The sequence below is a fragment of the Echiichthys vipera genome (genome assembly GCF_963691815.1).
Source record: "Echiichthys vipera genome assembly, chromosome: 16".
NCBI lineage: Eukaryota > Metazoa > Chordata > Actinopteri > Perciformes > Trachinidae > Echiichthys > Echiichthys vipera.
Window position 1 is genome coordinate 15495779 of NC_139841.1, and position 121896 is coordinate 15617674.

General features: G+C 40.3%; 2 protein-coding genes across 3 annotated transcripts in view; one reads left to right on the forward strand and one right to left on the reverse strand.

Moving 5' to 3' along the window:
- sh2d3ca (SH2 domain containing 3Ca) overlaps positions 1-14436 on the reverse strand; it is a 55587-nt gene extending 41151 nt beyond the window's left edge. Inside the window, exons 1-4 of the mRNA XM_083929312.1 lie at positions 14323-14436; positions 12886-13161; positions 12266-12764; positions 8163-8202 (exon numbers count right to left, since the gene is read on the reverse strand). Of these exons, the coding sequence (XP_083785438.1) occupies positions 8163-8202; positions 12266-12764; positions 12886-13161; positions 14323-14341 (834 nt within the window). The 5' untranslated portion in view covers positions 14342-14436. The remainder of the gene's footprint in view (positions 1-8162; positions 8203-12265; positions 12765-12885; positions 13162-14322) is intronic.
- A 33753-nt stretch (positions 14437-48189) lies between these two features.
- strbp (spermatid perinuclear RNA binding protein) lies at positions 48190-121552 on the forward strand. Of its 2 annotated transcripts, none has more exons than XM_083930247.1 (19): positions 48190-48241; positions 74677-74799; positions 94538-94717; positions 102149-102411; positions 103374-103542; positions 105687-105936; positions 108680-108792; positions 109658-109753; positions 110144-110255; positions 110496-110593; positions 112316-112421; positions 113205-113288; positions 113946-114154; positions 115923-116075; positions 116356-116490; positions 117041-117181; positions 117829-117958; positions 118492-118545; positions 121093-121552. In XM_083930247.1, the coding sequence occupies exons 3-19, from the start codon at positions 94715-94717 to the stop codon at positions 121167-121169; spliced, it is 2193 nt and encodes a 730-aa protein (XP_083786373.1). In that variant the 5' UTR covers positions 48190-48241; positions 74677-74799; positions 94538-94714; the 3' UTR covers positions 121170-121552. The 2 variants fall into 2 exon arrangements, with proteins under 2 accessions (XP_083786373.1, XP_083786372.1); XM_083930246.1 differs by lacking the exon at positions 48190-48241 and adding an exon at positions 50193-50329.
- Positions 121553-121896: the final 344 nt, after the last annotated feature.

Sequence of the window (121896 nt, forward strand, 5' to 3'; positions counted from 1 at the left end):
CCAGAGAGAGAGAGGGTGGGAGGGAGGGATGGATGGAGGGAGGGAGAGGGGGGGGGTGCCAGTAGGCACAAGCAGAGAGGAGTGCTGTCGAATTGCAGGCAGAAAACCCCACCCACCCAACCACCCGACGACCCCCGCTTCAATGCTGAGACAATGCTGACACGGGGGGTGTGGTGGGGAGGAGGGGGACGATGGACTAAGTGGGAGAAAGTGAGAAAAGATGGGTGGAGGAGGGAAAAAAATGTGAAGAACAGAAAGAAGAAGAAGATGTGGGTAGAAGGAGAGAAAGGAGGAGGAGTGCAGCCTCTCAAAGGAATCTAACCTTTCTTTTGCCGTGAAAGGAACCCAGCAGGGGTGCCCCCCACCCTACCACTCACACACACACACACACACACAAACACACACACACACCCACTCACAAACATTCTTAAATGCAAATACACACCTTTTATTCCACTTAATGTCAACACACATACCACTGTATTATTATTACCAGAGATGGAAGGAGCTGAAGGTTCCCGATGTGAAATGTGTAGAGAAATGTTATTCTTCTGTGTTTGTGTGTGTGTGTGTGTGTGTGTGTGTGTGTGTGTGTGTGTGTGTGTGTGTGTGTGTGTGTGTGTGTGTGTGTGTGTGTGTGTGTGTGTGTGTGTGTGTGTGTGTGTGCGTGTGTGCGTGTGCGTGTGTGTGTGTGTGTGTGTGTTTGCGTGCGTGCGTGCGTGTGCAGGAGAATATAATGATGTGTCTCTAAAAAGCCATGCAGACTGCAACTAGACAGCTCATTATAGGCTGAAACACACAGGCAGGTGTTTCAAGGATAACACGGTGTGATTTTCACCGGCCCATTTCACACACACACACACACACACACGCAAACACGCACACACACACACACACACACACACACACACACACACACACACTGGCAAGGAGATGTCAGGAGGGGTGGGGCTCTGTCTCCAGAGGCAAGTGAGTGACATCATTGAGGACGCCTCACCATGGCAACACTGCAAGAGGACTTGACAGCATCCAAAATTCTGACACTGCATTTAGTTGGGTCTGCACCACTGCAGGGAAGCATAGCGCAAGAGAGGGACGTGAGAAATATGCAACATACCAGGTGATAAAATACTGTGTGCTGCTTCTTTTTTACTTTGTCTTTGAGGTCATCTCTGCATCACACAAACATAGCATCAGATGACGCCAGTAATCACTTTGCTAATCTGCCTCTTGAATGCAAGCTAGTGGGTCACAGGCAGAGAGAAAAGGCTGATAGATAAGGAGCTACAAGACACAGGAAGGATTCATCAACTGCAGCGACTCCTCTTAATGTAATCTCAAACCATCCAGTGCTGGATTAGACAGATTACACAGCGGGTACACAAATAATCTCATAAGAGGGGCCCTGTGCTTTCCTTCCCTCAATCCTCTGTAATACCATGCCAAAACAATCATAACATACAGCATCGGGCTGCTGTGCCACACACACACACACACACACACAATGAGAAATGCATGCTGTGGGGAAAAACACATGTGACAACATGATGGATGCAGAGACTAAAGCATATATGGTCAGCTGTAGCTAGGAATTTAGCATTCAAATTGACAATGTTAGGGGTGTAATTCCCACTCAGACAGGTCATAATGAAAACACACCGCACTGTAATGTCCATTAGCTAAAAGCCACTCTACAAAATGACACTCTTAGACACATATACTTTTTATATCACACCTCCTAAACCTTTTGAAGTATTTTGATCTGCAGAAGTAAAAAGAACCCTTCTAAAATGAGCACATCCTCTCATTGTACTTTGTGCGTGCTCCAGCTCGTGTTTCCATCGTGTCAGTCGACTTCCTCAGATGAATTCAGTCAAGTCAAACAGATATCACACATTAAAGCAAAGCAACACATTCAACAAGACTGAATCCTACTGTGTTCTCAGGAAATGTTTTATACACCCAAGGGTAGATCTTCTGTTGTATCAGTAACTTGCGCTCTTTACTTACTTTTCTCCAGCAGCTAAATCCCCTTTCACACATGCGCTGCAAACCTGACCTTATCTAGACATTACCCGGAGGAGCTGTGAGAACGGAAATATCCGAATCAGTTGGACTGGGCATTAAACAGGGCTGCCAGCTCCCTAGTTCAAAGTCTGCGTAATTGTCCGATTGAGCCCATGTGTAAATAGAGAAGCTCGCTGTCCGGAGAATTGACAGCTAGTGGGCATGTTGATTCGTTTTTTTTTATCATGTGGCTCACATGAAACCGGAAGAAAACAAACATCAGAGGGTGAAGAAGAAGGGTTATTTACACAAAGACACCAACGAAAACTGGAGATTCAGGAACTTCTGTCAGTAAAGGGCCGGCGCTGAAATCCTCAGACAAATTAAAGGGATGGCAAGAGACTCTGTTCAAAGTGACTATGTGACCGGGGTGTAATCCGTGTCATGTCCTGCCTCCTGCACGCTTTACCCAGGCGCCACACCTCGCCTTAACCCAACGGAGTAGGCCTATTTACAGTAAGTGTGAACGTATCTGACACGGACAGTCTCCTGTTGTGTGCTGTATGTGTGAAAGAGAAACTTTGGACATTATCCAGACCTGACCTATCAGGCAAGTTCAGAGGGAACGGCTCTACATATCAGTTCATCAAGACAAACAAAACAGACACGAGTCAACGTGAGAAAGCAAACATCACCACTGTAATAAACAGTTATTGTTACAAATTTCATTACGGAGATAAATGTGACAATTTATCGTAATACACAGTGTAGGACATATCATCACGCCCCAGCCTTTCCTGCTCCATATCATTTAAGATGTTTTAAATTGAATAGACTGAACGCTCCGCAGACACAGGTTGAAAGAAAAATGGTTGTAACATCGCCTCATTTTGTGCCTTTGGGAAGACTGAAGGGAGTCTCATTCTTACTTTAGTGTCTTGTACACTTCATTACCCTGAATTGTCTGTCTTGTTCTCCCCCTGCTTCATCCCTAGCACTATTGCTTCCCCTTAAATCCTTTTATCTATCTTGCTTTCATTTTCTGCATTCACAACAAGTTTTTCTTTTACTCCTACTGTTATCCATTCATTGAACCTGTCCTTTCTCTTTTCAGCATTCCCTCAACTCCTTCTCTATGCTCTATTGGATCCAACCTTTCTTATCACCGCGCTCCTCCCCTCATCTCTCCCCTCCTCCTTATCCCGACCTCTCATCACTCCTTTCAGCCTCCTCCACTGTCTGATCCCTGTCTTTCCACCCTTCTCTCCCCCTTCCTTTCCTTCTCTTCCATGGCCATCCCTCCACACCTCTATCTCTAGACCCCCCCCGCTTGGAGGCATTTTTCAGTTAAATATTAATTAGTGAGCCCCATCCCGGAGGCTGATAGGGTGCACAATGGAGAATCCCTGCATGTGCCTGCAAGCGTCCCACTAATGAAAGGATCGTGCATTTGTGTGTGTGTGAGAGAGAGACACATAGATAAAAAGAGAGAACACAGACAAGAGAGTGTGTGTGTGTGTAAAATGTGTGCATGTGTGTGAGAGATGAAAAGAGACACACCGAGGGCAGATCAAGATTATGTGTGCACACATCTTTATGTGTGCACACACGTCCGTGTCTAAAAACAAAGGCCTGACTCCATTGGGGGTTAGCGGGGTACAGCTAATGATCTGTGTGTGTCTGATTGTCATCAGTGTGTTTTCACAGGGTGGACCCCATTCACCGACTGGTTAATGCGTATCGAACCACCAGATGTGTGTTTCAAAGGCCGTTTGAAACATCAGTCTGGAATAATGATGCAGTGACAAAAAGAGGCCTGCTGGAAAACGTTGTGACTTTGTCCTCACAGACGTGAAGAGAATTTTGAATTTAGGTGTGAAATAGCGCAATTAAATTCGTCTGTCCTGCTTTAATCACATTAAAATGACTCATACAAATGTGTCGCTGTAGCAACACATCTTTAGCGTGAATAAAACAGTGTGTGATACTGCTTAGAGGGATCAATGTGCCATTATTCTCTGCCCTGTGTACTGCTTAGTGGCACGGGCAAGCTGACCTTGAAGGGGGACAAAATAACAGAAAGACCCGATAATAACAAAGCCCTGCAGTAAATATCACATTTTTGTTATTCTGAGACTCTCAGAGTTGTTGATTCAACTCAATGGCTTTTTTTAAGTTTGCATTTTGTGAAGTAAATATCTGATAAGGTGTCAGTGTTGCTGCTGCTGTGCTTGTGATTACTTTGCCTCTTTGCTAATGCATTTTTCCAGCATTTTGCATGTGGTCATAGGATTTTTGACACTTTTCTCTTTACCACATCACATATTCTTTCTGTGTTTTATGAGATACCAGGGGTTCAGGCAACAATGACAACTATACTGTAAATCACAATTACAAATCCATTTGAAGTTGAAAACCAATTTGCAAAGTGTGCTTGCAGATATTCAGCATTTTTATCCACACCAGTGCTGTGGTTTAAGGGACAGCAATGCCTGTCTGTTGGTCAGTGTCTTTGGTCCAGACTGAAACATCTCAACAACTATTAGATAGATGTAGTAACTGTGTCACAGATAATCATGTCACTCAGAGGATGAATCCTACTAATGTCGCCTTTCCACTGCATGGTACTGTTCAACTGGACTCACTCTTTTTTGGTTTTCCATTAGCAAAAGTATAGATAGTACCTGGTGCTAATTTTTGGTCCCAACTCGGTCGGGTTTACAAGTGCGCTGTGTCAATACTAGAAGGTGGAGTTAAAAAACTGCAGACTACTGATGGTAAGAGAGGACCAGCGGACATGATACGGGCATCCTGTACAATCTTGCAATTTTTTCAATATCCAGGCGGCTATCAATAGAGACCGCAAGTTGTTTATTCACTCCAGATGTTTAAAATGGCAGCCCACATCTACGCTAAACACTATGTACACCATGCTGACCAGCTAAGAATGCCACATACATACAGTGGAAACACGGGTCTTCCTCTAGCGCCATCAGTAAGTCAAAGTTTGCACTTATCCAGTGAATTAACACAAAGTTTGGCATTCATGGTCCCCAGAGGATGAAGCCTATTGACTTATTCTGACTTATATGATCTTGATGACTTTTCCTCGAAGGCCACCATGAGGTTGACATGCTGATATTATCTGCTAGAATTGTCGTTAGCTGCAAACACTGAAAAATATGTGTAACAATGGGAAACTATCATGTCACTTTGAATATTATGGGTTTCTCCAAACTGGTATTTACTGCAGGTCATTGTGCTGCATTGCATTTTAAGTTGTTTTTGTAAAATTCTATGTGCCATAAAAAGGATATTGTGCATATCTTTGCCCTTTTCTCTTTGGCAGCCTAAATAAACTGATTTATGCAAATAATCTAAGAAGTAAACACAATGTGTGTGTAGACTCTGATTCTTTGTCAGTCTACACGCTGAAGGAACAGTAACTGGAGACTTTCCAAGGGTGTGTTACAGAGGGCCAGCCCTGACAGTTTACACCCCCTCTCATTTACAGAGGCGCCGCATTAATTCATCTACTGTAGTAGTCACACAAGCGCAAAAAAAAACACACACACACACACACACACACACACACAAACAAACAGGCACACAACCACCCAGAGGGCACTGCCTTAATTTAATCAGCACATAGACACATCCAGATTTTAGAAATTCAAACCATTCGCATAATCAAACATGCAGTAAAGCACGAATACAGCTGAGCCCCTTCACACACAGACACACACTGATATTTCTTTTTTGTGCCAGGCGTATGTTAATAAACCTCATATGATCCGACCCATTCTACTCCCCCCCTCCTGCGCCCCTCCCGTCAAAGTAACACCAAACCACTTAATAGAACGGGGAGACAAAGCAGGGCTGGGCTGCAGGCGAAAACAATCGCACACAGTCATAGAGCCACACACACACACACACACACACACACACACACACTAATTGAAAACAAACTCACACTTCCCAGACTGAGACTAAACAATTTTCGTTTTTATCACCAACCTCTGCCATTTTAAAAGTGCTTTTACATCTTTAATTAAAAGTCACGAAAAACAAAAACATATTGCTTGACCAGCCGTGCGTCCACATAAAGAATTAATGATGATGGATATTTTATTATTTTACGATAAAGCCTTAAAGATGAATTACTTGTCCTAATTTTTTTTACTGATTGCTTATCTTCTTTGAGTATACCCAGATAAGATTAGTTTGTCTGTTTTTCTCTCTGTCTCACTTTGTTGTTTTATGATACTGTGTGTATGTGTTAGAGAGTAAATAAGTGTGCACGTATGACAAACTGGGGGAGAGTCACTGGCCTGGTCTTTTCCATTATAACAGGGAACACTGAGGCCAACTCCTGATTTAAACATCAGCTGTCATAAATGTTTCAGGGAAATGGAGGGAGACGGAGGGATTGCGGGCAGCTTTCAGGGAGTGGGTTTGGCAGCATGCAGGGCTGTTGTGGAGAGTGAGAACAAATTCGGGTCACAAAACATGCATGAGGATTTGGAAAAAGGTTAAAGGTTTAAAGCAGAAAACAACAATGCTACGTCTTCTTCTTTCTTTTTTAAATCCTGAACGGTGTGCTTGCTGCGTCCGATATCACATGCATGAAATATTGTTTTAAAAATCCCGTATGTCAAGCTTATTTGAATCGAAACACTTCAGCCAGGCAACATTTATTCCATGTCAGCATGAGAGCAGTGCTATATTGATATTAAGTACTAGTTACAGGGCGCCCCGGTGGCCGACAGTGCAAGTTGGGTCACCTCGTCTAAAATAAAGACCATATCACTAGTGACATCATAAAAAATTCAGATACTTTTATAAAATAAAACATTCATCTTCAGGGGAAAAGAGCAGAAGCACCATTGTTTGAGCCTTCAAGTGAATTTATGACAAAATGAGATGTTTCAGCATCTGGGTGGCTTACTGTTTTGGCTACACTAATAATGAACACCTCAAAGTATTTTTAAAATGTTTTCTGATGCTATTAAAGTTTTGTTTATTAGTTATGGTCATAAAAACAGCAGTAAAACAAGCATTCTACTTTTCAATGTGTAAAAACAAAATGCTGATTTTCCCTCTGTAATCCAAAAATAACAGATTGTGCCTTAAGGTACATTTGAGTCAAGCAGAATAACGATGTTATAAAAGTGTACTATTTGCATGCTGTTGTTCTGCCTCCAACATTACATTCCTAACAAGGCAAGCAGTGTGGTGGAATTTGATCAATGTGTTTTGGTCACAGGAAATTGGATTTATTTGTTTTACAAAAGGAATACAGGTCAGGGTCATAGGAGAAGGCTTTTACCACTCGCCTGTGATGGATAATCAATAGAAAAACTGATCCCAGGAGCTCGACAGTTCACTTCCCTTCCCTTCTCTCCTTTCTTTTCCTTCTTCTTTCCTTTCTCCTTTCTTTACTCTCTCTTCCCACTATAGCTCTTACTTTAAAGTCCGCTATCTGTGTGTGTGTGTGTGTGTGTGTGTGTGTGTGTGTGTGTGTGTGTGTGTGTGTGTGTGTGTGTGTGTGTGTGTGTGTGTGTGTGTGTGTGTGTGTGCGTGTGGTATATGCATGAATCCCTATCATCCATCTCCAAGGTCATGAAACAGTTTCACATGCTCTCAGATGTATAAGGAGTTCACACAACTCCAGCGTATGGCCCCACCTACTGGCTGCAGCACAGACTGCACGGTGCTGACATTAGCATCACTCCAAATTCAATTAGCTAAATGGCAGGCTGAATTAGGCATAATGCAGAGTGAGCCTGCTGAAATGAGCATAACCGTTGAAGACTAAGGGCTAATAATCAGCCACAATTACATCGGAGAGCTCACATTAAAAACATCTAATTCAATAATATGGCAGAGAGGAGGAAACTCAAACTGAAATTGCTGGTGTGTGCTGCAAACGACGACTCATATCTACAGGCATCTCAGGCGTAACGTGTGAGCGTGTGCGCCACTAAAAACTGAGAGAGTGATGAGAAGGGAGAAAACTTATTTCTGTGGGAAAATATTCAATTACATGCACACATGCACAAGAGCACATTAATCTGTAGAATCATACCACATATTCAAGTAAGGACAAAAGAGGAGAGCGCAAAGGTATACACATCTGGACAGAGCAGACTTACCTGCACATATTCTGCCTGGTTATCTGCTGGCTCCATGTGGCTGAAGAAACAGAAAAAAGAGATGAAAGAGGGGAAATGTTAAGCAATGTAATAACAAGAAAAAAAGGCTGTAAACTTCTGTTGAATTGTGTGCACATGTGTTAAACATCACACATGTACACAAGCTTTTATGTTTGATGTGGTTCTTGTAACAGGTGCAGTGCATGTTACCAGGGACAAAATAACACGCCTGTATTCCCATGATCCATTTGTGCAGCGGCCTCTCCAGTGAGTAAAATGTTGTTGTGGGTTCATGGAAAATGGAAAGATAACAAACCCCACTGAGCATCTAAGGTTGCTGGCCTCTCAGATCTCTCGGGTGCCATAACTCTCACTTTTACACTTGTGATGCAACAGGATCGTGTGTCAAACCCCCACTGCGCTGCAGTCTTGGGAGCCGTACCGTGGGTGCTTTGTGATACAGAGCGAGCGAGCTAACGGGGCAATTACACTCCCAGACAAGTTTTAAGATCAATCGGTACAGTTCCCAATTGCATGATGGGTCTCACAGGGCCTGGAGCAAAGCCTCGTTACACATGACCACAGAGAGGCCAGATCAAAGGGTCCCATCAATGCAGCTCGGGAATGTTAATAGGTCCCACGGCAGAGGTGCTCTACATTCCCTTCCTAAGCTGCTCCTATGCATAAATGGAGAAAAATAGCTGTACAATATTTGCCTCTTACATTTGCCCTGATAACATCGACATTTATCCAGAGAAGAATGTGACTTAGCTGTAAATACAAAAAATACCAATCATACATGAGACATCTGAAAGCAAATAGCTCCCCAGATATAGATTGTAAAGAAGGCCAACAAGCACTATGGCAGAGCCGAAGTCAATGTCAAGCAACACTTACTGACATGCCTTGTGTAAATGCTTTGAAATTTAGTTTAACGGTCTCATATTATGCTGATTTTCAGGTTCATACTTGTATTCTGGGTTTCCACTAGAACATGTTTACATGTTTTAATGTTAAATAACACATTATTTTTCTCACTGTGTCTGTCTGAATATACGTGTATTCACACTACCTCTGAAACGCTCCGTTTTAGCGCCTGTCTCTTTAAGCCCCCCTCCCCAAAAAATTCCGGTCTGCTCTGTCAGCATTTATGGGTCATCTGCATCTGTGCTCTCAGTGTCTCTCCATCATTGCAGCCGGAGAATGACTGTAATGGCGCTGTAGCAGCATTTCCTACCAGCGTTCTCGTCCTGGAAGATTTCAATGTACCAGACAAATTGGAGAAATTCCGTCAGGCTATATAAAGAATGACATCATCAAGACATGTAGATTTATAAAATTCTGCATTGAAAAGTTAGCTACTTTTGTTAATATTATTTTCTAAACAAGTCTCGTCAATAGACACATGCATAATAATGCTGTTTTAAAAATTATATATATATATATATATTTTCCATCGCTGCAGACCCCTGACGCACTGACGCCGGTTGGAAGAGGTACATGAAAGCCTCTACGGACTCCCTGTGGACCTCTCCCTGTGCTGCGGGAAACAGCAAGTACCGGGAGGAGTGCTGTTTGGCCGTGAGACAGAGTGGACCCCACCTGGTGAAGTGTGCAGCCAGTAGCGGACCCCCGAGAGCTGACAAACTTCAAACTACAGCAGTGACGATGTGAAAAGTTTGCAACGACAGTAGGAGACCTTCTGTAAGGGGACCCAGGCTGACACCACCCAAGTTTTCATTTATCTGGTTTTTATTGTTCTTCATATTAATGTGTTTAAATTACAAGTTTTTCAATGTTTACATTAGCGTTTTGAAAATAACTATCTTTGAAAATAACCAAAATGTGCACTTTTGAAATAACAATAACACTTTCTCGTTTGTGTCATTTTATTTATAACATAATGGTGATGAACGCTCGAGGGGCCCCATGTGGATTTTTTGCTCAGGGCCCCAAGAGACTCTAGAATCGCCTCTGTGTACAGCAAAAGACTCAATTCCATAATTATGCCTTCTGAGCAGACTATCCCAGAGACACTATAACAGCATTTTATATCAAAGCCAAATTTGACCAGCATCACCAACACTGTCTGCTTGAATAAAGTCAAATTGGCTTTGTGGAAAAGCAGGCAAAGTCTGGCCAAGTAGTGCAGAGCTGCACTAACTCAATAAGAATAGGAGAGGGAACCGGACAGATTTAGGGCTTTACAGACATGTGCCCATACTGAACTTACCCTACACCCACCAAACAGCAATATTTCCCACGGTTCCTGGGCTGAACTAATGGCTGATGCTGCACGCTCGCACATGCGCGCCCATGCATTCCAGCACAACTGCAACTTGCACACACGCTCGCACATACACACGCATTGCAAAACCTCACTGTAACACGATACACGCATTCCGCTGTCATGCATGGAATAACTGAGGCAGGGAGACCTTGGCATGTCATGGGAAAGCAGCGGGGAAACGCAATCTGCTCTGCTGAGGGCAAGGGGCCCAGAGCATTTCCCCTCAAACTCTTCAATAAAGTTCCGAGTGTGTTGATAAATCTATTCCACCATTATGAAACGCACTCAATGAGCGCACAAAAAGCTTATTTAGTCGGCCTCCAGTGCGTCGGAATAAATCGATGCAAAATAAGAAAACATCAGACCAACGGTGCGGCAGCTTTCCAGCACCGCCTGATCGATAAAATGAATCAATATCACCTACTGCCTTTAAAAAGTGAGGTAATAAATCCTGTTATAGTCTCACCTCACGCCCATCGCCTGAGGAAAGTACTGTCCACAACAAAGTCAGCACAAACTGTGAAGTGTCCAACTTCCCCAGTGGGTCCAAGTGCAGTTTAAGAAAAAAAAAAAAAAGATAATTTGCGCCCCCTGGTTTACACACAGAGCATGGACGGATTAACCTTTTTTGAGGGGCTTGTGCTCCGGGTCTGCAGCTGGATAGTATTGGGCCCCGGAACACCGTGCTGCTGCTGCTGTGCTGTGCTTCTTCAGTGATGTGTGGTAATCTTAATACACAATTACTTTAGGTATATTCAACACACACACACACACACACACACACACACACACACACACACACACACACACACACACACACACACACACACACACACACACACACACACATAAACTCGACTACGACCTTGAGACATAAGATGATAGTGTTCTGCTCATTCTCCATATTCAACCTTTGAGTAAAGGTGCAAAAATAACAATGCAAAAATTCTATATCACAAGTATAAGTACCGGGTTATCAGCAAAATGGCCTCTGCAATGCATATGTGATTAATAATACTGCATTTTATTTCTATAGCAGACTTCAAAATACAAGGAAATCTCAAGGTGCTATTATGTATTCGTTAGGTCTCTTAGGACTTACAGTTATGAAACCATATAAAGAGTAAAGAGGGGGAAACTGCTGACAATTTATAGAAACATGACAAGAGGACCCAATTAGCTTACACTCACACACTTAATTATAAGGTGTCAAAAACCAACTGGTTGGAAGCACTGGTTTTTAATATGTATTCTATAAACAAATAAGTATCATAAAATGGAAATATTCTAGTTAAATACCAGTACCAGTAAAACTATACTTGAGTTAAAAAAAAACTTGAATAAATGTATTTAATTACATTACAGCACTGGTTTTGACACAGGGACCCTCCTCGGAGCAGGTAGTAAAGCGAGTGCCTCTTTAACAGTGTCATAAGTTGACTCTGCTTTAGGAGTTCATACTCCCAAATGTTCAATACCACAGAGCAGTTCAAATGAGACTGGAGGTTGTTTTAGTCTCAGGATCTTGTTTGGGAGTTGCCCACTTTGGAAATAAAACACATATTCTTTCATAGATTAAAAGCAATTAGTGACTGTTTTTTCCTCTATGAACTTTCATTAGTAGCGTAATGTGCATACCAAACAAATGTGGGTCAAACTGTTGCAGAAAAGTCCCTTAACGCACAATTCCCTCCTCCCCAATCAGTAACCTTCCCTCCTTCTATTACTTTATTAGCTTTTCAGATAGTAAAGTAAGATAAAAAAGGAAAGGAAAATAAACTGTTTACATAAACAAAGAAGTAAAAAAGATCACCTGTAAATGCTGTCAGAGTTTTGTTCTCCTTTATCCGCTCCTTCTGTCAGCTCTCTGCTCTCTGCCTCCTCCTTTGGTTCAGTTACGGTCCCGGACTCTGACCCATTATCCTCATGAGTCTGATCATTCCCCAGGCTGAGTGAAGTCTCCTCAGGGTTCAAGTCTGCGCCTGTCTGGGTGATGCCCTGCTTATCACAATTCTCTGGTTGGAGTTCAGCACTTAAGCCACCAGATGGCGACATCGCAGCTATGGGGCCAGAGATGGCGTTTTGGCTGTTTGTGACATTAGATTCACCTATACGTTCAGAAAGGATCTTGGGATCAGCGAGAAAGTCTTTGCCGATCCCTGTGTCAGCTTTAGCTCCAGATTTATCCCCAGTCACTTTAGATAAGGTGGCTGTGAGCTTCAGGGGGCCACGGTCTTGGTCGCCAGGTCGCTGGCTTTGGCTTCTCCTGATGTTGCTCTTGTCTTTGGTCTTCTTATTGCTGCTCGGGCCTCCTAGAGAAGACAGGGACATCAGAAAAGGTTTGTCATGGTAAAAAGTGTTGCCCAATTTATCATTTTATTTAAAGGCCAAAGAGTTATCTCTAAGTGTTGTCCATCATTTCTGCTGCTTTACCTTTATTGCTTTTGTCTCTCCTCTTCATCAGTAGCCGTGGCAGTGTACCCATGTGTGTGTAGCTCTCACTGGAGCGGATGTAACTGGCAGTGCGAGGACGCATGGCACCCATGTCGTCCACCGTCTCAACAACTGGAGCCAGGGTCGCAGCAACGTAGTCGGTGCCATCTCCAGGTAGGCATCCTGCTCCAGACTTTGACTGAGAGGACTTGGAGTCTGACTTATCAGTGGTGCGGCGAAAGGAGAGGTTGGTGAGGCTACCAAACCACTTGAAACCTTGAGAGGCATAAAAGAAGAAGAAATGTTCATTATGTATAATAAGTAATAAACTTAAGGTCTGTGAAGAGTTTAAGAGTATGGGGGACAGTCAGGGCATTTGTATCGTAAGGTGTAATGAAGGGAACAAAGGATGAAATGTGAGAGAGGAGGGAAGGAGAAGTTAAAGAAGATCAGTTAACTAAAGCTTCACATTAATTTTTGGAATCAATAATGGATCAAATTACTTAGTGTAATGTGAAAAGTGTAATTTGTACTGCTGAACCAACAACGAAATATCACTTAACTCTGCGGTTCCCATCATCTCTACAGAGCGCTTTGGTGTATTTTAGCTTATTGGTTTGGTTTTCTGAATCACCAATTCTGCTTTTATGTACCAGCCCCCTGCCCAGCACCAAACTTCAGACAAAGTTAGCAACTAGCTGTAGAACATACTGGAGGATCATGTCCGCTAAAAACCTGATATGTCTCTGAGCAGTTTGCACATACTAAAACAAAACTAAAGGAAGACTGAATATACATCTATGTAGTGGATAGAAACATGACCCCAAATGACTGCTAATGTTGCTCAGTGTCTGCAAGATGTGTAAATAGTTCATTTTACCTACTTTATAAGGTGAGCTGTTAGATGTTGTCTTTGTTCTGTTGCACCCAAGTGGCAAAAATATAGTAATGCAGCTTCTAAAAAGAGTCCTTCTCTTTCTGCACAGATGTTACAGAGAAATTCTCGTTTGCAGAGCTAGTGCTTTGAGGTTTCAGTGTTTTGCTATTTATGTAAAAGGACTGCTTTCACAACATATACGCTACTGTATATAATTCAAATCATTTAGTGCATAGAAATTAAATATAATAAACACTGCAGGCTAAACAGGTTTCTAAAGTATAATAATAAACACACATCTTCCTTTTTTCAATGGAAAACTATTTTAGCTGCAAGTGGATTTTATCATTGTTACCAAAATGTTGCGCTGATTGACATGGCAGTGTCTGATAGTCAGTAACCAAGCTGACACCCTGGTTTACTACATGTGTACTACATTATCGGGTTTACTACATTTACAAAGTGCAGCTGCTCTACACACACACACACACACACACACACACACACACACACACACACACACACACACACACACACACACACACACACACAATACTCACTCAGTTTCCGTAGGCTCATGTTGTGGCTGCAGTGTTGGTATAAGATGAGCTGCAGGTGGGTTACAGATGGATCATCTGAGAGGAGATGCAGTACAACAGAACCAGTAGAGCCAGATCGGGGAGGATGAGTTGTTGTTGAGGTGGAGAAACCTCTGTGTGCACCACAGTTCCTCTCTGTGGCTGAGATACTGCACACAGTTTTTGTGTGACGAAGACTAAAGTGTGTGGATGTGAGGCAGCGACAGGGGCAAGGCAGACTGTCACACTTCCTGTGTAAAGCTGAGAGGACCAATGGTAAGAGGAAATGAAAAGAAGAGATGACAAGGTTCGACAGGGTAGATAAGAACATAAATATATAAAACATGTGCCGGTGTCCTCTGGTCGGGATGAAAAAGTGATGACAGGACAGATAGAGTGGTGACGGAAACTTGGAGGGGTGTAAAGGGCTTCAAACAGAAGTGCAGATTGGTCATAAGCTTATTATCACCTTTGATATCACTGATTTTCCAAGATAGAAGTCCTTTCATCCTCCTGATGCAGTTTCTAACCATAGTTAATGGTTGATTAGGGAAAAGATTCCTGATCTGTCAAAATGCTGCTTCACACATATACATGAAGACACCTCTCCTTTAAGAATAAATGAAACAAGCCCTGATTCAATTTAATGAGAAATCATCTGTTTGAAGACTAAAATACTTCCTCCATCTTTTAAACCCTTTTAAAATAATGCAGCCAACAACTGTTCAAACCCACAGAACATTATTTTAAATTTTAGCTGAGATCTCAAAGTTTCCAAAGAAAGAAAATAAGTCAGGCTGAATTTTTGAAATAAGTGTATAAAATGTTACCAAAGACCAAAATATTCCAATTTGATGGTAAAGTGCAGTGTTATAAAAAATTGCTGTCTTGGATCAACATCACATATGAGGAGTCGGAACAAACAGATGCGAAATATACGAGATACGTTGTTGAATGAAGTGATTTTCCAATCTCAGAATTACTTAAGGAAAAAATGCGTGAAGAATTTGTCGAGCACGGTCTTCATAAGGTCGTTTTCTGGAGACTGTCCTTACCAAAAATATCACAGCATGTGCAGTTTAAAAGTTGTTAAGGAGAGATGGTATCACTGTAAAACCAGTAACCAGGAGTTACAGTAGTCAGTGTTGGTTTCCTTGAACTGTTACCACAAGATCCATTACTTATAGGTTACAAATAGTATAGATTTTGAATTCCAGGACAGCCTCAATAACATCACCTTAACCATTTTACCCCTTTCCTCAAAGACACAGAACAACATTTTTTTTGTTGGAATCTATTTTTGTTTTTGTTTAGTTTCTTTCTTCCACATGTTTATTTATATGAACTCCACAAATGCAAAAATATATATGCTTAAAAATGGCCATTTTAGTTTAACATTTTGTATATGTATGTGTATGTGTACATATTGGATACAGTTAACTTGGATGTGATTTGTTGATTAGAATATCAGATCAGTTAAGATCCTGAGTAACAGCCACTCTGGTATAGTTTATACTAGTCTATATAGTGTTTTAAATGAGCCATATGTCTAATGGACTTTCACTTCCTGTTCACTTTGGGTGCAGTGTGGCTTCTGCAAAGACGCCTTTTCTCTTCCTGTCAACATTGTACCACAGCGGTCTATGTGGCTATGAAAATGCAAAGTGGGAAGGCATATGATAAAAAAATACATGCAAAAAAAGACTTAATATAAAGGCTAAAATGTGATAAATGTGTCCGTTATGAGAGGATACTGTGGATGTTCAGATATTCACCCCTGGCTGGGACAGTTGGCAGGTGGTAATGGTTAGTGGGAAGGCATATAATAAAAAATATATACAAATACATTACAAAGCATGAAATGACACCAAGTAGATCTGAAACCTTTTAAGAGTCCCCTTATTAAAGACAATTTCAGCTGCTGATACTGGAGATATTATCATTTCAACATGTTTATTATCCTGCAACTTCAAAGAGCAACCGGCCTTTGTTGTTCATTTTCTTCCATTTTCCACCCAAAATGCCCTGAATTTAATATTTCAGACCTAAACACTTGTTTCATCATCATTTTGTCAGGTTTGAAGCAGCACCATGTTGTTTTTCAACCTTCACACTATATTTCCAAGACCCTTGTGATGATACATCAACTTGCAATAAGTTTAATGACACATCTTTCGTATCCTGACAGAATCTGTATCGCTTTCACTGGCACAATGCAACTTCAGATTTCGGGTCAACACCTGTGCACAAAAAAACTACAAACTTGACTGGAAAAAAATAATAAAACCCATGAAATTATATCAAATTATATCATTACATGCTGTATAGGCCGCTCTACCTGGGATGAAGACCACTCTCCACTCTCTGGTACTTCTGGTTTGGGATTGGGCTGTGTTGCATGTATCCTTGGCTTGTCAAACAATGTATGTGTAACCCCTGATCATTTAACCACAACTCTCACGATAGAAGTCGAAGAAAATACTGTTTCCCAACCACAGGGGGAACCCGAGAGCAAATCCTACATGTTGTTGCTTTAATTGTGTCAACAAAACTATGACCTTCAGATTCATGCATTCTTAACACAAAAACCTTTTAGCCTAGCCTACAAGTTGGTCCCTTCTTTGCACATTTTAATGTAAAAATAGGCTCAGTGAACATCTCAGCATCTCAAAACATGCTGTGTTCAGTTCATACAGAAACAAAGATCCTTATCTTCTGTTAATCGTCCTCTGGGTGGCATCAAAGGTACACCAAACCACAGCCATACCCTCTACCCAGTACTTCGTAGAATACTGTAAACACATGCATGTTTGATTCTGAAAGTCACTGATATATTGCACATTTCTAATTGGGAGTCATTAAGACTCATAATGACTCACATAGAAGACTGAATTGGTGCCTATAGTTACAGTACCAGCCTAATGGTTTGTTTGAGCCCATCATATCCTGTGTAATCATTTTTGTGTCTTAAAAGATTTGTTTATGATTCAATATTTTTCTGTCACTCAGGAAAATGCCACATGCTCATCAGGACCTCTTAGAGAATAAGGTCTAATGGGAACACCTATGATTTTGGTGCAGCTAACCAACTGAACTCTGTAATCCATCAGTATGGAGGTAGATGGAGTAAAGTGTGAAATATAAAATATAATATAGCGTGGTTAACACACACACACACACACATATGCATACATGTGAGCACACACACACACACACACACACACACACACACACACACACACACACACACACACACACACACACACACACACACACGCACGCACACACCCTGAGGTAATGGGTTGGGCTTTCATTTTGTGTCCCAGGTTTTCCCACAGAAGTAATTTGCTATTTTGTGTGTGTGTGTGTGTGTGTGTTTGTGTGTGTGTGTGTGTGTGTGTGTGTGTGTGTGTGTGTGTGTGTGTGTGTGTGTGTGTGTGTGTGTGTGTGTGTGTGTGTGTGTGTGTGTGTGTGTGTGTGTGTGTGTGTGTGTGTACTGCTTTAATTTCACCTTGATGAAAAACAAGCCTTCAATAATTCAGCTCTCTGCCTCCTCATACAATGACAAATATCAGTCACTTTGACTCGAGGCCATACTGATACACTCCATCAGTTTAGTGTGTGAGTCACAAACAAAACTGAAACCTTATTTAGATAAAAAAATAAAAATGATGTTGGCCTAAACTGAGGTTCCTCCCATTTTATGTACTTGGTTTCACTTCATTTTACTTAATTTCCAATATTACATACCACAAATATAAATATCAAGACAATTCTTACCCTACATCATTTACCACACAGTAAAAGCACATACATATGGAACCGAATATTGTGTATTTGTTTCTCAAATGGTTCTCCAAGGGATTTGTCCACAAGGACTGTTATTTCCCTGCTTCCCTTTCATTGTCTATGTGAATCACCATGCTATATGCATTGTGGTAGCGTGGCAGCGGGTTTCGAGCGATGGGGCATTGTGTTGTCTGCTTCTAATTTGCATAAAGTTGAGTTCCAGGCCACTTTATGGTAATCATGGGTGTCCAATGGATTTGCCACCTTTTGAAACTCTCAAAAAAAATTTAAACTGGCAGTTGTTTATGAAGACAGATTCAGCAACTGCATACCCTATTTCTCGCATAAATGTTTTTAGAAACCCATTTTGGTGAACTATTTTCGTAATGTAAGAGAACATTTTCAAACCAGCCGCCATGATGCCATCCGTTTTGAAATCTAGGAGCAGACAGGCAAGAGTCGAGCGTTCGTCCAGTCAGGTAGTCATCATGGTTGTAGGTGGGTGTAGGCGGTTTTCTCAGTTTGTCTTTGGTCATTGAGGAGAAATTTATAGCTGCTTGTGACAAGACCACCAAGCATCCAATGCTGGGAAGCGGGGTGACCCCTCTCATGCATAAACATCACTGAGGACATGTACCACCCGGCTCCAAGTGATGTATTTGTGAGCCAGCAAGTCAGCGTCCTGTGAAGAGCTACTGGCAGTTGAGGGGGGAGCAGGGGGCGACGACAACATGAAGAAGACTGCTTGCTCAAAAAAAACAATGGCAGCTTCTAAAGAGGTTAGCGTAAATGCTAAGTTTTTCTTCATTGAAAGTAGAGGAAAGAACGGCACTGAAGGCTTTCCTTGATGGAAGATATGTTTTCACTCTTGAGTCACTTTGGCAAGGGTTAGATAGACAGATGGTTTACCCGATCAATGGCCAGGTATGTTTTGAAATGGCCTGCCTTTTTCCAAACAGTTTCCAAGACAGCTCTGTGAAACCAACCATCTGATGAGTCAGGTTACTATGTGTGGCCTAGAAACATAGAAACTAATTATAGTATGTTTTTCCCCCTATCTTACTTCCATTATAGTTAATAATAATAATGTCAGTATTAACTTTTGGTGAAGCGTTGCTAATATTGTATTCGCTGGCATAGTACTGTTACATAAAACATTACTCCGGTGTAGCACCTAAACAGCCTACACCTAACAACCTAAACAGAACTCGAATGTATTACTGGTTATTCTTCAATGTAAATTATAAAGTTATTTCAGGATGATGTCTACAACAAATTCTGTATCTGCTGTACCTGACAATGTGCAATACAGGACTGTGATGCTACAATAAATTAACAAAATCGTGCACTTGAGGTTACTGCAAGAACAGCTGAAATTTGTATCTATTGTCTTTGTTAGAGTGTGACTGTGAACTTCAGTGCTGTTGTCAGCTTTCGTGTGGATGATCAATGACAACTGCTCTCGCTTTGATTTACTGAGGACACTCTGAAAGCTGTTTTCAGTTGCAGTGATGGAATACAACACGGTAAAAATAAATATTCCATTATCGTAAAGGTCCCTTCCAACATCCCACTTTAAAATGTAGACATTATCACTAAAATTGTAATTGATGCATAGATGTGTAAACTTTAGCTGTAGATAACTTTAAAGTGGCCATATTCTGCTCATTTTCATGTTTATACCTGCATTTTTGTTTTCTACTAGAACATGTTTACATGCTTGAATTTTTATAAAGCATTTCATACTATCTCTTTGAATATACCTGTATTTACCCTTTGTCTGAAATGTTCTGTTTTCGCACCGGTCTCATCAAGCCTCCCTCCTGAAAAAGCCCAGTCTGCACTGATTTGTCAGTATTTCTGGGATTTTTCACATCTACGCTCTCAGTGTCTCTGCACCCTCAGTGCAGCCGGGGAATTACTGTAACAGCTTTGTAGCGGCACTTCCTACATACAGTATATATAGTATAGTTGTGACATCACATCTTTACAGAAATCCTGACGGCTCGTTTAAAGGCACAGTAGCCACAATAGCCCCTTTCCTACTTTCAACCCCCTACTTCTGGTGCTCTTACTTGGACCACACCTATCTTTAAATTCCGCCTTCATCTTCATTGCAACTACAGACCTGTAAAGTTTCATGAAAACATCTTGCACGGTTATCGAGCCAGGCCGTAAAGTTGGGGGTCAACTTCCCCCTTTCTTTGATCACACCCATTTTTGATCTCGGCTTTCATTTTCATCCAAACTGTAACATTTCATGACTGTATCTTGCACTGTTGCAACGAAACAATAACCGCGTTGCTGTCACAGCTGGCAACAAAAACATCATCAAAGATGTTGTGAAAGTCAAAGAATGAAAGTCACTGCCACTATACAACTGAACATTGTATATTCCATGTCCTTGTGTTGTTCCGAGAGACTGAGAGGTCATAGGCAGGATGCAGAAAGAGGTAACTGTCATGTTTTTTCCTCTTGCTTAGGTCAACTCTCCATGATATTTTGTCTTTGTTTATTTTAAGCTGTCTATTTATGTTCTGTGCAACCTCGTCTCTACTCTTATGGCTTTTGCTTTCCCTTTCAAGCAGTCTACTTGTCACTTATTACTGTATACTGTCCAATAAAAGAGAAATGCTGCAAAAAAAAAACGATAATCGTAAAATGAAATGACAGTGGGAGAAGAAAAGGTCTAGACGATAGTGTTGTGCTGTCATCAGTTTGTGTCACTTTGTATTGATGAGGCCTCTATATCATCCACAAGGGAGGCTGAATTATTGAGGCCGTGTTTGTCATCAAGGTGAAATTAAAGCAGCAGACATTCAACCTGCACATGGATACATGCTTTGCTGTACTGCTGAGGACCATGACTTGACATCAGACTCTCAGTATATGTCTTTCTACTGTATCCAAATATAAACTAGAGACCATCTTACAATGGGATCACACTCTTGAACACTGCATCAGCACCAAAAATCACAAATTCATCAAGTGTATTAGCATTTATGATGTGATTTGATGTTAATGTTTGATTTCATTTGACACTGCTTTCCCCACTGGGTTATGGTCGGCAGGTAGCCTTCCTCTAAAAAATAGTAGGATCCAGAATATGTATAATTGGATAGCGGAATCAAATACATATTAGTATTTAAAATATTAAAATATATCATCTTGTGTTTCAGACTGAAGGGGGCGCCAAACACAATTGAATTTCACATTAGAAAGAATCACATTAGAGAACTGTTTTTAAGATAATGTATTTATAATATAGTGTATGCAAATAACAACATATTTTTTCCCACTCCTCAGAAGAAAAACAACTAGTGCGGTCGCAATGAATTATTTGGAAGGATAATATAAAAAGACTCCAGTTTACAGGAGCTGGGACACCTTTCATTTCTGGCAGCTTGTGTCTCCCTGTAGACCAGGAAAAGGAGAGCCAGGGGTCTGAATCAGTATTCCTCATACCGTGGAGGCTGGGCTGGGGATGTTTTTTCACTTAACCACTTCAGCAAACAAATACCCCCAGTCGTCAACACAGGTTCTAAAATAAGAAGTAAAATAAATAAATACAATGTTTTTTTTTGCACTAGAATAATAGTATTGAAATGAATGTAATTATTGCACAGTTGGTTTGCCTTTGAGTTAACAACTCATAGCGGATTACATTGTACATCATATTCTCATTCTGACGACTTCATTAGATTTTTTTAAGACTAACTTGAGAAAATGTAAAATCTTTTAATGTAGAATATAAGCCTGCTTTTTACTGTGCATCAGTAAATGATCGTCAGAAAAAAACAACTGCATCGACACAAACAAAAACACTTAATCACCCAACAATCCGCTGTTGGTCCGCTGCTGTTAATTTCTGTCATCCCCTTTGTGGTTTGGGAGGAACGTCATGGGACAGGTGTGTGCGCCTGTGTATGTTTGTGTGTGTCCAACTCTTCAATAAATCTAACAGTCCAGACAGCTGAAGGTGACCCATCTGCACCAGGTGCAGCTCTCACAGTAACACTCTTGTTTGATGGTGAGGTGTTGAATCACGAGAAGTAAACAATGAAGTAATCAATGAAACCTGCATTAATTTGATGTGGTGTGGCTCTTGTCTTTTACAGTATCACTATAACTCTATATACATTTTTGCTCCATTTCTTTCCCACTATTTTTTCATGCATATTAGTGCAGAAATACATTGTCAGAAATACATTCACATTGGTATTGGTTTGGATAATCAGAATATCATTAATGCTTTAAATGTGTTCACTCTGTTGGAATGCATGCACATGTCCTCCTATCAAAATGTATATATAGGACACCACACAGTAAGACTATCACAAGTTTATATTATAACCAATGATGTAGAAATGCATCGTTAGAGCATAGGTCAATTTCTTAATGTTAATAAAGCAGTCAACATATTATTATTTTTTAATAGTTTGAATGGAATTGTATTCATTACCTATTTGTGTGGTTGTCAAGACCCATTTTAAACTATAATATTAAACACTAAATTCTCATTATCTTGGAAAAATGCGACCTCAGTATTATTGTATTTATGGCAGAAACAGTAGGGGTAGCTGCTGCCAGCAGACCACACAGGATTACATACATGCGCTAACCCGTAGACATTCTGCCTCTACTTTTTGCCCCTGAGGAAATTCACCAGAGCATCTGGGGATTAAGTACTTAATGGCACTTCAGTGGGAGTCACTGAAGGATGGGATGAGTTCTTCTATTTCACTTCCCTGTCTGATGTTCTTGACATTCCAAGGATTCGATCCACCACCGCTTCCCTTCAAATTTGAGGTGTTAAGACAGTCATCAGAGGCCAAGTGGTTAAGGAACTTATTTCAAGTCAACTTAGACCAAGTCATCATTATAGAACCCTTGACCCTGAGGTATTTACTTGGCAACGCTTGCTTTGGTAAAGTCTGTGCATGTACTGTCCATTTTCAACCACTAGAGGACTGCAAATAACTGAGATTGCAATGTAATGCAAATTTGTGTGCTCAATTTAAACGTTAGCCACTTCTTCTTATTGTAATTGTGTGTGTATTGAAGCAGTATGCATGTATGACTGTAGGTGAAGAATGAACTGCATTCAATGTGAAATAGTGTTTTGGAATCATGTATGAAATGTAGAAGTTTCACTGAATGTAATGAGATTCATGAGATAAATTATGAGCACTACAGAACCCTCATGCTATCAACACCCTTCACCCCAAAGCTGTACTTTAGGTTGTCAGTTCTAAAAAATTAGAAATAACAAATCATTATATCGTACGGTTCACTGTAAGTTTTTAGCCATTGGATAGTTAAACAGCAGAGATTGATTTTTCTGTGAGGAGTAAATCTCAGGAGTGCTGGTTGAGAAAGATGATAATTCTCAGACAGACACTATTGAGCTTCAAAGGGATCTTGGTGATTACTGAGATTGGTGTCCCAGAGGAAAAGTTTTAGAAACAGATGGTTCCCCGGCTGAGCAGAACCAGAGGCAGGTCCTGTCCTTGCTCTTGTTTGATGACGCTCTCACATACTGAGTTAGGAAAGATTATCGTATCAGTACAAAAACAATCGAGGAAAAAATAATAATCTGGATCAAATTCTCGGCATTAAGTTACACTGACATGTTGTGGGCTTCATTGTATTTTAAATCCCCCACTTCATCAGCTGAGGCAGGGGAGACCATTTAAAAAAAAATCTCGCTACTCTAAGGACCGGGACGATCAGCACCATGGACAGCGGTCCAGAGAGGTATGCAGAAAATGGAGTGAAATAAAAAATCAAAATTCACAGGTCCCATTAAATGGTATTATTACAGCATTTAATTAATGTGAGATCTTTCTTTTATAAAGGGGAGTGTACAGTGATGTCAATGTGGGCTTTTAGTATAGAGAGAACGGACAAAAATGGAAGATAAAAGTTGTGGCATGGGTTCTTTTTTTTTGCCGTCATTGGGCAAATATTGCATTATAAAAGCGTATTGTAATTAAAGTGGTCTGAGCGAAAACTACATTTGTGCGTCATCTGTTTTCAGGCTTTCGAAAATGGTGAAAGCCTGACTCAATGGTAGAAAATCCTGCAGATTGGATCATTGGATCTTAACTGAAAATATCATGCCTGTTGTACTCACTACTACACTACTGATGTAAATAAAACGTCCATGGCATTAGAGAGTATTATAATAATAATAATAATAATAATAACTTTGTAATGTTTTACCTAAATAAAAATAGTTTTTTATTGCCAATGGGTGAAGGGGTTGTTATGTAACTAAAATGTGAGACCTTACTGACTTTCTGACTTTCTTACTGTCTTTAACAGCCTGTGGACTTATTTTCATTTAAAGTACTTCTAGCGAGTGTGCGAGCATGTGGGTGCGAACAACAGAATACTGACTGCCGTGTCATTCAGGGTTTTCTGAAAATTATACAGAGAACCTTCAAATGATGTCTAGAGTGTTTTTTCATACAGTATAGACTTGACAGGATGACATGTCTTTAATCTTTCTTCAAATCTACAGCTACGTGCTGAGAGCGCAGTGCCTCTGTGCAACGTTTGGGTCAGAACCTTCTTTATTGTCATTTTTTGTAATCACACAAGAAAACAAATCTGCTATTTTAATCACTGTGTACTATCACTTTATTTCTGATTTAATGAATTCCTGTTTCAGGGCATGATATTCAAACCATGTGTATGTGAGAATAATCACTTTAAGTGTTATAAGACCTGACTACACAAACATGATGCTTTCACACTAGCAGTGTCAGAGCCACAGTTCGCTATTTAATCTACACAAGGGCAGTTGGTAGGACTAAAAGAAGATGAGAGATGTATTTATATATCTATTTTATATCAGTTATATGCAGTGTTTTCACATTTCGGGGAATTAATGGTTTTTAATTACTTCTTTTCCTGATGTAATATGTATGACTTATTGCACTAAAAGCAAACCCACTGATCCTAGTTAGGCATAATTAAGTACAAATCAAATTAAAAAAAAACAGAGACGAAGAGCGTGTGTGTGTGTGTGTGTGTGTGTGTGTGTGTGTGTGTGTGTGTGTGTGTGTGTGTGTGTTCTCGTGCGTGTGTGTGTGTGTGTGTGTGTGTGTGTGTGTGTGTGTGTGTGTGTGTGTGTGACAGAGAGAGAGAGAGAGAGAGAGAGAGAGAGACAGACAGAAAAACACAAAGAGAGAGGAGAGGGAGGACTGGAGAAGACAGCAGATGGTGTTAGGGATCATTGTGAGTGTAATGCCTGCCAAATTAAAACACAGCTTGATGATATTCCTCAATTTATCTCACTCCACTGGGTTATTGTCTACACACAACACTACTCTAGGTTTTTTTTTTCAATTGCGAACAAGCCACTTCATACAGTCTGAATTACCAACATGTGTTTAAGCCAAACAGTCAATCAGAATCAGAATAAGAATCAGAACCAGAAAAAACTTTAATAATCCCAGCTGGAAATTATTTAAAAACATAGTGTTTTGCAGCTTGTGGGGTTTTGAGGTATGAATGAGAAAAGAGGTCATGGATTTTGGGCAATGTGTTCATTGTGTAGTTTGGTCCACATTGACTTCTGTTTCTCTGACTGTGTGAAGAGTTTGACAACGGGACTTCAGGTCTGACCAATGCTGGTTAGCAACTGAAAAATAACTGTAACAGAAAGTGACACCAAGGTGGGAGATTGTTTTTCCAACTGTTATTTTTGTAAGATCAAGAATGAAGTTGCGGTCTTAAATTTAAACCTATGTTTTAAGCCCCTACGGTAGATACCACGTGATAAAGTTCCCTCCACAGTGGAGTAGAGAAAATGAGATGCAGTGCACTAATGGTTGCCCTTTAATGGCAAAAAAGTGATGCAGTGCCATTAAGTCTGCCCTCCAGGATAGAAAACCTTCTGCGTACTGGTGTCCTTTTTATTTTCCTTCACCTCTGCCCCTCAGAAAGCACCGCTGCTTCTTCAGTCCTCCTCTTACCTTCAGAATGGCATCCTGTATTTTGTGCCTTGTACTTCATATTTTTATTTGAATTCATTTTACGTAAATGTTTTCATGTGCTATAATCATACCATTAAAAAGGATGAATGAAATGTTGGCTTATATCAGAAGCTCACTGTGCAAATTGGATAATTCTGTATTCTGTACGAGCAGATAAACATCACACACGTCAAGACATCTGCAAAGCTGTCACTATAAAATCTAACCTGGAGTAAACGCTGTTCAGCCAATCCTTCCCTGTCTTTTTAAATATTCTTTTTGTCACTAGATCATAAATGTTTCATCTATTCTAATCTAAAGGTACTCCATCGTATTGTTATTTTATTGATTGCACACACAAAATGACATTGTTTAACCTTGAGTGTCCTTCTGCACAGCTGACTGAGAGGGTGAGCCAAAGAGAAGGAGAGAGATTGAGGGAGATGGGGGAGGTGCAAAGTCATCAATAATTTATGGACGAAATCTAATAAGAAGCAGGAGTTTAGATGGGCAGCGAGCATATTGACTGATAGACCGAGTCTTTGCTGAAATGCTACGGCATCATTATCCGGTGAAAAACAAAGCACAAATATTGAAGTCTGAACATTATTTTTCTGTGTTTGTGTTCTCTGGCACTCAAATCCTTTTGTTCGGTTGGATCTTAATCAGATGGCTGTAATAACATAACAACATTTCAAAATGTATTGACTCCCTTTGTACGTGTGTGTGTGGATGAGGTTTCAGTTGTGTATCATCATGCTAGGTACCGCTGGTTGATGTAGTCTTCCTTGGTTTATTTTCATCCTAAGTAATTATAAGTTTAGAAGTTGTACACAAATTCACAAACACACAACTGTGCACTAGATCCTACAACACGGGGGGGGGACAGTCTCTGAGACGCACAGAGAGCCTTCTCTTTCTTCTGTCCTTATTTGCATACGTGTTTGATTTGTGGGGTGAATAGAGCAGTTTTCTAGTTCCTCATTAAGGGTATTTTTGACTCTTCTTATGTCTACTCTTATGTGAATGTTCTGGCAGCTCAAGTGGCGTTCATACAAAGCCAATTAAATGAATCATCTTTCTCTGAAGAACCAATAAATAGAGACGGAAATATTTTCATTCAAAACAGTGATTGATTTGTGAGCACATAATACAGTTCTCAGGAAAAGTAACTAGCATGCCAGCGAGTGAACATATACCACAGAGCATCATTACTTGGTTTTTCACCATGAATCTACTAGAGCTCTGTCATTGTTTCCACCATTTAGCTATAACCTCTGCTGTCTAAAATGTCCACACCTTCACCTCTCCCATTCGGCAAAGGCTCATGGGAAATTGTGTAAATGAATACTGAATAAACAATGATGTTTAATTAGAGGTGTTGACATGTCACTGCTTTGGTTATAGTGTGGGTCTGCTGTCCCCCAAATGAAAACAAAACAAATAAAAAAACAGTGAAAAGGAAAAGTGACAATGTTTAGAAAGCTCAGTAGGTTGTCTATGTTACTTTAAACAATATTTTGTATGTTCTGTTCTGCTGTCAGTCGAGTCACTTCGCCAAAATGACAAGAAAATTCTTCTCCCTTGCCCCCACTGGTGTCCGGGCCATGTTGATAGTTTTTCTTTTATTTGGTTATGTGTTGAGATATCAGTCGCTGAGATCTTGTGCGTATTTGGGTAATCCACACTCTATATAGAGAGCTATTATTTTACATTTGTAAAAATGTAAATCCTGTCACAGCAAAGTCTCACTGTTATCTGGGATTCTGCAAGAATTGATTGAAAAAAAAATTTGAAAAGACATTTTGCACTTGAGCGACAGTGAACAATGCTCGTTTTACGGTACTCTGGGATTTACACCCGGCATACCAACAAGACAACAACACCAACACCTCTATCCTATTAAAACCCACCTGCCTGTCAGTGACAAGCCTATTTGGCATACCAAAAAGGAAAAGTGTTGAAAACTAAACACGGTGCAGTAACAACAAAACATTGTTAAAGTGTGGTCTCCCTTGGATGATTGAAATCACACAGAGTAGATAGTGAGAAGTGGAATTCAATATTCACAACTTGGATTATTTTTTATGAAGAACCATTTAGATTTTATTTAATGGTGGACCGTTTCAGACTAAAGGAATATACATGCACATACAAATACATTGATTCAATATCACTTTTTTTCCCCATCTCTCTTGTTTACTATGACGGTTAATCTGAATGAATTAGACTTTGGTGCTCATGGTTTCTGTAAAATGCACTGAACAATTGAATTGTGGAGTATCTAACGGATCTAACCATATTGTGATAATGTCCATTTTGACAAAAGATTAAATACTTATATTTGTATGTGCGATCTAACCAGCTCAGAGCTAGCTAGTATAGCTCAATGGTTCACCAGTGACAGGGTGGGCTTTAAGATGTTTTACACATTCAATGCAAGTATCTCATTGAGATGCTTGCAATAATTGTTCAAAAAGTGTGAACTTTTTAAATTAATTTTAAGCTCTAAGTTTTCTTTTCCTTTACTCTTTGGCAGCAAATCCTCTGTCAATGTCTTGCCAGTAAACTCTCCTGCTACTCATTGCTGGGACTCTGCTGCTGCGATCAGTTTAACTGGATGATGTGTGTGAATGAATTAAAGTTACTGTATATCGCCCTCAGTGTTCTAATCTGTCAAAATAACGAACAGCCTTCAGATTTAGTGTGACAACTGATTGTAAATGTGTGAGAGATATATGTCTGTTAAAACAGTTTTCAAAAGAAAAAAAGGTCCTTGACGTCATGTTGCATGGCCATACCTTGCTCTTCAGAGCTTTTGTTGAAGAACAGATAAAAGCAACTTCTTTATTAGTTGAAGAGCAGAGTGAAGCCAAATGCTCCCACTCAGAAGAAAGCAACTCATGGTACTAATGATGTTTTTCTCAAAGTGGAAAATATTCCAAAGAGAGAAAGTTTAAGGAGTTTTCAACCAGGGGAAGCGACCAAGGTCTAATTGGGTTCAGATCATTTGAGTACAGTAAGTTTATCCAGGTATATTTTACAGCTGTATCTATTATATCCACTACTACTGACTGCCACTTGAAAGAAGTATAAATGTCACCCCAAGTTGCAGAGGCTCCACTAATGAGAATGATTTACTCTTTATGCTATACTTGGAATTTCGGTGGCTTTTCGGTTCTCTCTGAAGCACTCTAAAAGGACAGAAATATTGCAGTTGTTCTGAAGTCTTGAATGACCTTCAGCGTTATGTAAATCACAGCAGGACGTGTGTGTGAGAGAGAGAAGCTTACAGGGCTGTTGGCTGCTCTGTTCCTCACAGAGGCTCAGTCTGAGTCACACAAAACTGAGAGCGTTTGGGAATGGCAGGCTCTGGTATACGTGAATGTACTCGCATCAAAGTGAAGCAGGGGGTCCTCACAAAGCCCTCCAATTAACTGGTTATTTTTCTACTAACATAATTATATAAGGAGTTTTTCCTCCCGTTCTGAAAGTTCAAGTCCTCCCGTTTAAGGCCTTCAGGGATGTGCAATCAAGTTGATGAAACTCTCTATTGCTGTGAAAATACGACCAGCAACAATACCAGCCTGCCCTCAGCGGCATGGCCATTCTCTTTATCTCTTCACAATGTGATGCTCCAACAAATGTTGAAAAGAACTAGTGTCAGGGGGGTTAATACTATGAATAAAGCTGTCCATGAATCTGGCACACATAAGAAACAGTTCTTTTAGAAGGTTTCAATAAGTGAAAGGGATGGAAACTTTACAAGCTGTGGTAAGATATTACACAAGCTCAAAGATGCAATAAGCACTTATGAATCAATGTGTTTCTGTGTATTTATACAGACGTAAAAACTTAGAAAAAGGAATATGACTTTTATCCATGTACTGTATATTACTTTATGTTTTCACATAAGTGATACTGAAAGGTCCTATTTTGGAAAAAGTTAGATTTCCATGTAATCCTGTAAACATCCTCACAGAAATGCACACAGTCTATATTCAGAAACTTTAAACAAGCTGTCAGTACTCCTACAGTTGTGATGTTACAACTGTACTATCTATACAGTAGAAAGTGCTGCTAGGGTGCTTTACAGTCATTCAGAGGCTGCAATGACGATGCAGAGACACGGAGAGCGCAGATGGGAAAGAGCTGGATGATGGACCAATCAGAGCAGGCTGGACTTTTCAGAAGGAAGGGGGAGCGTTTCAGACAGACGGTGAATACAGGTATATTCAGACAGACATTATGAGCAAAATAAATGGTAAATGGTAAATGGACTTGTACTCATATAGCACCTTCCTAGTCTTCTGACTACTCAAGGCGCTTTCACACTACTTGTCACGTTCACCCATTCACACAGACATTCACACTGATGGCAGTGGACATCTACATACAATCTAATCTAGTTTAACTATTCACACCACATTCACACAGCCATGCGGAGCACAGGGAGCAATTCGGGGTTCAGTGTCTTGCCCGACACTTTGGCATGCGGACCAGAGGAGCTGGGGATCTAACCGCCGATCTCTCAAATGGAGGACGACCCACTCTCCACTGAACCACAGCTGTTTTTTGAACATTAAAGCGTATAAAAATGTAGTTTAGTTTTCATGTTTTACTAGTAGAAAGTATGAACCTGAAAATGAATATTTGTCACTGAGTAACCAGGCTTTCGCTACAGTTAAACGATTGACATTGACATTGACATTATCCCCTGACCTGTGTGTGTGTATGTGCATACAGCACGGAAGAAGATTTGCTGACGATGGCTAAATGTGGCAGTGTTTGATCCCCCTCTAATATTGAGGATCAGCGAAAAGCACACATGACACGTTAAAACATGCAAGTCGCACACTAACACAATCACAGATGTGTCAAAATGCCGGTTTAGTACTCTGTATTTTTAAATTGTATTACATTTATTATATAAGTGCTTATACACCCTTATTTTAATATATCTAGGACTAACTGTATTGAATTCTGTTCAAAAATTCTGTTCAACATAGGAATGAAAATAACTAATCTAATGTAATGTATATGCTTCATGCTATACAGTACTACAGCAGTGTTCTTTCTAAGTGGCAGGGACAACAGAAGAAGGGTTAGGGTTACATTTAGCTTTAGGGTTCCTTAGGTCACAAACAGAGGGTACTCTGGCTCATCAGAGGTACACCTGGGCCTCTCAAGTTCCCCTCTGGTGGGACTTTAGGGCAAACATGAAGCGTGGAAATGTCTTATTAGGGCATAGACATATCGTGGCGAAACAAAGCTTTGAAAATAGGCCTTTCGACACTTGCAGTAAAAAAGCAGGCAAGAGAAAATGAAATTCATAAATACATAACCTCTAACCCTGATGCTGCCATTGTCTTAACCTCTCAGTCTGATTTGCTAGAGAAAAGTCTTCTCCCACTTCAGTGCTCACGTCAGATCCACCCTGACAAGAACAGAGAGCATCTGCAACATTCGTTGCGTGACTGCTTGCTCTAATGATGCCCCAGCTGCCTGCCTGTTAGACTGTGTGCGCACTCCTGACAAGTGACTTGATGCATTACTTGATCTCCTTGTTCATATGATATCTGTCTGAAAAGTGTGTTCGTTTGCAACTCATGCAGCATGAATAAAAATAACCCTTATAATAAAGGAAGGTGTTTGCACGTCACTCTTTTTGTTATTTATTATTTAAGGCAGTACGCTCAATGAGTTTGCTGAATTTCAACCAATTTGATCAATCACATTGGTGTGCAATGTAGTAATCAGACAGCATTATTGCCATGTGTTAGCAAGCAGCCCACATCTGGCGATATTGCACAGAATAATACTAGGCATATTTCAACTGCTTTATTATCTTTAACACTTAAAAGTATTTTTAACCCATCATTTTCTTCTGATTCTGTCTATGTGGCAAAATGCTTGTTTAATTGCCTATGGTGGCCCTGAGACACACACAACATTCCAGAAAACACAACAGCATTTGGTGAGACTATTACCAGAAAAGGTAGATTATTGGATGATGATTCCTTGTCGCTGATTTCTGTCTGAAATGTTTTGTCTTCTGAAATGTCGCTGTGTTTTGACCCTCATGGCCACCGTAATTATCTGACACAATCACACTCACAAACAAACGGACCTTTATCACTGATTCATTTGGACTGCGATAACATGAATCATGCATCCCCCTCTGTTAGGAGAGAGGCAGAGAATGAGGCCTCAGGTGTTTAGTTTCATACTGAAGAGCCTGTTGATCCTTCATTTCTCCTTGTCTCTCCCTCCCCATTCCTCCCCCATCACTTCCTTTTCTCTCCACTGCTCCCTTTGTTAACTTGAGGCCATGTTGCTCCCACTATACACAATCTCATTTCCACATGCATGCTATTTTTTCTTATATTTCCCTCCCGGTCCCCCTTCTCTCCACCTGTGTCTTTCTTTCAGAGCTGTAATTTTTCTCTTCAAATCCAGTTACACGTTAAGCTCTCAGCTTCAGTATAAGAAAGATGTATGATACACTGTATTACATGGCTCATGGCGTAGGGAAGTAAAATCCTTAAGGGTAACTACAAGAATCTAATTGGATGGGGGATATAAACAACACCATAACATAATTAAGTAATTCTCTCTAGCATAAAATCTGTAAAAATGTAAAAACAGACCAACGAAACCAAGATCAAATGCAATGCTCAGAATAGGTCAGCATGTTGCAGGACTATATATTGAGGCAAATCTACGTCTGATGCATTCAAATATTAGCTTAAAGGCGCCATGCTCATTTTTAGGCTCATACTTGTATTTTGGGTTTCTGTTTGAAAATCTGTTTTAATGCTATAATGTTCAAAAAAATATATTTTTTTCGCATATTATATGTCATAATCACCCTCTGTCTGAAACGCTCTGTTTTAGTGCCCATCTCTTTGATCACCCCTCCTGAAAAAGCCCAGCCTCACATCTGTGTTCTTGGCGTCTTTGCACCATCATTTCATCCTTGCAATGGCTGTAATGGTACTGTAGCTGCAATTTCTACCTATATATAGTATAGTTGTGACACAACCTTATGGAAGTCATACATATACTACAATAAGAAAAATGCTAGGCACAAGATTGGTGTTCGACAGCTACAAGCTATATCTACAAGAGCTTCCCTAAAATAGCTTAAAACATAAGCATCAAACCCATCGTGCTATAAATGGCAGTGTTGTGCTTTATATGGTTGGAGTGACAACTTTGATTGTTTTTCCATGTAACTTGTATATATATATGTCTTGATTTGACAGTTTTTCCACAGTGTAAAGAAAAAGGGGGGTTATTTTGGATCATTATTTTCGCATACACACTATATGTCTTCTTTCTCACATTTTTAGCTCATTCTCACACTCTTGAGGAGTATTAGCATGTGTGTCTCAAACAAAACACCCTGCAGTCTAACACTGAGTAATTTATCCTCTCCGTTCCTCCTAACCTTCTCCTTGAGATCAATTATGGTTTATTGCACTGCAACACAATAGTCTTACAAGACAAATCCCTGTGAGTACTCAGTGATTGATTGGTTGGTGTCACAGAATACAATAAAAGAGGAAAAACTGAGTCATATTCATGGCTTCAAAACGTAGCTTGAGACCTTGAAATGAATGTTGTTGGTTTATTTGTGGTTTAATTTAATTACTTTTGGCTAGAATTTTTTCAAAATTCTTCTTTTTTTCCCCCTTCCTGTATTGTAAGGTCTAAGTCTTTGCCGAGAGATGAGCTGAGATTTCAGATCTGGATAGCAAAGTCTACTGAAAAAGGGTGAAATGATGGCCTTTGAGTGTAAAAGATGAATTTTGCGTGGACATAACAGATACCGTCATCGGGGGATTTTGAGCAGGCACACACATGTCAGTGGCTGTCTAGTGGGTCCCTTCCGTCACACTCTGTCAGCGCTCCACTTCAAGCACTTCAAGATGCTAAAAATAACCGGCACTTTTTATATTTTGCTCTATTTTGTTTCTTTATGCATCCAAACTGGGGGGAGGCAACATTACCAGGGGAAAAATGTGGTGTTCAATCGGTCTTTTTCACAGCAGACAGGTTTGTTCAGTAACATCACTAAGTGTTGCATTTCATTGCAATCATAGCATGTAGCCTTCCTTATTGATGATACCTCGCAAGATGTTTAAGGTTAGGCATTAACCTTGAATGGTTATCGTTTGATGGTTAAGGTTAATCATCAAAATCTTATGATTAAAGTTTTAGGTGGTCAGGAACCAAGTCTCTCAAGAGTTTTTTTTTGCAAATCTAGGGTTACTATCTGTCTGGTCACAAGCAGCCGTTCCTGCTTCTTAAAAGGAAGGTTTTCGTTGACTCTGCACAAGATTGCTGCAATGCGATTTGTTGTTGCTCATGCTCATGGGGGAATTGTTGGGTCTCGATAAGTCATGAATAAATTAGATAGTGTAGTCATGCAAAGGTTCACAAAGACAAATAATATAAAGAAGACATAACATGGAATTTAAATGACTGTAGATTTCTTTCTTTCACTTTCTACCTAGAATTGTGACAGCACAACCGTACAGACGTCGTGACGCCTCGTTTAAACACACAGTCTCTGTATACGGGCTGTGTGCATTTATCTGTGGATTGAGCATTTTAAAACACTCACAGTATTTATATAGCATTTATATCGTCCTGCTTTATAATCACATCGAAATTTCACTTTTTACAATATGGGACTTTAAATAAATGTCTTATGTCTGTTTCTGGTCTTTCTGCAGCGCTGTGTATTGAAATGTTCTAAAACTGCTTCACTGTATGATAAAGTTTATCTTATTGATGAATCTCAACATGTACTAAATGGCCAACATTAGGTGCCTCAGGCTTTTGTCCAGCGCTCGGTATTGAGTGGACAATTCCTTACCAACACAACATGCCACAGTTGATGGACTTACTTCACTGTGCTGCCCTGCTGTACAATTACAATAAAGTTAAATAGCGTACAGTGTAAATCTGTGGAATCAGCCCAGTTTCCTCAGAGGTCAGGAGAATTTCATGTGAAGGTCACAGGTAAATGGCTTTGGTGCTCATCTACGATCCTTCTACAGATGGGTGACCTCACTCCTGACCACCCGTTTTGAGGAACTCTCTCCCATCCATTGGCTCTCAACCCAATTAGTGTGAGTTTATTGATTTAAGTCAATTATGTGGGCCGTCCCCTAGTGACCTCTAGCCATTCCTTGGAGCTGAAGCTCAATAAACATGATCATTGATTACTTATGTATAATGAGTATGGATGCAGCTGCGGCTCTCAGCAGGAGTTACGAAAAACAGTTACAGCGCTGTTAAATCCCTTTTGGTTTTAGCCATATTATTTATGATGCTTCTATTTTTATTCATGGGTTTCCAGCAATGGTTTTATAGTGGAGGTATAATATTTATACATTTTTAATGACAGGAGACATTAACCTTCAGAGAAGAAGAGCAAATGTGTGTCAATGGTTATTAATTGTTAATTGCTTTGCCGTGTGCTATTCTTATTAAACTAATATGCTCAAGAACGTACTAATAACCATTGTCTTTGATGGTGGATATATTTTGAATGGTATGCTGTTATGTCTCTCTCTCACACACACACTCACACACACAAAAGCACACATGGTGGTCTATCTTTCTAAATACTTAGAGGAACAGGTGGTTGGGCTCTTATCACTTTAGCAAAAACCCTATAAATACTTTCACTGCTTTGTTACCGTAATTATTATTATAACATCATCGTCTACAAGAGGAAATGTCAAAATCTATTTTACCAGACTATTTAGCATAAAGTACAACATCTCAAGCACAACATAGGAAAGAACTAAAATGGCTCTTTTATTTTCTGCTCCTGTAAGATTTGTATGAAATATATATATATAATAAAGTGCTTGAATGATCCCACTTACAGTTATAAAGACACCCCCCCCCCCTCCTGAGCTATTCCTGTGTTCTTAGTGTGTTTTGTTTCACTTGAGCACTTGTCCTCCTGTAAATATCTGAGCACTGACATATATGTACTCTACACAATGCAAACAACGCTGGTTAGCATGAAAGACATTCCAGAGCATCTTGACCTCATTGCTCGGATGTTCTTTTCCTCAGTTGAGCAACAACTGACCACAGCATTGTTAACAAATAACCCCTCACCCTCTGTGCATGTGTGCTTGCTGGAGGGTATGTGCGTGTGTAGATAATAGACTGCTAGGAAATCTCATTGTCTAAATGAACAGTTGTGCTAGGTGTTAATGAGGGTGGTGTAATTCTGCTGCACAAGGAGAAAAAAGCAGGAGACCACACATGAAGAAGTTCACAGCTGTGCATCAGGGGTCTTACTGATATGATAATTGCAGTCCATCTTTCACATACTTTAATACGCTGCAATGCACTTTACTGTCTGTCATTTCATCTCCAGGGTCTTTCTTTTCGGTGGAAATTAGGCACAATGCACTTAAGACTTAATCAAGACCTGCAGGGGACCTTACAGTGGGGTTTGTGGTCCTGATCTGATCTACATCTGAAAGGACATATGTTTGACATGTGTGATGTAAGTATGTAAATAGGCAGTAAGTTTTATATTGGTTTTGGGATACTTCCTCCACCCTAATACATCCACAGAACACTGTGACGGTAGTTTTTCAATACCGTGCTCAGACTAACTTGCCATCATCATTAATATTTATCGAGGACATGAGAGTCCTCTTATTGAAGTTACATGGTACCACTTTTGAATAAGGTTAGACTGAAGCTCTCTTTGTACTCCAGTCAATCCTAAGACTAAATATAGCTCTTAAATATATTGTCTTCTGTGACTGTAATGTAATTGCAGGTGCTGGGATGCAAGAAACATTTCAGACTTGATCTGACAATAAAGTGTTATCATCATCATTATCTGACTCTCAGCAAAAAAAAAAAAATCCTAAATGTCTAACTATTCCTTCAAGATCTCTGCTGCTACACCCAAAACACAAGATACGCGATTTGATGGTTTTGAGCATTTGACAATCTGCACACTGCTCTGTACAGAGAATATAAATCAGCCTGAAATGTTTCAACAGCTTTGGATGGATTGCCGTGAAATTTGGTTCAGACATTCATAATCCCCTCAGGATGAACTTTCATCGTGCTCCATCATCATGTTATAATGTTTAGACTTTGATTTTTGACCAGATTCTTGCAAACCTAATAACATCCCCATCAACTTCACCTCGCCACAGTTGTGCTTAGTGCCAACTTGCAAGTATGCTAGCATGGTAACATGCTAAACCAAGACCAAGATGGTGAACATGACAAACATTATAACCACTAAACATCAGCATTTTAGCATTGTCATTGTGAGGGGACAAACCTATGGTCCCCGGGTCCAATGTTCCCCGCTTTGTATGTGAGCGGGGAACATAGGGCCCTTTTTTTAAAAAAAGGTCAGATGTTCCTTGCTTTTCACAGAAAGGATCCTCCACAATCACTGCCGAATTCCACGGCAAAAAGGGCTATGTAGACCCTGACACTACCCCCTCACCCTGACCGTAATCCTAACCCCTAACCCTAACAAAATGCTGACTTGACTGGGGAACATAGGGATGACCTCAGTGTGAGTATGTTAGCATTAGCCCATCTAGCATGACTCCTAGTCTTGTTATTTGATCATCTTAAGTTGTACTCTAGTCTTTTATCATTATGTTGATATTGATAACTTAGCTAATTACCGTATATGGCACTAGGCTAAGATGACAAGAGGAAGAAAAATATACTGCACATATTTGCCTGTAGTGTCTTTTAGTCATTTTCTATCTTTTAAGGTAAATGCCCTTCATTCTGTTACATTCACTTGCATGTAGGCTTTCATAACCGCAGAGCCCCCATTATTTTAAAATTCTACTGGGAGATACAGTCACAAGAGAGGTGAGAGTGAGACTGAGAAAGGAAGGAATAATGAGGAGAGAGAGAGAGAGAGAGAGAGATAGAGGGAGAGAGAGAGAGAGAGAGGAGAGAGAGAGAGAGAGAGAGAGAGAGAGAGAGAGAGAGAGAGAGCGAGAGAGGTAATGGGAATATCAAAAAGAAGGAGCACATCTGTGGGAAAGGAATCTCTGCCCCGAAACACGATGAAAAAATGCGAAATAAAGTAATGTAAAAGTTTGTTGAAAGCCTGACAGACAGAAAAGTGGAGGTGACTGAAAAAGGTGTTTGGAAAAATCTTCAGCAGGTGTGAATCTAGTATTTGCCTTCAGATCAGAGGAAGACATCTCAACACACATACACACACACACACACACACACACACACACGCACCTACTTGCACACGAGACAAGACACGAGAGACATCATTTTTTTCTGGCCAGCTGTCTTAATTTGCCCTTCCTCTTTATTTTAACCTTCTTTCTCCCTGTCTCTCAAACAAGCAAACAGACATTTTTGTATTAAACCATCTGAGAAGGATTTTAAAACATGACTCCACGGGATAGAATCTGATCATTTTTCTCTTCTTTATTGCTAATTAAAAACTCGACCTCTCAAATGATTTGATAATGTTCCTTTCTTCCAATGACGTCACACACACACACACACACACACACACACACACACACACACACACACACACACACACACACACACACACACACACACACACACACACACACAATCTCACGTATTGAGATGCTGTTGATCACTGATTGCATCTCAAAGCAGACTAAATTTAGACACATTGATTTAGATTGACCTAAAGAGGATGTTGAGATGAAGAAAATTCAAATAAATAAGAACATTTTGCTCGTCTTTATTGTTGCAAAATAGTAAGACTTGAAAGAACCTAGAAGATGCACTTGTGAGTATGCAGTGTGTTTTAGTGGACTTCTTCAATCACTGGTACCTGTGTGTGTCTGAGACGGACAGATTGTGTTTGTCTGCAATGTACTTGCAAGGGATTTTTAGCTATCAAACCCACTGAAACACTGTTGAGTTCAAGACAAAAAAGTAATTTAGTTGAAAAGCCTGCAAGGGAATAAAGAGAAAATGGGGTGACTGAATCAACGGCGACTGTGTTAAAAGAGTGTCAGAAGGGTATTGTTAATGATTGTAAATGATGAGATCATTATCCAGTGGAGTCCCAGATCCAAAATGGACTTATGAAAGTATGTGTACACACTTATCTGGCCATTAAACCTGTTTCTGATTCTGATTATGAAAGCTTTGCCTTTTGCCTCTAACAAATTTGTTTATTCGTTCTTCTTTCAGCTTTTTCTCCTCTCATAGCTTCTTTTAAGTTTTCTGTTTCTAAACACAATATATACCCATCACGTTTTATGTCATTTTGTCAAGCTAATGAGGACAATGGCTGGATACATATACTGTAGATTTGCTGCATCCCTGTAATCATTAACTGAATTAAAAACGCAGCTGCTGTTGCAATATCACAGGTCCTGATGGGTTGGATGTTCTCTGTTAAATTAAAAAACAAACAAACAAAGAAAAATCTATAAGTAGACGTTTAACTCAGATGACATCCCTACCAGTAATTAAATTATTTAATCAGTGACAGGATAACGAAATGCATGAAGAAAATGTCTATGCTGGTTTGTGCAAACACACACACACACACACACACACACACACACACACACACACACACACACACACACACACACACACGCAAACACACACACAATGCATGATATATATATATATAATAATAAATTGTATATCCAAGGGTAGGCTGTTAAAAAAACAAACATATTTTGGCTCATCACTTTAGCTGAACATTTGCACACGTATACATCTGAACTCTAATTGGGCCACCCATTCATATAGACATGTGGCGGACACATGCACGCGTGCGCACACACACACACACACACATCTCCCTGTGGAGTAGACAGCTGCCTCTCTAAAACTGAACTGTAATTAACACCTTTAAACCCAACATGCCAGACTCATAAATTAAAGAAGCAGATTAAGGGCCTGGGACACATTAAAAGTGGATTAGCTCCGAAGATGTAAATATCCTGTGCTCATTTTCATCGTAGTACCCAGAATCCAGCGCCTGAACCATTATTAGGGAAGCGGGAGGGCAGAAATGTATTCAAATGTTTTTGAGTGAGAGTAAGAGAGGGAATTATAAACAGACATGTCAATCATGCATAACTAATATGGATATAAGTCCAAGGGATTTACATTGCTCTTAATACTCCACTCTGAAATACGCACCCATGCACTCAATTAACGTAATACTTATCTTGAATCAACAGTAAGACAACTAAGCTTAGGAATAATGATGGTGGTAATGTATTATTTTTGCACTCACTTTAAGTTGCTGTGTAAATGTAGTCACTCTGCATATGGTATTGTTCTGAGTTTTCCCATGATGGTTAGGTATTAAGAGGTATGGTGACTATAATGACGGTAGACAACCACATACTGACAAAACATTACATGGTTTCATATGATTACGACTGTAACCCAATTACCAAACCATATTACCATTGCATTCTTAACATACAGTAGCGACACTGGATGTCTTCACCCTGATTTTTAATTGATTTCAAAGTGTTTCAGAAAACAAAACAAAACAAAAAAAAAATGAATATTTTCATAGGGGAACACCTTGCTGCTTCAAATACTCTCCTCAACATGGCCCTAGATATTCTAAAACAACATGTTGGCATGACGCAGAATGAGTGTGGAAGCAACTTGGAATCACACATGGTGTGATTTTATACCGAACAGGCATCGTGTGTTGAGTAAATATCTTCCAGAAAACAGGACAAAGATATGTACATAGAATACAATTATTTTTGCCCTCATATGCAGTGTTTTATAGCGCCACATTTCTCAGATGTGACCTGACATTGTTCATTTAGCTTTATTGGAATATCCAAAATTGTTACACTGACATAAAATGAAATCACATTCTCTGCGAAAAGCCTCGTAGGTAAACTCGATGGCTCAAGTCATGGCTAATCAAAAAAGTTTTCAAGTAATGAATTGTGCCTTTTGTATATATGTGGATTAAGTGAATATGCCTCTTGCTGAAACATAAATAATTAACTTATATTGTTAATAGCTTTGCAGAGGACAAACAGATTCACAAAATGTATCTTCAATATTGGAAATATTAAAGTGTAATTCCGGAGTAAAATCATCCTAGGGTATTTTTTGGCAAATTCAGTCATCAAATAAGCCATCAGGTTTTTATTTTGTGTATGAATGATTAACGGAGATACTAATTAGCTTGGGGCAGGACAGTGAACACATTAAATCGGCTTTTATAACCACTAAAACTGCTCAAAATAGCACCAACCTCCCTATACCCTTTATTCAGAAATTGTACCTTTAAAGAGCCGTCAGGACTTCTGTACGGTTGTGATGTCTCAAGGATACTATATATAGGTAGAAAGTGCCTCTACAGTTCTGTTGCAGTCATTTCCCCGCTGCAATGATGGTGCAGAGACACTGAGAGGGCAGCTGCCGAAGACCTAGAAACTCTTTTTCTGCAATGGGGCTTAAAGAGACAAACGCTAAAAAGGAGCATTTCAGACAGAGGATGGATCCAGGTACTGTAAATTCAGACAGACAGTCCAAAAATGAATTTCTGGAACAATAAAGCATGTAAACAAGTTCTAGTATAAACCATAATACAAGTGTGAACCTGAAAATGAGCATGATACGGGACCTTAAAAAAGCATTCCTGTTTGGTGTGGGGGCAAAGAATGAGCAATACTTCAATAGGACCACTAAAATAAAATATTTGACTGAAGCACTGAGTTTGTCTCTACAGCGAGGAAACCAGTGATCTGGAATATTGGTCGCTTATTGCTTAACAAATGGAAGGATTTAGGCAGACCTTCGCTATCTCAACCGTAAGCACAGACAAAACAGAATCAAGATTTTCTTTTGTCACGTCTTCTGCCATGATTACGATAAATTCACAGTTCTAATCGTGCTATCTTGTATCAGGTAATAATCTCTTTCCCAACACCTGCTCCTTAAAAGATATCGCAGTATTACCACAGTAGCCATATATACTGTAGATTAATTAATAACCTCCAGTTTAGATAGGGGAGCCTCTCTATGTCTTTTTTTTCCCTCTCTCTCTCTCTTCCCTGGTGGCTCTCCTTGTGTTCTGCTGCCTTTGAAATGCTTCAGCAGAGACATATACGCAGGGGTCTGGAGTGAATCTCAGGAGATGGAGAGGAAAGATTTGAATTGAAGGATGTAAAGATGGGGGAAGATGAAGTACTGAGATTTTATGTCGGATGGTAAAGGAGAGAACGAGCAGGTGGTTGACAAGTAATGTCTGAGCATGAGGAGTAGAGGCTTAACAGGCTGGATTGATGCCGCTCGCTGATGTAAAGTAACCAATTTTCGTCAAGGCCGAGATCAATGCTGCAATCAGAGCTGCCCTGTAAGGGGTTTTTCTCTTCTGTGTATCTGTGCCTTTCTGGCTTTCTGGCTTTGTTTTTTTCTTTCCTTCCCATGTCAAACTCACAGCTGGTATCCAATATGATAGGATGTCATGCGAGTAGCGCTGTGCGCAGCCCAACTAAAACACCTACAGGTTAGCTCAAACTAGTCTGAATGATACAACAGTGACTAAAGCATGAGTTGCTGGTTTCAGTGCTTTGCATCATCTTACCGACGGTCTGTTTTAGTCAAAGTCTGTTCACTCAGCTTGTGTGTGTGTTTCCACTTCTAAAGTCTCACTAGCCTCAGTGTTTGGCAGGTGTATAATCATGAAACTATGAGTGTATTGATGTATCGCACTCGTGCAGTGACAAGAATACAGGGCAGGTAGTACACTGAAAATAGCAAGGATGAATTTGTGCTACTTTCACTGATGGAATGACACAATCCCTTCACAACAAAAATGTCACTTTCTGCACATTTGAAGAAAAAAATAAATAATGGAGCCTCAGATGACGATTTGTAGTCTACAAAATGACAAAAAAGTAGTTGTAGTTTACAATTGATGACAAAAAAGGTGTAATGAAATAAATAATTATTAAAACACCAATCAAGATGACAGCTTTCAAAATAAAGTCAAAAGCTGCTTTATTAAAGGTCCCAAAACGCTCAATCGCTCAAAACCCTCTTAGAACATTTCAATACACAGTGCTGCAGAAAGAACAAAAATACACATTTTAAAATATGTTTTAAAGTCCTGCGTTGTTAAGTGATATTTCCATGTGATTTTGAAGCAGGTCGAGGTGCTGTCACGGCTTCTGTAGAGTTGTGATGTGATCACATGTCTGTGTTTCGGAATAACTAAAATATAAAGGTATTTGTGAAGTTATGAGCCTATGTAGCCCCGTTCTAGACCTCTGAATATTCACCTCTCATTTGGCAACTGCTTTTTCTGCATGCCTATGCTAGATGATATTTCAATGGACCCCACTGGATGAATTTGTTTTCCACCTGCGGGGTCAGCTATGGAACAATGGGATCGTAGTCAACTTGTTGTTCAAGATACAATTATTTCAAAATAATACATGTTTCTTAATGAGTTCAGGCCTAACAACAGAGACTTTTGAGTTACTGGGTGTGTTTTGTAAATTGTATTGTGTCGGTGAGCTTAATATCCTGGGGTATTATGGCCAACAAAAGAGAGTGTCAACACTTTTGATGGGTTTGGTGTGTGTGTGTGTCCGTGTATGTCATGCTGTCACCACCATTACAGAGAGACAGACATCGAGCCTGACAGCCAAAGGCTTGAGCTGCACACAACATTACTGTGAGTGTGTGTGTGTGTGTGTGTGTGTGTGTGTGTGTGTATTGGTTACTTGGGTGAGGTTTTGGGTGGGGGCAACAGTATGTTCTCACCTTACCATCACCTGTCACTGACAACAGATGTTCACACGACAGGATTATTACCCACCAACCACATTGTTTGTGTGTGTGTGTGTGTGTGTGTGTGTGTGTGTGTGTGTGTGTGTGTGTGTGTGTGTGTGTGTGTGTGTGTGTGTGTGAGGGAAGTGACTGAGATTATTGATCTAAAGCCCTGATATGAAGCGTCTCTTCCGAAGGAAATAAATACATTATTTCAAAGCAAACCCATCTTCTTCATACAATATCGGCATTGTGGAGGTCATCATCTTTCCCCATGATCCTAATTTGACGGTTCCTGTCCTCACCTTTCATAACACACACAAAAAAAAGACAATCAGGAAAGGACTTTTCCCATTAACTGCAGTAATGAAGCTGCACAGTGTTGGCAGAGGAAATGTTTCCCCCAGTTTATAGTCTACCACAGCACTGCATTTTAAGCTCCCATCTCATCCATCATTCTACAACAATAGAGATGTCGTCCACTCCCTAGACAGCTGTTCTGCCACAGCCCCCTGAAAGTTTGTGCCTGTGCATGTGTGTGTTTATTTGTATATATGTGCAAACACGAGTGATTTTGCTTGTGTGTATAATGAACCTCTATCATTACAACAGCATCTTATTTAAAAAGTGATCGCTCTTATGTTTAAAAAACAAATTGAGCTAACAATGACTCCAGCTCACCTGTTTGACGCCACTATTGTACCATGTTGAATGGTATTCATTTATAGATACTTAAACAGATTGATTATCCCTTTGTTGACAGTGACACAGCTTCTCCTCCATAATATGATGAGGAAACTTTTTAATTAGAAAATAAATTGGTACCGTGGTCTGCATATATCATGAGTGCTAATAAGCAATGACAAAAATTAAAGAAACAGAAGAAGATGGGATCAATCTTTGCATGGTTGATAAAAAAAAGTACAAAGGGTGGTGGAGTGTGAAAGTCAGATTAGTATTTATTGAAATTCTTCCTGGCTGCCAGGGCAGCCTGTGCGCATCCATGCGTGAGTCCGCCTCGCTCTTAAGCCTATGCCACACTGCCACCACCATCTGCTGCCCGTCCAAGTTCTGTCCGGCCCAGCAAGACGCCTCAAACACGCACACACAACTCCCTATGTCCTGCTTGTGGTCAGATGGCCAGGTGGCGTCACACCAATTGACCAACGGTTGTTACGCACACGCTGAGACCTACAGAACTCCACGGTCCACCAACAGAAAGTCCCTCTCAATTCTTCTGCTTCTTTCTCTTTTCTTGATGTGGCCTGATTTACGCACATAGGGGGTGTCTATCTGTCTTTCCGTCTGTCTGTCCTCCCGTCTGTCTGTCCTCCTGTCTGTTTCTCTCTGTGCCATTTGGCCTGTTTCTCTGCTTTGGATTGAGAACATAGGAGCTCTTCCTCACAACCACCAAACAGTGTTTATGTGTGTACTGTACGTGTGTGTGTGCTGTGCGTTTTTTAGAAGACAACTCTGAAAAATAACTCCTTAGAGGGGTGTCAGATGGCAGGCGTTTGTGTTGGTGTGTGTGTGTGTGTGGGGGGGGGGTGGGGGGGTGGGGGGGGGGGGTGGAAAGATGATGGGGGCGGCTGAAGGAAGGGATAGAAGGGAAACAGGAGGAGGGGGTTCTGTTCTCTCTTCAGCTTTTGTTCTCTGAGATAATAACTCTCCACCCCCTGACTCCAAAAACCAAGGGAACCCCTCCAGTCTGGAAACAGGAGTTACATTCGGCCTTGTGGTTATGGCAACTGGTTATACGTATATATTTAAGATGGCAAGATGATTAACTGTATATTTTTGACAGTTGGTGCTGCAACTGTGTCAGATTTCTCATAGTCAATTATAAATGTCCTATGTTGCCCTAAAAAAACTAACATGCTTTTAATTTGGGTCAAAATTGAGTAGGGGGGAAACAGAGCCATATCACTGCCAACAGCCAGAGGCCAGTTGAGTGTCTTGGCCTAATCTGCCAGGATTAATGGAGAAGACTGAAATCTGAGTACAGAGAAGAAAAGATGTTACAAACTAGGGCTGGGCGATATGGCCAAAATCATCCGTCCTGATATAGGCCATTTCATATGTTGATAACAATATATGTCATAATATAGCATGTCTCCTGGTAATTCAGTTGATAAATAATTTATATGAAATACTTCAAATAAAAAGTATTTAAATGTTTTCATTAAAAACAGGATGTAAAGCATAAAAAAACGATGTTAATATTGCAGTAACGCAAAAAACGTTGTATAGAAAAATATATATGATAGATATTTTTCTATCGTTTTGGCGATATGTAGATTTTCTTCTTTCTTCTATTGCTAGAATATCTCAGTTTATAACAATATCCTTTCACCTACTTCATGTGAAATCATGGTTGATGCAATCCAGTTGTTGTGAATCACATTGAAAAAGTAAAGTTTTATTATAAAAACAAAAACAAAATTTCAATTTTCAAATGACATTCCCACAAGTATTGCAGAAAACGTTTTCGGAGAAGCTTGAGCTAATGTGCTTGTTATTGTGAATTTGGACAATACAATTGTGTCTATCACGAAATCTCAATATGATTTTTTTTTTCATATTATTGATTCCATTGTTAGACGATAAATCATAAAATTGAATTATCGCCCAGTTCTATCACAAATTGTAGATATTTCAACTTCCCTCATTATACTAAGAGCACCACGTTCAGATAGAGGAGCTACAGTGCTGGTAGTGGCAATTTCTGCTCTCAAATTTCTTCTTTAAAAGTCAACACTAAATACAGGAAGGCAGACATTTAGGGGAAACTGAGAGGAAGTCAAAGACATTAGATGTTACTGTGAAATCGCTGTTCTCTTTGCTGTGACCTGGTTGACTAGAGCAGCATCTGCAACCCACATGAAATCTAAAAATACTCCCGCACCATTGACTGCTACTATGCCGTGGCCTCGGTAGGTAGATGAGTAACTGTGTGTATGGCATGCTCATGTGCATGTGTTAAAGTGTGGGGTATGGGCTACATTCTGAGGTTTGCCGCTGCCTTAGTTAGAAGCTCAACCTTGAAACCTCTGTAAATATGTGTTTGTGTATTTGTGTGTGTGTGTGTGTGTGTGTGTGTGTGTGTGTGTGTGTGTGAGTGTGTGTGAGTGTTGGGGGGGCATTTGGGCTACACTATAAGTAAAAGAGGCACAATTGCTGTACAGTACATTAATGGCATATGGCAGAGCTGATATAAGTGTTACAGTAAATACCGAGATTGTGACATACAGGGAAAGATGGTAAAGCTGTTATAGTTTTGAAATGTTATTGTATTGAAAATGAACAAGGAAAGTGAAAACTAATAGTAAGGACTTAAAAGGTTGCCAACAATAAGAGAAGAATGCAAGTGCGACAAGAGTTTTGGTGTAGTGTCTTTTGTGTTAGACTGCTTTTTTGTGTATACACCTATGTTATACTGGTGATTATGTGTATGGGTTAGTAAATGTGAATATGTCAGTACTCTGTTGGTACGTCATTCAAAAGAGTGCCATGGAAGTCCTTCTGTCATGCCAATGACAGATGTGTGACAGATGCTGCTAATGTTAGTGAAGGTTGGCTTCTTCTGTGGATCTTACATTGCTATTACCATGATGCACAGCATTCAAGCCAAAACTAAAGTATCCATAGAGCATAAAGTTTGAAACGTTTTCAAATCTTTATATTTCATTTTGTGCAATATTTAGTTTGCTGGTTAAACTTTATATATTCAGGAAGTCTCACTGAGATTATTTCCAAAATTCCTTTATGTTGACTTGAACAAAAGTAGGCTGCGCTATACAAAACTGGTAACACAAGTCTATTAATTCATGTGAACCTATGCCATTTAGCCTGTGAGACTTAACATGTAAATGCATGCCCTGATACATTGTTTGTATTTTGAAAAGTAGTCTTCTCTCTGACACACACACACACACACACACACACACACACACACACACACACACACACACACACACACACACATGCACACACACACACGCGGGGAGCGACCCATCCATATTATGCAATATGCAAGGATATATTCTGCACCAATCTGTTTTTGTTCTGTCTTTCTTTCTCTCCCTCTGCCTGCTCTTCCCCTGCACCGTTGTACCGTTCACCGTACAGGTGCGACCGAGCAGCGGCTCGAGCCGCTCCGCCAATTAGGAGCATTGAGCGTGACCACGTGAACAAATCCTGTTGTCTAAATTTCCGTTCGGCGGCGAGCAGCTCGGAGTGAGCAGCAGCGCTAAAAGCCTCATTGAGTGGGAAGTAATAACTGCAGGCTGAACGGGAGCCGTGTGCAGGTAAATTGCTTTTTTCTCTGCTTTACACTTTTTGTGCCTTCATCCCCTCTCCCCAGCTTTGTTGGGCTAGTGTGCGGTGCGGATGCGGGACTCTGGGGCAGAATGTCTTGGATTAAATTGGTCGTCGCTTGCGGGATTCTCTGCTCTCCTCCGATCCGCGGACAGGACAAACAGCATCATCGGCTGGTCGCTCTGCACCGTCTGCGCATTGAAACTCAGCCACCCCGCTCCTCCCTCCCACCTCCTCTCTCCCTTTCTCACCCCCGTGTCTCTCGCAGACACACGAGGCTATTGATAGTTGACAGAAGCCTTGTAATCCCTGGCTGATCTGGCTGACCTACGCCACAGCCATTTGCGAAACAAGAATGTTGATTGAACTTTATTTTGTTTCGAAATTTGTTTAAATTGGTAACGCCCGCATAGATTGACGCCGTGCAGGGGTTTGTGTGAGAGGTTTCTTTTGGTGCTGCTGCATGCAACCAGGCAAGCAGAAGCAAGCTTTTATTGCTGAATTATTTATAAGACTGTCTGGAAGAGAGTAATGCTTCTCCACGGGCTCCTTCTAATCGGGATTTCTCCCCGTTTCGATTTAAATGCTCCATGTTTTTTTTTTGTTTTTACTGTGTCTAGTCTAAGATAAAAATCTAAATGTTTTGTGTTTCTTTTCGATTGTTGTGGCAAATATGGGGACTGGATCGGGCGAAAAATCAATTAGGCTAGTTTAAGCATTATAAAGCATTATTATCAAGTAAAAAGGGCAAAGCTATTCTGCTTTTACCTTTTGGAATTTGAGAAATTGTTGATTTTATCTGACTTTTGAATATATTTTGAGTTGTGGACAAAATAAGCACTCTGGGAACTTGTTTATTTAGGACGTAGACCTAGATTAATCTAGACAAATATTGGCAGGTTAACAGATGGTGAAAATGATAGTTGTTGCCCTAAATTAAAGGTTGAAGAGAATGAGCAGAACACCGCCATCTAGTGTCTCAAGATCGTAGTCGCAACAACAACAAAAAATACCATCAAAAGGGTTGTCATGTTTGTCAGACCCGTCCCACAGGAGACCAGACTCTATTTGACCTGTTTGAACCCATCCCCTCCTGCACATCGCACCATAAAAACAAGTATTGCAGGGAACTTTGACTGACAGTTACTGTTAGCCGTTACAGCTCAGTTAACATGAAAGTTAGCTTACCGATCAAGGAGAAACTTAGCTATTTCGGCGTACGGTTTAATGTGTTGAACTCTTATATCTCAGTCCATGGAGTGAATGCTTGGCCTATATTGACTCTGGTTTTTGCCCGTCTCAGGTCACTCAGCTGCTGGGTCAAATAAGCAGCTGAAGGGTTGGCAAACTCCATTTCACCCGGTGCCAGCCTACTGTAGCTGCACCCAACAACAGACAACCCTGGCAACCCGCAATGCCCAACGCTATTGGCTGCTACAATGGAAACAGAACGTGACAGAAATTCATTGTCAAACCTGTCAAAAAAATAAAATAATTCTGACTAAATATATATTTTTTATGGAGAATCTTCCATTCTGTACCCCCCAAAACGCCCCGTGGGTGTATTATTAAAAAAAAAATATATATAAAGCTTTTAATTTAAAAAACAAGATTCCACATATTCAACCTTTGAATTAAATGAAAAGGAGCTTTTTCTGGTAGTATTGTCTAACTTCAGATGTACGGTTATTTATTTCACTTGAACTTTTCTGTGAACCTCAAATGCTTCCTCGTAGAACAAACAGAAACACAAACAATATAGAAACAAAAAGATAATTTGCAGTTTATTTGCCGTGCTACGTTTCTGCATATTCACAGCTCTTTGCTCCACCGGAATAAAACTCCCCATCCGCGCATGCGCACCCCCCACCGTTCGTCTGTCACCGGGATCTCGCTCGCTCGCTCTCTCTTGTCTCCGCCGGTTGCCAAGGCACACAAGTTAGTCTGACTTCCCCTGGTTGCGGCTGGACGCTGACAGCTCAGCTCGGCTCACTCATTTGACCTCGGATTTTTGCCTCTTTGGATATCTTTTAGTTTTGGTAGCAGCGACGGAGCGTCAAGAGCTTACTACTCTCACTGTAAGTTGCTTGATATTTTCTTTCTAGCTATGTTTCTTTCCTGTATTTCACGAGGACTACCCATGCGTGTTCAGCACTGTCACTCCGAGAGAAACCTGACAGGAGTTTGTTTTTTTTGGTTTTAACGCTCGCGTACTCTTACTTGGTTTGGAAGTGAAACTGCTTTTTTTCTCTGTTATTGTTCGTTATCTGCTTATCTGTTACTTGCTTTCGCTCTTTGTCCGTGGCAAGAACAAAAGGAGGAACTTACACGTGCTGAAACGTTAACTTTCCTCATGTTGTGTCAGTGTTTTCAGACGGTGTTTTTAGTAAATTGTCCTGCAAAAAGCAAACTAATAAGGAGACCGAGTCGCGCGGTTTAAATGTGCTCATCTTTTACAGCAGGTGTCTGATAAAACACTTCCGCACTGTGCTGTGAGATATCGATCTTATGTAAACCCATTGAGGTCTGTTTACCTTAAATATTTCTCTAACTCTTGTAAGAGCTAGTGGAGATGTCACAGTTTATTTGGCAGCTATCTTTTTTTGTTATTGTTATTAGTTATTGTTGTTTCAGTATAGTTTCACTTCCCCCTTTTAAACGAGGCGCTGTTTTTTTTAGGAACTATAAGTAAGTTATTGAAGCACCTTGTTTCACCATCGAGGTTATTTCCTCAAAATAGCAGTGTGTGTGTGTGTGTGTGTGTGTGTGTGTGTGTGTGTGTGTGTGTGTGTGTGTGTGTGTGTGTGTGTGTGTGTGTGTGTGTGTGTGTGTGTGTGTGTGTGTGTGTGTGTGTGTGTGTGTGTGTGTGTGTGTGTGTGTGTGTGTGTGTGTGTGTGTGTGTGTGTGTGATCAAGTGAATGACAGTGAGAGAAAAAAATGCTGAACTTCCCTCTGTTCTCGCTGAACAAGCTTGTCCGGGTACCTAAACCTGTTAAGTAGTCACAAACGTACATCTTATTTCTTGGACAACAGCAGCTAGGAAGACAACAACAGGCATATCAGCGTGTCATTATACAAAAAGTCTTCACACCTGCCTGTACAGTATCATGCAAAACTTTCCACACAGTTCCCTTTGGTGCTGAAACATCACTGTTGCACATTTCGTATCTAATTCTCATGTGTGTGTGTGTGTGTGTGTGTGTGTGTGTGTGTGTTTGTGAGGTGGTTTTCTGTGTTCATTGACTGACTGAGCTGTATTTGGTCTCTGCTGTGGTCTAGTGGTTCTCATTGGTCTGTACTGGTTTCAGTAGTTTATCGGCTCCTTATGCCTGGTGGTCTCCAGGCTTGACTAATGGCCTGTTGCCTTTGGGTTATTTTTGTTTGCTCCACCCTGCAACACCCTGTTCCACCCTGTTTCATGTGCAGGAGGTGTCCCTGTTAACACACACACAGCCACACCTGCCCTGGTTTCATAGAAATGTGGGGTTTGTTTAAATACCCAACCCTTGCTTCACATGTCTAGATAGATTTGATTTATGAAGTGGAAACACAGACTTCTTTAGTTGTTGCTTGTTATGGCCATATAATGCTCCTCTTATGTTACATACAGTGGACCTTGTGAGAGGGAAAGATGGAGTAATTGCATCCTTGCTTCTTGGTATGTGTGTTTTAGAGATCGTCACTGATCTTGCAGTCTTGCTTCCTTTCTTGGGTATTTATGTTTTTTTTCTATGATGGACAAATATCCAGCGGCAACTTTACAAAGTGAGTACCAGGGATAGGGCAGGCTGAGAAAGTGTGTGTGTGTGTGTGTATACCTGAGTGGTTGAGTGTGTATGCTCCAGGCCCACTTTCACACACTCTTTTCTTTTAAGCATTGACTTGGCAGTGAACTCTCTATCAGTATCGACGAGATAAGAGGATGAGAAGGAGGGAGAGAGGGAGCTGGTTGTAGGATCACGATACACAATCTGTCTTAGTCTATCTCTTTTTCTTCCTTTTTTTCCTCTCGCCATCTTTAGCCCCTTTTTGCAGTCATTTGTCCTCTTAAAGCCTACTTACAAATAAGGAAACACATTTTGTCTTGATTTAGTGCATTATTTATTAATGTTTAGTTTATTTGACATTTGTAAGTCAACACACCATAAGAAAGCATATTCCATCATAATTAGAAGATACCGTATTTCCATATATCAAACATGGGGAGTCATTGGATTTGAATTGCTTTACTCAATTTGGAAATTGATTCTTATTTTTTTACTTATGCCACTTTATTGGGCAGATTCCCAGATTAAGGACACATATGGAATCTACAGGACCAAGGTACACGACATGAACACGCACATGCCACAAAAAAATCACAGTTTTGTCTGGTGCATTTGTTCTATCTATTCCACACTCAGTCAGGTAAACAGCATTTCATTCGTCAAATCAAGTCCAATTAGTTTGATCTATATTGCCCCAAATCACAACATTTCCTGAAATGGTTTGCACAGCCAGTGTAACACCCTCTATCCTTAGATCCTCGATTCTGATAACGACATCTCAGGAAGAGAAACAGTTTTATTTAAAAAAATGAAAATATCTGTCATCACCTCTTAATCTATAGCCTGGTTCTTTTTTTAAAAAAACCTATCCATATTGCCTGTTTTTTTTTTTTTTTTTTTGAAAACCCATCCATGTAAGTGTCTGCTTTATGTATGACTAGGAGCAGCATTGTGGCCGCTCGGCTGTTTGGGTTCTGGTTTGCTTTATGTTATGTTCTTGGTTTAAACTGTTTAGAATCTCAGTAACACACACTCAGTAGCAGAGGAGTCACAGGAGCAGAGCACTCACAGTGGCGTCACACAATGTCTCTTCCTTCTGCCGGTGCAGCGTGTGTGTATTCTGGTGCTCGTGCCTATCAGCGAAACAAGAGTCTACCCACCACTTCTCAGATTCTAGCATACAGCAGCACATTTAGAGTCTCATCTGGCAAGGAAATGTAGCACTAATCCAATTGGCTGGAGCTTTAGTAAAAGCTTTCCTAATTGGCAGATATAGCAGCTGGCTGCCAAGGTTCCAGTAAGCACAACAGGGAGTTGGGGAGAGTCCCAGTGGTGCAGGAGAGAGTGAACAAAGGGCAGATAGCAGAGTGTGCTACTGTTTTGAATGTTCCTCCACTTGGCAATATAAAGGACCAATCTGCACTCTGCTGACTCAGATCCATCCAGCTGACCATATCTCATTTTCAGCTATGTTGTTCATGCAAATACACACATGCAAACACACACTCCCCCCACATTCCATCTGCGGAAACAAGAATGGCTTTTGTCACACAAACATGTTTGAGGAAACATCTTCCCAACTGGCTAAGGAACAAAAGCATTAACACTGGGATATTGACTGTGTGTATGGGTGTATTACAAGAGGAAGAGTGGTTCTTTGCAGAGAAAAAAATACTGCTACCAACATCCACCGCAGCCATTCCTGTTTCCTTTCACCTCAGTGTGGAATCCAGGAATAGCTCAGAGTGACAGAGACAAGAGATGAGAGAGAGAGGGAGAGAAACAAAGCGGGACCGTCAGACAGACAGACAGCGGCAGAGCGTGTGAGAGATGGCCATGTAAGGTTTCCTGCACCATAGCTTGCACTACCCCACACAAACACTGAACCTGAAGTGAACTGTTCAGGGCTTGGTTTCCCAAGTCAGTGTTAACTTGAACTTTGGCTTTGTGTGGCTCCTTTACAATGAAACAAAGGCAGCCTTCAACATAAGAAGCATCGGGGAACTTGTAATAATAATGAGTTCCTCCTGAGGAATGTCTTGTTTGGTATACAAACGGTAGCAGTGTTTTCACTTAATACGTGCTGTATGTATGATGAATTAATTTCCCATTGTAAACAAGTTACTACTTAACTTAGTACAGCTTAGTACTTCTCAGTAGTCATCATTTGCAAGTATTCAATTTCCTGTTTCTGCCTGCTCTGTATTTTCATGCAAGCATTCCTATGGAGATATTTGTATTTGTATTCTCGATTAAGTAGTCATTGTCTAGAGAGTATCTGAATGCAGTCTGGTAATTTAAATTACTATATAGCTTTAACAATTGTGTAAGAATCGAAGCAGTTACATTAATACAAAGTTGTTCAATCAATGAGGCACTGTTTTTGAACAGAGGCTTTGAAATATATAAAATAAATAAAAATACTTTTTTAATTAGTGAGGCCAGTGAAGAACAAATTACATGCAGCAGAGAGTTTTTATCGTCTTTGCTTTGCACAAAGAATTGAACATATTGACCTTTTTTATCACATGGAAAATGCTCCAGATGGCATCGTAAACCACTTGATGTGGTTTTACGCAGAATCCCTGTCCTACAAAGTGAGATGAAGCTCAAAGAATATATTTTACCGTACTGACCCTGACGCAAAATCCATTCACTCGTTTAGTACACACATGCCGTCATTTTCTGTACTATATTGTATGATGATTTGAAAAATATCTCAACCATGAAAAAAATAACCTGAAACCTAATAGTCAGTTCACATTAGATTTGATGGATAAGTGTAAACATGTTCATCTGATTGACTGAAGTGGGCATGACCAATATTTTTCTTGTCAAATTTTGACAAAACTAGTCGCTCAACTATTTGTTCACTGTACTGTAGTGTCATTGAGTAAAGGCCATTATGGAGGAAAGCTTTCAGAACTCCACTCTCTGCAAATTTCATTTCACTTACTGGTGCGATGATGGACTTACCAGGAAAGAGGTTGTCATGAAGGACGTGGGCGAGGAGAGTTGAGAATGTGCTTTTTTTTTTTTTCATTGCTGGGTTTGTTAGAGTGCAGTTAGCAGTATCACAACAGTTATTTCTGCACTAATTATGTGCCATTGTATCATGCTTACAATACCACATCTTCAACATTTATGATGAGGTATTACAAGTAGAAAGGTAGACCATGAACAAGGGCAAGGTGAAGATGGGATTAAGAAGTGGCAAAGGGTTATCCTCACAGCTCCAGTTCTCAGGAGCAAACCAAACCACACGTCCTTCTTTGTTCACTTTGAGTTTGTGATGCTTTCTTGTCTCTCATTTTTGCTGTTAATCGCCATGTTGTACTTGTCTTATATCGAAGAATCTATCAAACTAAACAGAGATAAAAAGTCAAGCAGAAAGGAGACTGGTCATAAGACAGATTTAAATAAGAGAAGAAGTCAGTGAATTATGTGAAAGGAGGAAAGTTAGTTAGTTGCATCCAATTACATTTACATGTAATAAACATATGGGAGGCCCATATGCTCTATCACTCAACTACTGAGTGTCACCTCTCTACTCCACCCTGCATGCACGCACGCACGCACGCACGCACGCACGCACGCACGCACGCACGCACGCACGCACGCACGCACGCACGCACGCACGCACGCACGCACGCACGCACGCAGCAACACATAGCGGATACATGTTGATAATTAATTTGCACGGACCCCAGCCGCGCTCTCTCTCTCTCTCTCTCTCTCTCTCTCTCTCTCTCTCTCTCTCTCTCTCTCTCTCTCTCTCTCTCTCTCTCTCTCTCTCTCTCTTCTCTCTCTCTCTCTCTCTCTCTCTCTCTCTCTCTCTCTCTCTCTCTCTCTGTCACTCTCTCACACAGACATTTACACACACAACCTTCCCCTATCCCCCTCCTCTAATGTCCCAGCTCTGCTTACTGCATCAAAAAGAGCTTAGATCAGGGAAACTATAGCTCACCCCCATGTAGTCTTCCTGGAAGGTCGGGCTATTTTTCAAACCACACAGACTGATGAGCTATGTGTATGAGCAAAATCTCTCTATTAATCTTTCTTATTAATACATTAGACAGAACAGAAAGTGTTGGCTTCCCTCTGATAACAAACATGAAAAATACTGCAAGCCCTTGTTGTAGGTTTTTAGTTTTTGTTTGTGCCTTTTAAAAGCATAATCAATCTCAATCTGCCATAATCGGCATTTGACAACAAACAGTGTTAAACATTGCATGGATCGACTTATTTTCAATTGAAAGAAGCGCTCCAGTTCCATGAAGAAGATATGAAGTACCCACCCTAGCACCATCTTTCAAAGTCATACTCACCTAGGATTTCTTAACCCTTGTCATGAATAACTGCAAGCAAGTCTGTCTCCATTAGAAGGCAGACTTCCAAAGCATTCCTTTGTGCCGCTTTGAAAGCAACCCACAAGAAAAATTATTTAGACCAATTCTGAGCCCTAACCACAGTTTGAAAAGAACACAGGCACTAGAAATAAACGTGAAAAAAACCCCACTACATCTGAATTCCATCCCTGGAGAAATTAGAAAAAAAATTATCCTTCACCCTAAATAATGGCACTTTTGCTTTGTGTGTGTGTGCATATGTACCTGCAGGCTATATTTTCTCTACTATAATGACCCAGTGACCGGTGTTAGCAGATTAATTGCTGCTTTCATGTTAAACTGAGGCATATCACCCCGTAATTGGTAATAGAGATTATCAGTGAATGCTGTGTTAGTCTCTATGTGTGTCTGTGCAAAGAGGTGTGTGAGATTTCTTTATCTGATTAGGAAGTTTATCTATTAAAGTAGGATTTATGGGATTCTAGGCTCTCTCCTCTACGCACACACACCAGCCCACGCTGACACGTGTACCAGCGGAGGAAGAGGAACACAAACAGAATGCATGTCTCTGTTATTAACAAAATCATATTGCACATTGCAATGCCTTTGCTGAATACTCAGACTATGGATTGTGACACGTATTTCATCTCAAGATGACCTTTGCAAACTTTAAGTGCTGAAATGATTTGTTGTGGATAGGCCATTGACATAATATAGTTAAGGTGATATATTAAGTGCTTTATAAAACTCTAATACTGCAGTTTTTAGCTTCTCAGGGTTGTTAATTGAATACCCCTTTGATTATTTTCGACTTGTTAGTCCTTTGCTACCAATGCAAGCTTATTTCCTAACTTCAGTGTATACTTTACGTTACCTATTAAGTCAGTGACATGTATGAATTTACAGTATTGATGAAAGTAAACCAATAAAATGTGTGTAAATCTGACTGGGTTGACACAGTCTAGATAATGTACAGTAGACGCACATACTCGTGTCATATATGCCTCATAGCTACTGAGGTGTATCCACCCGTGTTTGTTGTGCTAGCTGGGAGAAGAAGGAAAAAGGATGCAACAGTCAGACTCTCATGCCTGTGAGCAGACACATAGCACTTGCATGGAAGCTTAACCATATTTCTCCTGAGATTTTTTGGAGCCACATCATCGTCTCACTCCAGCACACACATCAGCCAGCTGTGTGTGCGTGTGTGTGTGTGCGTGTGTGTGGACAGGAGAGAAAGAGATCTGTAAAATATTTATTTTTTGCTTGTGCGCATCTGAATGTTTTTAATTAATAAGCAAAAAAAAAGTTCTGTTAAATATTGGAAAAACAAACTTTCTTTTTGTGTGGAAATTTACCTAAAGGATTAAGGTCCACCTTCAGAACTTGACACGGCTATTTGTTAGCAGCTTGATATTAAACGTATTTCAGTGATCTTTTTGTTGCAATTTATATTTTTAGTTTAGTGGTTTCTCACATTTCCATGTAACAAATTTCGACAATGCCTCAGTACTTTGCACTTAGCTGTGGGTTTTGTGTGTAGGTGGGGAGAGTAAGAGCCACATGAATACACTGTTAAATACATAAATAGATAAGTGATAAAATCATGATACAGTTAATGAGAAGTTAAAGCATTTAGTCCAACAGCTCTCTAAAAAGTCTCTTTTTTCTGGCCAAAACACACAGTGCATTAACATGCACAGCAGTAACCTGAAAATGGTCTTTCCCCGGTTAAGGGAATAAACGGATCATTGAAGTTACCTTTGGTACAGTAGGTGGCGCTCCGCCAACTGGTCCGAATACAGATTTTTCTTCCGTTCCCTTTTAAAAAAAAAAACTCTCAAAATTACAACAACAGGAAAGCGGGGGAAAATAGCCGACTTTTGAAGAGAATTACGACAGAAATGGGTCTTATTGCTAGTAATGTTAATTGCCATGGTGAAATTATCCCTTGGTTTAAAGGTAAAGCTTGTGTTGTTGTTTTTTTTCACATTCTTTTTGGCGCAGATGCTTCCTTATTTTATTCTATTTCCAGTTCAGAAACAACTGCCACGGAGTGGGGAGGGGCAATTATAACCCACGGAGCATGCACAGACGCGTAACCTGGTCATAATCCGGGACCGCTGTTCACATGCACAAATTTCGGGGGTACTGAAGGAGTTATCTAGGTCTGTTAACAGGGCTATGAACACTCAGATTATACCCGGCATACGGTGTTTACATGGCGTTTGTGAAACCAGAGTATTAACCTGAATATAATTGGGTTTTTAAACTGCATGTAAACGCACAGACAGAAAAACAGCTGAAACCACACATCACACTCACTTGAACATGCAGTGTGTGCACGTGATTGGAAACTGACGTGACTGACAGGTTAAGCTTTGATTTGTGAGCACTCATATAGCGGGTCCAAACCAACTATAGCAAACAAACAGACTGACAGTGACACTTGCAGTTCTTCTTCTAGGTTCCAGCCTGATCGAGTGTGGGCATGACATTGTGATTATAAAGTGGGCACCTTCCTTCACAAAATGACTCACTGAGTTAGGGACACGACACCTCAAGAAGGCTGAATGGTGTCTGCCAGCATCCCTGCAACACCCCATTCTGTTCCCAAATCACAGCAGACCCAGTCAAATTACGCTGATGTCGTGCCACGATCTCGGTAGCAGGCCCTCCTCTTGCAGGACGTTGCTACGCCTGAGAACTCCGACAGTAAAGGCTCAGTTACATCTGTTTGGAGCTCAGTGTGTGGAACAAGCAGTCAGGCTCTGCTAAGAGGACTGAGCTTTGATAAAAAAAGAGGTCTGATATGTCGCTGGGGACCTTTTAGTTATCAGTAAATTAAAAATGAAAAAAGGCAGCCAGTGTAGAGCTGCTAAACAGCGGTGAGGTGATTTGGTGCAGCACTTTCAGCAGCAAGTGGGAACAATACATGATGATGTGATGTGATAGGGACTTGTGCTATTTAATCAAATCGAAATATGTCTGAATTGCTTTATAATCCGTTGACGCTATAATCTGTCGAGCTGCCGTCTCTCCCTAAAGTCATGTAACATACTGTAGTGAGTTTGCAACAAAACGTTATGAAGTCAGTCATCTGAACCTCAGGAAGCTTGTTCCAAAGCAGAGCAAATGATCTTCCCATGTGGTTTCCTCTGAGTACTTTTATCCTGTTAGAAGAGAGGCATTTTTGTTAAGACTGATGTAATAATGTACTGTAAGTTGTAATAATAACACAAAATAATATTTTGTGACTATTATAATATGGACTATTTGATCAAATTGTACATTTTTATAGGTGCTGAGACTTGCTGTATGCAACTGTACCAGCTTCAGGTTAGTCCATATGAAATAATGTGTATTGTGTAGCTTGGTTATTTGCTCTTTTTATTTATAAAACTTTTGGCCTTTTTGTGCCTTTTTTCGAGAGAGTATATCTGCAGGTTTGATAGGAAATAAGAGAGAGAGAGAGAGCAAAGGGCTGTAGGTCGGAATTGAACCTCTCACTTTTATCTTCTGTATATGGGGCACCTGCTCTAACCACTGAGCCACCGGGCGCCCCCTATTTCCTCTTTTTGACAAACTTTGATCTGTTTTACTGTGCTCAACTTTGATCTATATTATATTGAGTCGGGATGTTTGCTCTCCATGGTGCTGAAATCTTCTGTTTTATTGAGAAGTAAGTAATAATTGTATTTGTTTGAATTGCTTTTGCTCTATCAGAAATACATTTGTGCCTCAAATCTTTAATCACTGAAAAGTAATGACTTACTGTCCAGTCTGTGGCTTTCTACAGTGTTGGACTCTGGTTTGTAGTGTGTTGTTCTTGATCTTGTTCTCTCTGCTGTGTTGTGGGGCTTTTTTATGTGTTATGTTGTGCCACTGCACAGCTGGATTTCGATCTCATACCGTAGACCATGACTGTTTTTTAATGAGTCTGCTTAAGGACTAAAACTCTAACAAAAACCTATTGTTGTCATGTTAATGTTTTGTGTTATGGGAAAGCAAGAGGATAGGGAGAAAAAAAACTCAGTTTGTTTGCATAAATAAATGAAATATGATATTGAGAGATGCAGGTGAAGGCTGTAGCTAATTGGAATCCATGCCAGGTTTCATTTCTGCTGGAATGCACCGCTTTCCCTGTAGGATGCTTAATGATGACTAGGAGATGTAGTAGACCGAGGACAGAGAAGCAGCATACGACTTTCAGAGAAAAAAGCTAAACATCAAGTGTGGAAATGTTATCTCAACAACTTGCTTTCACCAGCAGAGCTGCATGCCATTACACTGAGGGAAACATCCCCGTCGGGGCATGTCTGTTTCAGGATGTCAAAAAGCAAGGCCGCTAAATTGTAATGGACCGACCTTAATAACCAGCAGGCAAATTATTTTCTAAATCAAACTTCTAAATGAAATTAAAAGCGCATGAAAAGCTGATCAGGTCCGACACATTGAATTAGGAAGTACATGCTGATGTGATCATCCTGTTGTGCAGAGATACTTTTTCCTGCAGCTCTTTTTCCTTTTCGGATAAATTTTCAGTATAGCATGATGTGGTCTTTAGAGAGGTAGGGGAAGAGAAAGCAGCACTCAGTGTTGCACAGGGGAACAGAGGCTCTTTGGCTGTAGCTGATGGGGTATGGGGTCCTCCTCTGTTGAGGAGCAGAGCTCACTTGTGTTGTAAAGTATTTGGCGTCTGATGATGGATTATTGGTATGTGGCTTCACATATAGTATTTTTCTATATGCATCCTGCTTCCAGCCTGGATCTTTGGCAATTTGTTGTGATTTACAGGCGTGGAAAGATTTAAACAAAGTTTCTTTTTATACTTTTTAGCTTTTTGAAGGCAATATGATAATATAGTTTTACCTGTGTTTGTCATCATTATGCATCGTTCTTGATAATCTGTGAATCAATGTGACGCTGATTAGTAACCATTTGCTTGTGCTCCATTTAATTAGTGGTTTAGCCAACTCTGCTGTGTTTTGTGGGGATATTGGCATCTCAAAAGTTTATATTGCCATTGGGCATTACTTATTGTTAATTTGTAAAATCCAGACAGGAACAGCACTCAGAAATGAAGCAATATGTGTAGATAGCTTTTTTTAAATTTGTTCTCTAAAACATACAGACAAACATCACTATTAAAATACATGCTAAATAGAAAGTTCCTGTTTCCTTTTCTCATAAGGTGTTAAGCTTATTGCCTCTTGTGTAATCAGTGCACGCCTCATTTGAAACCATGTGGTTATTTCAGCACTGCTGAATGGGCTGTTGTGCTGTGTAGTTCCAGTCAGACTGCAGACTTTATCTGAGGATTATGTGTAGGATGTGTTCTAATCTGTGTCTATTTGCCAAGTTGTTTCAGGACACGGACAGGTCTGTTGGTGGTTTGAGTAAAGTGTGTTGAATTTCTATGCTAAGAAATGTTTTTTAAAGAGAAAAGTCACAGTCAAGAAGGAAGATTTTAGGTTTTGCTAACCTCTGGGTCACGCCGTCATAAAATGGCTTTATTGTTTTAACGTTAATGGACTTTAAACTTTTCAGTTAGTGGATTCTAAACAATGCACGGATTGTTTTCTGTCAGTAACATACAGTGGTTTGTCGTTGTGATTGTTGTTGCTTTAAATCAACTAGTAGTTATACAGGTGTTGAAACAGAAGGAAATACCGTAGATACACATGGACGAAAACACGTTCTGTACTTGTGGATTAAAGCAGCGAAGGGCTTGTGGTTCGAGTAGAGTTGGACGGAATTATAATTGCACACACTTCCATAACAACATATTTCATTGAAAATCTGCAAGAAAGGAACAATTGTTGTTGTATTTAAAACGCATTAAAATCTAAAATCTTTTCAATATTGTAGCTATTTTCAGATGGACTCTAAATAAAAAAGACACTGTGAAGCATTTTCATAGTTTCTCTCTGACAGTTTTTAATCTGTGAAATGTAATCCCATGCACCAAATGTTTCATGGTCTGCTATGTTGTTTTACAGCTAACGCAGCAGCTAGAAGAGTAGCCCATAAACCATAAAATGTGCGTGGGTCAGCAATTCTGAGCAGTAATTAAAATCTTTATTGATGAAGAATGTTGTAAGAATACTAACTGTTTTGCAGACTATTCATCAGGCTTCTGTACATACCGCACCAGTTGTATGTGTGCGCAAGACCCATACATCTAGAAGACAAATTAATTTGCACTTAGGGATTTCCCACCTGTGAATTTTCTCTTAAACTCAAATAGTCACAATAATAAGCAACAATGTGAATAAGTAGTATGCTAATAAGTTATTGGTAAAGGCCAGTCTACTGCTGAATAATCAAGCTAACCTTTACGGCTTTGTTCTTTTTACTTGCCATGTTTCTGCTCATTTGTAATCTTTCTTGTTAACTATATGCAGATTAGCCTATCTCCATTAATCCATACATGCAAGTGCCTGGATAGAGCTAATTAAAATGAATCCAGAACTTAAAACGATAAAGAACTCAAGGCCTCAATGGATTAACCTGCAGGTTTGGTCCAAAATGGGCAGGGCTACTTCTTGGCTGGCTGACTAGTGGCAACAGAAATAGCTTGAGCTGACTATGGCATATGTAATGCACTGCAGCAGTCCTCCAGGGTTCCATGTATATGCATCTAAACCACCTGCTGTATTTATATTTGTGCAAAAGAACAGCTTAATGTGTTTGTGAACTGGGGTGTACATATGATGGTGACAAGGGTGGTGCGGGGCGGGAAGAAGAGAAACACTTACGCGTTAAATTGGTGCTGCGGTACTTTTGCAGTCTTTCAAACTGAGGACCCAGAGCGAGTCTATCCTAATGAACATAAAACACATTATCCTTGTCATGTGGAGGCCTTTAGTTGAAGAAACACTGCGCTAAAGTGTTGCTCCAGTACATCTTTGACAGCAAATAACTACTCTGAGATAAAGCACTGTAGCAAAGCTTCTGTAAGCCTTCTATGTCTTTTTATGCACAAGTGACTGTATGTGGGCTGTGAGCTGAGTAAACCTTAAAAGCTTTTAAGGTTTGTAAGTTTAAACTGAAGACTGACACTTGTAATATCATTTTAGGCTTCTCTATTACTGGCATACACACTTCAAGAACTTGTAATTCAAGCACTATCTAGAGTTGTTAAGCCTTGAAATGCTCCTGTAAAATAGTAGTGTTTGACTTTTTGTTGCTGACATTTTTGTAATATTATTCATAGTCAAAAGTATTTTTATTCATTTGAATCATGTGCACCGCTCAATATTCTATTGTTTGACTGACAAATATGCAGTATGCAAATGGTGTTATGCTCATAATTTAACTAAACTGTTTCCAGGTGTTCCAAATAACTCTGTACTTCTATGGTATATTATGATAGACAGGTTCGCGAGATGATGCATAAATAATAACAATTAATACAATGGGGGAAAAGTTTAGAAGGACAGAATAGAAACCAAAGAAACAAATCTATAACATGGAGGGGTGTGCAGAGCAGTATGGGACCAATACCACAGACAAAATAATTAAGTAGCTTGTTGTGAATTAGTTTGTAAATGAACCCCATTAAAATGTAATCAGGTTGTGGGTTTGGATGCTCAGTAAATTACCAGACGTTTTAAGAGTGCAATATCACATTAGCCGGTGACTTATTCTCTGCCAAAGAGAATAATACAGACTGCAATACAATAACTAAATACAGTCTTCTTATTCCTCTAAGGTTATCAGTCAGTTTCACCATCATTATCGTGGGTTTAACATGCGTCACACTGCTTAACTGCTGGGTAATTAAATGCTGTATTATACATAGATTAACTGGCAATGTATTACGATTTATAACAATTTATAAGTTTCATAAACCCATTTACTGGGATGTGTTGGAAAAATGTGTATTTACAAAGAGTGAAAAGGGACAACAAAAGAGAGGGGGAGGCCGGGTTAAAGAGAAAAAAAGGGGAGCATAATGTGAGAGATGCTAGCAAGTGTATGTGATAATGTGGAGGCTTTGTTTATTAGGGGAGGAAAGAAAGGATGAGGGTGTAAACAAAGGAACCAGAGAGGAAGGAAAGGGGAGATTAAAAAGGTGTGGGAGAGTTGGACGGGGTCGGGGGACTAATGGATGGATGGACAGTTGAACAAATACATGGAATGGATGTGCACAGAGATGCCTCTCAGCCTTGACAGGCTAAGGTGAAGAGAGAGACTGACTTCTGCTTCACACTGATACCACGGACTGAGTCAATGTGATACCTCTCTCTCTCTCTCTCTCTCTCTCTCTCTCTCTCTCTCTCTCTCTCTCTCTCTCTCTCTCTCTCTCTCTCTCTCTCTCTCTCTCTCTCTCTCTCTCTCTCTCTCTCTCTCTCTCCCTCTCTCTCTGGGAATTCTCTGACCCAGTTAGCTCCTCCACCACGCAGCGGCAGAGTTATTTTTACATATTAACAGGAGACAATACTTTGTCCTCTGCTCGTCCTCCCCTCATCTGTATGCTTCCTTCTTTCCTTCCTGCCCCCCCCCCCCCCCCCCCCCCTTTTCTGTATTTGTCTCTACTGGGTTTGATCCTTTGGCAATATACACAGACAAGTATGCACTTTAAAACAAAAGAAAATCATGAATAAATTGATGACATTTTTATTAGATATTATTTTAAGATCTCTGAACCAAGTTTTTTGATGCTGTTACTTGGTGCAAGGTGAATAAGCAAAGCCTCATAGCACAGCTAGAGAAAGAACAATGAGTCAGAATTTCAATTTCAATGCAAATACACATACATTATGATATAACTTAACACATGACAAGATTTTCAGTGGAACACAGTCTAAGTGTCAGTTCTGGCTATAAGTCAGACAGGCAATGTTTATAACATAGTACCATCAGAGAAAGTGATGACATTTATTCAGTACAAAGTGTGAAATTATCAGAATGAAGAACAGTGTTTATTGCTATATATTGATTTACAGATGGATTATCACTTTCGATTCAGAAATGGGAGATGGTATATCTTTATATTTATAATTCTCTCCTCTCCTCTCCTCTCCTCTCCTCTCCTCTCCTCTCCTCTCCTCTCCTCTCCTCTCCTCTCCTCTCCTCTCCTCTCCTGAGAGTAAAGGGACAGAGTGGTAGCAGGTGTAGACAGGTCATCTATTTGCCTCCTAATGATGATGGATGACAGGATTGCAGAGAGCAAGAACAGAGAGAAAAGTGGAGCGATGTAGGGTGATAAAGAAATAGCAGAGTAAGAGAAGACTGTGTTTATATTTTTCTGCTGGCAGGCAGATGGTGGTAGTTTTAGTGATATGTTGATCCTCAAGTGTTTATCATTCCTGTCATCTACCTGATAGTAAACACACACACACACATACTGTACACCTGTGTGCTGTGCTTGCAAGGTGACATCTGGTGAAGTGCACTGAGAGGCACACTTCTGAAGACGCACATGCACCTTCGTTCTCTGTCCTGTTTACAGAAGTAGAAGATCTCTTGGGATAGTCTTACACACACACACACACACACACACACACACACACACACACACACACACACTCTCTCTGTCTGTCTCTCATTCTCATTCTCATTCTCACACACAAACACAAACACTCCTTTTCTCACCATCTCTACTGACTCCTGATGGCTTCACAAACAGTGCTGTTCCTCTATTTTTGTGTCATAATGATTTTCTCTAAAATTCATCATCCTATATGTCATGAAAATGTTTGTTTGTTTATGATATTGTCTTATCATAAATGGAATAACTGATGCGTGCTGTCGCAAACACACACACTCCTAGAGATAGAAGCTACTGACAAGCAAGTACGTAAAGGGTTAATCACACAGTACTGTATGTTATAAGATCCCCATCAAAAAGAGAATAAGTATAATATATTATTAGGAGTAGGGTTTGGTACATAAAACAGAGAAAAGCAAAACATCCTCACATTTAAGAAGCTAGTACAGGTATCAAAACACAATGCTCTTTGGTTACCAAAATATGTTTGTGCCAGTTTTAGACTATTTTTTAAGTAAAGGTACTGTACATTTTATATTTGAGATGTTAATAAATGAGCATATTCCATAATCTGCCTCTACAATAGAGGTCAGGTTGTTGCTCTTTAGACATGGCGTGGTTATCAAATGGGAAGACACGTGTGGGGTCACCAGCGATCGCATTCTCTGAACTGCATTTTCTCCGCTCTCTCGGTGTGTCTCACCTCTCTGCTCTCTCACAGTTTCCTGTCTTAGATGTCCAATAGGAGTGTGAATGTGAGGTTGACGGATAGGAAGTGTTAAGACCCCATCTGGTGGGGTTACCACACGCACACACACAGACACACACACAGACACACACACAGACACACACACAGACACACACACACACACACACACACACACACACACACACACACAGACACACACACACACACACACACACACACACACACACACACACACACACACACAGTGGTAAAGTCTCACCCTTCCCAAAGTACAGAAAAAGGAGGCAGGCCGTAACTATGGCAACCCAGAGAGAAGGGAAACGATTGGGGAAGACTTAAATTCGGTAAGAGCTACTGTATGAAGCCAAGGGCGAGACTTAGTCACTCTTTCTTATTTGGTGCGTGTCTGCTTGTGTGTGTTGATACAAGAGTGGGTGAGAGAAGCACAAGGAATCAAGACTTCCTCACTCCTCTTGCTGTCTGCCTTTTTCATGTTCTGTTGGAGCGTTCTGTCAGTTGTCAGGCTGTCATGATAGATCTGGGTGTGCATAGCACTTACTTACGATATCACGGTCTATAAACCTGGAAAAAGACTGTGAATTGCATCCATTGGTTGCATGACTAATTGAATGAAATGAAACACTTCACAGGGGAGATAAAAGCAGACACAGACCATATAAGCTGAAAGGCTGGCATAAGTTCCTATTTTGCCTTAAGAGGAGAACTCCCAGTTTTGACTAGATCTGTGTCTATAGCTCATGTCCCTTGTTACTCTCTTTTCTGATCTTTACTTTTTTTCTGTGCCTCATTATCAATTTATCTGCTGAGTATTTTCTTGTTTAAAAATGGTGGAAGCCCAAGTTGGTGTCTTTACATTGCTTGTTTTGTCCGGCCAACAATTCAAACACCCAGAGATGTTCAGTTCTATTATCTAATAAGACAATCCTTAATAATTGAGAACCCGAAACCAATTATTGTTTGCCATTTTACCAAAAAAAAAAGAAAAACAATTGATTGATTATCAAAATAGCTGACTAGTAATTTTCTGTTGATCAAGCTATCCATCCATTTAAATAGTGGATCCCCAACATCTTTACTACATTAAAGACCTATGCAAGAAGACTTCCCATTTTCATTTCCACTCCCAAAACAACCTGTCAGATATAATATTTTCCTGTATCACACAGCATACTGTCAGCCACAAATAAGTGACTCTTAAATGGCAGTGTTGTCAATGTCCTACGCTGCTCAGTGTCAAATGCTCTTTGCACTTTGTCTATAGGTTCCTATGTGTGCAACATATGTTTGTGTGTGTATGCTCTGCTGCAGAATGGGTTAGTGTTAAACAAGCGCTGAACGCAAACTCATTTGTGATTTTAGGGACCTATGCCTAGACACAAGTGTGCCCACAAACCAGCACCAATTGTTGGAACTGTATTGATAACATAGAAGGGTCTTTAGTGGTGTTTGAAACAGAGGTGTCTTTGTGGATGCCAGCTCAAAACCAATGACTGGGGCTTGCTTTGTGCGTGTACTTGTGTGTGTACTTTGCAGACTTTATGCATGGATGTATTGATGGTGGCGTTGTTAATAAAAGGGCTGGGCGATATGCCAATAGCCTATATATTATCAGAAAACTATAGCTTTTATAGCAGTGGAACTGTGTTACAGCAATATTAACATAATTTAGATGACACTTTACATTCTGATCCTTGGACGTTATGTTCATGTTGCACTAAAGTTTTTTTAGCACCAAAAGGACATCTCTAACTGATTTGATATGGCTGTCCATGTTCCATAAGGAACATTTTAGAAAAGCAAACAAAAAGTTGCTGCACCACAACTTCACTAAGTACAGATGGCATCTATTTTTCTTACTTTTGCAGAACAAAGGGTAGAGGAACCTTTTGATCAATAATGCAAAGATACAGTGCTGAAAAGGCATTACATTGTTTTCTAAATTGAAATGTTTCCTTTTCTAATTGGGCTTTGGGCCTTAAGAGATTTGGGGGCTTTTATTTCAATCCAAACCCAATATACAAACAGAGTGTGTCCTTTTTGTTTATGTGTGTGTGTGTGTGTAACAGCGAAAGCGTTCATAGTTATTCTCTATAATATTTGTTGCTCTATACCTGCAGTACAGCCTTGTAATTTTAAGCCTATTCCTTTGTTATGCGTGGTAGAATAGGTAAGCAGTCTATTCTCAAACTCAAAAGCTAGATGATTTCTTTCACAAGAGACAGCTATTTGATTTCTATAAACACTTGCTCCTGGGAATAAAGAAATGCAGTCAGCTAGCAAATTACTGGCTGCTGCATCTGCGTAAGCTTAAATTGCTTTTATTGTGGAAGGCCACACACAGGAATGAAGAACAACAGGCTGAACCTGGAAACTCCCTGTCACCTCTAACTCTGTCCCCACTTCCCTTCTCACCTCCCTCCTACGGTTCCCCTCCCAACCGCACGCTCTACCTCTTTCACTGTGCATGAGGCGTGTATCAGCATCTTCATTTCTCACCATTTATCATCCTATTTCACTGCTGCACTCTATGTCTTGCTGTACCTGGAAACAAATTTTTTTATTAAGGACATTTGTACACAAACCAGGTCTTTCTGTCTTCACACCTATCCCTTAACCGCACTCCATTCAGCTGCAACCCATCGCACCCTTCACCCTCTAGTTGTTTCCTGATTGGAATGGCTAAGTCAGTGGAGATCTACGGGCCAGCCTGCCTCATATAGAAAGAGAGAACCAATTCTAGGGCTTCCTCCTCTGAGTGTATGTGTGTGCCATGCTTGCTTGTGTGCATTTATTGGTTAAGGGCTTAGTTCCTCTTAGGCAATGCACTGCAATCTTTCCGTATGGCATCTGTGGGTGTACGCCTGTGTATGTTTTATATCTGAGACATTTTGAATTATCTTGCTACCTTCACCTCGGACTAGGAAATGCACAGACTCTAACCCACACGCACATACATAAACATACTGATCTCAGAAGACTTAGAAGTGAATTCATTCAGAAAATTGTCCTTTATGTTTTAAAACGCATGAAAATAGGAAGCGTGTATGCAGGAGCCTCTCTGTAATGAAAATGATTTATAATGGAGATTATCTGGATTAGGCTTACATGTTATATTTTTGAATTGAGAACGAGGTTAGGCATACTCCAACATCATAATTACTATTAGAGTGTATGAATATTAAAAAAGGGATTGTTATTTTAATTGTATTTCTTCAATTGAATAGCAAAACTAATTTAGAATGAAACAGAATGGTCTATTATATTTTTATTTCATGAAAGCACTCCGGTGGTTCACAGTGAGATCAACTAATGTGCTTCCCTTGACACTTCGGTCTCACTTACAGTAGGCCTCAAGGCTTAAAGCTAGAGAAACTCTCACTTACCACATTTTAACTGACTGCAATATTAATAAAATCATTTTATCAAGATTGTGATAAAGAAATGACTAGATAGCTTGATGATAATAATAAGACCTGGAGCACAGTACCAAACAGGGTGGTTAGAGACAACACATTTTCATTGTAAAATAACAGTAGATAACAGCAATGTACCAACTGTAACACTGTACTAAGGCAGGAAACCGTTGAGTAGGACACCTTCTGTTATACTGAGGTTCAGGAGAATGACAGTACAAATTACTTTAATAGTTTTGATGTATTATGAAAATATATATTTGAAATGTCCATTACTGTAGAGCTGACCGTGGCTGTGATGTAATGGTATTGTAGGGCTCTACAGTATATTGGCAAAAATCTGGCAATTTAATATGTATCATGATACAGGGGGTTCTGATTCAATATATGTTTTCTAATTTTAGGAAAACTGTCATAAGGTGTGGTGTAAGAGTGAAAGAGTCAAATGGCTGACTATGAATGAAAAATTGATACAGCACTTTTGAGAATTGATACAGTATTACAAAGACATAATATAGCCTAGGGGTGGGCATCGCACAGCAGAAATTGGTCTATGTGAATAATAAAGTTACTGCTTCACTGTGTTCAGACATAAAACAGTTGCGTTGACGCTGAAAATCTATGTAGGCCTACAGAAAATTGATCAGGAATCAATAATTGAGTTGAATCAAACCAATGGCAAGGCAATCGCTAATGACATTGATATGAATAAAATTATTGTATCCATATTTTCTTACACCCCTACAGTATGGTCCATAATGTTTGGGGCAGGTTTTAAAGATTTAAAAATGTTTTCAAAGTTCCCGTTTGCTTCAAACATCCACCACTTCATAAAGTTTATTATTATTGGCAGTAGCTCCCTACTACTTGTCTGGCTAATGGCTACATCCCCACACATTATACTGTGAGAGCTCCAGCTGTTTAAACAGTCCCTTTGATGAGGAAAGCTCTGAGTGATTCACCAGAGACGAAGGTATTGCGAAGGCAGCTGTGCTCGCAAGAATCCGATCATAGCGCTCTGACAATGTGAAGGTCGAAAGGTTGTGAAATGTATCCCATGTATCCCGGTGCTTTGGTTGAGAATGCTCCTATTAATGCATGTGGAAATGAACAGCTTAATGGTGGGGTTGACTCATCACAGAGCTGGAGAGTGCTTAGCCTTATTCAAGGAGGTGCAGCGAGTGTTCTGCCCTTTTTTTCTTACCAAGCAGGAAGGGGGTCTAATGCAGCATAGGGACCACAATGCATTAGTAGATGTTCAGATGGACAAGTGATAAAAGAAACCCGTCAATATCTGTGATCGTTATGGCCTGTAAACTTGTGTAAGCTCATGTTTTTTTGTGTAGATTTCCATGTTTTGTCTCCTTTTATATTTTCACAATGTAGTTACATTTCTCCCAGGCTTCTACGATTAAAAAAAATGAAAATCAGGGACACTGGCAATCTGTCACTAACAAGCTCAATTTCTTACAGGTTGCGTTTTATGCACCGAGTCAGGTTCTTATTGTGGCATAAAATTATGTCTTTGTGTATGCTCCACTGCACCACTGCTTCTCAGTGTGACACCTAGCTTCTTATTTCTCAGTATCAGTAATGGTTTGCAAATGAGATGTGAAGGATCGGCAAATTAGATATTGCTGTCGTCTGAAGGTTTATTTTTCTTTCTCGTGAGCTCTCTATTGAGAACACGTGTCACTGGAGACCATTATCTGACAGTATGTCTCCATTAACCTGTCTCTCTCAAGGGCTGTGCTACAGAGGAAAGAAAATACAAATCTGTGATATTTTTGTTATACTCCCCATCTTTACATTGATTCACCGTGGCTTAATGATTTTTAAGCCTTATCTACATGTACCCCAATTTACCTCTGCCTTATACCTCTGCCAGAATTTCTGTTAAAAATAACTAGATAGAGATTATGTTTACATATAATATTACCATCTCTCAATTCAGTGGCTTTATACAGAGGGTGTGTTTGCCATTTGATTCATATGTCATGCAATTAGCCTACAGTATATGTGAATAAAAATAAATTTGAATTTAATATGTAACAACAAAATACTCTTTACTTTATAGTGCAAAATATAAAGTCTTCCACATCGGATTAGTGTGCTTATTTTCTTTAGATGACGTAACTTTTTATCACGATAATTCGATATACATTTTTATTACGATATGATTCCATTGAAAGTCAATAAACGATTATATCGAATCATTGCCCAGCCCTACTGTCAAATACACCTTATGCTGAGTAGTATACCCTTTTTATTGTATGTCATAAATTCTTTCAGATACCACCTACAGTGTTTTAAAAATAAAATAAAAATAAGACAAACTTTAACAAATGACAACTCTCTCCAACCTCCATTTTTATGCACACCCCTCTTATTGCATCTTTTTTGCCAACTGTCCAACTGTCGATTTTACTAAATAAAACACACCCAGAAAATGGTGTAATGAAATGGAATACAGTGCATCCGGAAAGCAGCGTTTCACTTTTTCACGTTTTCGCGCTGTGAATACTTTCCGGATGCACTGCAAGTCTGTGTGAGAATAGATACATTATGATGCTTCCATTTCTCATACCACCGTTTTCTTGTTGAACAGGAAGATTGTTTTTGTACCATATGCAGTGTTATTGTAAGTCTGATTTGTGTGTGTGTGTGTGACTTGCATCGGAAAGTAACTGAGAACCAGTTTGTCTTGAAAACCACAACATTACCTCCATTACACCAACACCCATCTTAGTTATGCTCTTGTATACAAGGTGTAACCTCTTCCCCAAACAACACAAAGGAAATGCTGTAGATTTGTTCTGCTCTGATTTTCTTGGCTGTGTGACTATGTCTCATATTTGTAGGAGGGTACACCACAACCTGTGAATCAGGTTTGTCAAGATCATCATTCGCTACACAGGAGGGACATGTGATCACAAAGTGTTTTATGCATGATTGTAATACACTGTATATGGTGTGTTAGCATTCTTGCTATTTCAGGAAGTCCTTAATGCCTCCTTTAAATAATGAGCAAAGCATAACATTTAATATTTCCCAGTATTCCATCAATCAGGGCTGTTGTTACAATAGTGCAAAATGCAAATTAAACCCAACAAGATTATTTGATAACTGAAAGTAATGGTGACTAAAGATGTTTTAGCTTATAGTGCTTATTGCGGTATGGTTATACATCACACTTCCATCACAATGAATTAAAGTAAACAACTTTCCTGTGCCATGCTGCACATATAAAAGAAGAATGGGTCAGCTGTGCCTTAGGTCGCACTCACACTCTCCATCCGTACCGTGCCCAAACAGGTTTTACGGGTAAAGTCTAGTTTGTTTGACCAGTGTGAGTGCAACCGTACCGCGCCTAGCTGCGGCCCGCTTGCCGGCCACGGATCATTTGGGAGAGGTGGGCTTTTGTAAAGCACGTTTGCACTTGTACGAGCACGAGTGTGCACACAGGTACAAGCACGAGGCCTACGTAATTTTATGTGTGCCTGTTCGACATATATAAAAAAAAAAAAGACGGACTATGCGCGGACATCTAAAACAATGGCGGCGAAAGGTTCACGTTGGTGTGATGCGGAGGTGAAGTGTTTACTGCAGATTTGGTCGGATGAAAATATTCAAAAACAGTCGGACAAGACGCACAAAAACTCTGAGGTCTATGGAAAGATTTGTAAACAAAGTGACGCATCGCGATGACGTCAATCAATGCGTGTGACGTGTTACGGCGTGATGACGTATAGGCAGGCAAGAAGCATTCGTGCGAGGCCCAGGCAGTGTGAGTACAAATGGGCCTAGGGCGCGGGGGGAGAGGTGGGGGGGGGGACAAGTGCCCTAAAGCATGGGGCATGGTACAGACAGACAGTGTGAGTGTGCCCTAAGACAAGCTTTTTTTCAGCAAGCTAATAGGCAGATTTTCTCAAAGTCAAACATGGCCTAGAGGATTAAAGTACAGCGAAATCTGTGTTACAATGCTATGTGTTCAGGTTTATTTTCTGTAATCTGTTTGCATGGTAAGCAAATGTGGGAATGGAATGGATGTATTTATGTGGCAGTACAGATGCAAATTAGAAGGAAGGGCGCACTTCCTCTACAGGGCATGGTCTCAATTAACTGGTTCTTGAGTGTTTATGCACTTCTGTGTGTTAATTCAGTTTCTCACCCTTCTGAAGGTCTCTTGTTTAACTCATCCGGGCTTCCTTACAATATTTTCTTTTGCCAGCACTTGATCCTTCGGTCCTGTCCCCCCTGCACTCACTAGTTCTTCGCTGCACTCTCTGGTGATGTTTTCAGGAAGGAGAAGAAATAGGAATACATCAATGAGGGTCTGTTATTTGCATAAGTGAATCAGTCATACTTCAATGCAAAATAATTACTCTTATCACACAGAGATTAAATATGCACTAGCCTAACAGAGGCTTTACTCTTTCAACCCCATCATCTTTCAGTGTCTATTCAGCTCTCTCTTTTGCCTTAGATATATAGCAATGGAGTGTGCTTGTGCATGATTTTGTTTGCATGGGCACGAGGAAATGTATGATACTTGCATTACTATGTTTTTACTCCCCCTTTCAGAGTGTCCCTGAAGTCAAGCTGAACATGATCCTTAAGTGCTATCACACTGATGTTAACTGACCTTTGAACTTTTGTCTTCTCAGGTGCTGAACCCTGCCTCCTCTGTGACTCCAGACACACACACACACACACACACACACACACACACTGGCTGACAGACGCTGAAAGAATAGTGGGCAGATAAACAGATTGGAGAACAGAGGAAGGTGAGTGAAGAGAATAAAAAAATCCAGTCTTATCTCATAGTCTGTATCTCTGTATATATTCTGCACCCATCTATGCACATATCGCCTTATGTTTACCTGAATAAACACAAGTGCCACTTTCACCGTGTGGTCTAGAGGATGCCTTTAGGTTACACACATTTTTTGATCACAGCTGGCTGGGGGCTGCGGTCCAAGTGGTTTCCGAGTTCACTCACTGCTTTGGTAAACTGCCTACTTAGGTATGTTAAGTAGCTTTTATGCAATTCACCCAGCGGCCTTCCCCACTATCATCTCAGTGGGAGTGTTTTGGGGTCTGCGTCTGTGTGTTTATGTGTAAATAATTGATTGCTGTAGAGATTTTAGTGGATCACTGGTGAGACTGAACCAGTCAGAAAAGGCTTCTGAATGTGCATAACATAACTATACCACATGTCCTGTACTGCACAGTGGGCTCTCTGTGTTGGCAAATGTAGGTAATTTCATATCTTAGTAGCACTATATATGACAATATGGCATGTTTTCTGGTAATTCTGTAAATACACAAGGTAAAGCCTATATTTTTATACTCCTGTGTAAATTAAATACAACTCTCTTCTCCTGCTTGATGTAGAAATCCAGCTACTCAAGAGTTTGACGTCTTCTTTGTCGTATTTTACTTATTTAAGTTATTTAAGTCAGGACTGCAAGTGGACCAGTTTAGCATCCGGACTCTTTTAATACAGAGCCATGCTGTTGTAATGTGCAGAATGTGGTTTGGCATTGTCTTGTTAAAATAGGCAAGGCCTTCCCTGAAAAATATATTGTCCACCTGGCAGCATGTGTTGGTCCAAAACCTGTATAAATGATTCAGCATTAATGGCGTCTTCACAAATGTGCAGTTTACCCATTCAATGTGCGCTGATGCACCCCCCCCCCCCCCCCCCATTCCATCACAGATGCTGGCTTTTGAACTGTGTGCTGATGACAAGCCAGATGGTCCCTCTCCTCTTAAATTTGGGAATGCAGTGTCCATGATTTCCAAGGACATTTTTGACTCGTCAGACCACAGCACCACAGTTTTACACTTTACCTCAGTCTATTTTAAATGAGTTCCGGCCCAGAGAAGGCGGCAGTGTTACTGGATCTGATTTATATACAGTTTCCTCTTTGCATGGTAGATTTTCAACCTGCATTTGTGGATGATGAACTGTGGTTACAGGCGATGGTTTTTGGAAGTGTTCCTGAGCCCATTCAGTGATGTCCACTACAGAAGCGTGTCTGTTTTTAATGCAGTGCCGTCTGAGGGCCTGATGATCACCAACATCCAATATTGGTTTTAAGTCTTGTCCCTCGCGTACATGGATTTCTTATGATTCTCTGAATCTTTTAATGATATTATGTACTTAAGACATTGAAATCCAGACATTCCTTTGCAACTTTGTTGCAACTTTGTTGCACTATTTGCCAGCTCAGTCTTTCCCAAAGTGATGAACCCATCCATATAATTAAGGGGTTTCAATGTTTTAGACTTAGACTTCTCAGACTTAGACTTCTCTTTATTAATCCCTTTGTGATGACTTCCACAAGGAAATTGAATTTCCAGCAGCTTACAAAAACACAAGGTAGGTATAAAAAAAAAAAAAAATACAGTATAGGATAACCAATAAACTCTTTGCATGCCATTCTATTTCTATTTACACAGGACCAATTAAAATGACTTGGTAGGTAGTAGTAGGAACTTAAATGCAAAATTAACACAACTTGAGAGGATCTGAACGTAAAGCCTTGTTCAAATGACATAAATATTGCACTAATACAGTTGGGCCGGTGGCTTTTTGACATAGATAGAAGATATAGAAAAATAAATACTCAGACATTTTTACATTGTTCTGATGATGTACGGTATACTATGACATTGCCCATCCCTTACACGAAAATCTATACGGACATAAACTGACAACAACTTTGATTACAAATATATAATTAAAATACTTTTTTTAAACCAAAATACAATATGTTAGCGTGATTTAAGCGTGTAAATTGAAGATGTTACTTTGAGCTCTGGTTAACTGGGATTGGCATTTTTAGACTAAGTGATTAACTGATTAAACTAAAAAGAATCATTGTTATATTAATTGATCATAATGACAATGACAGTCACTAGTTTGTATCTAACATATTTAAGGTGATAAGCCAAATTATGTTTTTTGGTTTCGCAACTGACTTTTATACTTTTTTGTGATAAGAAATATTTTCACTTTCATATGCGTACAGTAGAAGCCCAGCTTCTCTTCTTTCCATCTCCCCCTCTTTTTGTCACACTTTACTCATCTGCTGCCTCCTCCACTCTCATTATTTCAGTTTTTTTCTCTGCTCATTTCTTTATATATTTCTGCCCCTCCTTCTTGCCTTCTCTTCCCGAGTGTCATTCCTTGTCTTTCTTGCCCCTTAGCCGCAGTGTCCTTGAGAAAGCAGTGACTTTGCCGGTGAGCTCAGCAGAGCGCATCTCTCTCACTCTCTCTCTCTCTCTCTCTCTCTCTCTCTCTCTCTCTCTCTCTCTCTCTCTCTCTCTCGCTCTCTCGCTCTTTTGCTCTCTCTCTAACACACATATGGTAGGTCCATGACAACACTGTCAAGCAGAACCAAACCTTACAAGTCTCTTTCCTTTAGTCACCATAAATAATTCATGACCAGTAACATTGGCTGTACTTTATGCAAATATTGACAAACCTATTGCAGAGGAAAAATGAGACGATCGTTTCCTGTGTTGGGCACAATTTTTGTCCGTTTACTGTTTTCAGAAACAGAGTAAATATCAACAAACCACTGATACAAGTTAAATTTGGCAAAGTCATGCCACAATATAACAATCCCCAAATCAGTCATTTAGAGGGAAGAGAAAGGGACTTATTTATTAGTTAAAAGATATATTCCTTTATCAATGTTTATGGCTGCTTGTCAATCAAACCTGAACAATGACATGCTGTGTAACATAAAAGATGTTATTAAGAATTTGATGCCCAGGTTCACTTCCTCCTCCTCTAGGTTTGTTACAGAATTTGGACAAATTGCCCTCAGGTGATACCCTGGTTAGTCTGCCAGCATGGAAACACGATCCCTTTGTGCCCTCCTCCTCATTAAAAGTGCCCTCTACTAATCTTAGATCATGACGGCCCATTGTCACAGTTTTCCGTAGCTTTTGAAATATAGATGGAGTCTGATTGTGTGGTTGTAAGATGAGATGTTATAGTCTCTTGATGCTGTTTGTTCTCATTGGTCTCTGTTTTCCATTGGAGTTAATTGAGTATTTGGTCACAGCTTTTTCCTGCCGTCTTGTGTGTTTTCTGTTGGAGATCAAGTAACTTGTGGTTACCTAGCTACAGTGCTATATGACATAAGGCAGAAGTGTTTTTGTAATTGCATCCTGAAAGTTTTTTAATACATTGATGCACTGTTGTAATCTGCCTTTCCAAAAATCTCTATTTTAATCTTCGGTTTAATATACTTCTACCATCTACATTAACGCACTTGTGCACTTCATGCTCAATATATCTATGCTACCATGTTATCTCTCTCTTTGTCTTCTGTGTGTCTCTCGCCCTCTTCTTTATGTTTGTCCCACGTTCAACTGAAAATGCTTCCGTAGCCATGGCGACCAATCCCAGGGGAAAAAGTTGATGCTGAATCTCTCTCTCTCTCTCGCGCTCTCTTCTCCCTCCTTTGTCTCATGCCTTGTTGCAATATAATGCTTTCCTCACACACAAACACACACACAAACACAAAGGAGATGTAGTTTCTTAGTCACATATTGTTTTGGTTCTTTTGGCACAGAGTTCAATTAAGAACTGAGGTTAAAAAAGTGACCTAATTGCTGGTTGATTTTTTTTTTTTTAATGATTCTTGCTTGTTAGTGACCATGACTGTTAAGTTGAACACTTGGACTCACACAAAAGAAACTGAAGGAGAAAGACGATGAAGTGAGGAGGCGAGGCAGAATAATTTAATAAGAATCACAGCTTGAAAAAGAGTGTTTTACTGATCGACATAGTGAGATGCCAGACGTCAGCTAGAGAAGGGTGTCATTGCACTTTATTTTTTAAACCTGGACTTTATTTGCATCTTGGAACCATCCAAAAATAAGTTTCAGAGCTACATGTATGTTGTTGTTGTGGTTGTTGTTGTTGTTTTAAAGTTCCTCATGTAATTTGACATTCCTTTTTGAAAATTGGTTTGAATTGATTGGGATAATCATTCAAATCTATAAATCTTTACACAAGGGGCATATTTACATTATAGTAAGTTTGTGAGTACCTTCCATAGACTGGGAAAAAAATGGACATAGTGTCTCTGTCGACGTCTGTTCTCTCAACTTGATTTCAATCGTACTCGCCTACGGGAGTTGCCATCTTGTCAGACTATAACTCTACCTCATTTCCTCTTACCAAAATAGGGCATGTATGTGACGTTGGGTGGAGGGAGCTCCGTCCATCTGACTGACGTACACCTCTAAGGCGAAGGAAGGGCCAGCAGCTAGCTGTCACTCAAGAGGCTGTGCCCCTAATTTTAAAAAATACATTTTAACCTTTTTAGTACCAGGCCTTAAACAGGTGTAATAATGCTGTGAAAACGGCCCGTTTAACATGGAGGTCAATGAAAAAATTGTTCAATAATGAAAACCTGCCCCTAGTTGCCGCTCTGCGAACTGCAATTTTCGGCACTTCTGTACTGGATCAACCGATGGGGTTGGGGCTTGGTACTTTCACAAAGAATTGTACATAAAACAATATATTTTTTCCGTAACAAGGTTGCTTTTTCTGCGCTTTCACAATACAGTCTGCAAAATACAGTCATGAGGATTACTACACAACAACACCGAAGCTCTGTAGTCCAAAACAGCAAACTTTACTCCTCTCAACTTTGACATAGGCAGCACATACCAGATCCACTTACTCCACTCTTACCTGTGACAGTAGAAGCTTTAGACTGTGTAACTGTTGAACGGATCTGGCAGTCCAAGCACATCACTGTTATGAATATTCCCATGCAAGCATTTTGCATTTTTGTGTCATTTATTTATCATGCCCCAGGTGTGTAAAGGTCTTTGGTTTTAATGGAGATGGCTGTGGGCAAGACAATCTGAATGACCGACTAGAGCTTTAAAAATGTAGGAATTTTTTTCATGATAATGAACCGTTAATTATTAAATACAAGTCCTGTTCCTTTGGCTAGGTAAAGTTTGTTTTAATATTAATTTAATTTTTTTTTTAGAAAGCATAAAAAAGACAGTTGAAATTAATTATTTCAGCCATGTCTACACAGGCTTTTCTTTGTCTCCCTTTACTTCTCTTCATCCCTTCTTTCTTTCTCTTGTTCATTTCACACCCTGCCTCTGCTTCCCCTTCCTTCCTTCCTTCCTTCCTGTCTCCCCCTTTCTCCAATCATCCATTTTTGTCCTTCTGAGTTTCCTGCTTTCTTTCATCCCTTGCCGTTTCTATTCTTCACTATTCACTTGTGCTCCCTTTCTTCTGCTTTGTATGTCCTACCTTATGACTCCATTATTTTTATCAAACTCAGTCACATCCTGTCATTCAGCCATTTTCTGTATCTCTCACTCCTGTATGTCATCCTGATTTCTATCTTCCTAGTCTCTCACCCTCCGCCCCACACACTCACACATCGTATTGCACTTATTATCTCCCTCTCTTCACCCTCATTCTGTTCATTTTCACCTTTCCCTCCCTTGCCTCTACCCCCCTTTTACACTTTTTCTCCCAGTTTTTCTGTCATTCAATCCCACCCTTCCTCTTCTCTCTCTCTCTCTCTCTCTCTCTCTCTCTCTCTCTCTCTCTCTCTCTCTCTCTCTCGCTCTCTTGCTCTCTCTCTCGCTCTCTCCTTCCCTTTCTCCGCCTGTTCCTTCCTTTCTCCCACTTGGCCCCTCCGTCTTCTCCCCAGCGTCGGAGAGACAGACAGGAAGGAAGTGTGTAATGAAACGGCCATATCGAGCACACTGCTCAAATTGACCTGGAATGAATGGAGTCACTGATCAGCTCCTGCTAAAGCTGCACAGATGAAGAAGTAGGGGGGTTGGGAGAGAAAATTAAGCTGCCTAATGTAGCACACATTTTATGAATACTGCTATCAGACCGAATGAGGACACAAACATGTTTACTTTGTGTGAGTCAAAGTATGCAATCAACAACGCTATATGTGTTTACTTGGTATTTCGTTATTCTGTTTCCAGTATCTGAACTAATAGATAAGTACATAAAAATATATATTCTGCGGAATTCTGCCGAGATCGAAACTTGGTTAAGTCCATGATTTCAGTTATTTCAGCTGAAGGAGGAAGCTATCTGTATTCAAGAGATTTCCTGTGCTGTTTGAACAGAAAACACAGAGGCAGAGAGGCAACGGCTAAAGAAAATTAGAAAAACACTGACAAACAGGAAAAGACAGAAATTATAGGATGCACTCTCCCAAGCCACTGAAGCCCAAAATGTAAGATTACGTCATTTTGAGTCCATCCTGTGAAATTAATTCCTTAAAAATACTTGATCCTTCAATGTGATTTGGCTTGGGTAATACATCACGCTAATCTGCTCATCTGCTACCACTACTGCTTTTATTAATGAAATTGGACGGCGAGAGATAAAAAGAGAATTGACACACCACTATCAAGCCCTGCTATAGTACGGGTGTGTGTGTTGTGGAGTAGAAGCCCATTAGGGAATTAGTCCACATCTGGACAGCCTTCCCTGTCCTCATGCACTCACAACTCGTGACGTACAGTAGCATAGAAACTTATTGTTTCCCTAGATTAAGAGCATTTTAAGGTTTTTTTTTCACATCGTCAGTTATACAGCTGAACCAAACCTGAGGTAAGGGAAAAACTATACACAAAATCCATTTTCAAATTTTCTATACAAAGGGTTAATTTGCAAAAAAAGATTTCACTTTTTATGTGAAATCATGTTTTTGTGTGCAGGCCAGGGATAATCAGTAAAACTGGCGTTGGGCTGTTTTGATGAGATATCTCCCCCTTCTACCCCTTATCTGTTTTTATAAGTCATGTTTTTTTTATTTTGCACTCAAAGGAATATCAATCAAACTATGTTGGTTTATTTATTCTAAGATTTACTTTTATCTCTTTCTACATCTCAACACTCTTCTCCTTTTGTCACCTTCACTCCCTCACTTGTTTGTACATATGTAAGCTTGCGTCAAAGTCTATGAATGAGTCAATAATTCAGTAAGATGATATTTGATATTTGATAATTGATATAGATTGAAATGTGCTGTTTGCTGTTTATTTGCTTAAGTGCAGGCAAACCTGTTCTCCCAGAGCCCTCCATCTTGTCACGTTCACAGTCGCTATTTGTGTTGACTATTTATTGTTGCTCATTTTATATGGAGACACATTCACCTCTCTACTACCACTCTGTCCCCTTGTTACCTTCTAATCAAGACAGATGGCCGTCCTCCACATAGCTGGCTCTGTCTGATGTTCCTGCCTGTTATAGGCACCAGCCAAAGGTTGTGACTGCAAGTATCACAGATATTGAGGATGTCTGTGGAGAGCTCCCCAAAAAAAGCCAGACACACAAAGATACAAAGAGCTTGAAGAGGAGATCTATAAGGGGGGTGTTTGCAAAAAGGAGGTCTGTGGCTCCAGCCTGTGCCAAATGTTGATCAGCTCCTACAGGAAGCAAACAAAAGTCTGTGGGAGGAAATACAAATTAGATATATTGCAGAGCACAACGCAGCCATCGAGAGGAGATCAAGACAAAAGCTTAAAGAGGAGGTGCAGAGGCTACAGAACAGATCAGTAATTTGAGTCCGACCTCTAGAGCACCTCAAGCTGAGCCCCTGGATGCTCTACAAGCAGATTACCTTGAGAAAATACTGGAGGAAGTCAAGGTTGATGTTTTCCCCAAGAACCAGGTGCTGGCTAAAAGGCTGCAAGGTGACATGCAGAGTGAGCTGGACGAGATGATAAGATCCAACCTCGAGCTGGCCTCTGAACTGAAAGCGCAGAAGGAGGTTCACCTGATGGAGACGACTGAGGAAGTGCAGCGGCTCAACAAACAGATCAGTGATTTAAGTCCGCCCTCTGGAGCGCTTCATGCTGAGCCCCTTGATGAGGTAACCAATATGAAGGAGTCCAACGACCAGCTACACGCAGATGTACGTGAGAAACAACTGGAGGAAGTCAAGGTTGAGAGTTGGGAGGCAATCTCCAATGACAAGGGGCTGGTTAAAAAGCTTTGAGAGGAAAATGCAGCTCTTAAGCAGAAGATGCCTTGCAAAGAAAAGAAAGCAGCCTATCAGCTGGAGGACCTGCAGAGACAGCTGGACGTGATGACCAACGAACTGAAAGTGCGGGAGGAGGCCTATCAGAGTCTCGCACAACAGATAACCTTCCAAACTTGCCAGCAGATCCTGGAGTTTGTTCCTTCGACTGAGACTGCTGAAGACATCAGAGGAGAAGACAGCCCAAAGACGGTTCCCGAAACACCCTGAAAAATTTGCATCATACTGATAATTCAAACCAGTACCAGCACTTGTGTCAATAGACTGCATCACTTAAATCTGACAGCTGGCATTAATGTGATACGTGATTCCAACCACTTACATATTCACAAACCGGCTTGGACAAACACACACACAAAGGGGCGGGGGTGTGACAGCTTTGTGTGTTGACAAACATGAGCTTAGCATTGAAGAGCCTTTCAAGCGAGATTAAGCTGCTAAGTGTCAATGCAACAGACAACTAGGCTAAAGACCTCTAGGATATCACTGACACAGCAACTGTGTGTGTGTGTGTGTGTGTGTGTGTGTGTGTGTGTGTGTGTGTGTGTGTGTGTGTGTGTGTGTGTGTGTGTGTGTGTGTGTGTGTGTGTGTGTGTGTGTGTGTGTGTGTGTGTGTGTGTGTGTGTGTGTGTGTGTGTGTGTGTGTGTGTGTGTGTGTGTGTGTGTGTGTGTGTGTGTGTGTGTGTGTGTGTGTGTGTCCCAGATGGGGTCTTCCTACCATCCGTGTGTGTGTACAGTAGTATGTAAAGTAGGAACAGTAGTGAGGTAGATTAATGGTAAAAAAAAAAAAAAAAAAAAGTAGTAGGATATCAGCAGACACACACGCACACACACACACTTTGTACATACATTCACAAGTCTTCCCACAGACTATGGCCTCAGCAGAGCCCTGGCAGGACCATCTGTTCCTTCTGAAATAAGCATAGCAGGAGCCTACAGACACACACGCGCACGCACACACAGTTGCAGCATGCTTCAGTTCAGGCATAGTGATGGTCTATTTATTCCTCACGCTGACGCAGGGCCTTATTCAATTGTGTGTGTCTGTTTTCAGTTAAAAGTAAGGTAACCCATGAATATGACAGGTGTGTCTGAGATGATTAATGTTTGATCTCTATAAACAGATTGTGCAAAGCAATGAAGAATCTGTAGGCAATGGGACACGATTTAGGAGCATGCTTTAACAGTCCGTTTGGCGAGCGAAAGAGGCGGAACGCATTGGCCGAAATGCAATCTAAAACCCATTGGCTATTGTCTGATGATGATTTAGCTTTTCATTAGGTTTTTGTTATGATTTATCTGCAGATATCTGGCAATAGCGACCCTGTCTCTCAACCTTAATTCCATTCTCGCTTTCAAGTTGCTAGTAGGTAGATAGACTGACTCTCCACCGTCAGCAGGAAGTGTGCACATATACAGCTTTTCTCCATTTTAATAATCGACCAAAGGGAGTAACCCTCCCCTGTCAATGTTATCTATTTCCCTCCCAGAAGCAACCTCAGCGTTTCCTCTGCTTTCCGCCATCTCATCAATACTCTGTGCTCTGACCTCCCTTGGCCTGCACCTGGACCCTGTCAATACAGAACCACAGTGTTGTTCTCTAAATGTATGCAGGGTAACAGAGTGTCTTTCTTTAAGGCCAACAGTGAACATTTAGTTCTGTAGACTATGCTTTAGAGTTATATTTTGTGACAGGATCCCAGGGAAGCATATGCAGACAGATATAGAGAAGACAAATGTGAAAATAGTAACAAAAAGGAGCTCATTAGTGGTCACAGAAATCAATGACTGGGTTAAACAAAACTTGACCTAACCTTGTCCTGCTGATGCTATGGATTAGAATACCAATCTTAATCAATAAACCAAAGCTTGGTCATTCATCCTCATTTTTCTAAGCTTGTTCCCAGGGAAGCACCTGCATTTTTCAGCTGCAGCAGGCTGCATTCTGTAAGGTATATATATCCAGTGCGTTGGGTTTCTTATTGTGGGCATTACCACCTCACTTCTTGATGGTGTGCAAAGATGTAATTAAAGATAATAGCCATTGGACTGTTGAACACTGTTATTGTGGCATAGGTTATTGTGGCATAAGTGGACCTGTGTGTTTCACACTGAGTGTCTTTTTTTTTTTCCTTTGCCGGAAGTTTTAAACTCTATGAATACAATAAAAACCTGAAGGGTTTACGTCATCATCTCCTCACAAAAGATTAGATCACAAATTAGGATAACAAAATGGAATGTGACAGACAAAATTGAATGTAATACCAGACCGTAATAATAACATATACTAATAAAACAGCAGGAAAACTGTAAATGAAAATGTTGTTCAGGTTGCAGTTGCAAAGACAGGAATGAGGAAAGACACACCTCCCCACCATTACGCACATGCAGTACATATCTGACACCATATCCCTGGGGGCCTTTGTGCTAATATCCTATCAGCATGTTGCTGCATAGGCCTGCATTAATGAGACATAATGCAGACAATATCTACAGCGTGTCACTTCCTCCTTATTACATAGGGTGTAGCGAAGCAACGCTGATACATTTGGGTAGTTTTGGGAATTATTTTGTGTAGCTGTTTTCTGTACATTGTATGTGGATTTGTGCAGATGAAAACGAAAAATATTTGTGGGAGGGGAGAAAATTAGATTTTTTTTTTTTCAGCATTCAATTCAATTCAATTTTATTTACAGCGCCAAATCATAACAGAAGTTAGTGGCAAAGACCACACTATGACTTATTTATGAATTACAGAGACCCTACAATTTCCCCATGAGTAGCAACAAGTCCCACTATCTTTTAATGAAAGTAGTAATAATTAATATAGTTATTATAGTTATAGCATATGTGTTCAGTCTCAGGATCTGTAAGACAGTTTACAAACTAGCTGCTTTCTTTTATTCAGGGGTGCAAACATGTCACCCTTTGGCTTTTGAATCCAAAATAGGTAATTTGTGGGATTTATGTAGATCTCATCTGATCTCATGTCTTTAAGAGGCTCTAGTGCACACAATTTAGGGCTAGAGAGAGTAAAGGTATTGCTATTTTATGAAACTATATAACCTAAGGATCTATCAAGAACGGAGCAAACAAGGTTCCGAAGTTGGGCCAACTTTGAAAACTGGCTTTGCCGTTTAAAGGGGCTCCTTGACTTCTCACCTTAGGATTTCTGAATGAAAATGGATATCTATGGATACCCATGAGTCTCCACTTTGTAATCATTCCAGACAATTTAGGGCAAAAACCATGCAGTTTTCTTCATGCAGTACAAATGGAATTGCATAAATTGGATGTGACTGGAAAGCTAAGACCCTTATGGATTCAGTTATATTCGTATGTGAGACCATTTTTTTAAACTTGAGCTCACTGTATAAAATGACCTGTTGTGACGGAACAAACTTTACAACCACAAACTCGAGACATGGGGTGGCCTTTATATGTATACTGACACTCAACACATTATTACAGTACTTTTGATCTGTATATACATTACCATTGTAATTTTGATTACATATATATATATATATAGTTATACTGCATATATATATATATAGTAAATACATATATACTGTTTTATATTTCTGTTTTTACAAATGTTATCTGTATAATATTGTTGTTGTTGAATATGTTGTTTGTATAGCTGGAATTTGAAACAAAAACAATTTCCTTTGGGATTATTAAAATATTTCTGATTCTGACTTAGACACTGGCACTGTTATTGCTTCTGCTGCTGGTAGGTGCACCGTTAAGGATTGGTTCTTCAAATCTCATCAATCAGTAGTTGTGAGACGTTGTTGTTTTTCATCCTTCTTTCCTCCAAACAATTGAAGGTGATCTCACCATTGCAGTTCAATGTTTTTGTGAACTCAGGCTCTACTAATTGTAGTTCCAAATTCACAAAAAGGATGCACAGCATACTCGTATCTGTGGCTTGAGAGCGATAATTCAGCTTTTAAACGTCTTGCACTTCCTGGTGCTACTTTAAAATATGTTGTTTACATCTTTGCTCAAAGGTACCGGTTTAGTTCACTTTAAATGGTCTCTGGGTACATGGATACATACACTTTGTATTTGTGGCCAGGAGTATCAGTGTAATGATCTCCCAAGCCCCTCTAATATTTATGAGGTGTTTGAAAGTGGCCCTGTCACCACCACTGGCCAGGCATTCCTCTCATATTCTGATGACTGGCTGATTATTTCCGCAATTTGGGAGCAAGCAATCAGGCATGGCCTCCCCCCACTATGTGAGTCAGTAAAGCCTCACAGTCAACTAGCAAACGCAACCCAACACTTATGAGATACAGCTTTCATCTTTGGCTGCAGGGCATGCTGACTGCAGCCCCCACAGTGGAGCTTTTGGACCTTCAGATCCCAATAAATGGTCTCCACATAGACACCAGATATTACAGGAACAGGAGGGGTCAGAGAATTCAAACTTTGCCTTCGGCCCTAAAACCAAGAGAGAGTGTATATTGTGTAACTAAGAGGTTTCCCTTTGAAGTATCTTTCTTAATACAGGTTTTCCTAACGTAAGACCTTTGTTATACAGCTCCTGATATTCCGGCCACTTTCACACCCTGGTTACTGTTATTGTCTTTTCCTTCTTCTTCTCATGTCTGCTTATCTGCAAATAAATACTTCCCTGATTCTAGGAAGGTATGTGAATATAGAAATGTGTCTTATCTGGACAGAAATGTAGGTTTTCATCTAAGAAAGGAATTATTGTTTATATCAGTTAATTATGGGAAGTGAAAGCCCTAACAACCTCTGGTTGTATAACAGGACTGCTTAGTATTACATTGTCAGGGAGTTATGTTGATAGTAGGTCTTCACACTATGAGGAAAATATGCAATATGCGAACATTGTTGTACACTGTCATAACAATATTACTTTCAATAAATCAAACAGGTATTAAAGTGTACTCAGTTCTTCTAAAACGCAACATATAACTTGTTGATTTAAAAAAAACTGATAGGAAATTATTTTCAACATCATTGCATTGAACAAATGGAAGATTGTACTCCATGTGCTAAAGTTAGAGACTTCTGTGTTTTAAAAGTCAATGGTCAAAACTACTTGATATCAGCAAAACTGCGACACATTGTTTTGCAAATAGTTACTCTAGTGGCAATAAAATGAAACCCTCACCCCTGCTCTTACTACTATTGCAACTTATATTTTACACAGCCTTTGCAATCCAGTCTGTTTGCAGTCTGTATATACAAGCATTATCACGTTTTCTTCGGCAGCACTAATACGGATCAAAAGAAAGAGCGGAAATAGGGAAATGGATGGAGAAGAGTAGAGATTAATTGTATGTACATGTAAGAAATTATACTTTGGAGATAATCTCAATTCAGACATGCATTTTTATATTTACAAGAAGATTAGGTACTACACGTTTCTCCATCTCCTTTGAACATGTGGGAGCTTTTCTCTGCAATCAAAATGGAAAAGTTCTACTTCTTTGTCTCTCCATTTCTGTCTCTGTCACTACCTATCCCTGTCTCAGCATGCCTCTCTCTTTCTGTAATGCTGTCTGTTTCTGAGTGCTTGTCTCTCCATCTTTCTCTGTCATTCTGTCTCACCGCAATAGAAAAATAACATCTCAGCACCTGTTTACACAACGCATGGCTCTTCACATCAGGGGTGGTAAGAGAGGGGTGTATGGGAGCGTGATTCTGCATCCATTCTGTTTATTATTCACCGCCTTTTATCATTATGTGTTTGCTCGTGTGTGTGTTTGTCAAGCTCATTACCACACACTTTTGCAGATGTTTTCCCAGAGACAAACATTATGGCACCAAAAAACCCCGGAGCCAGCCACACATAAGTCAGTATATAACACAGAGGCTACTCATACTCTCAAACAGTCTTTCAGGTGCAGTGAGTGTTTAAACATGATTAATCAGAAATAACATTGGTGAGAAATCATTCATGAGAGCAAAAATACCTTACCTAGGAATAGTTATGCGGGAGAAAAATCAACAGTGATGCTCTAAAATAACTTCAGAATAACACACAGACTTGCTGCCAGAAATATCACCCATATTGACACCTGCTCAAGATTAGCTTCTTAGGCAATCTGCTTCAATAGAGTGCATAGAGACGTCTATACAGTTGTTGGTTTTGAAAAAAAGAAGAGTACGTAATGTGACAGCATGCAAAGCTGCAAGCTAATTAAAACCGTAAAGGGTCCTTTTCATTGACAGCACTTTGCAGCATCTCAAACAGTATGGTGCAGTTAACATATAAATAGAAGCTCGCATTTTAGACCACACAGTTTAAAAGTTTCATATTGTAAAAAGTGAGATTTCAAAGTTTTTTTTATTTTAAAGCATGTCAAAGTACTGTACAAATACTGTAAAAGTATCAAAACGCTCAATCCACAGAGAAATGCACATATTCAGAAACTGTGACTTTAAATGTCCTTTCAGGACGTTTGTAAGGTTGCGATGTCAGAACTATCCTATATACTGTAAGAAAGAAAGAGCTGCTTCAGCACAGTAGAAGTACTTCAGTCAATTCCCTTAAAGCTGAACCTTATAAGTTGATTAATCAATTAGATGATTGAGAGAAAATGGGAAAATTTGCTGCTTTCTTTGATTTGTATCGTAGTTAATTGAATATATTTTGGGGATTTGGACTATTGGTAAAAAAAGAATAAAGGAGAAGCAATGACTGGCTAGGTGGATGTAAAATACATGATGAAAGCTTGTATAAAATAAAGCAGTGCTCTGTTTGGACTTTGTATGCAAGATGATATCTTATTCCAAAAACTGTGGCAGGAAGCTTTTTCCTGGGACACGGCCCAAGGCTTTCTCAGTTATAATCTCACTACAGATGTTTTTTTTTAGAGTAGATCGTTAGTGATAGGGTTCTCCAAAACTCCCTAACACAAAAAGATACTAATTTGGTGTTTTAAGTATGTATAGTTTCATAAAGTGTCAGCACATTTTGGTTGTGTCTGTAATATTTGTTCTTGTTTAGCTATATTGGCGTGTGACCAGTCAATAATTGTAGGTCCTTTCCAATGGCCGCTGCTGGTCTTTCAAGGAGGGGAAGCTCATTTTTCTGACCTACATCATAAATGTGTTTGTTTATTTATATGTAAATTCTACCCTTCGTTCCTTTTCAAAAAAATGACCAGTGACCTTGTCGTACCAAGTAGGCGTCTTTTCCAGAGACTTGACCAGTGTCCTCTCAATGGCCAGCAGGGGGAGGCTGCTTAAACGGCTTTGGGCCAGCTGGAGCTGCTGCGCCAGGCTACTGTGAAGTGTGACCGCCTGTGAGTGTGAGTGTGAGTGTGAGTGACGGGGGGAGAAGCTCCGCAGCTGCTGCTGCTCGTTGGGGAAGAAACCGCAGAGTGACAGAACAGAGTTGCCAAACACAACGCTAGTCATTTTTAACAAAGACAAAGTCTCTGGGGATCGGTAAAGTCTCCGGATCAGTTTAGAAGAACGAAATGAAAACTTGGAAAATGCTCTGGTGGATGTTTATTCTTCAAGATCGCTGATTCGCTAATTTAGCTGTCAATCAAAAAAGGTTTCCGCCTCAGACAGCTCATCCAATCATCATGCAGAAGCTGAGTGGTGACATTTCAGGGGAAGCTGAGCTTCCCTTGCAGCCTTAGAGCAATAGCCACTAGTCCTTTAACTGGTGAAATGACACTTGAACCTTGGTATCCTACTGGCACTGAGGCTGCTGGAAGAAAAATTCCCAAAAGTGTTATAATCATTGAATATCAGTCCACAACATTTTACTCCATGCCGGCTGATAATCTGAATACAATATTAAGCAGATAAAACTCTAAAAGGGAGTAAATTGTGAAACTACGCTCCTCCAACACTAATTAGCACACTGTCTCTGGCTTTTGTCAATCTTCTGTCTCCCTTCACTCTCTACTGCTCATCTCATTTGATGGTTATCAGATGAGAAAGGTGTAAACTGCCGCTCAGAACCATCTCAGCAAATTCCCCAGCTCTGCTATCTCTCCTTTATCTTTCAATCACTCCCATATGTGAGTGTGTGTTCTCTCGAATGCATAAACCTCTAGGATAAATATATTCAATAACGGAACCAAATTGAGCTGATGGTGATGGTGTCTGCGTACATGCTTGTGTATGGGCACATGCTAATGACGATGAGCCACCACCAGGGATAATAAGGCAGGGCTTCTGCCAGTTTTCCCCCATTTCTCCTCTCCTTCTCTGGAGGAAAACACAGAATCACATATTAATGACTAACCATGATGATGTGAATAAGAGGGAAGACAAAAAAATGGAGAATGGATACTGGTTGGAGGCATGCAAAAAGAGATGGAGAGAGGATGCAGGGAGAAATGGAATAATGTATCTGTGTGATCCCAAAGGAAGACAAAGCCACAAGGCAGACAGATCGTACAGGCGACACACAGCCATGCATGTGAAAACATGACCCGCTCAGTCGTCATCCGTCCCAGTGGGAGACTGAGGACAGGAGGGTGGGCGAGTCACATATTATTTAAATGAAGATCCAGGGTTTCATTTTAACTTTGATTCAGACAAAATAAGTGTTCTAGTTTTGTTCTATTATATTTTATGTTCAGCGTATTTTTCATTTGTGTACCCGTGATTTCAATTAAAGGATAATGAGAAGGAAAGTGCCATGAGAGAGCAACAAAGGTGGTGTTGGTGTTGTTTATCACTGAATTGCTCTTATAATGAGAAACGAATGGATGCTGGCACATTGTTGTTATGCTTCTTGGCTGGGTGTTTGTAACTGTGTCTGTGTTTGTGTATGTGCATGTCCCTAACCCTAACCCCCTCAGGCACAGAGTGTTGGCTGTAAGGGACCTGGCAAAACACAAATGCATAGACAGAGACACTGTTGCTGCCAGGTGTGTTGTGGAGGTAATTGCCAGTGTGGCAGGCCAGCGGCCAGTAGCTTAGACAGGGAGACCTGAAAAGAAAATTAGTAGTAGCCTCTGGTCGAGTCTGTTTGCCCGAGGGGCTGGCTTAATATCTGCAGTTGTTGTTTATCTGATTCCCCTCTGTCCCCTTACGGCACTTCGTATTCTCCTTATTGTTTTTTGCCTCTTTTGCCCACACTTTTCGTCCTACTTGCTTCTGTCCATGGACATTTCCAATTCTCTCAATTTTCCTCTGTCTTAATTTAACCACTTCATCAGTGTTTTGCTCTTCTCTTGTTCTTCTTGTTCTCCCTGGATCCCACTGAGCTTTCGCTGAGAATCTGCAGCTTCACCACAATTTAATCCATCAGCGGGTCTTCTCCATGAGTGACCAACAATCACACGTCTTTATCTTTTCTGTTTCCTGACAGGATCCAGATAGAATCCTGGGTCTACATGTAATGTGATACTCGTGATAATGTTATAATGGGGCTCCGGCACCATATTGGTATTTTGACATAAGCAGAGCAGTAGAAAATGTATCTGCTACTATTTTGATGGTTGATTTATTATTTCAGTCATTTTGCACGCAAAACTGACTGCTTGATTTGCTTGTTTCAGTTTCTCCAAGGTGAGGATCTCTGTTTTTCTTCATTGCTCATGATTATTTTTGGGGTTTTGGACTTGGGCTCACCTTGTAGATTTACTCTAGATTTAATCCTGAGACCTAAAATCAGAATGACATCATCTTTAATATATTTAATCAAATCTAGTTGATGAAAACATTTAATATTTCTGTCTTGCTTTTAGTCAACAAAAACATTTTAGAACTTTTTTGACACCATTCCCCACCATTTTATTTTCAAATCCCAATTAATTTTAGCTCTATGCATATAAGAGCTTTTATCACAGGTGTTGTTGATTTGTTTCCGTCTGTGTGTTTTATAAATATGTTGTCACCTTTTTCATTAATGAAATTAATATTTCTGCATTCACCCCACACCTGCTTCAGTGGGCAATCAACTCACACTCTTTTGTGAACACATGCGCAGCTTTATTAATGTCCGTGCTCTGGTTTGAGGGTGACCAGATGCGTCTGTGTACTGTCAGTGGGGTGACTGTTGACATTTCATGTTGTGAATAGGAACATTGTGTGTCTGTTCAACCCGGCTTTCTCCGCACTGATAAAACTCGCCTGTGTGTTCATAGCAACACCATATGTTTAGTTTACTTCACAGAGCACTAAGATGAGGTAAATTAAGAACTCAGAAGGAACTTTGTTGAAGTTCAAGGTTGCAGTTATTTTCTTTTCTAGAAAATCATGAAGTCATTATAAGGGGCAAAGTTGAATTGGTTTATTAGCAGCAGAATTTGTTGTTTTTGTTCTGTGTATTCTTTCATATAGCCTTTACATCAGTTTTCAGCACTACCCTAGTGTCACCTCTGTTCACTGAAATAACTTAAAGCCAGGAAAATTAAGGATTAGAACTATTTCTGTCTCAAATTGTATTGGAAGGAGCACTGTATTACAGTGGTCTGGCTCTCACCAAGCACTAAACATTGTAATTTCAAGTCCAGCCCGAAGCTTTGTCAGTCCCTTTTCCCACTGCTCATCACAGAGTGATTCAGAAATGCTTCACAGTAGAAGACAGTATTTTCAAGTCAGTGACAATTGCGTCAATGCTTCTTCTATAAAGGGTTTTGAAATGTCACTGTGCACTCATGATTGCCATAATATAGCATTCTTCTGTAAACTAATTGCATACAGTATACCTGTATTTTACTATATATACTGTCTATACTATACATAAATAGTGTCATCACCTATTCTCTTTTGTGTGTGTGTGTGTGTGTGTGTGTGTGTGTGTGTGTGTGTGTGTGTGTGTGTGTGTGTGTGTGTGTGTGTGTGTGTGTGTGTGTGTGTGTGTGTGTGTGTGTGTGTGTGTGTGTGTGTGTGTGTGTGTGTGTGTGTGTGTGTGTGTGTGTGTGTGTGTGTGTGTGTGTGTGTGTGTGTGTGTGTGTGTGTGTGTGTGTGTGTGTGTGTGTGTGTGTGTGTAGCCCAGTGTATGAAAACAAGAACATGTTTGTATTACATCCTCCTCCCTCAGAACCCTGCCAGCTCATGAAAAATGAATGAAGTCCTGTTTGTGTCCACATGTCTATCTCCACATGGGTTGATCTGCTATTCTGTCAGATCTTTTACTCAAGGACATGGAGTGCACCCCCACTTGCAAACTGTGTGTGTGTGTCTGAGATGGAGAGAGAGAAATCGGGTGTTGCAGGGGAAAAGACAGAAGCAGGTTAAATGTGATAGGGGTTGATGTTGGTTTGATGACGATCATGTTACTGTCTTAGCTTTGTTTTTCAAGCATTTTGTTGTATTATTCATTTAGTTATTTATTAAATCTACATTTTTTCCTTTTTGTGTTTTTTATGGGGTAGAGAAAAAGCAGCATTGCAGTTTCCCCCTGACACTCCCTCCTGTAGTTGTTGAGGCACTAATCAACCTTTCATCCCTTTCTCCCTTTCCGCTCTCTGTTTCTCCATCCCATTAGAAGTACAACCTCTCATAGAGTGTTGGACAAGGTGACAGAGGAGCACATGAAGAGCGGAAACGGCGTGGCATCAACATCCTGACCGGTAACCTCGCTTCTGCACCCCACCCCGTGCCCAGCAACTCCAGCAGCGGGCCTTCAGAACGAAGGAAACGTGCGACCAGTCCTCCTGCAGGCATGGTAATACACTCTCTTCCTGTAGTTGCTGTTGTGCGTGAATGCCTGTGTTGTGGTTGTGTTTGCTTGGATGCTGGCAAAAAATCCACAACAGAGTAAGGGATAGGGGTGGGACAATACACAAAAGTCATGGTTGGCAGCAAAGCAGAAACGTAGAGGAAAAAACAAAATGCCCAATTTCATTATACAGTAAGTTCATTATAAAAATAAGGAACATTTCAAACACTTCTGTGTCACATTTTGGAACACTGAACAAACCCTTTCCCAAAAGGCAACAGGCCACAATAGATCATAAAGCCTCTCTAATGCTATAATAAAAAATAAAATGTGTGCATTACTGTAGGAGGAATTTTTCAATTAGTTTCACCTTGGCTATATTTAAACATTGAAACACCCAAACATTTATTATCCTGGTTATCGGAATTAATGTGTTAAATAAGATGTATGGATGATTATTTGACATTTACCATTACTGTTCTCTATCAGTGCACAATGAGAAATACTGAATGAATGTAGAAATGAGGTGTGTTGTCACGTAATAGCACAAGAGGTGTGAAAATACGGAATAAGAGCTAGTGTGTTTTTAGGGGGAGGTGAAGGCATCTGAAAAGATCAAAGACAGCAGCGGAGGGGGAGAATGACAAGTGGGCGGCAGATAGGACCATAAAAACGAGAGGGAGAGAGGGAGAGAGGGAGAGAGAGAGGGAGAGAGAGAGAGAGAGAGAGAGAGAAATGATTAATGCTCTTGGCCTGTGACAGTGGGAGCTTTTCCCAGAGGGGGGGGAGCACAGTAGAAGATGAATTATTGAAAACTAGAACAAGAGGAGGAAGGAGGAAAATGAGTTGAAAAGAGGAAAGACTGGAAGAGTGGTTTGTAGCAGAGGAAGGAAGAGTAGAGGGAGGAGCAAAGGAAAGAAAAATGAATGATTGAGAGAAAACGGGATGTTGCTGAAGGTGCAGAAGAGAGCACATGGTTGAGCTCATAAATAACTGAGGGTAATGAGACCTGTGTGTGTGTGTGTGTGTGTGCGCAGGTTGAAAACACAGTACTGTGATTAGTCTTGAGTTATGGTGATGCAGCAAATACTCTGGGTGACCTTGGCAAGGGTGTCACCGCACAAATCGCACAATACACCGAACCGCAAATTTATCGATTTTGCTCTGAGCTTTTTTGCATATAATGAAAACACACACCCGCAGCTGTTCTCTACGTCTTCACCTCCACCCCCCAACCCCCACCACACACACATACGCACAATTTGACTTGATTATTTTATATCAGTCTGACATGTCGTAAAACTGCTCAGTCCTTGTACATGTCATCATTATTGCACTGTTCAGTTTCTGGAGGAAACACTGCAGATGTCGCCAAGCGGAAAGTTTTACCATATTTGTGGTTTCAGTTCAGCTTCTCATATTATGCTTAATGTCAAATACTTCCGTCTTTACAGCTTCTTTGATGTACAATTAGCAAAAGACATGACCAATTTCCATTGCCTTTTAAAAGCTTTTGCCGAAACGGGGACACATATTTCATTAGCACATTATACTGTTCTTCCATATGACATCATTTGATATTTGTTTTATTGTGTTCGGGTATTTCCCTCATGTAGGTATGGCCGCACTCAATACTGTAAGAAACTCATCAGCTCATCTGCTTTTAGCGGTCCGGTCATAATATTTTATATGCAGACCATAGACCTTTAACACCATGCTGACATGTGAAAGGGGAAAGTAGGCTTGGTACTGTAGTTTGGGGAGGCTGGTTTATAAGCTTGATTGATGACATTAGACCTCAGATGAATTTCGTCCCTGCTGAAACAAGACAGGCTGGAATTTTTGCAGGGGGTAATGACAAGTTCTACATTTAACCCTGGATTACGTATTTCTAGTTTTCCATGTATCCTTTGTATCAGGACAGTTGAGTGGTTCGGCTTGACACGGACAGCCTGTGTGTTGTTTCGCTAAAATCAGAATCATATATTTTGATGTATGTGTGCCCTGCTATCATATGCATGTGTGTGACTGCATGCATGTGGTAATTTGAAAGAGGGAGAGAGAGAGAGAGAGAGAGAGAGAGAGAGAGAGAGAGAGAGAAAGCACAATAAAACAGGATAGCGGAGTGTGTCGGGCCGGCTTGCCATAGCAGAGTGCAGATAAATCACAGGATGAATTTTTAATGCAATCTCCCTTAGGATGCTGGATTTTACGGAGACACCGCACTGAGTTTTTTATTTGTTTGCGTGTGTGTTGCTTCTTGTTCCATCACTCCAAGTCTATTTTGTGATGGTTTTTGAAGTTTTTGATCTTCTTTTCTCCTTCAACTTTACTTAGTTTCATGATAGGCTAAAGACGTGACATTTTCTCAAACACCACTTTTGCAAATAGTTTTGCATGTTATTTATGGGGGTGATTGTCTGTTTTTTTGTGTAGTTTTGGCATGTGTTGTCAGATTCAGTTCAAACAAACATTTGTTTCTGCAGCTGGCAAGAATTATTAAAACCCAGTTTGTCTTTAACTCCCTGCATCTCCTTCTGCCGATCCCTCAACTTCTGTCATTTGTTTACGCGCGGATGCTTTCTTTACCTCTCATCCTCTTCTCTCACTCATCTCTCAGTCTCTTTTTACAGTACCTCACAGTGTGTGTAGTCATCTAAGCACTTGGCATGCACTTTAGGCACATGACTTATTAAAAATAAGAGCACACCAACACCTCAGGCGAGCTGCCTTAACACATACACACATAACAGTATAATGTTCCTAAATACTGCCAAAAAGAATAATTTTTTTGGCGTAACGGGTATAGAGACCCCAATCACAGCTTACATTGTTCCAGGGAGTCTTGTCTTTGGCATTTGGTCATGTCATTTATAGCAGATGAGCACAGAGAGACAGGATGGGACAGGAAGAGACTGAAAGAGACAGGCATCTAGAGTCATCGGATTCTGCTGCTTCTCAAGGGAACAGGGTTCCTGTCTAACCACAACACCTTGAGAGGAAATGCTTTTACTGTATGGCATTAAGCACAGAAAAGGGGATGATGGATAGAAGAAATGTGTGTATATGGCACTGTGTAATGAATTGTGTAGGTTTTATGTATAGATGTCATTCATAGTTTTCATGTTTAGGGAGAAATGTGTTAGATTTTCACCATGATATGTTTTAACACTTTCTTGTGTCGGTGTGTGCACACATTAGTTTAGTACAGCGAGTCGTAAATGGTGTGTAATGTGGTTACGTAACATGGACCTGCCAGCCGGTCGGCCTCACTGGAGCATGAAATGGAGTGTAATTGATAAGTGTGTGTGGTCTAAAAGTCCTATGCAACAGTGGCATATGAAGGTATACATGCACAGTGCATGGCGTATGTGCTGGTGGCTTGCAGACAGCTGGGATTAAACAGTTGTATCAGTTCATTTCTGGTTCGGAATCATGGGCAACAGGCAGCAGATTCTTGCTTCCCTCATAATTTTACAGCTTCTGTATTATTTACAGTTGATACTAATCAGTTGTTTTGGATGTCTGAGCTTTCGTGAAATATGTTGAATTTATGCTAAAACTCAAGTTATGTCAAAATCTGTGTACATGTTTTCATTCCACAGTCAGCTGAGAGTGGGTGTTATTGTCTATAAAATAACCTTTCATTTGTATATGGGATTTATTTATATAAATACTGTTTATTTTTATCCTGGGACATGTTCAAGAATAATTCTGGTGTTATTTTCATGTGTTCGGCTGTCATTCAAAAATAATATTGCACTCTCCAAGTTAATTGCTGATTTTGGAACATGAGCAGGGAGACCTTCAACCATATTAGCCAATTTAGAAAAGCATTTTTGACATATTGTGTGTGATAAGTATCAGTTTTATCTCCAGACAGAGTGGAGGAATAACATGGCTAAATTGTTGGCTTGTTTTTAACTTGCCTGATTGTTTTGTCTTTTCTACAGTCATTAGGCTATGATATCCAAACTTAATTGGAGCATATTGAATTTGCCCTACAAGATACTTCATTTTAATTCACTTTAGGTCAATGTTCTGAAATTGGATACAGCCTAATTTTGTTAGTAAGTGACACTGGGGGTTGTTACAGGTATCTGTATAGGGTTATAGAATTTATTTCTCTCTCACTTATACTCTCACACATGCTCACTTGAACAGGAAAGCCTATTCTGCAATTGACCTCTAGTTAAGGTGGCTGCAAGGACAACCAAGGTCTTTAGTTAGTTTTTTGAAATGTTTTGCTGTTTTTGTTGTTTTTTGTTTACGTTTTTTCTTTAAATTTGAGGAACACACAGTAATGCGTTTGGTTTTTATAGTTACCATGAAATCCTCATGAAAACCCATGAAAACTCAACGTTTCTCTTAAATCAGTGTAAAACTGTGAAATCCTGCATCACGTCCTATCTTGGCTACGGTAGCTTACTTATCGTGTCACTTGTCTAAATGTGTGCAACTTTATCTGTGCACATGCTGGCCTAGGGGGTCGATCCCTGTCAGTGAGTCCTCCTTAACTGCTCTGATTTACATGGTGATCAGAGCGGCTGGGCAACAACTCCCCCATGGTCGAGTAATACCGACACACAAACACACACACACACAAGCACAGATACATGGGCACACTCTTTGCAATGTGGTTTATGGCTGCAGAAGCTCACATTAGCAACGGCTCATAAAATCTGCAACTGGTCTGTTAAACACTGCTCTGAGGAGGCACACAAGTATAAAGATACACACAAGATTGTACACATGAATGTAGGTTACACACACACTTGCAGCTAAACTGTTGCCCCCTTTTTTGTACAATACTTTTTGCTGAAGCTAAATATTAGAACTCTGTCTCTTTACAGAAAAGGGTTCAAACATCGGTTGAAGACAGTAAATTACTCATAGCTCCATAAAGGAACAGGGCAGTGATTCCCAAAGTTCAGTAACAATTCACTAATCATCTAACTATAACATGTTCAATTAGTCACAGTTAAGTGAAAAATGCAACAAAATTTTCAACAAATGGATAATGTTTTTTTTCTACTTCATTAAAAAATCCTCATATTTTAGGAATTAAATAATAATAAATTAAATAAGCAATTAAGATTGGTTCATTTTCTTCGAATCGTTGCTCTGCGCACAATTGAAAATGTATTGACTGTATTCCTTTTGTCCTGTTGTCTATTTTGTCCCTCAAAAGGAAGGACGCTTATTTTATTTTTTTACACATGCCTTGTAACACTCATGAAGATTTATTGAAAAACCGAATTCATTACTAGTGATTGCCTGAAAAAATGGAGCCATGTCATGGTGATCAATGGCATCTTTCACACCATTTGGCTAAAGTGCCAAAGTGTCGGTTCTCCGGAGAACCGCATTTTAGTCTAACTGGGGATGTAGATGTTAACCGTGCCCAATATTTGTGCCATGCTTGATACTGAGCTACACAGGCTGTGAGGCTGCGGTCATTGTGCAGTTCTTGTCCTGCATTCTGGTAATAGCTTTATCTCACTCAGAGAATGTCACCAGTTCAATTAGGAGTAGGTATGTGTGTGTGTGTGTGTGTGTGTGTGTGTGTGTGTGTGTGTGTGTGTGTGTGTGTGTGTGTGTGTGTGTGTGTGTGTGTGTGTGTGTGTGTGTGTGTGTGTGTGTGTGTGTGTGTGTGTGTGTGTGTGTGTGTGTGTGTGTGTGTGTGTACACAGTTGGTCCTTGGATTTCAAGTAGATTGATAGCAGCGCTCAAGCTACGCTATCCATACTACAACGAAAAGGTCATTTCTCGTGTGTGTGTGCGTGTGTGTTTGTGTCAGTTAGCAGTGTGTGTTTGTCTTTGAGTAGCTGTGTGTATTGAATAAAGGGAAATGTGGGTCTTGGAGATAAGCAGCTTGTTGAGAGCAGCCTCCTCATGTTGAACTGGGTCATGTACCCCAGGCTCCCCAGCAGCATAGGGTGAAGACCTAATGATTAAAAATGAACCTCAACCTTTAGATCCAGGTTACAAAGCGATGATGCAAACAATGCCTTGTAATCTCCATTGTTTTCCTCAGATACGACATCTTTATATGTATTAAAAAAAAGCTGTGGAAAGGACAGAGAGAGAAAGAAAGAGACACACTTCCAGACAAAGAAAAACTACAATGTTATGATTTTAATACAAAACATAAAGATAAAAAGATAAAAAAGAGAGTTAAGAATGCAACAGAAGTTTTGCTGCTAGCCATAAAAGCACTGAGGAATCAATATGAAATAATGTGTTATGACAAACACTGGAATACCGTATATCCTTTATCTGTGTTTATCTGATGAGATGTGTATCTCTGTTATTAATTATGTAGTTGTGCTTTGATAATAGATTATAATGCACTCTCAGTGTAATTATGCCTGCAAAAGGTTATCCCATCATCTGTTCTCTATATTGCCACTTAAGATCCCCATTATATCAGTTTTACATTACATTGAATTACATTAGTTAATGGTCAGATGTTTAACTAATCTCTCAAATAACAAAGCCACCCACTGAGATGCTGTGACACATGCAAATATAAACAGCTGACTAGGCTTAACAAGGTTTTTTCATATAAATGCACAAGGACCCATCTGGGTGGTATTAATTGCAAAGTCTGAATCACAGAAGCCTCAGTTGCACCTGCTCCTCTCCTTCATCTCTCTACTTTTCCGTTCATTTTTGAATCATTTGATGTCCTTTTCCCTTTTTAAAGACTTTGTACTGATCCCACAGCCCACCTGTGCGGTCCTCCTTCTCTTTCTTCTTGGCGTCCGTGGCGTACCCCTCCTATTTTCTGTCGTTCACTTATGCTACCACCTGATCTCCTCCCGGAGAGTAAGAAGGACCAAATGAGAAAGGCAGAAGAGCTGACATAAATTCACCAGGGCCAGAATGTCTGATTGAATTAGGACAGGTGGAGAGGATATGAGGATGTTGGTCAGATGGATTTCTAATAGCTGTGCGTATATGTGCATGCATGCGTGTCGGGGTCATTGCCATTAAATGGAAGCTGCCACTGAGTTAGGAATTGATTTCTTTCGCATAAAAAAAGATGCATGTTCATTCTGCATGAAAACAACACAGATAATAAGCTATTTGTATACACGTTTGGTGGGACAATGTTTCGTGCTGTTCGGTTCTAGTGCAAGTACATTTGCAAGTGCGTGTGCGTGTGTGTGTGTTTAATTTAGGTGGGTGATGGAGAGAAGCTAAGCCCCAACAGGGAGCCCAAAGCTCGATTTGATGGATTAAGGTTCAATCTGTTGTTGAGACCCTCTCTGCAGTGGTGCCCTTGCTGTGTGTACAGGTGTGTGTGCGTGCGTGTGCGCGTGCGTGTGCGCGTGCGTGCGTGCTCACGGCTGTGTTTTAGTGTTTCCAGTCAGTTTTAATCAGAATGTACTCAATTTGATAACCAACTCTTCATTCATCTTTCCCTTCCAGAGGTCCTTCCGTTCCTTTAGTAACGATGACCGCCACGTCATGGCAAAACACTCCACCATCTACCCCTCCTCTCAGGAGCTGGAAGCCGTTCAGACACTGGTGTCCACTGTCGAGTGCGCCCTCAAACATGTTTCTGATTGGTTGGATCAGAGCAGCAGCGATGTCCACAGCCAGGTCGACAGCCAACCAGCAGACAGCACGGAGGAGGACGATCCTGGCGTTGAGCCCAGCAATGAAACTGAGGATTCCAGTGACAGCTACAGGTGGGGTAATAGTCACGCATAGTAGAGCTACAAGCCTGCAACTATTTTTATTCTTCTTATTAGTAAATTTGGGGAAGGCAGAAATCTGACAAAAAGAAAATCAAATGCCAGAAATTGAAAATAGACCTCCTACAGCTCTGTCCTCTTGCTAATGCTAGAATTGCAACTTTTTCTGCAGGGTTTTCCACTATTGAATCAGGCTTTCACCATCTGTAGGGAGATGGACGCACATCTACATTTCTGGAAATAGCCAATAGGAATGCCACCTCACTGAAATGATCTGTGATTGGCCAAAGCCTCCCTTCACATGCTAGATTATCGAAAGCCTGAAAACAGAGCCATTGAGTAAATGTTTCTCTTAAACCACTTTAATTCAACATGCTGAACGGTTATTATGGATTTTTATCAAAAAAAATGCACACCCCAGCTTTAGTGAGTTGATTATTTATTTGATAAAATTTCAGAAACATGACATAGGAGGCTACGTCTTCTCTGGCTTGTGTTGTCTGATTAAAAATGTTTAAGGAATGATTCAACATTTTGGGAAATAAACTTATTTGCTTTCTGGCAGACAGTTAAATGTGCTGCTCCAGAGGAAATTTAACTTAACCACTTGAAAATCTCAGGGCTCAGTCTCCATGGTCGGCTATCTTCATGAATCTTTTTATTAATGGTTCACTACTTCTCTTGAAGGTCTTGAGTTGCCCTGTCGGATCTTATTTCGCAATTTTAACTGGCAGCTTGTATTTTAATCTGTTAATGGTGAAGCCAAGATTGACCAAAGATTATATACAATATTGTTTATTTGAAGTAGTGAGATTTTCTTCAGAAAAAAATATTTTGTTTTTTGTTTTGAAACTGTGCATCTCCAAGTAATTTTCCATATATTTTTTCCATATATTTTATTGGAGAAAAAAAGGATGCAGTAAAATGTTACCTTTTGTGTATATCCTTGAAAACAGAGAGCCCAGCACTGGTGCCGTGCTGTGTGGAGTGATGAGGATCGGCCTTGTAGCCAAAGGCCTCCTGATCAAAGGGGACATGGACCTGGAGCTGGTGCTGATGTGCAGAGACAAACCCACACAGACACTGCTGGACACTGTCTGTCACAATTTGCCCACACAGATAGAGGTTAGAGACACAGACCCACACTTACAAACTGGTACAGATGCGTGCATACAGGCACATAATGCTGCTTCTAAGTCTCTCTTAGTCTTTTCGCAAACATACTGCCAACACAACATTGCATCACAATCTTGCATCAATCGTTCAGTCATGGTCTGCCAAATGTAGGCCAAGATTTGTGGACAAGAAATGTGTGCTGTGCATATTTTCATTGCACAGAAATTAAGCTGTTTAAATATGTTCCCCATTTTTTCAGAGTCTCTTTACTTGAATTTGGCAACTCTCAGTAGGCAAGAGAGAGCAGTGTCGTCAAGTGAGAAATTGAGAGGTGCTTTAGTATGTATGAGTCATGTGTGATTAATGCTCTCGCCGTTACCTCAGTGTCATGTTTCCTCATTAGCAAGTCATGGCACAGAAATACTAAACACACCGATCCCTACAGTAAACACTGTACACAAAATCCCTACAGTAAACACTGTACACAAAATGCAGGCCCAAATCGGCAGGACATATTCTTTTTTATATTGTGGCAGTTAGATGAACATTTTCATTCATTGAAAATCACTAAAAGAAAGTATTTGGCAATGACTACTAACGTGGTAAAAAGTTCACAACCTGACTAGTGCAGAAATTACTCAATGAATAAATTCTGCCCCCGTGCCTGTTCTCTTTATTAGCAGTTAAGTAATGTGAGAGAGAATGACATGAAGTGCGTGTGTGCGTGTGTGCTTGTGTGTGTGTGTGTGTACACATGTGTGTGCGTGTGTGTGTGTGTGTGTACACGTTTGTATGCATGTGTGTGTGTACGTGTGTGTGCGTGTGTGTGTGTACACGTTTGTGTGCATGTGTGTGTGTACGTGTGTTTGCGTGTGTGTGTGTAATATCATGTCTCAGCCCAATGACCAGAGATTCAGATTTTCTCATCAGAGCCAAATGGGATGTAGATGGGCCCTCTGCGACTCACTGCTCACTTAAGCAGTGTTAGAAACACAGACACTTGTTTTGTCTCCTACTTATATGAATGTCTGAAGCTTTTTTCTAATCTAACTTGAAAGTCTTAACATGAAAATAAGTGATGACCTTGCCAGAACCAGTTTTTTGGACCTAAATTCCCATAATGTGACTGGATGACAGATTTATTGCCCTGAAATGGAAATAATGCAATTACACACACAAACATATAGTGTATTTGCTAGTAGTGCATGAGCAGCATACGATAGGGTTAGGATTAAGCTTGACTTATGGTGTGATTCACTTCACATCTTATGTTTATTCAATATTTATAGCCTGTAATTACTTTATATGTTTGTGAGTCTGTACCGTATATACCTGTTTTGCCTGCAGGGCTAATGTTTGTGTTGATGTGTGTTCATTTGTTTAAGTGTTTTAGTGGGCGAGACTGCAGGTCTTTCTTGCAGACGACTTTTGCTGTTGTTGCATGAATGTTATCCATTAATTCTTGTATGTGGGCGTGTGTGCTAAATGCATGCGTGTACAGTATCGAGTAACAAATGTGTCCGCTGTGAATGCTGACATGAATTCATCATCATCATCAGTACTCCTCAATCCTGACCACAGAGGTCAGCAGTAATTGATTCCTTCAGAATGGGGGTGGGGGGTGGCTGAATAAAGTACAAACAGATGTACTGTTCATTTCATTTCACAAATAGATGTGTGACACTGAGAAACAATAGAGGTAGACACAGACACACAAGATCATTACAATGTCTCTCAAACTCATTAAGAGGATTGCACCAGCTTTCATACTATATCATCATTTATTTTTTTTCTCTCAGTTGTCAATGCTTTTCATTCAGTGCCCTTTTTTCATTTACATCATGTCATGGGTGAAATTAAGATGCATGTTGTAATGTTGGTACAAATCTCTCTTTTTTTTGTCCACTATAATGTGTGGACGAGCATACTAGAGATACTTCTCACATTTCAAAATGCTGCTTTAGTTCAGGATATAAGTCACATCTTAGGGACCAAAAATAGAAAATCTATTGGAAATATCAGAAGATACATTATCAGTAAAAGAAAAATTCATGCTTGGCTCAAACATATGCTGCTTCTTTTTTCATCTGCACTGAGACATGTTGTGACCTTGGCCTCTGACCATCCAGTTGTGTCTGTTTGACACATGGCAGAAGCTGACAGAAGAGAAATATGAGGTCACAAGCTCCTTGACCGAGGCGGCCATCTTGGTACGAACAACAACAGAGCCCAAACTCACGCTGACGATTACAATCACCTCGCCGGCCATGAGGGAAGATGAGGAGGAAGAGGAGGAAGAAGAGGAGTTGGAGTTGGAGAATGGGGAGGAAGGACAGGAGGAGGAGGAGGTGGAGGATGAAGTGGGGGAGGAAAAGCAGGAGCAGGAGAAGAAGAATGGGCAAGGTAGGAAAACACAAGTTGTGTTTTTTTCCCCCTCTTTCTCTCTCCACCCACCAACACACAGTTTATGTTGTATATTATTTGTATATGTTATAGAACTGCTTTTATTTCCCTCAAAAAAGAAGTATGATCTAATTAACTGATGCTGACACAGAAAAGACAGCTACAGGATGCATACAAGAGCTGAAATACACAGGAACTGTCTGGTGTTCAGTCTAATAACAATCCCCTCTCCCCTTCTTCCCCCCCGTTTCATGGGTAGCAGGAACTGATTATAATTGGTTGTGGGATGTGGGATTGGGAGGCAAGGCCAGCAGGCCAGCAAAATCACTAACCTAGCAGTAGCAAGCTGCCCATCCATCCTGTGGATCCCGTCCAACTAGACACTCAGGTCTCAGAGAGAGATGAGAGGTAGCGCAAAGGTTAGCCGTACATCACGCCACGTGCCACGACAAGATGGAGAAGAACGCTCGTATTTTTCTCCCTCGCACACCAAGAAGAGTACACAGGCAAGCACACGCAGACACTCATATGAGAAGCTATGCACAAACAGTCCTATTATGCACCCGCTGATAAAGACACCTGTCATTCTAGATGTCTGATTGCTCAGATTTCATCAACGTGAAGGTTGAGGGATGTGGGCCAGTCTGTCTAATAGGAGCAAATTTTAAAAGGCAGGGTCTAACACTTTTACACATTAACACATGAATCGACAGGCGCAAATACAAATATAAGCACCTCTTCTAGCTCTCTTGAAACTATGCTTGCTCACCAGAACTTTATTAGTATGAGAGTCTGTAAACTGTAAACATGGTACACACATTTAATAAGAGTATAAGAGTAAAACCAGAATGTTTTGGTAAGCTCCAACTATTTAAATGGTTAGATGGATCAATCATGCCTTCTTATTTGATGTCAGGCAATAGATGAATTGATTTAAAAAAAGTGCTTGGTCATTTTATCCACCACTTTAATCAGTCACTATGTGAATCAGGGTTACTGTGTTCGTATTTCAGTCAATTCACAAGACTGCGTACAGTGCTCTTTAAGCTCAGACACAGCGCGTTGCTCTGTGTGGTCACGGAGGGAGGGAAAGAGGGTGCTGTGACAGTAAATTAGAGGAGACATGGTAGATAAGGGGATTTTTAAAACCAGACCGAGGGAGAAGACGGCGTCAGTTACACAGAAGGAGATGATGATAAAATAAGAGAGCTGAGTGAGGGAGCGGCCAGCAGGGCGTTTGAGAGGGCAGCGGGAGGACAAGCAAGTGAGAGGAGAGGGACTATAATGATCCACCAGCAGCAGAGCGGCCCCACATGCAGCTGGGATCACTCTGACAGACCTCGAGATACACCATTATACATCACATACTAACAAATACACACACCGCTGCATGCGTTAGACAGATGAGGAGCTGCACTGAAGTAATGGCCGTATGAGTTCAGGGATAATGTGAGATAGATGTGTTCAGGCTGCTACACATTGGACACATTTGACATTTCAACTACCTCTTCAGGGAAACATTTTCTTTTCACGGGAGAGTGATGAGGAAAATATTTACCTAGTTGTGTTTTCATAGAGACCCAAAGGGACCTTTAGTGTATTTTATGTCACTTCCAGTAGGTCCCCCACACAATAAACCTTCTTCAGAAACCCCATGTAACCACACTCATTCATACACAGCTGTGTTTGTTTCAGCTCGCCTTGCACATCATAGATTTAGTGCTGATTCTAAAGTAGCAGAATTGGTGAGAGCTTAGTAATTCAACCATCCTGGTGTGCATAGCGGCATGAATCAAACGCTTACATATAAAATCTTAAGAATGCTCCTCTTTTACCAAACACGATGCTCTGACTAAACCCTGCCTTGATCCCTCCTGTGTTGTGTTTGTCTGAGACTGGATCAAACTATCTTAGATTTTATTTCTTTTCTTTTCAGTTCTACTTTAGGAGCGCTTGATTTTGTGTTTGCCCAGACAGGGAGTTTAATTGCTTTCTCTGCACCATTTCTCTATGAGCCTGTGAAATCAAGTGCACCTTTAGTAATCCAGAACAAAAATAAACTCCTATTTTGACTCCTGCCTGGTGTAGACTGGATCAAAATAAATGAATCCTCCTCAAATACATTAAGGAGAGATTGATTTACCTTGCTGGGCACAGTGAAATAAATGGGTGTGTCCCTACAATGCCCACACATTAAATCAAACACTCCTTAGGTATTTGTTTGGTGTATGTCTGTGGGGGGGCTCTCCATCCCACAAAGTTGTCTCTTTCCTTGGGATGTCAGTTGCTCTCCCTTTCACTGATTTGTAAGTGACTGGATGGAAGTAAACTACTAAATCACTGTTGAATTGTGTGTGTAATTTTCAACACATATGTAACAAGCATTGTGTATTAGTATGTGTACTAAAACATGTGATGCATTTAACACATGTTCGACTGAACACAGTGTTGAAAGTGACACACCATTTTAATGAGTGAGCACGTTTTTCTTAGCATTCGTCACAAATCTGTGACCTGTAGAGAGTTAGCGCTTTCTACAAGGAGAGGCACAACTTTATGGCATGAAAAGCACCTTGTATGTAGCAAAATATCCATGCATGCGTGTGTGTGTATGTGCACATTCAAACACTATTCCAAGTGTGTGTGCATACATTCACACACGCACAATTCAAACACACACACTCAGATATGACGTGTGTGTGTTTTACGTTCTCTATATTGGGTTGTTATTGTTTTGTGGCAGTGTTGGGTGCTGCTGCGCAGAGAGTGGAGGCTGAGGAGGAGGAGGGGGAGGTGCTGGATAGACACAGATGTCTGTTGGCCCTGGCAGCGCTGCGACACGCCAAGTGGTTCCAGGTCGGCACCCACTCACTTCCTGTCTTCCTGCCTGATGCTTATTGTAGCCTGACGATTCACCTAGAAGGCATACACTCACTGTCAGCTAATGCTGTCTGATTATTCCCACTCAGATTAGATACATATATATAGAATAGATAGAAGTGATGAATTTTAATTCATATGTTAGAATGATTACAAATAAATATGTCTGATAAACATATGTTTTTATGCTCGCTCATCGCCAGTTCAGTTTGTAGGATGTTTTACATCATGAACAAAAATTGCCAAACATTTAGGTTATGTAAATACTTTCAGATTCTCTCAGTCTTTAAAATTCTCACAAAGTGTATTTTAGGTATATATATATATATATATATATACATGATTTTGCACTGACTCCACTCACACACTCAATGAACTGGGAAAAAAGCATGAAGAATCGTAAGGCTACAAAAGCAATGGTTGATATTTGTTTTTCTTTTTGGCTATTATGTGAACCTGCCTGCTCTGTACAGTATGTCAATGCTTCCCTTTTATTCCCCTCCCATATCCTTCCCCATCTATCTCCCAACTCACTTACCTTACTGACAACATTTTACAAGTTCAGAATTTCGGTCCTTTCTGAAGACATAGACAAAACTCAGAGATTTTATTTTCAGTAAAACATGTCTAGATTCAAAAGGGTTTAGTTTCCTAAACTCAGGATACTCACTCTCTGGGGTTTAGACAGGTACAATCACTTAAATTTGTGGCTTTTTGGTGTAACGCAGGCTGTTTATCTGTATGTGTCTGCACAAATACCACTACCCCTGCACTCAATTTGTTTCCTTCCTTCCTCCCTCTTTCTGTTTAATCTTCCATCTTGCCATCCTCGATCTGTCAGGCTCGAGTGAACGGGCTCAAGTCCTGTGTTATCGTTCTCAGGATACTTCGAGACATGTGCAATAGACACCTCATATGGGAACCTCTCAAGGGATGGGTGAGTCTTTTGCTGTAACTGCCTTTGTTTGAGTGTTCCTGAATCCTGAAAAGAAAGTGTTCAGCCCCCTTGAACTTTTGACTGGTGCTGTATGTATTTGGCATTATTTCAACATGCTCTAATGGGAGGTTCATATTTCTATTGAAATTTTAAGAATTATGCTCAAAAATCATCATAATTTACCTGTGTGTGCTCATTAAGATCTGATTAACACACATGCTGTTAATAAAAAAAAATCAGTTATGATAAAGCCACTTAATATATTATGTGAATACAACATTTTTTAACATAATAGTTAATTTAATATACTGTAGGTATTGTGAAAAAGGGGTAAACCTTTTATTGGCACAGCCCCTCATTCTCTTTACATTTGCGTGTGTGTTCTTGCAGCCCTTAGAGCTTATCTGCGAGAAGGCAATTGCCACCTGCAACAGACCTCTCGGGGCTGGAGAAGCCCTACGTCGTGTCATGGAGTGTCTGGCCTCAGGCATACTGCTACCAGGTATGGAGCCATAGTGGATGCATGAAAATACAGCTGGAGAGATTAGAGAAAACAACAGAGGAGCATGTGTGCAAATTTCTATCACCAAACACATAGGTGTGGGTAGATGGGCTGATACGTTTCATTTCAGTCATCATTTTTTTCATGAAAATTAAGCCTAATACAAATGTTGCAGAGCTGCAGTGTCGGTATGTAAAATGATAACTGACTGCGTGTGTCATCTTCTGTTGCTTCCCCTAGGTGGTCCAGGTTTACACGACCCGTGTGAGAAGGAGCAAACAAACACACTAGCCAACATGACCGACCAGCAGGCAGAGGCCATTACCTACCGCGCACAGGTACACACAGACACGCACACTTTAAGACACGGTTGTTATCCTCCAGCTGCACTTGCCCTGAGCTGTCAGTACTCAGAATCAGTTAGCAACATGCCTATTACCAGACAGTAAGACCACATTAACACCTCAACCACACAAACTGCATACACACACACACGCGCGTAAACACACGCACACACACGCACACACGCGCACACACACACACACACGCGCACACTCATGTGAGCGTGCACGTCTCCATAAATAGCTGTATGTTGTTGCATTTTAATGATTGGTGTGGGAAGCTATTGCCATTGCAAGCCATAAATCCATCTCTGACACCCAGAGGACAGTATTTGTGTGCATGCACTGTGGGCGTGCGTGCTGTCATGTCCTTCTTCACACACACACCCGACTAAGCGGGGCAGCCTCTGAGCCACATGGCTTAGTGAATCCTGCCGTCCATTTCCTTTGAAGGCAGCCCGAGCGAGGCTGGAATGTCAATGGGGATAATTGTATTGGAGCAGATACAAGAGCAGATAGAAAAGAGGGAGCTGTTCTGTCAATGAGCTACACCAAGCCTCATGAATATCTGACACTCTACCTCCCTAATGGATTTGTATTAGCAGAGCCATTGTGGCCCATTCTGCTTATCTTTCTGATTGTTTGGGTACAGTGGAAAGAGCATGATAAATTAACACATAATGGTTAGTATGTCTGCTGATGGTACTGATATCAAGAGGGAAGGAATCAAAAAGCAAGTTACTCGAGTTGTCTTTGAGTATAAGTTCTATGCTGTGTGTTGAAAGAAAAAACGTATGTTCTTTTTATAGACATGTGTAGACCTTGATCAATGCATAGATCTGTCCGAGATTAAGTGCCCTTTGGTATGGGCGTATTTACATATTTGCCCATGTGCATCTACATGTATGTTTAGACATGTATATGTATCAAGGCTAAGTCAGCATGCACATTCTCCTTTGGGGTGATGCTGGGAACAGATCCCCAGTCAAGTTCAACTTGCTCCCGCACTCACTTGAAGCTCTTTTATTTAGTCTTTGGTCAACGTTTCAGTCTATTGACCTTCATCAGGATCCAGTTAAACAGAATATGTGTCCACAGGTATGTACAAATGTTGGAATTTTATTTATCAGAGAGTAAAATATTTCAGGATCATATTTAAAGGATCATTTCTGTATATTTTAACATGGACCCTATTTCCTCATGTATTTCTGTCTGCGTGACTAAGGGCAACACCTTTTTTGAAACTGGTCCAGTATTGAGTGTAAGTGCTGCAGCATGGTTGCTGTGAACCAGACTACAATGTAAACGAGGGGGCAACAAGGACCAACAATATACGGCCACCAAAATGCTTGTTTAGGCCACTGAAAGGCTCAGATTGTTATTCTAAGTGCCTGACTATTATGGAAAGCCGGAGAAGTCTTGTTCTGAAATCTTGCGTGATGATGCAAGTAGACACCAGAGTGGAACTTAAGAGTATTGTGAAGCGTAGCTTTGGGTTGTCGAAATGATTTGAATCAAATCAACGGTTCGTTTTTGCACTAAACACACTATTAAGTTGCATTATGGGAAATGTAGGATACAACTTTAAGTTTGATAAAAACTTGCTGGAGTGCAGAATAAGAACAGCAAATAATTTGGCAATTAATGTCCATATTGTCAATAAAGTTTGAATGTTTCTTCTAAACTTTTTTTTCCTTTCCTGTGTGTTACCTCCAACAGCATGCTCTCAGACTCATGGCCTTTGGACAGATCTACAAGGTTTTGGAAATGGAGCCTCTTCCCTCAAATAAACCATCACAGAAATACCCCTGGTCTGATAAAGAAGGTGAGTCTACCTCAGCCTGTCTTGTTGTCCAGTATATCCTTCACGTCTTTCTATCCTTGTTCGCTTGTGCCTGATGATCTGTTTCTTCAGGCTTTCAGTCTGTATAAATCAATTTTTCACTCTGACTCTGTTAATCTGGCTTTGAAGGCTTGTCCGTCCACCTGTCATTCTTTCATGAAACCTTCAGCATTCCTGCGTTCAGGCAGAGGGCTTGCAGACATAGGTCTGATCTTTCTGGATGCATTTGGTGGTTTTTCAGCCCCACTGTCAATAATGCTGACATGTGAAGCACCAAAATATGCCTGTTTTTGCCACTCTAATTTCTTTTTCAGTGTCGCAGCAAAAACACGGTAGCCTTGGTGATATGTTGTGTATGCTTCATGCAGGGATGTTCCTGCTTTTTGTTCAAAAAAGAGAAAGTTGGCAAATTTTCAAAGTGGCTTTCATGGAAAATCGACTCAAGCCTTTTGGTGCCTCATGACGCTGCCATGGAAAATTGCCAGAGCATTTACAGATTAAGGTGCATGTAGGAAAGGAGCTTATGTGTCCTCCTCATTGTTTGACTGTTTGCTGTTCTGCCTGTCTGTTCTGTTTATCTTGTCTGTGAGTTTATCCATCTTTATACTTAACACTCACATATAGCTTTTTTTCTACAGCTTTGTCTCCCTTTCTTTTCTGTCACACAATTTTTTTGTGTGTGTTCACATGAAATACATGAAATAGTCACTGATTAATTAGTAACTCTCGTTTTCTCTCTGCTTCTCCCATTTGCTTTCCCTCTAGGCTTGGGTCTGAAGAGGCCATATGAGGATGGCGCGATGGATGACAAGGACCTCATCAAGAAGATGAAGAGGAATCTGAGGAAAGGTATGAGAGAGGGTTTTAACCTGCGTTCATTCACCTCAATTTATTTTAAAGATGGAATAAAAAAAAACGTTTGACCTAACAGAATAGGGATAAGAATACCATTTTACCAGTGTTTTATTCAGCATTGGAATTGTCTTTATTTGTATTCAAACCACTGAAAACAAAGCAGCACAACGCTTACAGAAGAAAGTAATCATATTCTGTTGTCTATATAGACAAGCCTTCCCTGTCTCTGTTCCCCCTGTCTGCTTCTCTCTCTTCCACTTTCCTTCCATCCTTTGGAGGCAGATCAATAGTATTGATTGCAAACGTTTTAGTAGGCCACCCAACCATCCCCAGCTCTTTCTTCATACAACAGGAAGATGAACCACGACTAATGGAGACGGAGAGGCTTTTTTAGATATTGGAAAATAGGAAAAAAGTGATTGAAAGAGAAAGAAAATGGAGAGCCACCTTTACTCATCATGAAAACAACCGCCGAGTGTGCTAAAACTTTTAGAAAATCTTATTTGTTAAATAAAGTATCTCTGAATTGGTCAAGTCTGTCCAATTCCGGATGAATAATTGGTACACACCCTATACAACCTTATTAAATCTATCCTCATATGCTCTACTTTCTGCTGTAATCATATATCCCTCCATTTTTTTCCGCATTAGTCCTAGACAGCAAAGCCATAGACTCCAACCAGCCAATGAACGCCCTGATGCGGTTGAACCAGATCCGGCCGGGGCTGCAGTATCGCCTGCTGTCCCAGTCGGGCCCGGTTCACGCTCCGGTCTTCACCATGTCTGTTGATCTGGATGGAACCATTTATGAAGCATCTGGATCCTCCAAGAAGACCGCCAAGCTCCATGTCGCCGTCAAGGTAAGAAAAGGAGTGTGTGTGGTATGTGTGCAACTAACAGAAGAAAGAACATAATCTCTGATTTATGTTTGTGTTTATTTGAACATACTGTTTACAGAACAGAGAAATGATAAACGACTCACTCATAAAAAGGAGAGATTAGGCTTTTCTGGCTACCTGGACTTCTGAAGTACCAGCTGCAGCTTAACCTGCATGTATCTAAAATATATATAAATAAGTGTGTGTGTGTGTGTGTGTGTGTGTGTGTGTGTGTGTGTGTGTGTGTGTGTGTGTGTGTGTGTGTGTGTGTGTGTGTGTGTGTGTGTGTGTGTGTGTGTGTGTGTGTGTGTGTGTGTGTGTGTGTGTGTGTGTGTGTGTGTGTGTGTGTGTGTGTGTGTGTGTGTGTGTGTGTGTGTGTGTGTGTGTGTGTGTGTGTGTGTGTGTGTGTGTGTGTGTGTGTGTGTGTGTGTGTGTGTGTGTGTGTGTGTGTGTGTGTGTGTGTGTGTGTGTGTGTGTGTGTGTGCGCTGTGGAGGTGGGCAAATCCATGTAATCCCAAAGTGGTTGTGAACAAAGAGGCTCTCCAGAGCACAGAGCCAAGATAATCCCCTATCCGCTCCATTCCCATAAAAGGCTCTATCTCCCCCTTTTCCATTCTCCTTCTCTCTCACTTTCATTCTCTCATGTACTCACCTTTTGATCTCCCTTTCTCTCTCTCACTTTCTGTCTCTCTCACTCTCTCTCTGTTGTACCCCCTCACTGTATTTACTCATTCAGCAGCTGTAACACTCATCCATATGGGTGAAAACATATCATTCTTCTATTCTGTGCGCATTTTGTTTGGAATCATTTTTCTGCTGTGTGTGCTGTCGAGGATTTACAGAAGACTTGTGACTCTGTACAGCCAGTTCATTATAATAGCTTCATTGTAACAATTGTGTGAGTTAGATTAAATGTACAAGCAGCATGCTGTAGTATTGCTGCTTGCTGAGGATTTGGTTGCTAAAATTAAGTCATTTGTGTCCTCAACACATTTACAGATGTGGTTGTATTTAATGTCTGTGTACTGCTTTCATTCATATTGCCTTGGGTAGCAGTTCTCTATCGTTGTGACTGATAATGCCAATAAAGTTTGAGTTAGAGTCATCACACAAAGGGACATTAATGTGTCAGTGGGAATTTGTTCTCATATTGCCAGATCTATCTCATTCGTGTGTTATTTCAACAATTTAGCAAAATTATCTGAGATGTTACCTGTGTTAGATGACATCGCATGAAGTCCCTAGGGATTTCATATTTATTGTTATTTGCTTTATAGGCACTCTACTCGATATTCAGAACATTAATATAGCAGTAAACCAATTTTCTATGTAAAGATATAGTGGAGTAAAGACTTCCTTTGCAGAGAATGAAGTCACTCTCCTTCTGTGTGTCATAATCTTAGTTTTTTTGTTGTTTGTTGTGATAAACGGTCTGGCTGCACATGCATGTAAGTGCATAGGGCCGTGAAAAAGCATTGTTTCACGTACTGGTGTGTGAGTCGTGGGATTGGAGGCAATTTTTTCCTTTGTGTTAACAAAGTTAACAAGTATGGTCTTCACAGTAACAAAATACGTACGTAATAAGTGTTTAAATTTGTTGGTTTTCTAGTCAGAACAACTCTCACATGACCATTTATATTCAATGCAGTAATGGGTTATGCTTTGAATCAAAATTTTTAGTTTCAGTATTTTGTTTTCTATTTCTTTGCTTTCAACTCTTTCTCACTTTATCATTATCTTCCCTCTCCAGGTTCTCCAGGCGATGGGCTATCCCACAGGTTTCGACTCAGACCTGGACCCCATGAGTTCAGACGAGAAGTCGGATGGGGAGGGGAAGAGCGAGACATCGTTACACACTAGCAATAACCCAACACACTCCTCGGACAGTTCCAACACACTGGAGGTGGGGATTGTGAAAAGTGCACTGATACACAAATTAATGTACTGAGTTTAAAGGCTTTTTAAAAAAGTCTAAGTCTGGGAAATTGAAATTGAAATTGATTGTATTTTTTATTAAAAATCTCTGGTTTAGGGACATAAAAGGTATCAAAGTTTTGTTAAAAGTTCCCCCTGTTTACAGTCATGCTCTTGCACATGCACATCATCCTCCCAGGTTAACTGCCCACCGTGTGCTTTCTAGTAAAGCAATGACGGTGCTTTAAAATGATCCCAATTATCCCCAGGTGCGAACTCAGGGTCCCATACTGACGGCGAGTGGAAAGAACCCCGTCATGGAACTAAACGAAAAGAGACGAGGCCTCAAATATGAACTCATCTCTGAAAGCGGCGGAAGCCACGACAAACGCTTTGTGATGGAGGTGAGAGCTTCATGTACACACACAGACTGACTGATATAAGATTATAAAAGAGTCTTGTGCCATGACATGTAATCCAAAATATATAGAAAAAGTACACATGCGCTTTAAGCAGCGGGAGATGCTACATACAGTTCAGAGGCTATGCCACACACACTCAGAAACAGGCCGATCCCGGGTACCATCAATCAGTCAACTTGTTTCCTGGAGCGGGCCTGTTCTCTGTTGGGTGTCTTGTTTTCCGACATGCCTGACTGCTCCACCGCTCTACTGATTGATTAGCAGGCCTGCCTGACAGCAGGGCGTCACTAAACAAGCCATCCCGTTCAGCCAGACTTGGTGCCTGAGTGACTGACGACTGATAAACCGACGGTTTTGGGCAAAACTATTGTGTAATTGTTAGTTTGTAGCATACAACATGAAACCACTAATAGAAATGATAATTACAATAGAAAATGTTATTTCCAGATGCCCAAAATGCAGAGTTCTTTTTGTCTAACGCTAATCATAAAACATGATTACTTTTAACATCCTTTGTGTGTTTGCATGTCAGGTGGAGGTTGATGGGCAGAAGTTTCGTGGGGCAGGCCCCAACAAAAAAGTAGCAAAGGCCAGTGCTGCTCTGGCAGCTCTGGAAAAGCTCTTCTCTGGTCCAAACGCAGCTGCAAACAAGAAAAAGAAGATATTGCCCCAGGTAAAGAGCCATGCATACAGTACATACCAGACACAGAGGGTACTGCTTCTGTCTGAGGCATTTACACGCACGGAATGAAAATCTGGAGGTCTCTTAACGCTTTACAGAGGATAAAGTTTAAACATCTGTTGTCATCAGTAATCACCTCTGCTGGACAATTTGTCCACTTTGTTCATCCATCAGTAATCAATGGCACTAAGTTTAACAAGTGTTTAATCTGATCAATACAGTTATCTCTGTGTGTGTGTGTGTGTGTGTGTGTGTGTGTGTGTGTGTGTGTGTGTGTGTGTGTGTGTGTGTGTGTGTGTGTGTGTGTGTGTGTGTGTGTGTGTGTGTGTGTGTGTGTGTGTGTGTGTGTGTGTGTGTGTGTGTGTGTGTGTGTGTGTGTGTGTGTGTGTGTGTGTGTGTGTGTGTGTGTGTGTGTGTGTGTGTGTGTGGACACTGAACCTCTAATTGCTCACACATGGGTGTATGAATGCGATTTGAATAATAAGATAATAAGAGCTGCTATATAAATACAAGTCCATTTCACAATGTATGTCTTATTTCTATGCACCATATTTCTATGCATCTGTGTATCTAAATACTGTGTTTCTTTGTGTCATGAATGTCCAAAGCACACTCACATACAATGCATCTGTGTCCAGACAAAAGGAGCCCTGGCTGCGGCAGCAGCGGCCTCAGCAGTAGCAGCTCAGGTAGCCAGAGGAAGAGGAAGAGCAGCCCTCGCAAGAGGAGCCTTCGTCAGTGCAGCCGCACCTGGATATGTCACTCCAGGTAGTGAGAATGATAGTTACATATGGTTTTGTTGTTTTTATTGAGACAGTACTTTCTTTAAATGTATTGTCTGATCTTTATATGGGTTGGTTGGACGTAATTTTAGTCAATTTTATCAGCCTATAAAATAGTAAAGTTATTTGTACGGCTGATATTTTCTTTATTCTGATGCATTTTACCATAATATATACTGTATATATACTGTATATAATGTTGAAGATTATTTGCCCTCAAACCTGATCAGGTTTTCCTGAATGTGTCTTATTGGCCCTGCATTTTGATTATTTTTCATTTAGTGCTGAACCTCCACTAATGTAATACTGAGTGGATGAGTGAATGTACAGTAATAGAACAGTTAATCTTGTTAGGAAGAAGTGTAACTTTCACTCAGGTCTCTTACCCTGACCCAATATCAGTCTGCCAGAGTGCAGAATGTCCAAAACACCCATCTAAACTTACTGCAGATGAAAAATACACTTTGGAATTAAACAAGTGCGCAATTGAATTAGACCCTGTAACCTCTTCCCCAACAGGCTTTGGGACACCGTATGGCTACAGTCCTGCTGCAGCAGCTGCTCCTGCATACGGTATGTGCTTCTTGTTTGTCTTTCCTGTCAACTCGTTCCTACCTCCTACCTCTCAACCATACAGTTCCCTTCTAAGCCAAAATACCATAACTGCTAACCAGTAGAGGGCAAATTAATTCTTCAGTTAGTTTATGTTACACCTCCAACTCTTCTTCTGCTTGCTGTTGCTTCAATTTCTCCCCTTTTCTCAAAATTAATTGGTATTCCAAGTTTTATGGTTTGGTGCTGGGTTCCAGTCATGACTAAACAAATCTTTTAATGTTGCCTCTTTGTTGCATGTTCAAGCAAATCTGTTTGTACTTTGGCTTATTGTCCACTCACCAATTCTTTCTTAATCTGCTTGTTGGCACTCACTTCCTCATCTCATGGTTGGATCACTACTCCGTCAGTAAATAGCTGCTGTCGGTCTCAAGCCTTTACATCAGAAAAATTATAATGATGATGACAGACAGACAGACACACACACACACACACACACACATACAAACCAAAATAGCCACCTCTAACTAAGTATACATGCTTTGGGGGACTTATTATAACCCAGACACACTGCCTTTGCTGCTGTCGTCTTCATTTCTGTTGAGATTAGCAGAACACATAGTGTGAGTTCCTCACTTTACCCGCTGTTATTTAAGACAGAGTGGCAGGGCAGCTCTGCCACTGCAGCACTGCTCCGTCAAGTTAATGCTGCTAATTTTAACAACGTAGGTATTGGTGCAGAATTCCCTCACACGTGTCCCTCTGTCATACACAGTCATATTAACCCTGACAGACTCGGCCTTGTGTAGTATGTGCACACATGTAGGCTTCTCTGTCCATCCCACAGCTTTGAGTTTGAATGGGTCCTTATGTGCTAGGAGAAACTGATCTGGGGCCCCGTGCAGGCGTCAAGTACCCCCATGAGATCCCATCAGCCATGAATATGAAGTGCGCCTTAGTTTTTCTGTTTACGGTGGAGCTGGACCTCTGTATTCATTGGGGTGTATCGTTTCAGTCAGTGGCATCTGCACACTTCTCACATGTTATTGTGACCCTGGCGCTTATTGAAATACTTAGAATTCGACTGCAGTTTCTGCTTACAACTAGCTAGCAAATTCCAGTCACTGTTAGACTTATTTTTGTTATGTTACTCTTCTTATTAACAATTTTGGTCATGGCCATGACATCCCAAATATTTGAGAAGGCATTCAGTGGGATGCTTCATGCCTCGCCAATGAAAAGACGCGATTAAATGCCCTATATCTTCTGTGCGGGTGATGAAGAAGAAATCGTTCATGTCTTTGCCCCGTGACTCATCAGTACACGTCACATATGCTGGTGGGTGATCATTATGAGTTCGGTAGAACCTGAGCTGTAACCTCCTGCAAGTAGGAAGGAAGTTCAATTCATGTTATTTTGAAAAATAAAAGATAGACATTAAAACTAGTATAATATTCAGAATTAGTTGCTGGAATGAAATGCTCCATCCTCGCAATTTGCGTCAGCACGGAGGATGGATGTTGAGACCTCGCTGTGCTGGTTTTTTTCTCTGTTTAGTTAGGCTTCTTGCTCAGTGGTTCCCAAAGGCAAATGGGGTGGAAATCAAAAATGTTTTTTCTTATATCACCCAGTTTACTTACAATACATAGATAGATAGATTGTTTTTGTACAACGATAGTATTGTTGCATTAAATCCACCAAGAGGAAAACATGTCCAAAATGTTAAAAACAATCAAAAAAAACAAACAAACTACTCCTTTATCTTTTGGAAACAGTGCTTTCATCCTGTTTCCTGCTTTTTCACCATGCTCTGGCGCCCGTTGCCGCTCTTGGCTTTCTTGTTGGCTCTTCTGTAAAACACAGAACATTATATAATTCTGTAACATTGCATAATATTGTAGCTTAGACCATAAGATCATACAGTAGAAGACATTATATCACACTGTAGTATAGACATTTTTCCAAAGCGCAACAACAACTTCTCCTGCTCAGCTGTCTCCATTCAAAGGATCCTGATCAGACTTATTCTGCTTTATTACAACTTTTTCTAAATCAGAAGTTCATCATTCTTAATATCCTGTGATGATAACATGATACTCACCAGGTTAATTGCTGAGATCTTGAAATGTGACATCACTGAAAAGAACCAAACCCCAGATATGCAAAACGTATTTGGAATAATAAACAGAGACAAACATTTCAACGCCACTCAGCAGTTAACTTGATGAGTATAATGTTTTCAAAGAAAAACAGTGAGACCCAAGTTGTAATAAACCAAAATTAATCTTTAACTCTTTTTTTTGTTTACTTCTCTTTAACACTGAATCTCTGTCCTTCTCGGTTCCTCTCACCACCGATGAAGGATGTCACCTCGTGTACACAGAATCCGGCCTGTTCTCACACACTTACACTCCCCCTGTGGGAGCCCTGATTGTGTAGTGCGAGGGCTGTTTGTTGGACCTAGATGTAGCGTTGTGTGTAGTGTAGTGTAGTGAGAAAAGAAACACTTGGTTTATTTGTTTCCCTGGACTGATGCAGAGCTGTGCTCTTCTCATGTCTCCCCTCTAGGTTTGCCCAAGAGAATGCTTCTGTTGCCTGTCATGAAAGTGCCCGCCTACCCCGTCCCCCACTACCACTTCTTTTAGCACAGGAGACACACACACCAAATGCTTTTTACAAACCGTACTTTTTTTCTTTTCTTTTTTTTTTCTTTTTTTTTTAAGAAGGGAAACTTTTTTTTCTACAATATCAGTACTGGGGAGAGGATTAAGGACTTGAGCTGAAGATTTGTACAAGCAATTTTTTGCTTTTTGTTTTCTTACAGTTTCCAGAAACTTCTATGAATATGAAAAAAATACTGCAGGTTTAAGTTCTTAAAAAAACTTGAAGGATTTGTACTGTGAATTGTGACCTCATTCTTTGAGACGAGGTAAATTATATATATCAGCCTTTTGTTATTGTGTTTATTCTTTGCCAGGAAGAGGATAGCTTTTGCAATATGATACACACAACATTCTCTGTAAAAAGAAAATAGTAATGAGCTGTGTGAAGGATTATAGGAATAAATAAGTAATAATATTGAAAAACAAATAAAGTCTATGTTCTATAAAAGCTGAACACTGCCTGGTGTATATGTGATTTCAAAGGCTTTCAGCTGGTAAGAGACTTGCAGTAGCAACTTTTTTGTTTGTTTTTAAGTTTTACTTTTACACTTAACACTTAACAGGTAAAAGGATTTACCTCTTTCAATCTGCACACAACACTCACCTAAACTTACGTCAAGCTTTAATATTTCCCCTTCATACATGGGGTTGGATTTAAATCTTTTTCACATACCTCAGGGCAACCTGTTACATCCTTTTGACCCTCAAT

What these genes read in the sequence shown, in the direction of transcription:
- strbp (XM_083930247.1), top strand. An exon ending in GGGAACCTCTCAAGGGATGG is followed by an intron (nt 109,754 to 110,143) that starts GTGAGTCTTTTG and finishes GTGTTCTTGCAG; the next exon opens with CCCTTAGAGCTTATCTGCGA. An exon ending in AGCAGCTGCTCCTGCATACG is followed by an intron (nt 118,546 to 121,092) that starts GTATGTGCTTCT and finishes TCTCCCCTCTAG; the next exon opens with GTTTGCCCAAGAGAATGCTT.